The sequence below is a fragment of the Rana temporaria genome, chromosome 6 (genome assembly GCF_905171775.1).
Source record: "Rana temporaria chromosome 6, aRanTem1.1, whole genome shotgun sequence".
In the NCBI taxonomy this organism is placed as follows: Eukaryota; Metazoa; Chordata; class Amphibia; order Anura; family Ranidae; genus Rana; species Rana temporaria.
Window position 1 is genome coordinate 3,832,694 of NC_053494.1, and position 144,179 is coordinate 3,976,872.

At 43.6% G+C, this 144,179-nt stretch overlaps 5 protein-coding genes across 5 annotated transcripts; all 5 read left to right on the top strand.

The window, feature by feature from the left end:
* Positions 1-25,538: 25,538 nt before the first annotated feature.
* Positions 25,539-83,209, top strand: LOC120942829 (uromodulin-like). The gene is made up of 15 exons (XM_040355755.1): positions 25,539-25,713; positions 27,004-27,263; positions 32,695-32,820; positions 33,210-33,387; positions 36,157-36,360; positions 45,924-46,760; positions 56,286-56,399; positions 61,222-61,424; positions 68,052-68,206; positions 70,188-70,436; positions 72,289-72,451; positions 75,618-75,696; positions 78,553-78,573; positions 80,541-80,561; positions 83,145-83,209. The coding sequence occupies exons 1-15, from the start codon at positions 25,539-25,541 to the stop codon at positions 83,207-83,209; spliced, it is 2,850 nt and encodes a 949-aa protein (XP_040211689.1).
* A 6,311-nt stretch (positions 83,210-89,520) lies between these two features.
* On the top strand, positions 89,521-90,495 carry LOC120942830 (olfactory receptor 146-like). Its single transcript, XM_040355756.1, has one exon. The coding sequence runs from the start codon at positions 89,521-89,523 to the stop codon at positions 90,475-90,477; it is 957 nt and encodes a 318-aa protein (XP_040211690.1). The 3' UTR covers positions 90,478-90,495.
* Positions 90,496-109,875: 19,380 nt separating this feature from the next.
* LOC120942559 (olfactory receptor 1468-like) lies at positions 109,876-111,198 on the top strand. Its single transcript, XM_040355536.1, has one exon. The coding sequence runs from the start codon at positions 110,211-110,213 to the stop codon at positions 111,168-111,170; it is 960 nt and encodes a 319-aa protein (XP_040211470.1). The 5' UTR covers positions 109,876-110,210; the 3' UTR covers positions 111,171-111,198.
* An 8,633-nt stretch (positions 111,199-119,831) lies between these two features.
* LOC120942560 (olfactory receptor 1496-like) lies at positions 119,832-120,951 on the top strand. Its single transcript, XM_040355537.1, has one exon. The coding sequence runs from the start codon at positions 119,875-119,877 to the stop codon at positions 120,832-120,834; it is 960 nt and encodes a 319-aa protein (XP_040211471.1). The 5' UTR covers positions 119,832-119,874; the 3' UTR covers positions 120,835-120,951.
* A 17,551-nt stretch (positions 120,952-138,502) lies between these two features.
* Positions 138,503-139,466, top strand: LOC120942832 (olfactory receptor 1496-like). Its single transcript, XM_040355757.1, has one exon. It carries the CDS (start codon positions 138,503-138,505, stop codon positions 139,460-139,462), a length of 960 nt encoding a protein of 319 aa, XP_040211691.1. The 3' UTR covers positions 139,463-139,466.
* The last annotated feature ends 4,713 nt before the right edge of the window (positions 139,467-144,179 follow it).

A 144,179-nucleotide genomic window follows, 5' to 3' on the forward strand; every position in this document is an offset into this window, starting at 1 on the left:
TTCTGTTTTAAAGAAGCTACATTTCGAACCTATACACCAGATTTCTCTAAGTCTGTTGACACAGAAACTGTTTTTTTTTCTTGTGCCCATATCCTCGGCTAGAAGGGTATTGGAATTGGTGGCTCTTTCGTGTAAAGAACCGTATATGATTATTCATGAAGACAGGGTGGTGCTACGGCCTCACCCAAATTTCTTACCTAAGGTGGTTTCAAGTTTTCATCTGAACCAAGATATAGTCCTACCGTCCTTTTTTCAAAATCCGCAGTCTGCGGAGGAAGAGAGTCTACACTCTCTAGATGTTGTAAGAGCGCTAAGGGTTTATCTGCAAGCTACACCTCATATATGGAAGACTGATTGTCTGTCCCGAAGAAGGGCCAGGCAGCATCAAGATCCACTATTGCAAGTTGGATTCGACAAGTCATTATTCAGACCTATGGTTTAGAAAAGAAGATCCTTCCTTTTCAGGTGAAAGCGCACTCGACTAGAGCAGTTGGTGCTTCATGGGCAGTGCATTACCAGGCCTCCATGGCTCAGATCTGTAAGGCTGCTACTTGGTCTTCGGTCCATACATTTACCAAATTCTATCGGGTAGATGTAAGAGGTTAAGAGGATGCCACCTTCGGGCGTAGTGTGCTGCAGGCAGCAGTATAAATCCTCTGGCTCGATAGCGGTCTCATTATGATCCCTCCCCTCTAACTTTAGCATTGCTATAGGACATCCCATTAAGTAATTAAGGCTCTGTGTCCTGTGATGTATGATCAAGAAAATAGGATTTTTTAATACAGATTACAGATTCCTTTTCTTGGAAATACATCATGGGACACAGAGCTCCCGCCCCTCTTCGGAGTTTAACAGGGAACACTTATTGCTTTGCTACAAAACTGAGGCACTCTCCATTTGGGAGGGGTTATATAGGGGAGGAACTCAATTCTAATTGGGTTAACCAGTGCCCAATCACCTGTGGTGACTACATAACCCATTAAGTAATTAAGGCTCTGTGTCCCGTGATGTATTTCCAAGAAAAGGATTTTACAGGTAAGCTGTATTAAAAAAAAACAATTTTTTATTTTATTTTACTGAAACATGTGGCAAAATATAAAATATTTCATGGACTTAACATGCAAATAGCTTGGGGTGTCTACTTTCCAAAATGGGGTCATTTGGGGGGGTTTGAACTGTCCTGACATTTTATGCACAACATTAGAAGCTTATGCCACACATCACCCACTCTTCTAACCACTTGAAGACAAAGCCCTTTTTGACACTTTCTTTTTCATTAAAAAATTTATTTATTTTTTTTTGCTAGAAAATTACTTTGAGCCCCCAAACATTATATATTTTTTTTAAAGCAAAGGCCCTACAGTGGTGGGTGGGCTCCACAGCTGGTCAAATCTGGGGGCCTCAAAATGGTTCCAGCTTGCTTCAAGTCTTTACCTTCCTTCAGGGGCCCTGGTGAAGAGGCAGGGTGGGGCTTAGACTCCCTGGGGAACCCCAAGTCCGTGATCCACAAGGGCTCACTATCACAGACATCTGACAAATGACCAACACACATTTTGGTGCCTCAAATGTTAGACCCATTCCTGGGTATGTATGACCCCCTGAATCCTGGAATGACACCTAGTTTTCCTTATCAGCTCTAGTTTTTGAGATAATGCCTTCACTCAACATGAAAGAAACACGTTCAAATTTAAAGAAAAGTTTAATACACTAAATCCGGCAGTATATCGATCAAATCTTAGCCAGTTCACCTGGGAGAACAGTTGAGATTTGATCAATAGCTGGCAGAAGTGAGTATTGTATTCTAGACATGTGCACACTGAAATATTTTGTTTCAGAATTTTGTTTTCGTCCGAAAAATTTATTTATTTAGTTACTCCCGAAATTCGTTTTTATTTATTTTGTTTAGTTAAAAAATGCATTCCTCCAAAAATCCGAATTAATTAATGTTGAATCTGTCATTGAAGGCTTATGGTGTCTGTCGAATGTTCTAAGAAGATCCGACAGCGCAGCGAAACTGTACGACGCCGCGATCATACATTTCCAGTCGAATGTTCCGCCTACAAGCTATAGAAGAATTCTAATGTTGTATGACACTAGTAATAATTATATTTATAAATCTTTATTTATAGTCAACCAACATTCAAATTCTTCTATAGCCTATGGGGGGAGCATTTGACCCGGAAATGTACCAATGTGGCGCCGTACAGTTTAGCTGCTCCGTCAAATCTTCTTAAAACTTTCGACAGACACCATAAGCCTTCAATGACAGATTCAATGTTTGTATGTTTTTCGCAGATCGCTATTGTCAGCGTCATGTCGAATCTCCTATCTATATAGGACTGTTGTTGCAACGAAAACGAAAATAAAGCATTTTTATTTTAGATCTTTTGGGTTTCGGATTCTGCACGTTCGTTTTCGTTTGTTGAAACGATAACGAAAATATCCCAAATTCAGACGAAAATGCTTATGGATGAAAACCAATGCACATGTCTATTGTATTCTGCTGGCTGGGAAGTCTCTTCACCGTCAGAACACATTATACAAATTTGACCATATCTAAGAAACTAGAGCTGATGTAGTCTACCCAATGCAATTTTCTGAATCAGCACCCCAAATAACAGGTCTAAAAATCAAGGCACCACTATTTTTTTTTTTGGGCTGTGTAATTTGTGAATAGCCAGGCTACTCATCATTAAAGAGGAAGTAACCCCCCCCCCCCCCCAAAAAAAAAACGTGAAAAAATAACCTACAAGAGAAAGGCATAATACTAGCTCATTATGTGGCACTTACCTGAGATCGCAGTCCCCAAAATCCTCCTCGTCCCCCTCCGCTGCCACCGCCATGTCTAGTCACATCTTCTTCCTGTTATCGCCACTCCGGTGCTGTGATTGGCTGGAGTAGGAGATATTTCTTGCACCTACAGGTAAGCCTTAATCTAGGCTTACCTGTAGGTGCAAGGTGTGTGGTTGGGTTTACAACCACTTTAATTCTGCAATAACTACTGTATCTGGCGTTATATTATTAATGTATTAACCACTTCCCGCCCGGTCAATAGACAATTGACCTCCAGGAAGTGGTTCAGTTATCCTGACTGGACGTCTATTGATGTCCAGCAGGATAACATGCAGGCGCACGCCCGTGGGGGCGCGCAGCGCGGCAATCGGTGGTGCGAGGTGTCAGTATGACACCCTGCATCTTCGATCTGCCAGAGGCTCTTTACCATGTGATCAACCGTGTCCAATCACGGCTGGTCACGATGTAAACAGGAAGAGCCATTGATCGGCTCTTCCTCACTCGCGTCTGACAGACGCGAGTAGAGGAGAGCCGATCGGCGGCTCTCCTGAGAGGGGGGTATACGCTGATTGTTTATCAGAGTAGCCCCCACGCGGATGCCCACACTGGACCACCAAGGAAGCCACCAGGACCACCAGGGAAGGGGGGAACATGTGGAAGGTCAGGTATGTACCACATGGCCATCCACATGTTAAAAAAATATTTGCAATAGATGCCAATCAGTGCCCACAAATGGGCACTGACTGGCAACATGGGCACAACATAGGAAACATTTAAAAAAGTGATGCCCAGCAATGCCACCAATCAGTGCCACCCCTCAGTGTCCATCAGTGCCACCTCTCAGTGTCCATCAGTGCCACCTCTCAGTGGCCATCCATGCCCATCAGTGCCCACCTATCAGTGCCTATCTGTGCCACCTATCAGTGCCACCCATAAGTACCCATCAGTGCCACCCATAAGAACTTGTCAGTGCCGCCTTTGAGTGCCCATCAGTGCCTCCTATGAGTGCCCATCAGTGCCGCCTATGAGTGCCCATCAGTGCCACATACCAGCCCGCCTATCAGTGCCAATCAGTGCTGCCTATCAGTGCCCATCAATGCCGCCTATCAGTGACCATCATCAGTGCCACCTTTATCAGTGCCAGCTCATAGGTGCCACCTTATCAGTGCCTATCAGTGCAGCCATATCAGTGCCCGCAATTGAAGAATAAAATTTACTTATTTACAAAAAAATTAACAGAAAAAAATAAAAACTTTTTTTTTTTTATTGGTCTTTTTTTAGTTGTTGCGCAAAAATAAAAAATCACAGAGGTGATGAAATATCACCAAAAGAAAGCTCTATTAGTGGGAACAAAATGATAAAAAAAATTGTGTACAGTGTAGCATGACCGTGCAATTGTCATTCAAATTGTGACAGCGCTGAAAGCTGAAAATTGGCTTGGGCAGGGAAGTGCGTAAGTGCCCCCTGGTATGGAAGTGGTTAAAGAGCTTAACTGTAAAGCAGCGTACACACGATCGGTCCATCCGATGAGAACGGTCTGATGGACCGTTGTCATCGGTTAACTGATGAAGCTGACTGATGGTCCGTCGTGCCTACACACCATCAGTTAAAAAAACGATTGTGTCAGAACGCGGTGATGTAAAACACAACGACGTGCTGAAAAAAAACGAAGTTCAATGCTTCCAAGCATGCGTCGACTTGATCTGAGCATGCGCGGGTTTTTAACCGATGCTTTTGCATACTAATGATCGGTTTTGACCTATCGGTTAGGCATCCATCGGTTCGATTTTAAAGCAAGTTCTAATTTTTTTGACCGAAGGTTAAATAACCTATGGGGCCCACACACGATCGGTTTGGACCGATGAAAAAGGTCCTTCAGACCATTGTCCTCTGGCGATCCTATCGTGTGTACTAGGCCTAAGAATAAAGTTTGACGTTATGCTCATACTGCATACTGAGCATATAATATATGGAGATTCCTGTTTATTAACGGCACCAACATGTTTTATTACAATAAAGAAAAGGTCACTTACTGAAAATATGTGCGTTATTTACCTTGAAGCCTCAAGGAGTGTTCAGTTATTCAATAAAAATGTTGTTGTTATAAAAATAGGCAACTATAAGGAAGTTAATTTTTAAATATAAGGAATGTATATCAAGAAGAATTTTATGTGTTTGCCTTCTGTGGAGAAACATTGTATAAGCACGGTAGCAAAGCTGACATCGCATTTGTGAAAAAACCATTGTTGGGAGAAGTTTGTGTTGATAAAAGATCGATGCGAAAAGGGGATTCTACAATGAGAAGTTGGGTTTTTCTTCTCCTCCTGGTCCTGCTGGGTGCTCCTCATGGGACGGCTGGTGGTGAGTAGTGTTGCTCACGAATATTCGTATTGCGAATATTCGGCTCGAATATGGCATATTCGAGTATTCGCGATATATTTCGAATTTCGCGGTGAATATTTGCGATTCCGAATATTCGCATTTTTTTAATTTTATTTTTAAAACAGATCACATCCTATCGACGTCTAAAAGCATTGCTGGTATGATTAGAGACCCTGGGCCGAGTAGCTAAGCTGAGGCGATCCTTTTATGTTGCAGAATATAAAAAAAAAAATTGCGAATTTTCGCTAATGCGAATGCGAAAATGATTGCGAATTTTCGATAACTGTGGTAGGAGAACTCTGATTGTCTCTGATGCAAAAGGGGGGGGCTTTGTGTATGTTTCTGTTATGAATATTTGTATGTTTGATATTATTATTTTTTGTAAGAAGGAAAAAATTGCGCATACCTTAAAAAAAGGGGAGAATACAGCAGCAACTCAAAAATGTTATACAACATAAATTAATACAAGACAGAAAATGGAGTCGCTCTACAAGAATAAAAAATATGTCTAGTGACAAGACATGTGGGCAAATTATAAAATAAGCAAGCGCAAATAACTTGTGAAATACACAGTGAAACAAATATATAAAGAAATATAGTCCCAATAATAGAAAAATAATCTTTCATAAAAATGTCTTTGATATGTGAAGTGAAAAAAAGTCCAAAGCATGCAGCATGAACGTGTTCAATCTTCAAGGTGTTTGATTGACAAACGGCTGTGACAGATGGAGAGAGTAAAGAATCACCACCAATGCAAAACACTTTTTATTTTATATTGTAAAATATCACGAATATTCTGAGCCAATCAGAGTGCTCCTTCCGCATTTGCCGAATATTCGCAATTATTTTGTATTGTAAAATATCAAGAATATTCTGAGCCAATCAGAGTGCTCCTTCCGCATTTGCCGAATATTCGCAATTATTTTGTATTGTAAAATATCAAGAATATTCTGAGCCAATCAGAGTGCTCCTTCCGCATTTGCCGAATATTCGCAATTATTTTGTATTGTAAAATATCACGAATATTCTGAGCCAATCAGAGTGCTCCTACAGCATTTGTCGAAATTGCGCAGTAAATATCGCATTCGCATTTTGCGAAATTTCGAAAAAATATCACGAATATTCTGAGCCAATCAGAGTGCTCCTACCGCAGTTGTCGAAAATTCGCAATTATTTTCGCATTCGCAATAGCGAAAATTCGCAATCATTTAATTTCGATAAAATATCACGAATATTCGAATTTAGCGAATATATCTCGAATATTCGACTATATATTCGAGATATATCGCGAAATCGAATATGGCGTATTCTGCTCAACACTAGTGGTGAGTAGATCCAGGTCATCTGATGTGGGTAGACCTGGGTGGGAGAGTTAGGACTGGTCTATGGTATAGTGACGGATGGTGGAATACAGACACTATATTGAGGACCTAGATCCATTCCTCATTAATTAAAACATCTACAGACCCAATAAAGAAGGTGTAGATCCTGCACTTAGAACATGTGAAAGGTGCACCACCATTCCCCATTATATATCAGGTTCCCAGAAAACTTAATACAATAACATATTATGTATGAAAACACATAAACTAACCCTACAGATTTATTTAAATGTATTAGTAGTAAAAAAAATAAAGTCTGAGCATTCATTTGTCAATCAAATACAAGATAGCTCATAGTTGTGCAGTGTACACATGATCGGACATTCCGACAAGAAAATTGTGAATTTTTCTCCAACGGAATGTTGGCTCAAACTTGTGTTGCATACACACGGTCACACAAATGTTGTCGGAAATTCGGAACGTCAAGAACACGGTCACGTACAACACTACGACGAGGCGAGAAAAGTTCAATGATTTAGAGCATGCGTCTAATTGATTCCAAGCATGCGTAGGATTTTTTGGCTACACACGATCAGGAATTTCTGACAAGAACGCTTGTTGTCGGAAAAATTGAGAACCGGCTCTCAAACGTTTGTTGTCAGAAAATCCGACAGCAAATGTCCGACGGAGCCTACACACACGGTCGGATTTTCCAACAACAAGCTCACATCGAACATTTGTTGTTGGAAATTCCAACCGTGTGTACGCGGCATAAGTGTCTTCTTCAGCTCTGTGTATACTAAAGGAAAATGGGGAACTCAAGACCATAATGGAGATAGTATCACCACAACCTAGAATAAACCACAATGGCTCAAAAGCGTTAAGGTACAGAGACGGACAAATTAAAGGTGAACAAAGCACCGGGATCAGAAGGTTTACACCCATATGTCCTTAACCACTTCAATACCAGGCACTTACACCCCCTTCCTGCCCAAGACAATTTTCAGCTTTCAGCGCTGTCATTGTTTAAATTACAATTGTGTGGTCGTGCTACACTGTACCCAAACAGATTTTTTAACATGTTTTTCCCACAAATAGAGCTTTCTTTTGGTGGTATTTGATCACCTCTGCATTTTTTATTTGTTGCTAAACAAATAAAAAAAATATTATTTTGTTTCTGTTATAACATTTTCTCCTTCACTGATGAGCACTGATAAGGTGGCACTAGCAGGCACTGATAATGCTGCACCAATGAGGTGGCACTGATGGGCACTGATGATAGGCACTGGTAGGCAGCACTGATGGGTGGTACTGATATGCAGCACTGATGGGCATTGCTAGGCGGCACTGATGAGCACTCATGGGTGGCACTGGTGGGCACTGATAGGCGACACTAATGGGCACTGAATGGCTGCAGTGATGGGTACTTTTGAATGGCACTGATAGGTGGCACTGATGGGCACTGATATGTGGCACTGATGGGAACTTATGGGCACTGATAGATGGCACTGATAGGCATCACTGATGACACTGGCAGGCATTGGGGATGGGCACTGATTGGAAGCTGCATGGGCACTGATTGGCAGCTCCCTGGTGGTCTAGGGTGGCATACCTGGTGGTCCAGTGTGGTGACCTTCCCTGGTGGGGGTGCTGCATTGATAAACACTCAGCACAGACCCCACCTGTCAGGAGAGCAGCCAATCGGCTCTCCTCTACTCGTGTCTGTCAGACGCGAGTGAGGAAAGGACGATCAACAGCTCTTCCTGTTTACAGCGTGATCAGCCGTGATTGGAGACGGCTGATCACGTGGCAACGAGCCTGATTTAGCATCAGATGTGGTGTTCAATGTTCAGTACGGTATCATTGAAACACTGCCAGACAGGGACGGCTTTTTATGATAAAAGGTGAAGATTTTCTTAAAAAATTATCCTTTTTTCATTGTGATATGTCAGAAATGTATCCATACAAGTTTGTAAGAGCTGAATTTACACAACCCTTAGGCTGCATTCACACCTGAGCGTAGAGCGTTCGGTCGTTTTTTCGGGCGTTTTTTTTCGCGTGTATTCATGCTTATTTGCGCGTTTGCATACAGCGTCGTGCGACGTTTTTGTACTTCGGCGTTTCTTATTTTAGCCAATAGGAAAAATTATCATCTTTTCATCACTTGTTGCTATGTTGGTAGATTTTTTTTAATCTTCTGCATGGGCGACAAGTTGTATTTATTAAAGCGACGAAACGCCCATAGCAAACGCCCGTTGTCACGCGATACGCTCAATACGCGCGTTTCCCATTACTTTCTATGGGAAAAAAAAAAACGCTCAAACGCCTCTGTCGCGCGATTCGCGCGACAAAAAAAGGTCCGGGACTTGTTTGAGCTTCGCGCGACAGGCGTTTGGGCGTTCAGGCGTGAACAGTCACCATAGGGAATAATGTTAATTCTCCCCTCTGGCGTTTGTGAGCAGTGCGCTTCAGGCGTAAAAACGCCTAGGTGTGAATGGGGCCTTATACAGAGCCTACATCTCAACACATTCATAACTCATCCATATTCTTTTTGTAGGTCCAAAACATTGTGTAACTTGTTTAAAAAATAAAACATACCAGAGAAGGAAACAAGTTATCTATCCATATATACTATATACAGTATATACTCCTATAATGTATATCTTAAGCCTCATACACGCGATCAGACTTCCAGCTGACTTTTCCGTGGATTTTTGTCCGAAGAGCGTTGGCCGTGAACTTGTTCTGCATACACACGGCACAACATTTTTAGCCAACATTCACCAAATCATGTGTTGTTTCAGCACTTTACCGCCACCCTGTGGGCAACTTCTGCTATTGTTGTCTGATGTTTAGCATTGGTTCTGAGCATGCGTGTTTGTACTTTGGACTTTAGTCCGATGGACTTGTGTACACACGATCGGATTGGCCAACGTAGGACATTTGTTGCCGAACAGTTTGAGATCATGCACAGCGAACATTTGTCCGATGAAAAAGCGAAAACAATTGTCCGATGGAGCGGATTGTCCACTCAAACAAGTCCGTTGGACTGTTGTTGTCAAAAAGTCTGATCGTGTGTATGAGCCTTTAGAAGGACTTACTATGATGGGAGGAGGAGTGGACTTTAACCACTTCAATACTAGCCCATAGACATATGACGTCCACAGAGGGGATCTCCCATCCTGGGTGGACGTCATGTGACGTCCTGGGCTTTGCACGGGGATATCTGAATGATGCCTGCAGCTAGAGGCATCATTCAGATATCATTCTTTAGTGCCGGCGATCCTGCGCACCATAAGAAAGATCATAGCAGTGGTTCCGCCACTAGATCGTTCTTATAGGCGGCGGGTCGGGACATCCCCCCTCCCGCCACCATCCGGTGCTTCTCCGGGCTCTCCCGTGCCATCGGGGGCCCGGAGAAAGAATCATCCGGTGTAGGCAGGAAGCATAGAGATGACTGGTGACCATCTGGTCACCAGTCATCTCTATGACCGTCGGAGGCCCAGGCGCGATGTGATGACGTCACGCCCGGGTCCCCATAAGTAAACAAAGCCACGATTGCGGCTAGTAAGCAACAGTATTTATGAGATCGGTGACATTTTTTTCACCGATCTCGTGCTTTCCAGCCTGGAGGAGAGATGTGGGGGGAGGGGAGGGTCTTATGGACCCCTCATCTCTCCATAAAGAGGACCTGTCACACACATTTCCTATTACAAGGGATGTTTACATTCCTTGTAATAGGAATAAAAGTAATAAAAAAAAAAAAAAGTGTAACAAAATAAATAAATAAGTAAAAAAATAAATAAAATAATAATAAAAAAAATTAAAACGCCCCCCAGCCGACATATGTAAATGTCGTTTAAACCACATATGTGAGGTATCGCCGCGTGCGTTAGAGTGCCAGCAACAATTCTAGCACTAGATCTCCTCTGTAAATCTAAACTGGCAACCTGTAAAAAATGTCAAAGCGTTGCCTATGGAGATTTTTAAGTACCGAAGTTTGGTGCCATTCCATGAGTGTGCGCAATTTTAAAGCGTGACATGTTAGGTATCTATTTACTCGGTGTAACATCATCTTTCATATTTTACAAAAAAATTGGGCTAACTTTACTGTTTTGTAATTTTTTTAATTCATACAACTATTTTTTTTCCCCCCAAAAAAAGGCATTTGAAAAATTATTGCACAAATACCGTGAGAGATAAAAAGTTGCAATGACCGGCATTTTATTCCCCAGGGTGTCTGCTAAAAAAACATATATAATGTTTGGGGGGTTCTGCGTAATTTTCTAGCAAAAGAATGATGATTTGTACATGTAGGAGAGAAGTGCCAGGATAGGCCCGGTATTGAGGTGTGTATAAAAGCCCGGTATGGAAGTGGTTAAAGCGGAGGTTCACCCGCACATAACTATTTTTCCCCTTAGATTCCTGCTCGTTTTGTCTAGGGGGAATCGGCTATTTGTTTTAAAATATGATCCGTACTTACCCGTTTACGAGATGCATCCTCTCCGTCGCTTCCGGGTATGGGCTGCGGGACTGGGCGTTCCTTCTTGATTGACAGTCTTCCGAGAGGCTTCCGACGGTCGCATCCATCGCGTCACGATTTTCCGAAAGAAGCCGAACGTCGGTGCGCAGGCGCAGTATAGAGCCGCACCGACGTTCGGCTTCTTTCGGCTACGAGTGACGCGATGGATGCGACCGTCGGAAGCCTCTCGGAAGACTGTCAATCAAGAAGGAACGCCCGCTCCCGAAGCCCATACCCGGAAGCGACAGAAGAAGATGCAGCTCGAAAACGGGTAAGTACGGATCATATTTTAATACAAATAGCCGATTCCCCTAGACCGAACGAGCCTCCATCTAAGGGGAGAAAAAAAAAAATTTAATACATGGGTGAACTCCCGCTTTAAGCAAACAGAAGAGGTAAAGTTGTTGCTCCTCTTTGTAGAGAAGAATGCTTTGTGTGGATCTGATATTTTATTGTTTCCTTTTCTTCAGGTACTGATGGCCACCACTGTACACAGAGAGGTAAGTCACCAAGCGATTAATTGCTGATAATAGAACTATATCAATCAATTACCGGTATATATATTTTTTTACACATTTTAATTTATTTGGCAGAAATTAGCAAAATTCTTCCTCGATTTACTAAAGGAGTAGAGGAGACGAAAATGCAAATGAATGTTCATTTAGTTTAGTGAATCAGGTGATGATGTCTTCACTTTAATCATCCAATCATGTGCAAGTACAATTATCTAAGACACATCTTAATGCAGTTCTGGAATCATGAATACTGTACATCATTAATGTAGTTATTTTTGAAGAAAGCGGTGAAGGTACCTGAATTTAATTTGGCAAGAGTCTCTGTGAGTCCCCTGTACAGCAGAGCCCAGGTTGGGAGATGGAGAAGCAGCACATGGAGCCAATCCAGTGCAGTGCATTGATGCGATATAGTTTGTGTTTGTAGCGCTATACAAGTTACTCATTCATTAACCACTTCATTACTGGGCACTTAAACCCCCTTCGTTCCCAGACCAATTTTCAGCTTTCAGCGCTGACGCATTTTGAATGACAATTGCGCGGTCATACAACACGGTACCCAAATTGTATTTTCATCATTTTTTTCCCACACATAGAGCTTTCTTTTGGTGGTATTTGATCATCTCTGCGATTTTTATTTTTTGCGCTATAAACATAAAAATACAGAAAATTTTGAAAAAAAACACAATATTTTTTACTTTTTGTTATAAAAAATACAATTTTTTGTAAAAAAAAAATTAATTTCCCTCGGTTTAGGCCGGTACGTATTCTTCTACATATTTTTGTTAAAACAAATCGGAATAAGCGTATATTGATTGGTTTGCGCACAAGTTATAGCGCCTAAAAAATAGGGGATAGATTTAATTTTTTTTTTTTTTTTACTAGTAATGGCGGCGATCTGCGATTTGTTTTTTTTTGTCAGGCCTGCAATATTGCGACGGACGTATCGGACACTTTTGACACAATTTTGGGACCATTCACACTTTTGCGATTGGTGCTATAAAAATGCACTAATTACTGTATAAATGTGACTGGCAGTGAAGGGGTTAACACTAGGGGGTGAGGAAGGGGTTAAATGTGTATCCTGGGTGTGTTCTTACTGTGTGGGGGGAGGGGACTGACTGGGGGAGGGCACGTTGTTTCCCAGATGTGCTCCCCCAGCGGCGCGCACGGTGAATGACAACAACAGGACGTCCAAAGACGTCCACTCGGCACTTGAGAGACGCTCTGTGGACGTCTTTCGTCCATAGCGCGGATCCCAAGTGGTTAATGCCGATAGGAGGAGAGAGAAGAGTCACAGAGAGATTTGTATGATGTTTCTCCTTCACTGTCTAGCCACGATGGGCTCAATTCACAAAGCCTTATTTACCACTCCAAGAACTGCAGTAAAATAGAGTTTTTCAAACTTTTTTCTTTTTTCAATTCACAATTTTTCAATTTTCAAAACTTTAACCACTTAAGGACCCCTTCACGCCGATATACGTCTGCAGAATGGCACGGCTGGGCACATCCACGTACATGTATGTCCTCTTTAAGTGCCCAGCCACGGGTCGCGGGCCGAAGCTCCGTGACCGTGGCCGTGGGACCCGGGGACCCGATCGCCGCCGGAGCTGAAGAACGGGGAGAGGTGAGTGTAAACACAGCTTCCCCGTTCTTCACTCTTGCGCTGTCATTGATCGTCTGTTCCCTGATATAGGGAAAGACGATCAGTGATGTCACACGTCCAGCCCCACCCCCCTACAGTTAGAAACACATATGAGGTCACACTTAACCCCTTCAGCGCCCCCCAGTGGTTAACTCCCAAACTGCGATTGTCATTTTCACAGTAATCAGTGCATTTTTATAGCATTTTTTTCTGTGAAAATGACAATGGTCCCAAAAATGTGTCAAAATTGTCCAATGTGTCCGCCATAATGTCGCAGTCACGAAAAAAATCGCCGCCATTAGTAGTAATTATTATTTTTTTTTATAAAAATGCAATAAAACTATCCCCTATTTTGTAAACACTATAAATTTTGCGAAAACCAATCAATAAGCGCTTATTGCAATTTATTTTACCAAAAATATGTAGAAGAATACGTATCGGCCTAAACTGAGGGAAAAAATTTTTTTTATATATTTTTGGGGGATATTTATTATAGCAAAAAGTAAAAAAATATTCATTTTTTTTCAAAATTGTCGCTCTATTTCTGTTTATAGCGCAAAAAATAAAAACCGCAGAGGCGATCAAATACCACCAAAATAAATCTCTATTTGTGGGGAAAAAAGGACGCCAATTTTGTTTGGGAGCCACGTCACACGACCGCGCAATTGTCAGTTAAAGCGACGCAGTGCCGAATCGCAAAAAACTGGCCATGTCCTTTACCTGCATTTTGGTCCGGATCTTAAGTAGTTAATAAACTACACCATGGGCTATTTTATGAAGAGATTCAGCATTTTAGTAGTGAAAGCTAGCTATATTTTATTGTCCAATCAAGGAGAAAAAAATCTGGCATCACAATGTCTCAAAGATAAAACCTATGCGATTTTATTAGATCCATCCATAAAAAGGAATTAATAGCTGCAATAATTTACACATTTCAGCCTCTTACATAGGCCTTAGTCATAATGTATTAACTGTATTTTCTTGTATTTCATTAACAGCCAGTAAACAACATGGTTGCTAAGAAGCAGACGGCCACCGCGTCCTTAACAACCATGACTCGTCTGCTGTCAGCAGGCTTCCCCGCTAACAGAAGAATATAAACAAAAGTATTGTCAGCATTTAAAAACTAAAAAATTGGGGTCACACCCAAACCTTACAAGGCCCTTTGTGTCTGGTATGGATTTTAAGGGGAAAGGCAAGAACCTTTTTTTTTTAAACAGCGTGGGCCCCCAAAATCCATACCAGACCCTTAATTGAGCATTCAGGCCAGGAAAGGGGGTGAGCAAGCATCCCCCTTCCCCAACCATACTAGGCCACATGCCCTCAACATGGAGAAGTTCTTTGGGGGAGGAGGGACTCTCCCCACCAAAGCACCTTGTCCCCATGTTGATGTGGACAAAGGCCTCTTCCCCACAACCCTGGCATGGTGGTTGTGGGATCTTCAGGCAGAGTCTTATTGGCATCTGGAAGCCCTCTTTAACAAGGGGGACACCAGATCCTGCCCTCCCCATGTGAATGAGTATGGGGTACATAGCGTGCCCCAGTTGATGATGTCATAAGGGGAAGGGTCACCTGGTGATGTCATGGCCCTGCATTTTAGGTTATTTAATGGCGGAGCTGTAATTCGATGGGAGCCAAGCATCATTGTGAGTCAGGGCTTTCTTTTATATATTTATTGGGTTATTACTATACAAAGGAAGAAAAAAAAACAAGCATGCAATGAAAAAATATAGAGCTAAGAAGCTCTAAAACACTTAAACAGTGCAGTGTACAAGACAATCAGGGGAAGGGATGGGAGGGCTTTTTTTCATTTGGTTTGGTAGATGGCATTTATCATGATAGATGTTGGAGCTACTTCAGGGGACAAACCCCTACTCACTCACATAGAGGGGGGTGTGGATCTGGGGGGCAGATTCTGATAAGCCCCCTGCCCACAGACCACCATAACCACAGCGCCATGGCTGTGGGAAAGATGGCATTGTTCCTATCAACATGAAAAAAGGTGCTTTTGGGGTAGTCCCCCTCCCCCAAAGCACCCCCCATGTTGAGGACATGTGGCCTGGCTTGGTTCAGGAGAGGGAGCACTCACTCTTCCCCCCTTCCCTGAGCTGCCAGGCTACATGCTCGGATAAAGGTCTTGTATGGGTTTTGGGCGGGGGCCCATGCTGTTTCTTTTTACTTTTTTAAATTTCCCATGGGGTTTCCTTTAAAATCTATACCGGATCCTAAGGGCCTGATATGAATTGTGGGGGACCCCATGCTCTCTTTTTAACTTTTTTTTAATGCCGGTGTCCTGCAGAAAAAGGTCCCCCGGCGGATAATGTCCCCCCTGTACTGCGCAGGTGCAGCGCTTGCGCAGTAGGAACCACAACGGGGGCCGACGGAAATAGCCAAAGCTAATTAACTCCCAGTCAGCTGAACACGGCGCCTGCGCAATGACGAGGATATTGTGACAGACGCTGGCGCACGCTCCCGATGCTCGTGCTACTCTGCAAGGGGGCGGGTGCATTACTGTTATATCATCTAAGGGGCGGATAGCTACAGGAGAAGCCAAGTTTTCTATTGATGTGCAGAGCTGATAACTTGGCCGTACCACCCATCAACATTGCAAATCTGATCCCTCATTTGTTTAAACATGCCCCGCAAAGACGTGTAGTATATTGGTAAAATCACAGCCTAGTTATCAGCTCTGCACATCAATAGAAAACTCGGCCTCTTCTGTAGCTATCCGCCCCTTAGACGATATGTCATAGGAAGCTGCTGACTGTGGGGGCACTCGATAGGAAGGAGAGGCCAGGAGCAGAAAAGAGGCACTCGAGAAGAGGAGGATCCAGGCTGCTCTATGCAAATCCAACTGAACAGAGGAGGTAAGTACCGTATTTGCCGGCGTATAAGATGACCCCCTAATTTTCCAGCCAAAATGTTGGTTTTGGTATATACTCGCCGTATAATGCCCCGTACACACCATCACTTTATGTGATGAAAAAAAACGACACTTTCTGTGAAGTAAAAAACGTCGTTTTTGAAACTTCAATTTTCAAAGACGAAGTTGCCTACACACCATCGTTTTCTCACAATGATCTTGCAAAGTGAGGTTACGTTCCACCACGTTTTACCATTGAAGCTTGCTTCTGGGCATGCGTGGATGAAAAAACGTCTTAGAAAACGACGTTTTTTGCTACACACGGTCAATTTCTGTGAAGTAAAAAGTGCACTTTTGAAAAACGACACATAAAATTGAAGCATGCTTCAATTTTTTTTGGTCGTTTTTTACAAGACATAAAACGACGTTTTCCCCCACACACAGTCAATTAAAGTGACGTTTTTAAAAACGTCATTTTTTTTCATCACATAAAGTGATGGTGTGTACGCGGCATTAGACTACCCCCTTCCTACTAGTCATGCCTCGCCTCACGGTGCCACCATTACATGCCAGACTGTGTCACTACATGCCAGACTGTGCCCCATTACATGCCAGACTGTGCCCCATTACATGCCAGGCTGTGCCCCATTACATGCCAGACTGTGCCCCATTACATGCCGGACTGTGCCCCATTACATGCCAGACTGTGCCCCATTACATGCCAGACTGTGCCCCATTACATGCCAGACTGTGCCCCAGTACATGCCAGACTGTGCCCCAGTACATGCCAGACTGTGCCCCATTACATGCCAGACTCGCTGTACCCTTACCTTATCCCAAGACATGCAGAATCACGGCCATACGATTTTTCAAAAGCCGCGCCTTCTACGTCTTCTGTTCCGTGATAGGCGGAAACACTCAGCTTCCCAGGAGGCACTGTGTTCAGTGTTCGCCTATCACGGAGGCCCTCTCGTCCGAGGACGAGAGGGCCTCTGTGATAGGCGGACACTAAACACAGGACGAGAGGGCCTCCGTGATAGGCGGACACTGAACACAGGACAAGAGGGCCCCCGTGATAGGCGGACACTGAACACAGGACGAGAGGGCCCCCGTGATAGGCGGACACTGAACACAGGACAAGAGGGCCCCCGTGATAGGCGGACACTGAACACAGGACGAGAGGGCCCCCGTGATAGGCGGACACTGAACACAGGACAAGAGGGCCCCCGTGATAGGCGGACACTAAACACAGGACAAGAGGGCCCCCATGATAGGCGGACACTGAACACAGGACGAGAGGGCCCCCGTGATAGGCGGACACTGAACACAGGACGAGAGGGCCCCCGTGATAGGCGGACACTGAACACAGGACAAGAGGGCCCCCGTGATAGGCGGACACTAAACACAGGACAAGAGGGCCCCCGTGATAGGCGGACACTGAACACAGGACGAGAGGGCCCCCGTGATAGGCGGACACTGAACACAGGACGAGAGGGCCCCCGTGATAGGCGGACACTAAACACAGGACGAGAGGGCCCCCGTGATAGGCGGACACTAAACACAGTGCCTCCTGGGAAGCTGAGTGTTTCCGCCTATCACGGAACTGAAGACGTAGGAGGCGCGGCTTTTGAAAAATCGTACGGCCGCGATTCTGGGATAAGGTAAGGTTAGAATACCGGCGTATAAGACGACCCCCGACTTTTAAGAAGATTTTAAGGGGTTAGAAAGTCGTCTTATACGCCAGAAAATAAGGTATAATATGTTTGTTATTTAAAAAAAAAGAAACAAGTCTTTACAATCACTTTTAGACTGGGTTCACACTACAAGACACAGCGGATCACAGCAGGGGGTCCGGTGCATCTACATTCACCGTTTCAGGTCCGACTGCAGCCCAAATTTTGGCCTGAATTCGGGCCTGAAATGGACCAAAAGACGCACAGGACTCCTGTGCAATTCACACCGGAGCTGCTGTGGAGATATGTGAACCGGATCCATAGAGTCACAATCTCCCGCTATGCGAATTGGATGCAGGGAAACCCAGATCCAATTTGCATAGGTGTGAACCCAGCCTAAAGCACTGAGAATTGTTTTATTTATTTATTTAACTACTTCCTGCCTGGCCTATAGCAAAATGACAGCGGTTCAGTTATCCTGACCGGATGTCATATGACGTGATCAGGATACCAAGCGGGCGCGCGGTGCAACTTTGATCTAGGTAGAGCCTCTGATGGAGGCTATTTACCACGTGATCGGCTGTGTCCAATCACAGCTCATCATGGTGTAAACAGGAAGAGCCATGTATCGGCTTTTCAGCTATTGCGTTTGACAGACCTGAGTAGAGGAGAGCTGATCGGCTGTTCTCCTGACGGGGGAGCTGCGCTGATTGACTATCAGCGCATCCCCCCCCCCAGGATGCCCACCCAGGATCACCAGGGATGCCACCAGGGATTCCCACCACTGATGGCCACCAGCTATGCCACCCATGGCCACCAGGGATGCTAATCTGTGCCTACAAATTATGCAAATCAGTGCCCATAAAAGATGCCAATCAGTGCCCATCAGTAATGCCTGCCAGTGCCTCCTTATCAGTGATGCACATCAGTTTCATCTATCAGTGGCCATCCGTGCCCATCAGTGCCACCTATGGGTGCCCATCAGTGCCACCCATCAGTGTTCATCCATGCAGATCAGTGCTGCCTACCAGTGCATATCAGTTCCACCCATCAGTGTCCATCAGTGCCACCTATTAGTGCCCATCAGCGCCACCTATGAGTGCCCATCAGTGCCACCCATCAGTGTCCATCCATGCAGATCAGTGCTGCCTATCAGTGCCCATCAGTTCCCCCATCAGTGTCCATCGGTGCCGCCTATCAGTGCCCATTAGTGCCACCCATAAGTACCCATCAGTGCAGCCTTTCAGTGCCCATCAGTGTCACCTATGCGTGCCTATCAGTGCCACCTATCAATGTCCATCAGTGCCCATCAGTGCAGCCTCATAAGTGCCCATTAGTGAAGGAGAAAACATACTTATTTACAAAATCTTATAACAGAAACAAAGAAAACAACATTTTAAATTTTCTGTCTTTTATTATTTGTGTAACAATAAAATAAAAACCCCAGAGGTGATCAAATACCACCAAAAGAAATCTCTATTTGTGGGGAAAAAATTATACAAATTTACTTTGTGTACAGCGTTGCATGACCGCGCAATTGTCATTTAAAGGCGACAGCGCTGAAAGTTGAAAATTGCCCTGGGCAGGAAAGGGCGTAGATGTGGTTAAAAATGATATATTTTTTTTCAAATGTTTGTGTGTTTATTTACTATGGTCAATATTTAAAATTAATCGGGGTACTGTATACTTTTTACCTATTCACCGAGGGGCTGGATATTTGTGGACACCTTTTTCTTTAACCACTTAAAGCGGGAGTTCATCCAAAAAGCAAATTTTTAAGATTAGATTGAGGCTTGTTTTTTTTAAATTTAAGCAGTACTTACCGTTGTAGAGAGCGATCTTCTCCGCCGCTTCCGGGTATGGGCTGCGGGACTGGGCGTTCCTACTTGATTGACAGGCTTCCGACAGGCTTCCGACGGTCGCATCCATCGCGTCGCAATTTTCCGAAAGTAGCCGAACGTCGGTGCGCAGGCGCCGTATAGAGCCGCACCGACGTTCGGCTTCTTTCGGCTACTCGTGACGCGATGGATGCGACCGTCGGAAGCCTGTCAATCAAATAGGAACGCCCAGTCCCGAAGACCATATCCGAAGACCATATCCGGAAGCGGCGGAGAAGATGCATCTCTAAAACGGTAAGTACGGCTTCGATTTTAAAAAAAATACCCGATTCCCCTTCACAAAATGAGCCTCAATCTAAGGTTAAAAAAAAAAAATGTCGGGTGAACTCCCGCTTTAAGGACCAGGATTTTTTCTGGCACTATGTAATAATCAGTTTTTTTTATCAGTTTTTTTTTTTTATTGAAAATTTTTTAATTACTATTTTTTTTATTTTATTTACACTGTTGCTTTATTTAATTTTTGTCACTTGTATTGCTTTTATTGATGTCACAAGAAATGTAAACATTCCTTGTGACAGCCATAGGCAGGTGACAGGTACTCTTTATGGAGGGATTTGGGGACCCAAAATCCCTCCTCTGCACCTAAAAGCATTCAGAAATACCAAAATCTGTGTTTTTGAATCCTTTAGATTTTTTTTTGAATGGTGGCGATGACATCCGGGTAAACCAGAAGTGATGTCAGGTTATCGCTTCTGGGTTACCATGGCAGAGACCCGATCAAAACCAATCCCGGCTTTGTTTGGGTGTCCGACTAGCAGACGGATGCAGTGGTTGGTGGCTTGGACCTGAGCAATCTAACTAACTAGCTGCTCCAGTTGCTATTATAAGAGAACCAACCGCCAGCTCTAATAAAACAGTACCGGGGTGATATGCCCACAGCTGCATATCATCCTGGCACCACCACTTGAAGACCAATGACATACCAGGTACATGACTGGGGCTTCCAGATTCCAATAAGTCCCCCCCTCCACACACCATGACCACTGTGCCAGACAAAAACTGTTTTGCATTGGTACACAATCAGTGTCCAATCCCCCCCCCCCCCATGCCCTTTTTGCCAAACCTTTGCTTATTAGACTTGAAAAAAGGGAAATTTTAAATGTCAGATTGAACCCCCGAGTACAATCAGCCAATAGGAAAATCATTTTATACAGAAATTGTCAGATCTGATCAACTTCACTAATGCAGAACTGTCTAAACAGTAAAAGAGAACCTGTCACTGTCACCCAGATCTGACGTAAAGCTCCAACAAAATACATTTTCCAAACTCATCACCAAAATAGAGATTTTGTTACTATATTACCAGTGATCATTAATGTGTTTAATAAAATATCAACAGAACATTGTTTTATCTGATTGATTTGTATTACAGAGGGGACCTCCTTTACTGTACTGATGGATACATATATTCTGTCTTTGGATAATTCAAAGTACTTGGAGAAAGTTCTGAATTATGTATCAGCCAGATTCCCCTGCGTCACCCGACAATATACTTCATTAATCCTGGACTATGCCGGTAAATACAAACATCACTACTTTACTTGTTTCAATGTAACATTTTATTTTCTAAGCAATGTTTCATTTTTTGTAGAAATGATTTCTAGCCGGATTCAGGTACAGTTACGATGGCGCATCAGTAGATACGCCGTCGTAACTCCGAATCCGCGCTGTCGTAACATTAAGCGTATGCTCAAACTGAGATACGCTTAAATGTTGCTAAGATACGACCGGCGTAAGTCTCCTACGCCGTCGTATCTTAGCTGCCTATTTACGCCGGCCGCTAGGGGCGTGTGTACGCTGATTTACGCCTAGAATATGTAAATCAGCGGGATACGCCTATTCACGAACGTTCGCTTGCCCGTCACAGTAAACATACGCCGTTTACGTAAGGCGTTTTCAGGCGTAAAGATAAACCACCAAAAAGATGGCGCAGCCAATGTTAAGTATGGACGTCGGAACCGCGTCAAATTTTTCACGTTTTACGTCGTTTTCGTAAGTCGTCCGTGAATGGGGCTGGAAGTAATTTACGTTCACGTCGATAGCATGGATTATTTGCTGCGTAACTTTGAGAATGCGCACTGGGATACTTTCACGGACAGCGCATGCGCCGTTCGTTAGAAACGTCAAATACCTGGGGTCACGAGTATTTAGCATAGAACACGCCACCAACCAGCCTATTTTGAATTAGGCGGGCTTACGCCGGCCCAGTTACACTACGCCGCCGTAAGTTAGAGCGCAACTTCTTTGTGAATACAGGACCTGCCGCTCTAACTGACGGCGGCGTAGTGTATCTGAGATACGCTACGCCTGCCTAAAGATAGGCACAGCTCTCTGAATCTAGCCCTTCATTGGTATTGTCAGGCTGACCATTGAGGTGAATTTCACAAAAAGTCCATCTGATCTCAACCTGACGTGTAATTCTTCACTCTCTGGCACTGTTCTGATGCTCATCTCTTCCCCTCCAATGGTCAGGCTTTCACTTTCTGTTCCTGAACCAACACTCACTTTTTTTTTATTCTCCGCCCTGAAATTCCCTTACTTCCTGCACTCTACACCCTATATACAATGATCAGTGGGATGTCCTTAGTTGCCTGATATCTCACTCAGCCTCTGATGTGATGGCTAGGAGGGGTTTAAGAAATGACATCACTTCCCAAACTTATATGGCGGCATGGTGGATATCTAGAGAGGGACATAGATGTTCCACTCACCCAGGGTCATTTGAAGGAATTTGGGGGCCCCAAGCACCATAGTCCCCCATGTTATTTTTTCTCCCCCCCTCCCTTCCTCCCTCCCTGTGTCCTTCTTACTCCCCCTCCCCTCCCTGTGTCCTTCTTACTCCCCTCCCCCTCCCTATGTTCTTTTTACTCCCCTCCCTGTGTCCTTCTTACTCCTCTCCCACCCTTTCTGTGTCCTTCTTACTCCCGTCCCCCCTCCCGGTGTCCTTCGTACTCCCCTTCCTCCTCCCTGTGTCCTTCTTTCTCGCCTCCCTGTGTCCTTCTTACTCACCACCCCCTCCCTGTGTCCTTCTTATTCGCCTCCCCCTCCCTGTGTCCTTCTTACTCCCCTCCCACCCTTTCTGTGTCCTTCTTACTCCCCTCCCACCCTTCCTGTGTCCTTCTTACTCCCCTTCCCCCTCCCTATGTTCTTTTTACTCCCCTTCCTGTGTCCTTCTTACTCGCCTCCCCCCTCCCTGTGTCCTTCTTACTCCCCTCCCACCCTTCCTGTGTCCTTCTTACTCGCCTCCCCCCTCCCTGTGTCCTTCTTACTCCCCTCCCACCCTTCCTGTGTCCTTCTTACTTGCCTCCCCCCTCCCTGTGTCCTTCTTACTCCCCTCCCACCCTCCCTGTGTCCTTCTTACTCCCCTTCCCCCTCCCTATGTTCTTTTTACTCCCCTCCCTGTGTCCTTATTACTCTCCTCCCACCCTTTCTGTGTCCTTCTTACTCCCCTCCCTTTGTCCTTCTTACTCCCCACCCACCCTCCCTGTGTCCTTCTTACTCCCCTCCCACCCTCCCTGTGTTCTTCTTACTCCCCTCCCCCTCCCTGTGTCCTTTCTTACTCCCCTCCCCCCTCCCTGTGTCCTTTTTCCTCCCTCCTGTGTCCGTCTTACTCCCCCCTCCATGTGTCATTCTTACTCCACTCCCCCTCCCTGTGTCCTTCTTACTCCCCCTCCCTGTGTCCTTCTTACTCCCATCCCCCCTCCCTATATTCTTTTTACTCCTCCCCTCCCTCCCCATGTTTTTTTACTCCCCATGTTATTTTTTCTCCCCCCTCCCTTCCTCCCTCCCTGTGTCCTTCTTACTCCCCCTCCCTGTGTCCTTCTTGCTCCCCTCCCCCTCCCTATGTTCTTTTTACTCCCACCCTATGTTTTATTTTACTGCCCCCTCCCTGTGTTTTTTTTACTCCCCCATGTTCTTTTTACTCCCCTCTTTCCCTATGTTCTTCCCCCCCCACCCACCATACCACACGGCAGGAGATTCCATTTCCTGTTCCCGACCGAACTGAAAGGAAGTGAGCACTTCCTGTCAGTCTGGCGGGGAACAGTAAACTGAATCTCCTTTACCGTGCGATACCTGGCCTGACTGAAAGGAGGAAGGAAGAGGAGCTCGGCCACGCTATAGGAAAGGGGAAGACGTGACGAGAGAGGCAGGCTATCTATAGAACGCTCAGGCGGCTGCAGCATTTATAGGAAGTGCGGAAAGGGCCCTGCTTGGGGCCCCAGACCAGCGTAACTCAGGAAGTTGTACCGGCGTAGTTGTGAGCATGCGCACATGGGAGCGATCATACGTCCACTTCACTGTGCATGCTCCGTTCATGAAACGCCGGGAGTAAAACACTGCTCCACGCTCGGACCATCATTTGCATAAGGTCACACCCACTTACACTTACGCCGGCTTAGGCTGACAAAATTAAGTTACGCCGGCGCAACGTTAGGAGCAAGTGCTTTGAGAATACTGTACTTGCCTCTCTGAGATGCGCTACGGCGGTATAAAGATGCGCCGATATACGTGAATCTGGCCCATAAGCTTTAGCCGCTGGCCAACCCACTGCAGTACATTTACTGTGTTAGGTTGTCTCATAGTGGTACAATTACATACCTGTACATCACGGCATGCGCTCACAGAGCCGAAAAACGGTGCTGTTATTTGCTGCAGCACAATCTAAGCAGTGACCAATGATTTATGGCTGGGACTTGCTGATTGGCTAAGCAAATGACAGAAGAGAACTCTGTGTTGGTAAACAACACAGAGCTCTGATCATACAGCAGCAATAAGCCATTATTGTTCTCCCTGCGCACTGTTTAGTAAAACAACACACATTAAACACACCAAATATTGTTGGGCACATATTTATCCCTTTGATCACTCTAGATGTTAACCCCTTCCCTGCCAGTGTCATTAGTACAGTGATGGTGAATATTACTAGCACTGACCATTGTATTAGTGTCATTGGTGACGTCAATGGCAGTTAGTCTTTCCTCCACCTGTGTCAGTTAGTGTCAGATTGCCCGCCAGAACTCTGTCACTGTAAAGCACATCCATTAGTAAAACCGTACACATATAAACACTGGTTAGGCACACATTTAACCCTTTGATCACCCTAGATGTTTAATCCCTTCCCAGGCATTGTCATTAGTGCAGTGACAGTGCATATTTTTAGCACTGATCACTGTATTAGACACCTTTCACACTGAGGCAGTTTTCAGGTGTTTTAGCACTAGAAATAATGCCCATAAAGCGCTTGAAAACTGCCTCCTACTCACTGCAGTTTGTGCTTTCACCCTGGGGTGGTGTGTTTGTGGTATGTTAGAAAAATTCTGCAAGCAGCATCTTTGGTGTGGGTATGGAGCGCTATTAATAGCACTCCCAAAATGCCCCTGCCCATTGAAATGAATAGGTAGAGCCTCCAAAGCACCTTAAAACCTTTGCTCAGCGACTCTTCTCCCCACTACACTGGAGGGAAACCGATACACAGGGTGACTGAACGGTATGTCCAGAAAGAAAAACCGCTGCCCATACAATTCACGCCCACTCACAGACTTTTTCACACAGTCGCTCATGCAGCGCAGACAAGCGGCGCCTTCTCCTCCATCCCTGTCGACAGACAGTGAGACACAGGAAACTGCTCCTAACACAGAAGATATGGGCAGCACCGAGCCCGCTCCAGCCCCTTACCAAGGCTCACCCACTGACAGGTAAGCGGGTAGCACAGTCACCAGTCCTCTCACCTAATAAAGCCCCACTGTACAAAAAACAGAACTGGGGTGCCCCTGACAGATCTCCTCATGGCGATGAGGATCTGGAATATCTAACTGCACATCCAGCCAGTGACCGACCTGCCTCAGAGCAAGCCCTCAAGTTTATGCTTCTTTTGCTATAGAAAGACTTACACAATGAGCTTCATCCTTATCCTCTGTACACACAAGAATGGAACATGTAGAGGAAGGCACATACATGCTTGAAAGGCAGATTACAGAACATGCTTCGGATCACCATGAGGCTTCTAAGGCCTTCTACCAACACTCTGAGGAAATTCATCTTTTGCAAGATAAAGTGGCAGATCTCAAGGATCGCTTCAGAGGAAATAATATCAAGTTTAGGGGTATCCCCGAAACTGTTAAACCTCCAGATCTAATCCACTATATACAACAATTGTTTCTTAAGCTCAATCATTAACTCTCATAAGCTGATATAGCCATTGATCATGCCCACAGGATCATCAAGCCTAACCACCTGCCAGAATCAGTCCCACATGATGTCTTGGCACGTATCAATTTTTTTCAAGTAAAATAAAAAATGATGGCTCCTGCACGCTCTACCGCTACATTGTCTCCTCCTCCTCCATCCCCTGTCAACTCATCCTCCTCCATCCCATGTTGTCTCCTCCTCCATCCCATATCGTCTCCTCCTCCATCATCCCATATCGTCTCTTCCTCCTCCATCCCATGTCGTCTCCTCCTCCTCCATCCCATATCGTCTCCTCCTCCATCCCATGTTGTCTCCCCCTCCTCCATCCCATGTCATCTCCTCCTCCACCATATGTCATCTCCTCCATCCCATGTCGTCTCCTCCTCCTCCATCCCATGTTGTCTCCTCCTCCTCCATCCCATGTCATCTCCTCCTCCTCCATCCCATGTTGCCTCCTCCTTCTCCATCCCATGTCGTCTCCTCCTCCTCCATCCCATGTCAGTAGGGCAGTGAACTGTGTCAGTAATTTTTTTATTATTGTTTTTTAGACCCCCGGCAGCAGAAAGAAAGTGATAAATCAGCAGAAAGTAATAGTAACAAAAGCTGATACCTTTGGGGCCCAAGTTGCTTGGAACATCCGGGCCCCTTACATGAGTGTGGGCTGTACCCCCCTGATGGCAGCCCTGTTGATGGATGGTTTTGTTCTCTTACTACAGTAAAAACCTTGGTTTGAGAGTAACTTGGTTTGAGAGCGTTTTGCAAGAAAAGGACATTTTTTTTAATACATTTTGCCTTGATATAAAAGCGATGCCTTGATATAAGAGTAGCGTCATGTCACAACTGAGTATAAAAAAGAAGAGAGGAGCCTCTAAGTCGGGGATAAGCAATTAGCGGACCTCCAGCTGTTGCCAAACTACAAGTCCCATCATGCCTCTGTCTCTGGGTGTCATGCTTGATGCTGTCAGAGTCTCGCTATGCCTCATGGGACTTGTAGTTTGGCAACATCTGGAGGTCCGCTAATTGCTTATCCCTGCTCTAAGTGTAGCAATATGGTTACATTTAATGAAGGTACAACATTTAGCAACTTATTTCTACAATTATGCTCGCAATCCAAGGTTTTACTGTATTTCTTATGCTACTATTAATGTTTATAGCTTTATTTTGAGTATTCAATTTATATTTTTCAATAAAAAATTTTTTTCAGAAACCAATGAAACTATCACCAATGACAGGAGTCATTTCTTACAAAGCCTAACAGGAACCTATGGGGATGACACTTTTTATAATTACTTTATCCAGCTTTCAAAATGCAAGCAGTCCACCCTCTATGGGGTGAAGAGAGCTCTGGAGATTTCCCCCGCTGAGTCCATCATTTGGGTTTATACATTTGGCTCCATAGAAAATTACGATGACACTCAAATCCTGTCTGATGTTTATACATTACTGGAGGAAAAGAAGTCCCAAGTAAGAGTCTTCCATGTAAAGTCATACATCGTCTATGTACAGTCATGACCAAAAATGTTGGCACCCCTGCATTTCTGTAAGATAATGCCCCACTTCACCCAGAAAATTGTTGCAATTATACAGTAAATATTTAGACATTCTCATGTTTATTTCTTGTGTTTGTATCGGTATGACACAAAAAAGTGCAGAAACAGAAAGGCAAATCTGACACATATCACACATAACTCCAAAAATGGACAGGACAAAATTATTGGCACCCTCAATTTTTTTTTTTTTTTTTTTTTATTACACAAATTCTTTATTGGGTGGATAACAGTGCACCATACATAGTACATAATACAATACGTAGGTAATTAGATAAGAAAATAATTTTGGCATAGATAGAATACATCCATACATTCATTACAAGCAGTATCTTTGGTAGTCAAGCATAAATAGCAGAACAGTCACCTTAAGATGTTTTTTTTTTTTTTTTTTCTAATTAAAACAAAGAACATGTATACGCATGTAGTTGCATATTTTTTCTATGTCTCAATTTAATATTTGGTAGCACACCCCTTGGAAAAAATAATTGAAACGAATGGCTTCCTTTCATGAGTTTCCTACAGTACACCTCTCTACTGGAATTTTGGAGCACTCTTCTTTCGCCAACTGCTCCAGATCTCTCAGATTGGAAGGGTTCCTTTTCCTAACTGCTGTTTTGAGATATCTCCACAGGTGCTCCACAGGAATTTAGATCTGGACTCATAGCTCCAGCGCTTTGTCTTAAAACATTTCTGGGTAATATATACCAAATTCCCCCCTCCTCCCCGCCCCACCCCCCCCACCTCTCCGTCCTCAAGTCATCCTGTCTTCCTTTCTCATGCCGAGTCTATAATACTATTCTAATTTTAATTTGTTATATTATGCTCCCATCACTTCTGCGTATCTTATTGAGTGCTTATACTCTATCCATTCCTTCCATCTCTCCTTGAACTCCTCTGTTCCCTCATCATCACTAAACCTTAAGCTTTCTAGGTTTTGAATTTTGTTGCACCAGTTCTTGCCAGTGTGTAGTTATTAGGCTCTTAGCAGCATTTAAGAGCTGTGGGAGTAGGGTTCTCAAGTATTGCTCAGTTGGCATTCTAATCCCGTGGAGTAAGAACCCCCACGGGTCATCTGGGACTTCGATGTTTGTTATCTCTTTAATTATTCAATTAATTTTAATTTTAATTTTAAACTAATCTCCCCTCAGTATTTTTTTTAAAATTTTGGGAGATGTCCACTATATGTGGACCATAGTCCCAATTTCTTTGCAACCCCTCCAACGTAACTGTGATGTTTCATTTTGACATTTATGTGCCTTGTTGGGAGTTAGATACCAGCGTGCAAGGCATTTATAATTTAATTCCATCATATTGTTATTTATTTATGTTTTACTTTAGTTTGTCTATGTGTGGCTGAGATGAGAGTAGAAACTCGCCCACTGAAATGTTGTTTTATATAAAAAAAATATAAAGAAATGACCGTATATACTCGAGTATAAGCCAAGTTTTTCAGCAAATTTTTGTTGTGCTGAAAATGCCCCCCTCGGCTTATACTCAAGTCATCTTTTGCGCCTGATCTCCCGGACTTCGGGGACCCAATACTGGCCAAACACACATATAGCCCCACTCTTCCTCTACAGGTCTGCAAAGTTTGCTGTCCGGGGGACCTACGGCCGGGGAGCACCGATTTTTCAAAGTCGGGCACCCCTTCCATAGACTCCCATGTTAAACGGTAATTTCTCCGGGAACTTTGGGGACCCAGTCCTGGCCGGCTGTAGGTCCCTTGGACCCGAACTTGGCACACATGTAGCCCCAGTTCTTTTCTACAAGTGTGCAAAGTTTTCTGTCTGGGGGATTTATGGTCGGGGAGCACCGATTTTTCGGCACCCCTTCTATATACTCCCATGTTAAACGTAAGTCTAGTCATAGACACAGTGAGGCATGGACACAGTGAGGCATGGGCACAGTGAGGCAAAGTGAGGCACAGTGAGGCAAAGTAAGGCACAGTGAAGCATGCAGATGGACACCCTAGGCTTATCCTCGAGTCAATACTTTTCCCATTTTTTTGTGGTAAAGTTAGGTGTAGACTTATCCTTGAGTATATACGGTATAAATGAAAACATTTTATTTCTGGGTGCTTTTTGACATGTGCTTTGGGTCATTGTCCTGCTGTAAGACCCATGACCTCTGACGGAGACCCAACTTTGTGATACTAGACCAGGCCCAGACTGGAACAAAAAGACTGAGCAGCCCTGCACCTCTGGACCCCTTTACATTACACAGCACCCTTCTCCGCTGGACCCCTTTACATTACACAGCACCCTGCACCTCTGGACCCCTTTACATTACTCAACCCCCCACATTTTTTTACACAGACACCTCCCTAACAGTCCTGTACCCCCTGCATGTTACACTGGGGGGAGACATGACATGTGGCCCGCAGGCCACCGGTATGCCCGGTATGCCCTATGGCCAGTCCGGGCCTGCACTAGACTCTACATTGCACCCCAGAATTCTTTGGTAATCTTCAGATTTCAGAATGCCATGCCCACAATCAAGACATCCAGTGCTTGAAGCAGCAAAGCAAACCCAAAAACATCAGTGAACCTCCACCATGTGTGACTGTAGGGACTGTATTCTTTTTCTGGAAACAGTAGAATGATGGGCTTTACCAAAAATCTGGAATTTTGTTTCATCTGTCCACAGCACATTCTCCCAAAAGGATTTTGTCTTTCTCAAGTAAATTTTGGCAAACTCCTATCTGGCTTTTTTATGTTTCTGTGTCAGCAGTGGGATCCTCCTGGGGCTGCTACCATTGCGTCCCTTTTCATTCAGATAGCGATGTATAGTGCGAGCGGACACAATTGTACCCTGTGCCTGAAGGTGAGCTTGAATTTGTTTGGAAGTTGATTAAGGTTCTTTAACCACCATTCAAACAATCCTTCTTTGCAGTCTTTGATAATTTTTTCTCTTTCGTCCAGATTACAGTACCTGCCCACGAGATTGTGTTTCCAATGCGATCCCATTGCGCTGCTGCTCGGCGGCGCAGGCTGTACATCTCGCGCTTGCTGCAATAGGAAAAACAAATTTTCCTATTGCAACGAGCGCGAAAAAGAGAGTGGAGTGTTCTCCCTCTATGGAGGGGACTTGTCGCCTCAATGTCAGCAATGCCTTCTCGCTCATTGAGCGACAGAGCTCGGCACTGGCTCCCGTGACGGGGCTCGCAGGTGTCAATCTCACCGAGATTGACACAATTTTGCGGTCAGGTGCTGTAGCTACAGTGCCATGGGCTGGAAACTTCTTCACAATGTCGCACACAGGAACATTAAGATCTCTGTAACCTTGAGATTGTCCATGCTTTTCCACAATTTTTGTTCTCACATTCTCAGATAATTCTTTGCTGCTCTTTCTCTTCTCCATGCTCCGTGTGGCACACAGAGACACACAACTGAAAGATTAACAACATTTTCCACCTTCTTAACTGGTTGTTGGTGTGATTTCTATATAGTCAGCACCTGTGAATTGATACAGGAGAGTTTAATTACAAATTACAGGAGCATCACAAATAGGGATGAGTTCGACTCGAACATTGCATGTTCGCCTGTTCGGCGAATATCGACCAATTTGGGGTGTTCGCGGGAAATTCGAAAAGCCGCGGAACACCATGTTAAAGTCTATAGGAGAAATCTAAAGTGCCAATTTTAAAGGCTAATATTTAAAGTTATACTCCTAAAAGTTTTAAAAACTGAAGTTTTTTTGGGAGCAGTGATTTTAATAATGCTTAAAGTGAAACAATAAAAGTTGTAATATTCTTTTTAATTTCATACCTAGGGGGTGTATAGTATGCCTGTGAATTAGTGCATGTTTCCCGTGCTTAGAACTTTCCCTGCACAAAGTGTAATTTCTGAAGGAAAAAAAGTCATTTAAAATCAGAGAAATGTCAAAAAAAGCGTGGGGGTCCCCCCAAATTTAATTACCAGGCCCTTCAGGTCTGGTATGGATGTTAAGGGGACCCCGCCGTCAGATAAAAAAAATGAAGTGGGGTTCCCCCCAAACATTCATTCCAGACTCTTTAGTTCTGGTGTGGATTTTGAGGGGGAACTCCACCCCAAATTAAAAAAAAAAACAGTGTGGATTTCCCCAAAAATTCACACCAGACCCTTGTCCTAGCACACAACCTGGCCGGCCGCAGGAAAAGAGGGAGGGAAAAAAGAGTGCCCTCCCCCTCCTGAACTGTACCAGGCCACATGACCTCAACATTGGGAGGATGCCTAGGGAGTCTGTGACCCCTCAAAGCACCATGTCCCCATGTTAATGGGGACAAGGGACTCATCCCCACCACCCTTGCCCGGTGGTTGTGGGGGTCTGCGGGCAGAGGGCTTATCGGAATCTGGAAGACCCCTTTAACCCCTTTTAGGGGACCTCCAGATCCCGCCCCCCCATGTGAATTGGTAATGGGGTACATTGTACCTCTACCATTTCACTAAGAAAGTGGACCCCCACGCTTTTTTTTTTTAATGAATGACTTTTCTGTGAATTGCCGGGAGCCGACAATTCATTATAGGCGCGAGTGATTTTAAATGACTTTTTATCCTTCAGAAATGACACTTTGTGCAGGGACAGTTCTAAGCACGGGAAACAAGCGCTACTTTACAGGCTTACTATAGACACTAGGTACGAAATTTAAAGGAATATTTATAATATTTTTGATACATGTCCCCTGGGGCAGGACCCGGGTCCCCAAACACTTTTTAGGACAATAACCTGCATATTAGCCTTTAAAATTATCACTTTAGCAAATTAGCATTTCAAACGTTCGAGTAACATAGACTTTAACGGGGTTCTAAAGTTCACACAAACTTTTGGTCTGTGTGGAATGTGTCAGATTTGGCTTTTTGTTTCTCCACTTAATTCCAACACAAAGAAAACAAAAAAAAACATGAGAATGTCTAAACATTTGTAATTGCAACAATTTTTCTGAGTAAAGTGGTGCATTATCTGACAGAAATGCAGGGCATTTGGCCATGGCTGTATCCCTAAACCATGTGAAACTATATCAGTTTAGTTAGGACTACAGAAACGCAGAGAGCCGTGGAGTGGCCTGTAGCTTATCCATGCATTTGCAAATGTGTGCAACCAATCCTCTGTTTTTAACATACAGTTAGACAGTTGAAGGTGGCTTGCTGTTTGGGTGGTAAGTTTGAGCTTTGTTATTACGCATTTATTACTTTACTACTGTTTGCATCAAATCGCATCTCATTCAAAGTCCCAACTCCTTTTCTTGTTCCAATTTCGGGGATGGAGGCATGTGCTGGTGCGGCAGTCCATATGCCTCATTCAAAGTCCCCAACCATTTCTATGTCATATCCCTAAACCATAGGTAAACATTTTATTTTTCTCTACAGGTTTATTTTCTGTGGTACCCATGGAAGAATTGTATGCAGAGAGATTCCCAGCATGATATATTTTATAACATTTCATCTCTTAGTTATGGAGAAGTGATTTCTATTGATTTTACTGATAAATATAAGGTAAGAATCATAAAAGGATCATAGTTTAAGTGAAGGCAGAAATATTTTGATGGTGGACACTTTATACATGGGGCTCAGTTTTAAATGAGTTGTAAAGGAAAACGTTTTTTCACCTTAATGCATTCTATACATACATTAAGGTGAAAAAACGTCAGAGTATACGGCCCCCAGTCCCCCCGTTATACTTACCTGCTCACTCGAAAGTCCCGCGCTCGGTCCCAAGATCCTCTTCGCTGCTCAGCCTGGCCGCTGATTGGCTAGATCGGATGGATTGAAAGCAGCGCAGCCATTGGCATAGCAAAGGGTTTTTGCCCATAAATGTATTATTTTATAAATGTTATGTGTTTTTTGTTTTAAACAATGTTTTATTTCTCTTCTATTTTTGGCAGTTATATCGCTCATTGGAATTATTGTTGTCTAAACCTCTAAATTCATCTGTGCGCATCCTGAACATCAACACAAATGTCAATGACAATTATACTGACACGTTTAATGTTCCAACTTCTTTATCACATTTACTGATCATAGCAGATGAGAAATTCACTTTTAATTTTACTGATCCGAATGGTAAGTTCATGACTGTAGATTTACAGTATCAGTAACACTATCAGTTTTCCTGCAGGTTTTTCTCTTCAGGTTTACCAAAACCATCTATTAGGAGGTCAAACCTTAAAGCCCTGTACATACGATCTGATGGAATCTAATCCGATGGATTTTTTCGTCGGATATCCGATGAAGCTGACTTTCATCAGTCTTGCCTACACACCATCGGTCAAAAATCTGATCGTGTCCAAACGCGGTGACATAAAACACTACGACGTGCTGAGAAAAACGAAGTTCAATGCTTCCGAGCATGCGTCGACTTGATTCTGAGCATGCATGGATTTTTCTCCAATGGAGTTCCACACAGACAATCATTTTTTTCATTTTTTTATTCATAGGAAAATTTGAAATTATGTTCTATTTTTTTTCACCGATGGAAAACAAACCGATGGGGCCCACACACGATCAGTTTGTCCAATGAAAACAGTCCATCGGTCCGTTTTCATCAGACAAACCGATCGTGTGTACAGGGCATAAGGCCTTGTACACACAACCGGGTTTCTTGGCAAAAAACAGCAAGAAAACTGCTTCTTGCCGAGATTCCGTGCGTGTGTATGAGACATTCAGGTTTCTCGTCTGGAAATTAGGCAAGAATCTCGACGAGAAAAAAAGAAAACCTGCTCTCTTTTTTCTCGTCGAGATTCTCGTTTGCCTGTTTCCAGACGAGAAACCCAAGAGTGTGTATACTTACCTGTCGCCGTGGAAACCCACGCATGCTCGAAATGACTTTGACGCATGCGCGGTAGCTTCCACGGCATAGGTAGGGTGAAGCAAGATGGTGGCGACGTCATCGAATGTGACGAGCGCATACGCAATGACGTCACCACGGTTCTTCTGAAATGAAATTTACTACACTCCGGCGGCAAGAGTTTCTTGCCAAGAATCTCGTCAGGGAAAACAATGGGTTTTTCCTGACGAGATTCTTGGACATGTGTACGAGGCCTTAGAGTTTAAATTTGTATGCAATCAGGAAGGCCCTCACACTACATGGTTTTGGTAAACCCGAAGAGGAAAACCTGCAGGAAAACTGATAGTGTGTATGGGGCTTAAGAGTTTCTGAATATATATACTGCATCATTTCCGACGAATGTAAGAGGATAAAACCGATGTCCATCATTTCTACGATAAAATTAAAATGAATCCTTACTGCCAAAATTCACAGAAAGTGAGAGTCAGCGAGTATCACATTATTTAAAAAGTCAAACCCAAACTTAATACAAGGGAATTCTTCTCTTCACAGAAAATTGAGATGTGAACACATTTAATGCATTAGTGGCCTTGGATCCTGTTCATTCTACGGGCATTTGTTGATGGACTTTGATGTTGTGTTGATTGTGTCAGATCAATTTGAAATACTTCTGAGATCATTCAGAATCCAATGACAAGTACATTTGAACTGGAGCTGACCCACTTCTCACCAACATGTGACCTGCTTCAAGCAGATATTGCATTGTCTTATGCCGCGTACACGTGACCATTTTTCATAACGTGAAAAATGCCATTTTGTTTAATTGGTCATTAAAACGATCGTGTGTTGGGCTCCAGAGCTTTTTTCTCGACGTGAAAAATGGGTATTAAAAATTTAGAACATGCTCAAATTTTTCTTGTTGTTTTTCACGTTGTCGTTTTTTTACGTCATGAAAAATGGTCGTGTGTAGGCTTTAACGACGAGAAAAAAACCTATGCATTAAGGTGAAAAAACATCCGACAGTACCGCCCCCCGAGCCCCCGTTTTACTTACCTGACCCTTCGAAAGTCCCGCGCTCATCCCCGTCAACCTCTTCGGTTCCCATCCTGGCCGTCGATTGGCTACACTGGATGGATTGAAAGCAGAAGCATGCTCAGAAGCAAGTTATGAGACGGGAGCGCTCGTTCTGGTAAAACTAGCGTTTGTAATGGAGATAGCACATTCGTCACGCTGTAACGGACTGAAAAGCACAAGGACTGAAAAGCGCGAATGTCTCTCACCAAACTTTTACTAACATGAAATTAGCAAAAGTAGCCCAAAGGGTGGCGCCATCCGAATGGAACTTCCCCTTTATAGTGCCGTTGTACGTGTTGTACGTCACCGCGCTTTGATGGAGCATTTTTTTTTTTACGATCGTCTGTAGGCAAGGCAGGATTGACAAGAATCACGTCGAAAAAAATGTAGTGTGGTCACGTCGAAAAAATGGTCGTGTGTATCGGCATAAGACTTGTATAGACAGGCATCCCCCCATCCTGCCTCTTTGTGACACGGTCACAGGACACCGGCTCACATTGAGTCCACGGGTCCCGCGGGCACGGTCACGAAGACCGCGGTGGGTGCACGCCCGGGCGCCCACTAGGTGGCAGATTCAAAGCAACGTTCCTGTACGTTTCTTTGCCTGCCCGTGCCATTCTGCCAACGTATATAGTGAGGCAGTCGGCAAGCGGTTAATATGTCATATGTAAGGCATCTAGCCAGCTTGGTATTACTATGGAGGTAATATTTTGTGGATGACATGAAATCAATACATACATGTTGAGGAATTTGTAGAATTTGTTGGGATTGGATTTCCACTTTTAGAAGCTTTTATCTGAAATTCTTCAACCAAATAAACACAATGCACACCGTACACTTCTCTTATATGAATGATATTGGTTGAATATTAGACTTAAAAATAAGTAATAACAAAATACATTTATTTGCCTTGTTTTCAATGTATAACTGTATTTAAATTGTTTGTATTTATTTATTCTTTATTATTTTAGGAAACATATTACCATTTGAAAAAAATCCATATTATTACAACTACAAATACCACTATTCCTGCAAAAACTTCTTTTTCTATACCTATTACTGCGATGATCTTTCTATTCTAAGTGCCCATTTGGTAAAAAGTCCGGCTGCGGGATCCTGGATTCTGAGTGCTCAGGGGAATTTATCACTTTCTGTTCAGATATTGGGATTCACTGGTAAGTTCTATCATCGAGCTGTATATGAACAATTCTGACTCTGACAGGTCCTCTCCTATGACTTGCCTAATAGAGTCGTTCTCAATATTTGTATAATGTTACGTTCAGATCAGTATTAATAGATATGTTAAATTCAGGTAATAATGAATCCAGATTTTTGGTGTGCTTTTTGGCGTTTCAGATACGTTATGTGGGTCCTGGATACCGGGAAGATGGAACCTAATGTCCAGGAAGAGGGCCGGGTTTAAAATAGGGCGAGAATTTCGCTCTTGGAGAAATAAATTCTCAGTCCCGAGCATTTCCGAAATCATGTTAAAGCGTCTTGAATGTGGAGCATATCTGCCTGAGGATTGAACATAAAGATCAATATGTCCTCCGTGAACAGGGCTGTCAAGGAGTTCTTAGAAACCCACCTTAACCCCTGTGTAGTTTTGAGTGGAAAAGCAGATAGCGGAAAAGAGGTTCTAGTGCGAGATTGAATAGCAGGGGTGAATGGGGCACCCCTGTCGTGTTCCTTTGTGGATTCAGATCTTATTGGAGATTAGGCCTGCAGCAATGACGTTTGCTGAGGGGGTAAAATACATGGCGGTGATGAGGTGGAGAAACAGGCCCAAAAAGCCAAATTTTGAGAGGACCAACTTCAACCACTGAAAACTGACATTGTCGAAAGCTTTTTCAGCATCAAGGGTGACTATGGCAGGATCCGTGGTCGGGTTGGTTCTCACATACTCTAGCACTGTGAGGACTTTTCTGATGTTGGAGGTGGCAGAGTGCCCTTGGGTGAAACCCGCTTGTGAAGGATGGATAAGGGATTCGCATGATTGAGGCCAGTCTATTCGCCATTATTTTGGATAGAAGTTTTGTATCTAAATTTAGTAGGGAAATTGGATGGTAGGATCCAGGTTCCGTGGGGTCTTTCCCTTTTTTAGGTATTAATTTAAAGTGGGCTTGGAAGCTTGAGGAAAGATATGGGTTTCTGTTCAGTATGTTTTGTAAGACTAGGGCTAGGTTGGGGGAAATAGTTTCCACCGATAATTTATAACGTTTTTTTTTCTGCATTTTCTGTCTCCACCTGATTCATGGTTCCTGACAGGGTGCTAAGGAAGGGAGGGTAATTCTGTTGAGATATTCCGAACTCTCCTCCTGAAAGGGTTGGTGGGTGGCTGAGTCTGAACATATGTTGTAAGGGCCATCACCTTCCCTGCTTTGTTGCCAGTACCATAACTTTTGTCTCTCCGTTTCGTGAGGAGAATAGTTTATATTGAAGATGTGCTGGAGGGTTTAATTAGTTTTGTCTAAACGTTGCCTCCTCTTTTTCTTACACTTTTTCTTGAGAACCACTGCCCTAGAGTATCTTCAGTTTCTCAAGAATTGCTGCACTAAAGTGTCTTGGATTACACATAATCCCATTATCTTCCACAGCCACTCATGAGGCTACGAACACCACAAAAGCCCCATAGAACCTACCTGATATGGCTGTAATTTTTTCACTGCTGTAATGTTCAAAGTCCTCAAATTCCACTCAAATTTATTTATGTATCATTTTCTTTCATTATTATGATAGTTTTGTGGTTTCTTTATATGTAAATATTGCAGTTCTATTATCTTCCTGTTATGTGTAGAGATCACCGGTCTATAGATGACATTCAATATGGTCACCGCCCCTCGAACTAGTATGACGTGCATATTACTAAAGCAGAACAAAACTTCTGCTTTTACTTTATTTTGTTTTCTACAGAATGACATCAATCTTGGTGATCATTTTTCAGTTTTGGGCGCTTCCTGTTCACCCCGACTGTAAATTTTATTAAGGGAAAATTTTAAAGTAAATTAGTGATAAATATAAATACAAATCAGACAATGTGTCAATTAGCAAAGTCTATGCAACAGCTTTTGTATGCATTTGTGACCCCTGCATCATAGTGCAATAGATTAATTAATTTTGTAGGTCACTAGATCTAGTTTACCCCTGGAGATGAGACAGATTTTCACACAAAACAGACACACAGTTAAGAAGAGGTCAATGGCCCGAGTTTATTGTGTCACAGAACTATCTTTTTTTTTTTTTTTTTTTACATACAAAACTGAAAGGCACAAAGGCACAATAACACATCAGGTTCAATAATTTAAGAGTTATGCTTATGATATGAAATCACACATTGATGTATGAGGCATCAAATCCAACTTTAAATTATTATGGTCATGGCTTTTTTTCTCAAAGAATAGGTGTAGGAACTTTCCCTTTAAGAGTCACCCCTTGTCTCTGCCCTCTACCCACCTCTGAGCACCACCCCTTGTTAACAACCCCTACTCAGCTCCCAATACCACCCCTTTTAGAGAATACAGAACCATGTAACATTGCTGGTGCTAAGTAATCGGTATGGAATTTGTCAATGATAACAAGAAAAGCAGTAAAATAGATCCCCTGCAGCTCACAACAATAGACCCCCCCCCCATCATCAACAGATCCCCCAGCAACAATGGGCTGCTTACAACAGTATATCACCCTAGCATCAATAGACCCACCAGCAACCAGCAACAAAAGACTCCTCCTTCAACAGTAGATCCCTCCTAGCAACACCTGATCCTGCAGCAGCATTACACACACTCGCAGCAACAATATATCCCCCACCAGCAACAAGAGTCCTCCCCTAGCAGCCAGTATCAGTGGACCCTGCAGCACACCCCAGCAATCCTTGCCATTACATACATTCAGTGCTGGATGTTCTGGGACTGCGTTCCCCCACGTTACCGCTAAAAAAAAGCCCTGATTGTGGTTATATCAAAGTTTTGGAGTACTATATCAGAATGATACATTCCAAATAGAAGGTTTTACACCAAAGCAAGCAATGATCTTGATGAGTTTTGGAGGACTCAGCCCACCCCCTTAATTGGGGATTAGGAAAATGGGTTTTGGAGAACACAAACACACAATCTGGAATTGGGATTGGGATAATTGTGTACAAAAAGTCTTCATTCTCCTTCAGAACTTTCAGCAGCTGATGATTGCAGCAAGGACATCAGGACATTTGGTACACAATTATCCTTATGCCATTTCCAGCTTGAGTCCTCCAAAAAACATTTCCTTAAAGCTGTAGAAATTTCTCCAAAATGTGCCCCTTGAAGGTTGAAATCATAATGTAGTAATATGCACGTCATACTAGTTCATTATGAGAGACCTACCTACAAAAAGAGCCCTACAGCGCTGGGCTGTCACGGCTCTTTCGGGGTTCTAATTCTTCAAATGTCCGAATGGCCAGGCTTCAGTGACATCACACTCAGGAGTCACTTCACCTCAACATACAGAGATTGCCACAAGTGCAGTCGGAGCTGCAAATGCGTGGCTCAGATTCAGGGCTGGACTGGGACAGAAATTTGGCCCTGGACTTCATCCAGACTGGCCCACTTTGACAGGTCTCTCCCATGGTGGTCGGACAACTCCCGCACCCCCTCGGCCACCCAAGCTCCCTCTCCCCCTTCACTAGCCATTAGCCGTTCTACTTTATTAGAGTAGAACGGCTGGTACTGGTACTCTTATAGGCAGTACCAGTGGGGAAGCTAGACATTATTTTACCCGGGGCAAAGAATCAGTTCGGTGCCCCCCTTATGGGACAAGATTAGGCAGGAGTGAGAAACTCCCAGGCCATAGCTGTTGAGTCAGCTGTCTGTCCCCTCCCCCTATGCTCCTCTGTCTTCCCCCCTGCTCCTCTGGTACCCTCCCTGCTTCTTTGTTCCCCCCAGGTGAGCGCTGCGGGGAGGGAGAGACAGAGGAGCGGAGGGGGGCAGCAGTCTGCTGTCACTGAATCTGGCCCCCTGAGTCATCAGCCCACCGGGAAACTCCCTGTAGTCCCAGTGGCCAGTCCATCCCTGCTCAGATTTCATTACCGCTGACAGGGAAGGGAGACATTTATGACAGAAGAGCCTTCTATGGTCTCTTCTGTTATAACAACCCGGCCTGTCAGTGGATTATGGCATGCGGGAGTTTTAAGTCCTGATGATGGGGGTGAGCTGAGGTCCATGAAACACATTGGCTGATGAGTTCATAATTTTTGGGGGATTTTAATATTTTAGCATTGAACATATTTATAGGTAAAGTTGATGCAGGGAATATTCAATTGCCTCTTGGGGGATCAGGAAGGAATGTTTGGATCATGCTTTGCTCTTTTTTTGCCTTCCTCTGCATCAACAGTAGGTATAGGATTGTTTACAATTTCATATAATGGTAGTTTTTTCGTTTATATTCTTGCCTTCTGTTGGCTGAACTGTATTTTTTCTTTTTATTATTCTAATTATTATTCTAATTTTATTTTTTACATTTTTTTTCTCTCTCTGCAAGGAGAGAAAAGGATACAGTGTATCTTTCCTAACCATTCACAAAGACAGAAACACAAGGGGTTGGGCTTCACAGTGACTGATCACTGTTATAGCCAATCAGAGGCTAGCACAGTGATCAGGTGACCCGATCGTTAGTATGGGACCCGGGGCTCTCAGTGAGACCCGGATCTCTGTGCTGGGAGTGCGCTGTGTGGTGCGCTCCCAGCACAAAGACAGATGTGAAGATGTGCGGCCCCACCGAAAAAAGCCCAGTAAGGGCGCATATCTGCGTACTGTTGGTGTCAAGGGGTGAATATGGTTAGTGGAGGTTTAGATGAAGTCATGACCCTTTTCCACCAGATTTTTCACCAGAAGCTACTGAGGTTTCTGCATGACCATGCAGTGTGCATCAGATCTCCCTCAATGCTCCTGTCTGTGGTTTGCCTGGCTGTGGTACAGCATTGATAAATGTCCCCCATTGTTTCTGTGAGGATTGTTGTAGGTACAGGAGTTATATTTGTGAATGGGTCCCAAAACATTGAGGGACCAGACCCCTTTCTGTTACCACACTGATCTGTTGACCCCCATTCTGACCCTATGTCCACCTATTACTCTTCTTATATGGTGCTGTTATACCTAATATACAAATATATATATAATATATAATATCCAAAAAATTAAAGGAACACGTTTGAATCAGAACTCCTGGGATATTGATCTGGTCAGTTAAGTAGCAGAGGGGGAGGGGTGTATACAGAGGGGGAGGGGTGTATACAGAGGGTTTATTAATCAGTTTCAGCTGCTTTGCTGTTAATAACAGGTGCACTAGATGGGCATCAATGAGACGACCAAAACAGGAATGTTTTTTCAGGTGGAGGTGTCTGACATTTTTTTCCCTACTCATCTTTTCTGAGTGTTTTTCACTAGTTTTGCATTTGGCGAGGGTCAGTGTCACTACTGGTAGCACGAGGCGATACTTGGACCCTATAGGGTCAGTGTCACTACTGGTAGCATGAGGCGATACTTGGACCCTATAGGGTCAGTGTCACTACTGGTAGCACAAGGCAATACTTGGAGCCTATAGGGTCAGTGTCACTACTGGTAGCATGAAGCGATACTTGGACCCTATAGGGTCAGTGTCACTACTGGTAGCACAAGGCAATACTTGGACCCTATAGGGTCAGTGTCACTACTGGTAGCATGAGGCGATACTTGGACCCTATAGGGTCAGTGTCACTACTGGTAGCACAAGGCAATACTTGGAGCCTATAGGGTCAGTGTCACTACTGGTAGCATGAGGCGATACTTGGACCCTATAGGGTCAGTGTCACTACTGGTAGCAGGAGGCGATACTTGGACCCTATGGGGTCAGTGTCACTACTGGTAGCACAAGGCGATACTTGGACCCCATAGGGTCAGTGTCACTACTGGTAGCACGAGGCGATACTTGGACCCTATAAAGGTTGCACAGGCAGTCCAACTTCTCCAGGATGGCACATCAATACATGTCATTGGCAGAAGGTTTGCTGTGTCTCCCAGCACAGTCTCAAGAGCATGAAGGAGATTCCAGGAGACAGGCAGTTACTCTAGGAGAGCTGGACAGAGCCGTAGAAGGTCCTTAGCCCATCAACAGGACTGGTATCGGGATGAAATCCTTGGACTCATTGTCAGAACCTACGCTGGTGCAGTGGGTCCTGGGTTCCTCCTGGTGCACGACAATGCCCGGTCTCATGTGGCGAAAGCATGCAGCCAGTTCCTGGAGGATGAAGCGATTGACACCATTGAATGGCCCCCACGCTCACCTGACCTGAATCCAAAAGAACACTTCTGGGACATTATGTTTCGGGCCAGCTGGTGTCCCGCCAGGTTGCACCTCAGTCTGTTCAGGAGCTCAGTGATGCTCTGGTCCAGATCTGGGAAGAAATACCCCAGGACACCATCCGTCGTCTCATTAGGAGCATGCCCTGATGTTGTTAGGCATGCATACCAGCACTTGGGGGGGCCATACAAACTACTGAGGACTAGAGTTGAGCGGACACCTGGATGTTCGGGTTCGGGTCCGAACCCAAACTTTAAAAAAAAAGTTCTGGTTCGGGAACCCGAACCCGAACTCCGAACCCCATTGTAGTCAATGGGACACAGACTTTTAGAAAAAAAAAATCAATAACCAGACCCTTTAGGTCTGGTATGGATATTAAGGGGAACCCCGCCGTCAATTTAAAAAAAAATGACGTGCGGTCCCCCCTAAATATCCATAATCAGACCCGTTATCCGAGCACGTTGACCTGGCCGGCCGCAGAAAAGAGGGGGGGACAGAGTGCGGCCCCCCCTCTCCTGAACCGCACCAGGCCACATGCCCTCAACATTGGGAGGGTGCTTTGGGGTGCCCCCCAAAGCACCTTGTCCCCATGTTGATGGGGACAAGGGTCTCATCCCCACAACCCTTGCCCGGTGGTTGTGGGGGTATGCGGGCGGGAGGCTTATCAGAATCTGGAAGACCCCTTTAGCAAAGGGGACCCCCATATCCTGACCCCCCCCCGCTGTAAAATGATAATGGGGTACACTGTACCCCTACCATTTCACGAAGGAAGTGTAAAAAAAAAAAAAAACACACACACTGTAGAATAAAGTCCTTTATTAATAAAAAAAAAAGAAAAAAACTCCAGCGGTGATAATCCACTCGTTCCCGGCTTCCTGCTCCAACGTTGTCCTGATCCAGCGACGGGTGCGGGTGATCTCCAGCGATGAGAAGATCCATCCATCCAGAGAGCAGCATCGCCGACCTCCTCTCACTGCTGGACACAGCCCAGCAAATAGGGGAGGCAGGGCCACCTGTCACGTGACCCCGCACCCTCTAACGCACCCTCTGCTACGTCACTGGGTAATCCCAGTCTTCCCTCTTCCTGGGCTTCCCCAGTGACGTAGCAGAGGGTACGTCAGAGGGTGCGGGGTCACGTGACGGGTGGCCCTGCCTCCCCTATATAAGTAATGTCACAGCTTCAGCGCGTCATTCGCTGGGCTGTGTCCAGCGGTGAGAGGAGGTCGGCGATGCTGCTCTCTGGATGGATGGATCTTCTCATCGCTGGACAGGAGATCACCCGTCGCTGGATCTTCTCATCGCTGGAGATCACCTGCACCCATCGCTGGATCAGGACAACGTTGGAGCAGGAAGCCGGGAACGAGCGGATTATCACCGCTGGAGTTTTTTTCTTTTTTTTTATTAATAAAGGACTTTATTCTACGGTGTGTGTTTTTTTTTTTTACAAGAATTTACACTTCCTTCGTGAAATGGTAGGGGTACAGTGTACCCCATTACCATTTCACACAGGGGGATGGTCAGGATCTGGGGGTCCCCTTTGTTAAAGGGGTCTTCCAGATTCTGATAAGCCTCCCGCCTGCATACCCCCACAACCACCGGGCAAGGGTTGTGGGGTTGAGACCCTTGTCCCCATCAACATGGGGACATGGTGCTTTGAGGGCATGTGGCCTGGTGCGGTTCAGGAGAGGGGGGGCCGCACTCTGTCCCCCCCTCTTTTCTGCGGCCGGCCAAGTCAACGTGCTCAGATAACGGGTCTGGTTATGGATATTTAGGGGGAACCGCACGTCATTTTTTTTTAAATTGACGGCGGGGTTCCCCTTAACCACTAGCCGACCGCGCACCGTCATTATACTGCGGCAGGTCGGCTCTCCTGGGCGAGAGCCCGTAGCTATACGGCGGGTCCTTGAGCCGCCACTAGGGGGCGCGCGCGCGCGCCCCCGCTCGCCCACGGCTCCCGTGCGTGTGCCCGGCGGGCTCGATCGCCGCCGGGCACACACGATCGCTCGTTACAGAGCGGGGATCGGGAGCTGTGTGTGTAAACCGGTCCGGTCAAGGAGAGAAATGCTGATCTTCTGTTCATACAATGTATGAACAGAGGGTCAGTGTTTCCCCTAGTGAGGCCACCCCCCCCCACAGTAAGATAACACACCCCTTCACTGCCAGTGGCATTTTTATAGTAATCCAATGCATTTTTATAGCACGGATCGCTATAAAAATGCCAATGGTCCCAAAAATGTGTCAAAAGTGTCCGAAGTGTCCGCTGATCGCCGCCATTACTGGTAAAAAAATATATTAATAAAAATACCATAAAAATACCCCCTATTTTCTAAACGCTATAACTTTTGCGCAAACCAATCAATAAACGCTTATTGCGATTTTTTTTTACGAAAAATAGGTAGAAGAATACGTATCGGCCTAAACTGAGGAAAAAAAAAAATTTTTTATATATTTTTGGGGGATATTTATTACAGCAAAAAGTAAAAAATATTATTTTTTTTCAAAATTGTCGCTCTATTTTTGTTTATAGCGCAAAAAATAAAAACAGCAGAGGTGATCAAATACCACCAAAAGAAAGCTCTATTTGTGGGAAAAAAAGGACGCCAATTTTGTTTGGGAGCCACGTCGCACGACCGCGCACTTGTCTGTTAAAGCGACGCAGTCCCGAATCGCAAAAAGTGCTCTGGTCTTTGGGCAGCAATTTGGTCCGGGGGTTAAGTGGTTAATATCCATACCAGACCTAAAGGGTCTGGTTTTTGAATTTGCGGGGACCTCCGCGCATTTTTTTTCCCCGAACTCCGAACCCAACAAACTTTTTCCAATTATTCGGGTTCGGGAAAAATCCAAAGTCCGTACCGAACGGGTTCGCTCAACTCTACTGAGGACCATTCTGAGTTGTTGCAATGACATTTCAGCAAAATGGACGAGCTTGCTGCATCATTTTTTCACTTTGATTTTCGGGGTGTCTTTGAATTCAGCCCTCTGTAGGTGGATAATTTTCATTTCCATCAAATCATGTGCCATCCTTTCATTCCTAACACATTACCCAGTCCATACCAGTATAGATCCTAACACATTACCCAGTCCATACCAGTATAGATACTAACACATTACCCAGTCCATACCAGTATAGATCCTAACACATTACCCAGTCCATACCAGTATAGATACTAACACATTACCCAGTCCATACCAGTATAGATACTAACACATTACCCAGTCCATACCAGTATAGATACTAACACATTACCCAGTCCATACCAGTATAGATACTAACACATTACCCAGTCCATACCAGTATAGATATCCAGCATGAGATTTTTGCCCGTTGAGATCTGATATTATTTTCAAAGTGTTCCTCTAATTTTTTTGAGCAGTGTACTAAGGAAAATACTAAGGAAATACTAAAGAAAAATACACTTTCTCTTTTTAGGAACTTGTTCAGATTCTGGCTGCCACCCGAATGCCACGTGTTCGGAGTTTGGAGGATACGGGGAGTGCACATGTAAAGAGGGGTTTACTGGCGATGGAATATCTTGTAACGATATAGATGAATGTCAGAGCAATTACACCCTCAATTGTAATAATTATGGTGCTGGTTCCTGTGTGAACACTATCGGATCTTTCACCTGCAATTGTTCCAGAGGATATGAATATAATGCAGAATTTGGCTGTGTTGATATTGATGATTGTGCGGACAGATCTCTCAATGAATGTGATCCAGTAGCTATTTGTACAAATAATTATTATGGATCTTACACCTGTACTTGTCCCTACGGATATTACGGAGATGGAAGACACTGTGAGATCAATGAATGCCAACAAGGAACACCGTGTGGCTCTAATAAAGACTGCTTTAAGTACACCATTGGATCGTATTCCTGTTATGACCCTTGCTCCAAACCCACCGTACTTAATGACCCCTGGCGCAGTACTTCTAATACAAATCAACGTTATTATTGGTATGAAGGGAGTGAGTGGTATAATTGTGACAATTACCTGTCTGGCTGGTATCGGTTTAAAGGAGAATGTGACCAGAAAATCCCAGAGCACTGCGTACCACGATCCAGCTGTGGGACTAATATCCCCATTTGGATGAACGGCTCCCACCCTACAGTCGGTGACGGCATTGTGAACCGTACAGCTTGTTCCAGCTATTATGACGAATGCTGTACACGACCTTATAATATTTCTGTGAAAATGTGTCCAGGAGGATTCTATGTGTATAAGCTACAAGGTACACCAGACTACAACTATGCCTATTGTACAGGTAAGAACTGTAACAAAACATAATTAGGTATGTTGTCTACATTTATAAAACAATGTATGCAATATATACAGTATATATATATACAGTGGCGTAGTGTGGGTTGTCAGCGCCCGGGGCAAGGCAAATAATTTGCGCCCCATAACCTGCGGACTTTTAGCACTCCCTGAGTCACTTCCCTTCCTACAATAGTACCTGACTCCTATACTACACATTATACTACACTACACTATCCACTACACACTACGCTGTCCACTACACACTACACTACACTGTCCACTACACTGTCCACTACATACTACGCTGTCCACTACACACTACACTACACTGTCCACTACACACTACTCTGTCCACTACACACTACACTGTCCACTACCCACTACACTACGCTGTCCACTACACACTACACAGCACTGTCCACTACACACTACACTACGCTGTCCACTACACACTACACTGTCCACTACACACTACACTACGCTGTCCACCACACACTACACAGCATTGTCCACTACACACTACGCTGTCCACTACACACTACACTACACTGTCCACTACACACTACACTGTCCACTACACACTACGCTGTCCACTACACAATACACTACACTGTCCACTACCCACTACACTACGCTGTCCACTACACACTACACAGCACTGTCCACTGCACACTACACTGCACTGTCCACTACACACTACACTACACTGTCCACTACACTGTCCTCTACACTGTCCACTACACACTAGGGATGAGCCCGATGTTGGAGTCAAACGTAAGTTCAAACGTAAGTTCAACATCTGGTGTTCGCCGAATAGTGAATAATTTGGGGGTGTTCGCGGCAAATTCGAAAGCCGCGGAACACCCTTTAAAAGTCGGGCTAATTTTGGAGAGAATGGGAGAAATCGGGCTAATTTTAAAGGTCAATATGCAAGCTATTGTCATAAAAAGTTTTTAAGGACCCGGGTCCTGCCCCAGGGGACATGTATCAATGCAAAAAAAAGTTTTAAAAACTGCATTTTTTTCGGGAGCAGTGATTTTAATAATGCTTAAAGTGAAACAATAAAAGTGAAATATTCCTTTAAATTTCGTACCTGGGGGGTGTTGTATAGTATGCCTGTAAAGTAGCGCATATTTCCCATGTTTAAAACTGTCCCTGCACAGTGTCATTTCTAAAGGGAAAAAAAAGTCATTTAAAATTACACACGACTATAATGAATTTTCAGGTCCCGGCAATACAGATCAAAGTCATTAAAAAAACAACATGAGTTCGCCCCTAGTCCATTACCAGGCCCTTTGGGGTATGAATATTAAGGGGAACCCCAAACCAAAAAAAATGGCATGGGGTTCCCCCAAAAATCCATACCGGACCCTTATCCGAGCACGCAACCTGGCAGGCCGCAGAAAAAGAGGAAGGGGACGAGAGAGAGCACCCCCCTTCCTCAACCATTCCAGGCCACATGCCCTCAACATGGGGAGGATGCTTTGGGGGTTTGTGACCCCTCAAAGCACCATGTCCCCATGTTGATGGGGACAAGGGCCTCATCCCCACAACCCTTGCCCGGTGGTTGTGGAGGTCTGCGGGCGGGGGGCTTATTGGAATCTGGAAGCCCCCTTTAACAAAAGGGACCCCCAGATCCCTCCCCCTATGTGAATTGGTACCCCTACCATTTCACCCAAAAAAGTGACAAAAATGGTTAAAAAAAAAAAACACACACACAGCTTGGGACAAGGACTTTAATAAAAATAAAAACTTACAGCGATGTAATCCTTCCATGTAAGGGCTTACCTTGAGTGGAGTCCATTTTGCATGTTTGTATGCTCACCCTTACAAATACACACAGCCCACAGTAATAAGGTAAGACACTACCTGGGCTGTGAGTCTGTGCACGGGGGCTTGATAGGGATTTGCCAAGGTTAGCCGAAGTATAGCCGTGGTCCAGGATTCCAGAGAGAGTCAGGTAACTACTGACGGAAAGTTCAGTGTTGCAGACAGGAACCAAAGACAAGTCCGGGGCACAAGCAGTGGGTCAAGGGCTGGAGAAGGCAGGGAAAATCCAAAAGTACAGGCCGGGGTCAAAGGGCAGGAGACAGCAGCATTCCAGGGTACATAAGCCAAAAGGGTCAGAAGCCGGGGTCAGTCTTGTAGGCTGAAGACAACCACAGGAACACAGGAACACAGGAACACAGGAACACAGGAACACAGGAACCGTTGGCACAGACAGGACCATCAGAGAACAATTAACTGACACCTGCCTCATAGTGAGGCAGGGCTTTATACCCTGGTTGATTAGGAAACCTGCCTCAGCTGGACCAGGATAAACAAGTGCAGATTGTAGGGAGATCCAGAGACAGGCAATCAGCACATAGTTCAGAACCAGGCTCCGACGGACAGCAAGCAGAACATCAACTTGAGAAGTGGCTCAGAGGCAAAGACCTGGAGCAGCAATGGAGAGCTCCTGGGTTCAATCCCACCCAGAGCCACTTGGGGCGTGACCACGCCTCGCTGTCTGTTTGGCACGGTAGCGATCGTGACATTCCACGACCTGACAATACGATTCTGCCTCCATGGGAGATGCCCGCTGAATGACACGAGACTCACCGTGACAGTTCTTAAATAGCTAAGGGCGGGGCCACTCATGATGTACGCAGATGACCCCGTCCCCCTCTAAAGCAACAGGGGTTTCCGGCGGTTTCTAATGTACCCTGTAAGGAAACGTCCCACACTCCGCTTGAGTGCTTTCGTCATATACCACTTCGTATCAGTCCGAATATACAGGTAGATATCAGATATTCCAACCGCTAACAAGCCAAAACAAGACAATACTTGTTTGGTTGCTGAACATGAACTGTTTATTAGAACCAGAATGCAAGCCTTATATACATTAAAAGAGGAGGTCCCCCCCCCTCCTGCTCATATTACTCTGGCAATACACAGAAACATAACTTAACACAAGCTAATTAACTAATCCCATAAAGCAGCCGATGTGACTCCCTAACTACAATACACATTATCATAAATATCCACACAGAACTCCTTCATACAATTGCAGGGTTAATTAGCACAACCAACAATGGGTGAAAGACTCTTAGAAGTTATACTAGACTTATGTAGCGCTACCCCCGGAGGAGCCGCTGACCAGATTTGGGATCGGCGTATTTAAGTTAACTCTTCACTGTGTCTAGGGGTGATGGTGGTGTTGAGAGCAATAACAGAATGTCCAGGACCGTTGGATGACGTTTTCAAATGCTTTATTTTCCCGGTCAAACACGACCAACATGTAACTTGAGGTAGACAGGATAGGTTGGTGAAGGTAGAGCAACTTCACAGTATCAGGCTATGGATAATAAAGGCAGTCCTGCCCTTTAGCAATAGTATTTGTATGAGTCGCCACTCCAGCCAGAGTGGGCGAAGTGCCCCCGGACAGACCCCTCCCACAGGCCCGGCAGCCAGAGCGCCACTTAAAGCCTCTGGAAAAGGAAACAAGTCTCTGCCACAGACTTGGCTCTAAATTAGATCCGGATGTCCAGATGAGACCTCTGCCACAGGCCTAGTGCTTGGATGTTAGGACGGTAGAGCAAATCCTCCCAGTATGTCCTTGAAGTATGTGACCTGTCAGTGTCCGGCACCCAGATCCCCGATGGTTCGCTCAAGCCCCGTTGGACCACCTACCTCCGGGTTCCCCCAGACCGATCCCCCATCGAACAGCACCCAGCTTGGGATCTTCTCAATAGAAGTGAGGACCCAGTAAGTCACTGGGGCCCCTTTGCAGCATCAGTTGCTCCGGACTATGAGAGCCCAGAGTCAGGAACTCCGCGTAGCATGCAACCCCGGCCTGGTAGGCCATAGTGGTGGGGCCCGTGATGTGCGCATACCCTAAAGGTGGGTGCCACACCTGGAACCCGCAAAAAAAAACCAAACAACGGCCTCCGCCACAGAAATACCCCGGGAGGGAAAACTCCTCCAATTGGCTGCTGGGAAGAAGTGGCTCCGCCTGGACCCCTCTGGTGCCACCTGCCGCCCAGAGATGAGATTGCATCTCTAGGGCACAGACTGACCCACAGGAAAATCCAGATTTGGCGACAGCCAAATTTAACAAATCACAGAATGAGAGTAACATAACTCTCTCATTCTCCCATTAAATTTAAACATAGCACCTGTACAAAAGTACTAAGGCGCTACACTTATTTACATTATAACAGACAACAGACAGACAGGTGTCTGGAGTTGACATCAGCATATTCTAACAGTATGTGTCCCAACATTATGAATCAGTCACTCTTTCTAATATGGCATATAAAGGGTTCCCAGAGTCTGTGTGTCTTGGGATGACATGGACCTGAATCCAAAGTAACAGCACCTCAAGGGTCTCCAGGCATACACCTCACAAAGAACACCATTCCCCCAAATGCCAGGGACCATGATCGGTGGGCAAGAGGCTAGCATTCAGTCCTCTCTCCGAAAGCCTCTGTCCTGGGTGAGTCTGTCACATTTCTTCCCCATCAAAAGTCGACTAACAAAGTCCCAGACCTCCACCTGGTCTAGACATGCGTTAGTCGAGCAAAGTGAACTCACATAGTCAGTCCGCATGACCTCCAATCTTGGCTGCAAGGAGTAGTTGACACCAGTAGGTGTGGGGCAGAGGTCATTGACTCTCTGTCCAGCTAGCAGCGCTTCGGCTGGGTGATTTCTAACATTCCGGGTCTGCTTCTGGGCAGAGGGACCAATCACCCCAGCTTCCTGAAGTTGTAGAGACACTGTAGGTGCTAGGCAGAGGCCAGCGGCACTCTGCCATGTTGCCAGTGTATCAATTGGGAGTAACAGCTTTACTACAACTGCCCCGGCTCCCTGGATCTCCATAGTTATGGCCAGTGCTGGGCAGAGGTTGGTAGCACTCAGCCCTGTTGCCAGCACTTCTGCTGGGGACTCCATATCCTCCGCTCCGGCTAACCATTGGGGCAGGAGGCTGTCTTTCTCCACTCCCAAACTGGGTAGCTGCCATTGGGGAGGTGAGCCGGCTGCTTCCCTTTCCGTTCCCTCATCTGGCTGCTGGGACAACATGTCTGTGGTACTGTCTCCCAGGTGCATGGATCTTTGCTGGGGAGGAAAGACCACGTTCTCCACCCAGGCCGACTGTTGGGAAGGAACGATGAGCACCTCCTCTCCCTTCCCCTTCTGTATCTGCTGCTGGGAAGTGATACTACACTAAACATACACTACATTAGAGATATGCAATTAGTGGACCTCCAGCTGTTTCAGAACTACAATTCCCATGAGGCATAGCAAGATTCTGACAGTCACAAGCATGGAACCCAGAGGCAAAAGCATGATGGGACTTGTAGTTTTGCAAAAGCTGGAGGTCCGCTAATTGCATATCCCTGCACTACACACTACACTATACACACACTACACTATACTATACACACCACAACACTATACATACACTACACTATACATACACTACACTATACACACACTACACACTACACTATACACACACTACACTATACATACACTACACTATACATACACTACACACTACACTATACACACACTACACTAGACTATACACACCACTACACTATACATACACTCAGGGCCGCTGATAGGGCAGTACAGCCAGCCCTGATGTACCGGGCCCGGCTCAGCTAGGGGGCCCGGGAAGCTTTATAATTAAATTCTGACAGAATATATTAAAATGTTTTTCTAAACCACCCATGTTCCTGCTTGCTTTTTAGGGTGTACTTACATAATCCTGGGCCCCATTAGGGCAATAGAGGGGCCCAGGAAGTGAAATCACTGAAGGGACTTTATTTCCATTTTCGGGGGGCGCAGGTAGATAAAGCCTGCCGCATAATGTGCTGCACATGTTCTAGTTCCGGCTGCCCTCTGCTTGTACCATCCCTGGCGGAGTGATTTATGTGTACAGGGCTCCCTCAGTAAGTGCTGTCTGTGGGTGGGAGTTAGAGAGGCATGTGACTGTCTGGCTGAGAGGATGCAGGAAACTTAATCGAGCAGCGGTGCACAGCTACAGGCAAGGAAGGGTACACAGTCACACCAGCTACCATGGAAAGAAGGTACAGCCCCCTGACTCCCCACTGTGTTCATAATTATAGGATGATCACAGCACTTTAGATCCTCTATTGCTCTTCCGCAGTGTCACATGGCTATTGGGTCTGAGTGTGTACAGACTGTCACACAATAGAGCCATAACAAAGTCAGCACTCAATAGCCATGTGGCACTGTGGCAGAGCAATAGAGGATCTAAAGTTCTGTGATCATCATAATCAGGGCTTTTTTTCTGGGGGAACTTGGGGGAACTCAGTTCCACCACCTCTGGCGCAGACCCTTTGGTGCCTGCTCACCACAATCACTTGTAAACACAGAAGTCTGGTTTTTGTGTTTACAAGTGACAGCTCTGCACTCTGTGTGTAACCCCCTGAACTCTGCACTCTGTATGTAATGCAATTCTGGTATTTAATGCCCCTTTAAGACCCTTCTACTGTTTGTGAAAACTGAACAGGGTCGTGGTTGAGTTCCTGCACCTATTTTCTGAGAAAAAAAGCTCTGATCATAATGATAATCATAAGCATGAGATGCTACTTTACACTTGCTACTTGTTTGGATGGAAGGGGGGGGGAGTAAAAACATGTAGCTGAGCTGCATTTTTTTAACCACCCACCAACCACCCCTCCTTAAAGAAGCTTTCACCCAAACCTTACAATTAGATCTGCCTGCCATTTTTTCATGTGGATCTGTATGAAAGCTCTATATAGGATGGAATCCAGATATACATAGATTTAAAAAAAAAAATGCTGCTATCTTTCTGTATTGTGGGTTTGTGATGCTTTTCTATGTGGATATAAAAGCTATTTTTTTTTTCTGATGCTGGGAGTGTGGTCAATCTTCCTTCCACATTGCCTGTTGTGAGTGGACACAAGTCCAAATTTCCATTTGGCCACCCATAGAGACATCACAAGTCCTCCCCTGTGGGCTGTGCATTGTGTGCAGATGCAAACTGAACAGACCTGGAAATCAGAACACATCTGTCCCATTTAGCTCCAATTCTGCAGAGAATCCACTCACTGATCCCTTGCTGAGTGGAGCAGCACTGTGTGAAAAGAGCCCTCATGCTGGAAAGGTAGTGGTTGGCAAAGTACATAGGCTGCATCCGCAAAGCAACTACTGTAACCACCCACCATGTTTCCTGCTGAGGAGGTGATACACTGCCTGTTCACCACCAGCCAAATTCTGTCAGAAGAGCAATCCGCATGCAGATCACTCTTCAGAGAGCAATGCTAGTGTGAATTGGGTCATACAGATTTAAATAATTTTTTGGAGTGCATGCCTCAGCTGATTTAAAGGCATAATAGATGTGCTGGCTTAAGGAAAATTGAATCCTTAAAGTCAGCTGCAGCACTCTCATTTGTTAGAAGGAATGTGATTAGCCTGGACAAAGATAAATATCACTTTTTTGAGGCGGGGTTGGGGGGGGGGCCCCATCAGGTAGGCTCTACAGGGCCCCATGATTTCTAACAGCGGCCCTGCATACACTACACTATACATACACTACACACTTCACTATACACACACTACACTATACATACACTACACACTTCACTATACACACACTACACTATACATACACTACACTATACATACACTACACACTTCACTATACACACACTACACTATACATACACTACACACTTCACTATACACACACTACACTATACATACACTACACTATACATACACTACACACTTCACTATACACACACTACACTATACACACACTACACTATACATACACTACACACTTCACTATACACACACTACACTATACACACACTACACACTTCACTATACACACACTACACTATACATACACTACACTATACATACACTACACACTTCACTATACACACACTACACTATACATACACTACACTATACATACACTACACACTTCACTATACACACACTACACTATACATACACTACACACTTCACTATACACACACTACACTATACATACACTACACTATACATACACTACACACTACACTATACACACACTACACTATACATACACTACACTATACATACACTACACACTTCACTATACACACACTACACTATACATACACTACACTATACATACACTACACACTACACTATACACACACTACACTAGACTATACACACCACTACACTATACATACACTACACTATACATACACTACACACTACATACACTACACTATACACACACACAACTACACTATACATACACTACACACTACATACACTACACTATACACACACACAACTACACTATACATACACTACACACTACATACACTATACACTACACTATACACACACACCACTACACTATACATGCACCACACCCTAAAATATACACACCAATACACAATACACTACACTATACATACACTACACTATACACACCACTATACTATACATACACTACACTTTACATACACTACACACTACACTATACACACACACACCACTACACTATACATACACTACACACTACACTATACACACCAATACACACTACACTATACACTACACACTACACTATACATACATTACGCTATACACACACCACTACACTATACACCCCCCAGAGGCGATTCAGTTCGCATGTGTTGCGCTTTACAAGTTTCTCACTCACTCACTCACTCACACCACTACACTATGCATACACTACACACTACATTATACACACACACCACTACACTATACCTACACTACACACTACACTATACATACACTACACATTACACCAATACACACTACACTACACTATACATACACTACACTATACATACACTACACATTACACCAATACACACACTACACTACACTATACACACACTACACTATACATACACTACACTATACATACACTACAACACTACACTATACATACACTACGCCATACACACCAATACACACTACACTACACTATACATACACTCACTACACTATATACACTCCACTACACTACACATTACACTATACTTACTTACTAGCGGTTCCCTCTCCCCAAACTGTGTCTACTCGGGCCAGCAACACGACTCACGAGGGAGTCTCTCAGTCTCACCTGCTTTTCTTCCAACTGTTCGGCAGCCTGTCACACTGCCTGCCACAACAGGGCATGATCTGGGATCCAGTCAGGAGGACTGGTCAGAGAAGGAGAAGACCGCGATCCAGGACGGGACAGCACCGCCGTTACACATGACCCCGGTCACCCAATCACAGGCTGGGTATTAACATGGCGTCTGGAGTGCAGGGACGCAGGAAATCAAAATTAGGACTGAGCTGGGTGTGACACACACTGGGGCAGGAATTCGCCTCCCCCAAATCTTGTGCCCGGGGCTACGTCCCCCCTCACACCCCCACGCTACTGTGTGTATATATATATATATATATATGTATATATTTCTTATGTGCTTCAGATTATTAAACATTCTTTGTGTTCTTTCTCTTCTAGAATCTATATCTAGCTGCTATGGAGTGGACTGCGCTCCGGATGAAGAATGTATAATTGTGGGCGGAGTTCACGGCTGTTACTGTAAATCTGGGATACAACTAGGAAATCTAGCAGGTACTGTACGCTATAAGACATGAGGATTTCTATTTAAAGGAAACTATGAAAAGAGTTCTTATAACTTTTCTAAGAGATCAGCCTATGAAGGATTTACTAGGAAATCAGCCCAGTAAATACTTGGGATCATTTTCCCTCGTAGTAATCTTTTGCATTCCTCTGACGTGTCACTCACCCCATGTCACCACTACAGAAAGCTGTCACATCACTTCAATACCGGACACTTTCACCCCCTTCCTGCCCAGGCCAATTTTCAGCTTTCAGCGCTGTCACAATTACACAATCATACAACACTGTACCCATGTGAATTTTTGTTGATTTTCTTGAGACAGATAGAGCTTTCTTTTGGTGGTATTTAACCACTTAAGGACCTTGCCTGTTTTTCAGACTCATAGCTAGATTCAGAAACACTTACGACGGCGTATCACTAGATACGCCGTCGTAAATCCGAATCCGCGCCGTCGTATCTTTAAGCGTATTCTCAAACTGAGATACGCTTAAATCTTGCTAAGATACGACCGGCGTAGGAGACTCCTACGCCATCGTATCTTAGCTGCATATTTACGCTGGCCGCTAGGGGCGTGTACGTCGATTTACGCAGAGAATATGTAAATGAGCAAGATACGCCTATTCACGAACGTACGCCCGGCCGTCGCAGTAAGCTACGCCGTTTACAAGCGTAAAGATAAACCACCAAAAAGATGGCGCAGCCAATGTTAAGTATGGACGCCAGGACAGCCGTCAAATTTCACGTCGTTTACGTTGTTTGCGTAAGCCGATTCAGAATGGGGCTGGGGGTAGGTTACGTTCACGTCGAAAGCAAGGAGTATTTGCAACGTAATACTGAGCATGCGTGCGCATGCGCCGTACGATCGGCGCTTCATTTACATGTATAGTAATGAATCGTGAATTCATTACCATACAACACGCCCCCTACCTGCCTATTTTGAATTCGGCGGGGTTACGCCGGGCCATTTGCGCTACGCCAACGTAACTTAGGAGGCAAGTGTTTTGTGAATACAGTACTTGCCTCACTATCTTACGTCGGCGTAGTGCAAATGGGATGCGCTACGCCGACCTAAAGAAGCGCCGTGAATCTAGCTATCAGTGTTTACAAGTTAAAAACACGTTTTTTTGCAAGAAAATTACTTGGGACCCCCAAACATTATACATTTATTTTCGAACACACTAGAGAATAAAATGGCAGCCATTGCAATACTTTTTGTCACACCGTATTTGCGCAGCGGTCTTACAAGCGCACTTTTTTGAAAAAAAAATAAAAAATTTAATAAAAAAATAAGACAACGGTAAAGTTAGCCAAATTTTTTTTATATTGTGAAAGATAATGTTACGCTGAGTAAATTGATACCCAACATGTCACGCTTCAAAATTTCGCCCGCTTGTGGAATGGCGACAAATTTTCCCCTAAAAAATCACCATAGGTGACGTTTAAAAAATTCTACAGGTTGCATGTTTTGAGTTATAGAGGAGTTCTAGGGCTAGAATTATTGCACTCGCTCTAACGAGCGCAGCGATACCGCACATGTGTGGTTTGAACACCGTTTTCATATGTGGGAGCTACTCACGTATGCGTTTGCTTCTGCACACGAGATCGTCGGGGCGCGTCGCTTTAAAAAAATTGTTTTTATTTATTTTACTTGATTTTATTTGTTTCACAGTTTTTGTTTTTTTTTGTTGTTTTTTTTTTAAATTGGGTCACTTTTATTCCTATTACAAGGAAAGTAAACATCCCTTGTAATAGAAAAAATCAGGTCCTCTTAGATATAAAATCTGGGGGTCAAAAAGACACCACATCTCATATTTACACTAAAATGCAGTAAAAAAAATTGTCATTTGAAAAAATGCCAAAAAAAAAATGGCCCTTTAAGAGCTATGGGTGGAAGTGACGTTTTGACATTGTTTACACCCTGCTATGGTATGGAGATGGGTGGGGGCCATCTTGCCTTCACTCGTCTCCATACCAAGCAGGAGAGAGGATCCGATTGCCTCCGCCACTGCCGACGGCTCCGGTAAGTGGCGGAGGGCACGGGAGAGCGGTGGGGGGTCCTCTCCCGTCGACGATAACAGTGATCTTGCGGCAAAACAGATCACTGCCGGTACCATGTGATTGTTGTGACCAATCACAGCAGATCACATGAATTACAGACAAGGTAACGCGCTTAAAAAATATAACAGATCAGATTATCAATCCAATTTTCATAATCATAGTTGGTCAATATAAGAACGCTGACAAGTGGTGATTATTTGGACAAAAGAGGAAAGGTGTATCCAAAGAGGAGTCATCACCATCACCCGTTCACACTGCCTCTTACCCCTCAATGTTCACCCACACCAAGGAAGGTCAATCAAGCCTGTTTAAAGTAATCCTGGAATGATGTCACTGGATTGTGTCCCCAGCTCAGTGGTAGCTGGTGCTCAATATTTTTTGGGGGGTGCAAACAAACTAAAAAATTCAGAAAAAAAAACATCAATTGCAGCCTCACTGTGCCCATCAAATGCAGCTACTGTGCCATCAAACGCTGCCACTGTGCCCATTAAATGCTGCCAGTGTGCCCATCAAACGCCGCCACTTTGCCCATTAAATGCTGCCACTGTGCCCAAAATGCTGTCACTGTGCCCATCAAACACTGCCACTGTGACCCAAATGTTGCCACTGTGCCAATTAAATGCTGCCACTGTGCCCCAAGTGCTGCCACTGTGCCACAAATGTTGTCACTGTGCCCAATAAATGCTGCCACTGTGCCACAATTGCTGCCACTCTGCCCCAAGTGCTACCACTGTGCGCCAAATGTTGCCACTGTGCTCCAAGTGCTGCCACTATTCCCCAAGTGCTGCCACGTGCACCAAATATTGCCACTGTGCCATAAGTGCCGCCATTGTGCCCCAAGTTCTGCCACTGTACGCCAAATGTTGCCAATGTGCCACAAGTGCTGCCACTGTGCCCCAAATGTTACCACGGTGCCAAAAGTGCTGCCACTGTGCCCCAAATGTTACCACTGTGCCCCAAGTGCTGCTACTGTGCACCATCCGCCATCTGCGCAGCCCTTACCTTGTCTCAGGTGGGCAGAAGGTGACGGCTGTAGGCGACGAGCAGTGTCTTCCATTTCTTCCTGGATGTCTTCTTTTCTCCCGCTCCTCCTCTCATCCTCTCCTATGATTGGACACCTAATAGGCATCCAATCACAGCGTCTGTCCTTTCAGCCAATCAGGTGACAGGTAACACATACCCGGTGTACCTGATTGGCTGAGAGGCAGGTCAGTGTTAGCAAACAATGTTGGTTAACACACAGCTGAGTGAATAGCGAATGCATAGCACTGCCCCTGCTATTCACATTATTGGGCACCTATCAGAGCCAATAGCTCTAATCAGGTGCTTCCAAAAAACATCCCCACTGCTGTAATTCTGGCACCCGGTACTCGAAAAGGGGCCGGGCACCTGAATAGGGGGTGTCAGCTGCAACCATAGATAGATTCATGCAATCCGCCATAGAGATTTCGCCGGATGGTCACCGGAGTCTCTGTGATCGCCGGAGGTCAGGCATGATGTTGTGACATCACGCCCGGCCTCTGCATTTAAATAAACGGCGCTGCCTCAGCTGGGAAGCGGTGAATTCTTTTTTACACATTTTAAAGGACAATTTTATCTTTTTACATTTCAGCCTGTAATGCCTCGAACACACGATCGGAAATCCCGACAAGAAAAGTTTGATGTGAAATTGTGGTTGGAAATTCCGGCCGTGTGTAGGCCCCATCTGACTTTTTCTGTCGTAATTTCCGACAGCAAAAATTTGAGAGCTGGTTCTCAAATTTTCGAAAGGGAAAGAAAAAACACGTATGCTTGGAATCAATTTGGACGCATGCTCGGAATCATTGAACTTCATTTTTCTCGGCTCGTCGTAGTGTTGTACGTCACCGGCGTTCTTGACAGTTGGAATTTTGTGTGACTGTGTGTATGCAACACAAGTTTGAGCCAACATTCTGTCGGAAAAAAAAATCAGCATATTTTACTGCAACATTATGGCGAACACATTGGACACTTTTGACACCATTTTGGGACCAGTGTCATTTTTACAGCAATCAGTGCTATAAATATGCACTGATTGCTGTAAAAATGACACTGACAGTGAAGGGGTTAACCTGTAGGGGGCGCTGAAGGGGTTAAGTGTGTATTAGGGAGTGGTTCTAACTGTTAGGGGGCGTGGCTACAAGTGACACGCCACTGATCACTGAGAGGGAACAGACGATCAGTGACATGTTTTTACACTGACATCTCCCTGTTCCTCAGTTCTGTGACCCGATCACGGGACACCGGCGGACATCGAGTCCGCGGGTCCCGCGGGCACGGTCAAGGAGCTCACGACCACAGCAATTGAAAGGGGACGTGTATATATATGCGCATTTGTGCTGCTGTGCCATTCTGTCGACGTAAAATTTGTGTGGCGGTCGGCAATCGGTTAATGAATGGACTAATAATGAGCTATACCGCATGAATTTTATATATAAATTATTTTGGATTTCGCATTGACCACTATGGACTTTTAGATTGTTGATGTATTGTAATTATTTATTACATTCACTTTATCCTTATCTGACACATATCATTCGTGTCACGCTTAGCACCTTATAATTTATCCCTTTCTGGAGCTCAGAACCATTTATTGATTTTCTGTATTTACTCTCTTGGGTGTTGTTTGACCCACACGGTGTCTGCTGCACCCAACATTTACATTTTAAATTTCTAGTAGCGTGGGAATACTCACTACTACATATATCAATATTATTTGTATTTCTACTTGTGTAGATGACATTACACCACAAGTCACTTGTGGCCTGGAGAATATAGAAGTTCGGTTCAGAAAATGTCTTGTGGAGAAGTGGGGATATAACACCTCAGCCATCCATCTGAGAGATTATTCCTGCCGAGGAATCACCAAAAGAAGTGATAAAAGTTACATCACTTTCATCACACGGCCAGCAGATGATAGTTGTGGGGGATCCATTGGGGTACGTAGATGTGCATTACCATGCTATCTGATGTTGTATTCATAGAATGATATGCTATGAGGACATGGAATGACCCTTTTGCTATTCACACTAAGTACATCAATGGGCATGCTACTTTTATGTTATTTTTTTAATCACTTTATGATTACCGTATATACTAGACATGTGCATTCGTTTTCGTCCGAACACATTTTTGTCCGAATTTCAGGTATTTTTGTTATCGTTTTAACAAACAAAAACGAACGCACAGAATACGAAAACCGAAAGATAAGACATATATAAATGCTTAATTTAGTTTTTGTTGGTCGAATGTGCCTAACATAACTCTATTAGTCCAAGATTATTCCACATAGAGAGAAAAGATTCCACATAGAGACATGAAGATTCAACATTAAAGAAAGAAAAGATTCGACATTATAGAGAGAAAAGATTCAACATTATAGAGAGAAAAGATTCGACATTATAGAGAGAAAAGATCCGACATAGAGAGAAAAGATTCAACATTATAGAGAGAAAAGATTCAACATTATAGAGAGAAAAGATTCGACATTATAGAGAGAAAAGATTTAACATTATAGAGAGAAAAGATTCGACATTATAGAGAGAAAAGATCCGACATTATAGAGAGAAAAGATTCAACATTATAGAGAGAAAAGATTTAACATTATAGAGAGAAAAGATCCGACATTATAGAGAGAAAAGATTTAACATTATAGAGAGAAAAGATTCGACATTATAGAGAGAAAAGATTGGACATTATAGAGAGAAAAGATTCGACATTATAGAGAGAAAAGATTCAACATTATAGAGAGAAAAGATCCGACATTATAGAGAGAAAAGATTCGACATTATAGAGAGAAAAGATTCGACATTATAGAGAGAAAAGATCCGACATTATAGAGAGAAAAGATTCTACATTATAGAGAGAAAAGATTTAACATTATAGAGAGAAAAGATCCGACATTATAGAGAGAAAAGATTTGACATTATAGAGAGAAAAGATTCAACATTATAGAGAGAAAAGATTCAACATTATAGAGAGAAAAGATTCGACATTATAGAGAGAAAAGATTTGACATTATAGAGAGAAAAGATTTGACATTATAGAGAGAAAAGATTCGACATTATAGAGAGAAAAGATTTGACATTATAGAGAGAAAAGATTCGACATTATAGAGAGAAAAGATTCGACATTATAGAGAGAAAAGATTGGACATTATAGAGAGAAAAGATTTGACATTATAGAGAGAAAAGATCCGACATTATAGAGAGAAAAGATTCGACATTATAGAGAGAAAAGATTGGACATTATAGAGAGAAAAGATTGGACATTATAGAGAGAAAAGATTTGACATTATAGAGAGAAAAGATCCGACATAGAGAGAAAAGATCCGACATTATAGAGAGAAAAGATTCGATATTAAAGAGAGAAAACTTTGCTGCTGGAATTGGGTGGGGGAAGTAAAATAAAAATAATGATGATGATGAATGTTATTGGCTGATTGTAACCAAAGAGGAGGAGCAGTAAAATAGCCAGAACTAACTTGACAATTCAACATGAACGACGAAGATTCGACAAAGCATCGAAAAACGTTGAATCTGTCATTGAAGGCTTATGGTGTCTGTTTATAGTTCTAAGAAGGAAACTGTACGACGCCGCGATCATACATTTCTGGTCAAATGCTCCGCCCATAGGCTATAGAAAAATTCTAATGTAGTAATAATGATTAATAAATATAATTATTACTAGTGTCATACATCATTAAAATTCAGTACGATCGCGGCGGCGTACAGTTTCGTTGCTTTGTCGAAATCTTATTTGAACATTCGACAGACACCATAAGCCTTCAAGACAGATTCAACCTTAATTTGTTCGGATTTTCGGACGAATGCAATTTCCAACAAAAAACTAAATAAATAAAAATGAATTTCGGGAGTAACTAAATAGATGTATTTTTCAGACGAAAACGAAATTCCGAAACAAAATATTTCAGTGTGCGCATGTCTAGTATATACTCCAGTATAAGCCAAGTTTTTCAGACCTTTTTTTGACCCCTCGGCTTATACTCGAGTCAGTACCTGAATTCTTGCCAGGCGTCCATTTTTTTTAAAGTCACGGCTTCCTCTTGGTGTTCCGTTATGTGATAGACATTTGTCACTGTGTTGCGACTATCACGGAGGTCCTCTCATCCTCGGACAGTTTCCCAGCAGACACTGTGTTCAGTGTTCCGCCAATCGCAGACGTCCTCTTGTTCGAGGATGAAAGAATGTCCGTGATTGGCGGAACACTGAACACAGTGTCTGCTGGGAAACTGTGTCCGTGGATGAGCGGACATCCGTGATAGGCGGAACACAGTGTCAAATGCCTATCACGGAATGCCAGGAGGAAGCTGCGGCTTTTAAAAAATGAACGCTTGTCAAGAATGCAGGTACTCGAGCACAGTGAGACTAATGGGCACAGTGATGTGTGGCACAGTGAGACTGCAATGGGCACAGTGAGGTATGGCATAGTGAGACTCAGTGGGCGCAGTGAGGTATTGCACAGTGAGACTGCAATGGGCACAGTGAGATATGGCACAGTGAGACTCAGTGGGCACAGTGAGGTATGGCACAGTGAGACTGCGATGGTCACAGTGAGGTATGGCACAGTGAGACTGCAATGGGCACAGTGAGGTATGGCACAGTGAGACTGCAATGGGCACAGTGAGGTTGGGCACAGTGAGACTGCAATGGGCACAGTGAGGTTGGGCACAGTGAGACTTCAATGGGCACAGTGAGATATGGCACAGTGAGACTGCAATGGGCACAGTGAGGTATGGCACAGTGAGACTGCAATGGTCACAGTGAGGTATGGCACAGTGAGGTTGGGCACAGTGAGGTTGGGCACAGTGAGACTGCAATGAGCACAGTGAGATATGGCACAGTGAGACTCAGTGGGCACAGTGAGGTACGGCACAGTGAGACTGCGATGGTCACAGTGAGGTATGGCACAGTGAGACTCAGTGGGCACAGTGAGGTACGGCACAGTGAGACTGCAATGGGCACAGTGAGGTTGGGCACAGTGAGACTGCAATGGGCACAGTGAGGTATGGCACAGTAAGACTCAGTGGGCACAGTGAGGTACGGCACAGTGAGACTGCGATGGTCACAGTGAGGTATGGCACACTGAGACTGCAATGGGCACAGTGAGACTGCAATGAGCACAGTGAGGTATGGCACAGTGAGACTGCGATGGGCACAGTGAGGTTGCAATGGGCACAGTGAGGCATGCCAATTTGCATTGTTGACCCTCTTTTCCACTTACAGTAGCTGCTGCGTTCTCACACTTGGCTTATACAATACGTTTTCCCATTTTTTTGTGTAAAATTAGGTCCTTGTCTTATACTCGAGTATATACGGTATATATGTGATGTCATTATCTCATTATAACACATATGATATGCAATCATACATTAACTTGTCTGTATTTTAATAAGAGACAATAAGGACTGAATTTAATAAAAATAAAGGATGTACCTGATATGTTTCAAATATACAACAGACTTCCTGGTGTAATTAGATAGCAGAAAAACAATAAGGGGGTAATTATATAAAGCAAGTAAATCCCCGCAATATTCACCTTCCCATCATCCACCCTTCCCATCCTCTGTCCAATTCAAAGGCCACATTCTGATGAATAATAATGTAAAATAAAAATTCTCATTTGATAAATTTATATTTGTGATGAGAAGGTTTGATGCTGAGTATGTCCTAGCAGGCTTGCCAGTTTCTCAATAAGAATCTATAAAATGATTTGTAAATCACAAATGTTTAGAAGAAATCGGGGTCAGCAGATGTAACAATGTAACTGAGCTCTGGATTTCCCCTTGAAGAACAGAAAACTCAAATGAGCAGTAACAGGAGACTCAGTCCAGGAGGTGAATGATCTCTATGGTGGAAGATAAAACAGGGACAAGAATAGACTGATCAGTAAACCAATTATTGGTCACAGTGGTGGCTGGTGAAGTTTTAGGATGGGGGGGCAGACCCCATCCTGGGGGGGGGGCAGACCCCATCCCTCCCTTATGACCCATCCACCTTCTCATAAGCCCCATCCCATATAGAATCCACCCACTCCATCCCCTCTATTTCACTAACTTCCACCGATATCAAGAGTATACAGCCCTAGCATCACAAGACATAGTATACAGTCTCAGCATCACAGGACAGAGTATACAGCTCAGCATCACAGGACAGAGTATACAGCTCAGCATCACAGGACAGAGTATACAGTCTCAGCATCACAGGGCATAGTATACAGTCCCAGAATCATAGAACAGAGTATACAGCCCCAGCATCACAGGACAAAGTATACAGCTCAGCATCACAGGACATAGTATACAGCCCCAGCATCACATGACAGAGTATGCAGCTCAGCATCACATGACAGAGTATACAGCTCAGCATCACAGGACAGAGTATACAGCCCCAGCATCACATGACAGAGTATACAGCTCAGCATCACAGGACATAGTATATAGTCCCAGCATCACAGGACAGAGTATACAGCTCAGCATCACAGGACATAGTATATAGTCCCAGCATCACAGGACAGAGTATACAGCCCCAGCATCACATGACAGAGTATACAGCTCAGCATCACAGGACAGAGTATACAGTCCCAGCATCACAGGACAGAGTAAACAGCTCAGCATCACATGACAGAGTATACAGCCCTAGCATCACAGGACAAAGTATACAGCTCAGCATCACAGGACAGAGTATACAGCTCAGCATCACAGGACAAAGTATACAGCTCAGCATCACAGGACATAGTATACAGCCCCAGCATCACATGACAGAGTATACAGTCCCAGCATCACATGACAGAGTATGCAGCTCAGCATCACATGACAGAGTATACAGCTCAGCATCACATGACAGAGTATACAGTCCCAGCATCACAGGACAGAGTATACAGTCCCAGCATCACATGACAGAGTATGCAGCTCAGCATCACATGACAGAGTATACAGCTCAGCATCCCGGGACAGAGTATACAGTCCCAGCATCACAGGACAGAGTAAACAGCTCAGCATCACATGACAGAGTATACAGCTCAGCATCACATGACAGAGTATACAGCTCAGCATCACAGGACATAGTATATAGTCCCAGCATCACAGGACAGAGTATACAGCCCCAGCATCACAGGACAGAGTATACAGCCCCAGCATAACAGGACAAAAGTATACAGGCCCAGCATCACAGGACAGAATATACAGCTCAGCATCACAGGACAGAGTATACAGCTCAGCATCACAAGACAGAGTATACAGTCCTAGCATCACAGGACAGAGTATACAGTCCCAGCATCACAGGACAGAGTATACAGTCCCAGCATCACAGGACAGAGTATGCATCTTGAGCATCACAGGACAGGGTATACAGCTCAGCATCACAGGACAGAGTATACAGCCCCAGCATCACAGGACAGAGTATGCAGCCCCAGCATCACAGGACAGAGTATGCATCTCGAGCATCACAGGACAGAGTATGCATCTCGAGCATCACAGGACAGGGTACATACCTCCCAATTTTAGAACTTGAGGCTGGTGGAGAGGCAGGGGGTAGTTTTTAGGGTGGAGAGGCAGGAAGGGGGTGTTTAGGGTGGAGAGGCAGGAAGTGGGGTTATTGTTTAGGGTGGAGTGGCAGGAAGAGGGGTTATTGTTTAGGGTGGAGTGGCAGGGAGGGGGGTTATTGTTTAGGGTGGAGAAGCAGGGGGTGTTTAGGGTGGAGAGACAGTGGGGGGGTGTTTAGGGTGGAGAGGAAGAGAGGGGGTGTTTAGAGTGGAGAGGCAGGGAGGGGGGCTATTGTTTAAGGTGGAGAAGCAGGGAGGGGGGTTATTTTTTTAGGGTGGAGAGGCAGGGGTGGGTTATTTCTTAGGGTGGAGAGGTGGGGGGGTTATTTTTTAGGGTGGAGAAGCAGGGAGGGGGTTATTGTTTAGGGTTTAGAGGCATGGGGGTGTTTAGGGTGGAGAGGCAGTAAGGGGGTGTTTTGGGTGGAGATGCAGGAAAGGGGGGTGTTTAGGGTGGAGATGCAGGGGGTTGTTAAAGGTGGAGATGCAGGGGGGTGTTTAGGGTGAAGAGGCAGAGGGCGGTGTTTACGGTCTAGAGGCAGGGAGGGGGTGATTAGGGTGAAGATGCAGAGGGGTGTTTAGGGTGGAGATGCAGGGAGGGGGGTGTTTAGGATGGAGAGGCATTTTTTTTTTTGTCAAAAGCTTGGGGGGGCGGGTTGATGTGGCTCAATTTTTTTATATATAAAAAAATGCAATTTACAAGCCTCAAACAGAAAGGTGTAGATTTACAAAGTTTGCATCTAACCCGCTACCAATGTTGTCTTTTACTGCATTGATATTATGTCTTTGTACCTAATATCATGCGGTTTTAATCACATTAACATAAATGTAAATAGGTAAATATTACCAAATAATTCAATTGATCTGTATAGAAGATCTACCATGAAATATAGAAAAAGAACAAGGAAAAAAATGGAAATAAAATAAAGATTAAAAAAATTGTTTACATTAGTAATACAATTGTTGTTTGCAATTGCTTTTTAATGTTTGTTATAAATGTTATTTTACAGAATGATGGAAGTGTTATCAGATATACAAATACTGTATACCTAGCATCATATTCTGACGGAGTGATTGTAAGATATGAGATCCCCATTGACTTTCATTGCGATTATCCATCAGACATGGAGATCAACCTTCTAACCGCTATCGGCACCTACGTAGTGTGAGTCGCTTTTCTTTGTACCTTTCCTAGATACAGGTGTAGTGCTGGATGAGATGAGATTGCACTCAGATTTTGTAACCAACCAATAGGTGTCCAGTCCTGTAGAAATGTGTTTCCTATGTTTATATAGCACCAACATATTCCAGAGTGATGTATACATCAGGCCCCACTTCATACATGATTACAGTTAACCTACCAGTCACACAGGCAGATATATACTGAATCTAGGGGTGATGTGATGTTATTGAACACCAAAAATCAGCTAAAGGGAAGTGATCCTGTCATATTCATACATACAAACTCCATTTGGCCAGTGTCCCTGGTTTATCACCAAACTGCCTTAGGCTGGGAAGCCACAGATATAGAATGAGCAGCAAATTAGTACCGATACAAAGCTTAGGCCGCACACACTGACTTATATTCAATTCTCCATGTGGCTTGTATCCTTCAAAGTCAGTGGTGCCTCCTAGAGACCAGCCTGTTACTTTCCAGGCCGACCAGAACACAATGATAGTTGGGATTTGTAACTTTATTTTGCTTGTGTGATCTCCTCTAGTATCTCTCCGGAGTTTCAGCATGTTAATAAGCCAGATCATCAAACACAGAAAAGTGTGGGCCCATTAAATATATTTTTAAATGGTTTACCTTTAAGGCCCCATGAATATTTTAGTATTGCTTTGTTGTTACTTGCAAATGTTAAATTGCACCTTTTTGCAAAATAGTGAAAATGTAATGTATGCAAAACTATAAATAACCACATTTTTAAAAAGAAATCTGGAGGTTTTCCTTTTTCACTTTCAGCTTTCAGAGTTTGTAAAAGACCCACCAAACTTTAAATTTTCTGAAAGCATAGGACCAGTAGAATGAAAGGAAGGTGCTACTGATTTTTAAGGCCCTGCAATATTTGCACAAATGTTTACCAAAACAATATTTTTGTTAAAAATCAAGTCATTATTGGCAGATACAAACACTACAAATTTTACAAAATTCCTAGTAAATATAAAACCTAAATCTCTATTGAGTTAATACGTAACAAATATTTGTACATTTTACATGTGCGCCTTTTTCGGGAAATTGTGAAAATCAGACGTATGCAAACATTTCTCTATTGTTTACGAGCATGTGTGTTTTTTTCTCTGTCAGAATTCCATACGGACAAAAGATTTTCCATCTGAAAAAAAGTCAGTCGGAATTTCCGACGGAAAAGGTCCGATGGGATATAAACACGGTCGGAATATCTGATGAAAAAATTCCGTCTGACTTTTTCCATCGGAAATTCCGACCATGTGTACGTGGCATTTCACTGACAGCTGTCAGAATTTGAAAAAATCCCCCAAACCATACATTTTATGAAAGCACACGACCTGTAGAATAAAAAGAGTGCTAGTGATTATTTTGGACCCTGCTTATCAAATCACTATGTTCACTAAAAATACACTAAAATCTTTATTAGTGCACACAAACACTTTAAAACAGTTAATATACAAAATACCTGCTATATGCTATTAAAGCATCGTTCACGTGTGACATACTAAAGTGTACGCCCATGGAGGGCCATGTTTACCCACACAGGTTTACCCACATTTTGTGCATCCCCATGCAGGCAATCCCATTTATGTCAATTGGGATGCAACGACTGCATAGGCATAGCTGCTGTTCCCAATCTGACATGCGTGTGGGTGCACGACCCCAAATGCAGACAGTGTGAGCTCAGTTACATGAACCCGTACCTACATGGATCTCAAATTACAAGAAATGGCACTGTTCACGCAATTGCTACATCTGAATTGACGCCGGCTTCTCGTGGGTAGCTGCAGGGGATCAGGTTTTCTGAGGGGGTGGGATCGGATCCGGTATCGGGGAGGAAATCAGTGCTGGCGGGAAGGGGGACAAAGGACATACAAAAGAAGAGTGGGGGGAGCCATCTTAGAGGAAGGGGAGCAGTGGGCAAGTAATTAATAATGATTATATTCTGTTACAGCCCAGTGCCTATCGATGTGATTGGAACAGCAAATTTCACAATAACGATGGGTATATTCCAAGATTCCGGCTACACCACCCCATATACCGACTCCCAGGTGTGGCTGAACTCCTCCTCCATCCTATATGTTGGTGTCATTGCAACCGGAGCTACGGGTTCATCTCCATTTGTGCTCATCATGAAAAACTGCTACACCACCCCAACAGCTGACAGCTCCTCCGGCCCCAGATATAACATCCTAACCGACAAGTAAGTTCATTATCATGTGTTGTATATTATTCTTGTCAAATTATAATAAACTTTGTCATCTCATCATATTTCCTGTGTTGCCAAATAAACTCAGAGCACCCGATGAGATCTGAAACCAGGAAAATATGAATATTCCACTGCAGGAATGGACAAATTCAAAATATAGTTGAGTGATGAGGGTCCCAGGATTCCCATCATCATTTTATTGGGGAAATGGTTGGTTTCTACTCCTTGCTCTTGACATCATTAATACAATAGCCCTACACAAGGTTACAACATATAAACATACTGTAGTTGGTTTTCCTGTTGAGTATATCAAGTGAGTAAAGGATGACAATGGAGGAACAGTAGAGTGTAGGTATGGGTGCGAAATGTTATCAACCTTGATCTAGTCATGAAACTGGAATTTTCCCTTTTGTTTATTTATTTATTTTTTTTCCTTTTTTTCCCCCTTTTATTGGTTGAACTGGATTGGTCTTTTTTTCAACCTGACTAATTATGTAACTTCGCTATAGTACCAAAAGTATTGTGATGCCTGTCTTTGCATGCACATGAACTTTAATGACATCCCAGTCTTAGGCCCCGTACACATGGGCAAGAATCTCGTCAGTGAAAAAACTTTGTTTTTCCTGACCAGATTGTTGACAAGAACCTCTTGCCGCCCGAGTGTATACACATTCATTTCAAAAGAACCACGGTTCTTTTGAAAGGCAAGAACGTAGTGACATCATCGCGTACGATGATCATGCGCTCGTCACATTTGATTCCGTCGCCACCATCTTGCTTTATCCTACATATGCCATGGAAGCTACAGCGCATGCGTCAAAGTCATTTCGAGCATGCAAGGGTTTCCACCGTGACAGGCAAGTATACAGACGCTCGGGTTTCTCGTCGGGAAACAGGCCAACAAGAATCTTGACGAGAAAATAGAGAACAGTATCTCTATTTTTCTCGTTGAGATTTTGGCCAGATTTCCAGATGAGAAACCTGAAAGCATCGTACACAAGCTCGGTTTACTCGACAAGAAAGCTCTGCCAGCAATTTTCTTGCTGGTTCTTGCCAAGAAAACCGAGCGTGTGTACGAGGCTTCAGTCCGTAGGGTACAATATTGGGTTGGCCCACCCTTTGCAGCTTCGACTCTTCTGGGAAGGCCGTCCACAAGGTTTAGGAGGGTGTCTATGGGAATGTTTGACCATTCTTCCAGAAGAGCATGTGTGAGGTCAGGCACTGATGTTGGACTAGAAGTCCTGGCTCGCAGTCTTCCCTCTAATTCATCCCAAAGGTGTTCTATCGGGTTGAGGAAAGTCAGGTTTCTCCACCCCCAAACGCGCACATGCAGTTCCAAATAATTTGCACATTGCTGTTTGTGTTTAATTTTTCTTTCTTTATAAAATGAAGGATCATAATCACTGATATGATTTTAAAAATAAAAAATGAATATGCTCTAAAAATAGTTTAAAAAACTTAAATGCTTTTATTCTTTCTTTTTTTTGTATCTACTTTTGTTGTTTTTTTAAATTTTGTTAAACAAACAAAAAAATAAAAATAAAACTGAGAGAACTTAGCAAAGTTTGTACCTGTAACACTGGCTGCATGATTTTGTTAAAGTTTCTTTAAATATTTCAAGTTGCTATTTGGACTGTTTGTCTAAAGCTCAATGCATAAAACAATGGAAAAGGACATAAATGGGCCTCCTGTTTATAGACCAAACTCATTCTAGCTATCATGTGTCAAGTAGAAACATTGGAAAATTGCTACAGGAAAGAATGTATTAATACATGGAAATCATTCACATTTATAGCTTGATGTTGGTGAAAATTTTCTAATCCTTGTCTGATGATATCACTTTTAGATGCCCCAACAAGAACGACCCAACGATCTCTGTGCCAGAAAATGGAGTGTCCCTTAGAGGTCGCTTTTCCCTTCAAGTGTTCAAATTTCTGGGAGGATTGAGTCAGATTTATTTACACTGTCAGGTCGGCTTGTGTGACACCTCCAACTCTCACTGCGCTTCTGTGAGTATAGATTGGTAACATACAATTCTATCATTTAAAGTTGGGAATTGAGGAAAACATATTAATTCTAAGTTGAAACTAATATATGTGAACTGTTTCTCTTAAAAAGGGATTTTATTAATCTGTTTGGCTAATCTTGTGGTTTAGAATCCATACCCTTTGACAATTTTATGCCCATTAGCCTGGAAAATAAAGAGATTTCGATTTTCAAGATGTGCCTCCTATTGTCTTCAATGGGCTTTTTAACATCCACAATTTGCATTTAAAAATGAACCCAAGAATGTTCCCCCATCACTAGAGGCAGCAAATATAACGGTGATATTAATAGTCAGTACTGATCTTCCTTTTTAGAAAATCCAAAATGATCTGCAAAATTGGTTTCAAGTGTGAAACTATTATTTCATGCTTTATGGTGATAAAGATAAGTTTAATCTAAAGTCTTTGGCCCGGATTCACAAAGCACTTGCGCCGACGTATCTCGAGATACGCTGCGTAAGTGCACATATGCGCCGTCGTATCTATGCGCCGGACTCAGAAACTAAGATACGCCTGAAAATAGGCTTCATCCTACCAACGTAACTTACCTGCGCCGGCGTAGAGTGGGCGCATATTTACGCTGGACGTATTTGGCGCTCACATTGATTTTCTATTCACATATGCAAATGAGGGAGATAAGCAGATTCACGAACGTACGTCCGTCCGACGCAGTGCACGTAAAGTCATACGTCCGGCGTAAAGTTATGCCCCATAAAGGAGGTGTAACTCAGCAGCATCCATGCAAAGGGCTGCACCAGGGAACACACGCCGACGTAGGACGTGAATATGACTAGGCGTAGGTTACGTTCACGCCGTAGGCAGTGATCTGACGTAGCTTAGACAGTTGTTCCGACGTGATTGTGAGCATGCGCACTGAGATGCGCCCACGGGACGGCGCATGCGCAGTTGGCAATAAGTATCTATCAGGCGCTCGGCCCATCATTTGCATGGGGTCACGCCTCATTAGCATGGCTCACGCCCACTTCGACTTACGCCTGAGAAACCCAGCGCAGATTTGGGAGGAAGTGCTTTGTGAATTCAGTGCTTGCCTCTCTGCGCTGCGTCGGCGTAGCGTAAAGGAGATACGCTACGGCGGCATAAATATGCGCCAGTGTCTGTGAATCCGGGCCTTTGAGGTTATTATGAACACAATTAGGGTAAATAATAAAGAGTGTCTAAAGCCTCGTACACACGGTCTAACATCAAACAAACTTTCCCTTGGAGTTTTGTCGGAAGGGAGTTGTCCGGTCACACCCATAGCATACACACGCTCGGACTTTTTCGGCAGCAAACACGAACGTAGTGACGTTTCAACATACTGACGAGAGTTAAAAAGAGGAAGTTCAATTCTCCGGCATCACCCTTTGGGCTCCTTCTGCTAATTGAGAGTTAGTAGAGGTTTCGTCTGTGTGCATTCGCCATTTTCAGTTTCGTGCAGTTTTGTTCGTTTCTGAGCGTCCGTTCATCAAACAGACATGTTGTGCAATGGGGTTGTGCTAACTTGACCCACAAAAAAAAAAAAAAATGTTTGATTCATATAACCAAAATACATGAATCCAAAGTAAAGACATTTATTTTTACTCCGTCAGTATCACCAGCAAAGCAGCTTTTAGTATTATCACATTATAAAGAAGAAGAGAATGTGCGCTGCTTTTCTTGATTTCAGAACTTGCCGCGTCACGAATGTGCTCTTTCAAATACGAACGCTAGATTTACTAGACAGAACACTTCCGGCTGGTCTTGGCTTCTGAGCATGCGCGTTTGTACTTTGTACAAGAGTCCGATTGCTTGCTGTACACTAGGCACCATCAGAATTTTGTTGACGTAAAGTTTGTCCGTTTGCAGACCAAACTTTTTGTCTGATGAAACCCGAAAAAAGTTGGTCCGATGGAGCGTACACACGATCGGACAAATTTGAAAACTTGCAGATTTTGAAGTTTGTTGGCAAAAAGTCAGACCGTGTGTACGGGCCTTAAGACACTTCTAAAGGCCCATACACACGGTCTGATTTTTTGCCAACAAACTTCAAAATGAGCAAGTTTTCAAAATAGTCCGACCGTGATTGGAGTGAGGTGTCAACCAACAGGAGTCCAATTAGCTCTTGGAGATGTCATTAGTCTAGGGGTTCATATACTTTTTCCACCTGCACTGTGAATGTTTATATGGTGTGTTCAATAAAAACATGGTAACATTTAATTCTTTGTGTTATTAGTTTAAGCCGACTGTGATTGTCTATTGTTGTGACTTAGATGAAAATCAGATCACATTTTATGACCAATTTGTGCAGAAATCCATGTCATTCCAAAAGGGTTTGATGTGGATGAGGCCCTGATACAACCTCAGGGCTAACCCATTCTGCCGTTTGATTCAAATTAATAAGGTGAGAGCATGCAAACCAGAGAGAGATTTCACATCCTCACCTTTTCTCAGCTCAGTCCCAACAGGAAGTGACTAGAGCCTGCTGGCTCTTTTTATTAAAACCACAGAATCACAAATACATGCATTTGATTGGTTCACATCATACATCCCAGCCCCTTATTACCCTCCCCCCTGTGTGGCTTGTCCTTTGCATGAAGCCCTCATTGGTCAGTTCATATAGGGATGGTTTCCTATCCCATGTTCTTCTTGGAAATCCACGTGTCATAAAAGTTCTCTCAGTAAAGCAGACAAGGAGGGGGGTTTTGAAGTGAAGCCATTTAGGAATGCAGTAGGGGGAAGGGCCAGAGCACACATTTGAAAGATGAGAAGCAGGAGGAGAAAATGGAAGCTGAACTCTCCTTTATCCCTTTTGTATATCCTTCCAAGTTGAAACATACTTAAAAAAACATATCTGACAAATCTTATCAAGGAAATTAATTTTCTAATACACTCACATACATATGTATTATACCATTTATCGATCAAGAAATAAAAGAATACAAAACAATATATAAGAATATAAGGAAAGCAACATTTAAGTGATTCTAATAATAAAAAGAATAGAATAAAATATTTTATTTTCACGTCCATCACAGGTTCACATACTTTTTATTGCAACTGTATGTATATATAGGAATATGAAACTAATTAGACTGACAAACTTTATTATTGCTGCTGGATAAGAATTTGATGACCCATTTTCTGATTTTAGAGTTGTCGCGCTAAGAGATCGGCTTTGGTTGACAACACTAATGTGAAAAATATAATTATTGGACCTATATACCAGAAAGGTAAGACACATTCTTTATAAAGATTATTTTTAGAAATATCTGAGTATCCTCTACATAGAACTGTGTATATCTAGTTCTAGTTAAAAAAACAATGCTTACAAAAGAAGGTTCTAGTTGTACAGTACGGGACGCAGGATCTTTAGTCATTGCACTGGGTATTCTGTATCTACCTTCAGGTGATTGGATACTGATTAAAAAAAAGGAAACTACAGGGACATCCCCCTATATAAAACTTCCCACTCCCAGGTAGCCTCCGTTTTTCACTATTGTTGGTTTGGAGAAATTTCCTTTACAGTTACCACACCAAATAGAGAAGTTTGGGCCAGATTCATGTAGCCCGGGCGCAACGTAACTTAAATGATTTAAGTTACACCGCCGCAAATTTCCCAAGTTAGTGCCCGATCCACAAAGCACTTACCTGGAAATTTGCGGTGGTGTATCCTAAATCCGTCCGGCGCAAGGCGGGCCCAATCGAATGGGGCGAGTCCCATTTAAATTAGGCGCGCTCCCGCGCCGGACGTACTGCGCATGCTCCGTCGGGTAAATTACCCGACGTGCATTGCGCTAACTGACGTCGCACCGACGTCATTTGCTTAGACGTTAACGCAAACAAAGTTGATTTTTAAATTTCGACGCGGGAACGACGGCCATACTTAACATGGCTTAAGACAACTAGGGCTCAGCCCTAGTTTTACGCGGCGTAACTCGACGGAAACGATGTAGAGTTAGATCGACGGGCCATTCGGATGTTCGGGGATCGCTGTAAGTATTCATTTGCATATTCTACGCCGGCCGCAATGGCCTCGCCACCTAGCGGCCGGCCTAGAATTGCATCCTTAAGATCCGACAGTGTAATTCAATTACACCTGTCGGATCTTAGGGCTAGCTATGCGTAACTGATTCTATGAATCAGTCGCATAGTTAGAAACAGAGATACGACGGCGTATCAGTAGATACGCCGTCGTATCTCGTTTGTGAATCTGGCCCTTTGTTCCAATTTGGATCTAAAGACTCTCAATGTGTTCAGAAGTTCCACATTGAGACTGCCAGGCCAGTAATTGCCTCCTTTTTTCTGGGAGCCGTTGTGCATTACCAATTTGATTTTTACCTGTCCTTGGTTTTCACAAAGGTGCTTGCCCCAGTCTTAGCTTTGCTCTGTGTTCAGGGAATTCATGTGGTGGGTTATCTGTGTGATCTCTTATTAAAGAATCAGTCTTCCATATTCCTGTCAGCTAACATCCAGTGGACAATGGAGATTCTAAAAAGCTTTGGCTTGAACCTCAGCCTATGAAAGTCATTGCTGGAACCTCTTCACAGACTTTGGCCTGATGTTAGGCAAGGCCCAGTCCAGGATCTTCCTGTCCTGGGATAAACTTCTGTCTTACTTTGTGCCTGTATGATTTTCCTGGGTTTAAAGGTTGCTCTATTGAGATAGTTCCATACATTATGTCTAATTTCACCCCAGGCTGTTGCAAGCCACCATTTTTGTCAGTAGGAAACAAACAGGCCCAGTCCTAATCTACAAGCAGGTAGCCGGATACAAAGATTTCAATGAGTGGGGGGGGGGGGGTATTTTTAGCATATGATTAGAGCCAGAGGCTTAAAAAAAAATTGGCTTAAAAAAAGGGCGGGCTCAGGGTGCAGAATACTGTGCCCTGAGCCCACCCAGTTGTGTGACAATAACAAATTGATATTACAATCAGGAAGCGGGTCCTGAGACCCAATTGGCCAGGGAGTCTTAGACCAACCAGGTCTCAAGACCCCTTACCTGTTTGGCCACGAGGAGAAGCAATGGCCCCGAGTATTTGTTTTTCTGGGCCCCGATTCTTCACTTGTCATCTGCCTCCTAAGGTAAGGAGGCCTCTGCTGGTCCGTCAACCAACCACACATGGGGGGGGATATCTACCTTCCCACGTTCCCATCCTTCTACCACAAGGGGGAGGGGAGTTGTGGGTCAGCTTGCCAGCTTCCTGGCCGTCTCCCATGGGGGGTGGCCCTAGTTTACCACCTCTCCAAAATATTGAGCTCCAGCTCCCACTGCCTATGATTTATATTTACAGAAGACAATCAATGGACTAAAATAATGGCTAAAACTTTAAAGTAGATGTAGAAGTAATGACACGCTATTCTGTTTTTTTCTTTTATGTCTATTCTTTTTTTAGTGACAATTTGGATATAATGCCTAGGCATCATTCCAGTAGCTGGCACAATCTGATAAACTAGCTTGAAGTCACTGATAAAAAAAAGTACTATAAACCTTTAGAATTCTAAAAATCAAAAATTAAGTTAATAGTTAAGTTAATAACAAAAATAAAAAAGTTAAAGGAGTTGTAAAGGCGGAAGGTGCATTCTATGCATTAAGATAAAAAAACATCTTCTGTGTGTTGCAGCCTCTCCCCAGCACCCCCCTAATTGTACTTACCTGAGCCCTATCTCTCTCCAGCGATGTCCACAAATGTCTAAGTTGTCTGGGACACTCCTCCTAAATGGCTGAGACACGGCAGAGGCGACATTGACTCCCGCGACTCTCAATCAAAGTCAGTCAGCCAATCAGGCGAGAGAGAGGGGGCGGGGGCCAGGTCGGGGCTCCATGTCTAAATGGAAACACGGAGCCCTGACTCGGCTCGGGTGCCCCCATAGAGAGCTGCTGACTTTGGGGGCGCTTGATAGAAGGCAGGCGCCAGGAGCAGCAAAGAGGGACCCGAGAAGAGGAGGATCCCGGCTGCTTTGTGCAAAACCAACTGCACAGAGGAGGTAAGTGTAACATGTTTGTTTTTCTTTTTTACATGAGACTTTACAATCACTTTAATAATAAAAATTAAGTTAATAATAGTTGTATCTTTATTTTACTTTCAGCTGCTGTGTCATCTGTTGGAGGTGAGTTTATTTTTTTTTTATATAACCAGGTGAAATTTAATCATAGTGCATCACACAAGAAAGAAGTATACAGTAAAATTAAGTAGAAATTCTATTATTGGTTGCTGGTAAAACTATGTGGCTAAAAATACTGCAGCTGTTGACTTTTAAAATAAGGACACTTACCTGTCCAGGGAGCCCGCAATGTCGGCACCCAAAGCCGATCTGTCCCTCGGCTCTTGGGTGCTGCCTTGCGGCCTCACTTCGTGGTTCTCTACTGTGCATGTGCGACTCACACTGCGTGATACCACTGGTCCCTGCTGTCTTCTGGGACCTGTGTGTTTTCCAGAAGACAGCTGGGAGGGAGGAGGCTCCGGAAGTGGACCTGTCCAGGGCGCCCTCAATGTCAGCACCCAAAGCCGATCTGTCCCTTGGCTCTCTGGTGCTGTCACCGCCATCTTTGGTAAGGGAATCAGGAAGTGAAGCCTTGCACCCTTACTTCCTGGTTCCCTACTGCGCATGCACAACTCGCCCTGCGTAATACCACTGGTCCCTGCTTTCTTCTGGGACCTGTGTGTCTCCCAGAAGACAGCGGGGGGGGGTGGAGGAGGTGCCGGAAGTGGACCTGTCCAGGGCGCCCGCAATGTCGGCACCCAAAGCCGATCTGTTCCTTGGCTCTCTGGTGCTGTCACCGCCTTGCGGCCTCACTTCCTTGTTCCCTACTGCGCATGCAGTCTTCTTGGACCTGTGTGTCTCCCAGAAGACAGCGCGAGGGGACGGAGGAGGTACCGGAAGTGATGTAGATAGCTGTGGGTGGCTCAGCTTTCTATGCCCAGAAGTGGGAACAAAATACCCGTTTCTGCTCCCCCCCTCCGGTGTCACATTTGGCACCTTTCAGGGGGAGGGGGGAGCAGAAATGGGTATTTCAGGAGGATTCCGAAAAGCTGAAGTAAAATTTTTGGGTGGAACTCCGCTTTAAGGAGTTAATTTCATCCACGTGGAGAGCAGCCATTCTCATTTTTGGCACCCAATCAGAATAAGGGAGATTTTCAGAAACAGAAATTTCCCTAAATATATATATTTTTTGGTATAAATGTATTTGAATTTGTCTGTATAGAAATAGTTCCCAGCACAGCAGCTTTGAGAGACAATCAAGGCTCCACATATGTATATAGGGTCAGATTCAGAAAGAATCGTGTAAGTTTGTGCGGGCGTAGCGTATCTCATATACACTACACCGCCGTAACTTTGAGAGGCAGGTACCGTATTCAGAAACAACTTGCGTCCTAAGTTACGGTTGCGTAGCGTATATGGGCCGGCGTAAGCCCACGCAATTCAAAGTAGGTTGGCAGTGGGCGTGTTTTATTAAAATGAACCATGACCCCATGCAAATGAGGGACCGAACGAACGGCGCATGTGCCGTCCGTGGACGTATCCCAGTGCGCATGCGCAGAATCACGTCGCAAATACTCAATGCTTTCGACGTGAACGTAAACTACACCCAGCCCCATTCACGTATGAATTACGCAAACAACGTAAACCACGTAAAATTCTACGCTGTTCCGACGTCCATACTTAACATTGGCTGCGCCTCATATAGCAGGGGTAACTTTACGCCGGTCATACGCCTTACGTAAACAATGTATATTAATACGCCGGGCGCAAGTATGTTCGTGAATCGGCGTATCTTACTCATTTGCATATTTTTAACGGGAACGCCAAATTCGTCCAGCGTAACTATGCGACCACGATATGCCGGCGTAGGCAAGTTACGTCGGATGGCTGAAGCCATGATTTCAGGCGTATCTCTCTTTGTGAATCGGCGTAAAGATGCAACGGCGCACATTTAAAAATATGGCGGCGTATATGGAGATACGCCGCTGTAAATCGTTTCTGAATCCGCGCCTTAGTTTTTATATATATATATCATATAGAACAAACATGAAAATGAAAAATAAATCATATTTTTGTTTGTATTTTATTTCCAGCTGCTGTGTCTTCTGGTGGAGGTAAGAGAGGAAAATAAATATTATCATCAATTGTATTTTAGCCATAGAAGATAAAACTGGGCTGACTGGTGGAATAACTAAAAATAAAGACCATATACATTCAGTGCCTAATTGTACATTATATAGAAAGTGAATGAAAGTCCAAAGGATCATCGATTAAAACGATCAGTTGAGCCCAAATGGGTAAATGTCCATTGATTATTCATAGTGACAGGTTATTCCACCTCCACCCGATAGAAAACATGCTCACCAGATGGCAAGCTTGGAAAGTTAATACCCAGCCAGGGCCTTTATCCTGGGGAGAAATCTGATGCCAGTTTTAAGAGTCTCACTCCGTGTGGGAAAAACCAACCAGACGTCTCACAACTCTCACAAGGACCAAGGAGTAGACCTCCATCCCAGCATTCAATGGACAATGAGGCAGGATACCCAAAAAGAAAAACTCACTTTAGTGTAAAACCAACTGCACCTTTAATAGTAAAAAAAAAACGGTATTGCACTTACAGCAAAGAGCAGATAAAAAAAGCAAGGAACAAAAAGCCGGCCGGCTTGCATAGACCACCCGTCCTTTCGGGATCTTAGTAACATGGTGATATCAGCACGCCCCCACGACGCGTTTCATCACAAGATGACGTCGTCCTCGGGCACGGGTGTCATGCTGACTCAGCGCGTATATAACAAACACAGAACCACACCTTGATCTGGTGGAGTAACTCATTGGGAAAAAAAGGACAAAATAAGTAATCTGTGTCCCTATTCCAGGGAAGGTGTGTTCCTTTAACATTCTGTTAAAATAGGTGGAATTTCCTTTGTAGAAAGGAATCAGGGTTGTTCTTCCTATGGGACAACCTAAGGCCTCTTTCACACAAGGCCGACTCCGTCACTACGGAGTGCGCCAGCTCAGGGAGAGATCTCTCCGCTGATCCCTGCTGAGCCGGCGGATAACAAGTCCCTCTCTGCTCACTGAGCGGGGAGGGGCTGTCTCCTATGGAGAGATCTGGTGAAAATGGTAAGCATGTCCGGATGGGGACATATCGCCATACGTCTGATTTTGGTGGATCAGGTCGGATGTCAGCGGACATGTCTCTGCTGACATCCGACGCTCCATAGGCTTCCATGGAGCGGCCGCTCAGGTCCGCCGACAAAACTGACAGGTGGACCTGAATGGTCAGATTGTGAAGGGGCCTTAGAGTCTTAGAATAATTACAATATTAAACTCTGCACCTATGGAAAATACAACTTACCTATTTACTTTCTTGGTAGGAAGGTAGAGATGCTATACAGATATTCAAGAGTTGCAGCGCTGTATGCTCAAAATAAATATACCGTATACACTCGAGTATAAGTCGAGTTTTTCAGCACATTTTTTTTGCGCTGAAAATGCCCCCCTCGGCTTATACTCGAGTCACCTTTTTATTTTACGCCTGATCTCCTGGATTTGGGGACCCGGTACCAGCTGACCATAGGTTTCCTGGACTCCAAACTTGGCACACATGTAGCCCCACTCATTCTCTACAAGTGTGCAAAGTTTGTTGTCTAGGGGACCTACGGCCGAGTAGCACCGATTTTACAAATCCGGGCACCCCTTCCATAGACTCCCATGTTAAACGGTCATTTCTCCGGTGAATTTGGGGACCCAGTACCGGCCGGTCATAGGTCCCCTGGACCTGGAACTTGGCACACATGTAGCCCCATTTCTTCTCTACAAGTGGTGTGCAAAGTTTGTTGTCTGGAGGACCTACGGCTGGGGAGCACCGATTTTTCAAAGCTAGACACCCCTTCCATAGATTTCTATGTTAAACGTCAGTCTAGTCATGGACACAGTGAGGCATGGACACAGTGAGGCATGGACACAGTGAGGCATGGACACAGTAAGGCATGGACACAGTGAGGCATGGGCACAGTGAGGGATGGGCACAGTGAGGCATGCAGATGGAAACAGTGAGGCAAAGTGAGGCACAGTGAGTCATGGACACAGTGAGGCTTGCAGATGGACACAGTGAGGCAAAGTGAGGCACAGTGAGGCATGGGCACAGTGAGGCATGGGCACAGTGAGGCATGGGCACAGTGAGGCATGGGCACAATGAGGCATGGGCACAGTAAGGCATGCAGATGGACACAGTGAGGCAAAGTGAGGCACAGTGAGGCATGCAGATGGACACCCTAGGCTTATACTCGAGTCAATTAAAAATGTTATTTCGTATTACGTTGTTATGGTCATTCGGCATAAAGAGAAATGTGATAAGCTGAATGGATCAGAAAAAACGAATGGAACTCTTTATTTTGGATTCATTTTTTTCTGTTCATTTGTTACAAAGAGAAGTGGAATTAGCAGATATCCCCAACAAAAAAAAATTGGATTAATTTATTGTTATGTTATGATTCAAAGATTCTGATGGATCTACCTCCATCCAACCCAAACACAAGTCATCACCTTTTTCCACTTGTATAGCTTACTTTCTTTTTTACAATTTGTTTCCATTTCATAAGTAGAGCGTTTTTCTAAGAATGATTGGATGACTGTTGCATAATGTTTCGGGATATTTCTTTAAATGACTATTTGTTTTTGTTTTTCTCTTCCAGGCCCTGCTGTACCAACCGCAAAGCTTTTCATCTCTGCCATTGTTTTCCTGTTGCTATTGTACTAGTATAAACCACTTAAGACCCGGACCTTTAGGCAGCTAAAGGACCTGGCCAGTTTTTGCGATTCGGCACTGCGTCGCTTTAACTGACAATTGCGCGGTCGTGCGATGTGGCTCCCAAACAAAATTGACGTCCTTTTTTCCCACAAATAGAGCTTTCTTTTGGTGGTATTTGATCACCTCTGCGGTTTTTATTTTTTGCGCTATAAACAAAAATAGAGCGACAATTTTGAAAAAAATTCAATATTTATTACTTTTTGCTATAATAAATATCCCCCAAAAATATATAAAAAATGTCCTCAGTTTAGGCCGATACGTATTCTTCTACATATTTTTGGTAAAAAAAAATATTGCGTTTACAAAATACGGGATAGTTTTATTGCATTTTTATTAATTTTTTTTTACTACTAATGGCGGCGATCAGCGATTTTTTTCATGACTGCGACATTATGGCGGACACTTCGGACAATTTTGACACATTTTTGTCCTTTTCACAGCAAAAAAATGCATTCAAAATGCATGGTTTACTGTGAAAATGACAATTGCAGTTTGGGAGTTAATCACAAGGGGGCGCTGAAGGGGTTAAGTGTGACCTAATTTGTGTTTCTAACTGTAGGGGGGTGTGGCTGTAGGTGTGACATTATTGATTGTGTTTCCCTATAAAAGGGAACAAACGATCAATGACGGCGCCACAGTGAAGAACGGGGAAGCTGTGTTTACATACAGCTCTCCCCGTTCTTCAGCTCCAAGGACCGATCGCGGGACTCCAGCGGCAATCGGGTCCGCGGGTCCTGCGGTCACGGAGCTTCGGACCGGGTCGCGGGCGCACGCCTGCGACCCACGGCTGGGCACTTAAAGAGGACGTACCTGGACGTGCTTGTGCCCAGCCGTGCCATTCTGCCAACGTATATGTGCAGGAGACGGTCCTTAAGTGGTTAAGCCACGTACACACGACCGGTTTTCCCGGCAGGGAAACTGCCAGGAGAGCTTTTGGCCGGGAAAACCGGACGTGTGTATGCTTCCTCGCAGTTTTCACGTCAGGAAAACAGCCGGGAATCCCATCTGGAAAATAGAGAACCTGCTCTCTATTTTCCGGTCGGGATTCCCGGTGTTTTTTCCCACCAGATCTACTACTTTCCTATGGGAAAGACTGCGAGGCAGTGCCGATAGAGTATACGCATGGCCGGGATTCCCAGCCAAAGCTCCATGGCAGTTTTCCTGCCGGGTTCTCCGGCTTTCCCCTCGGTTTTCTCGGTGGACTTTTTACAACCGAGAAAAGCGAGCGTGTGTACAGGGCTTTAGGCTGAATTCACATCTGAGCAGAGTGACTTTCAGGCGTTTTTATTTGAGCATTCTCAGAAGTGTAGTACAAGCGTTTTACAGCTTTGGTTTTTGTTTAGCCAATAGGAAGCACTTAGGCCTCGTACACACGATAGGTTAACCAGAGGACAGCGGTCTGATGGACCGTTTTCATCGGTCCAAACCGATTGTGTGTAGGCACGTCCATCGGTTAAAAATCCACGCATGCTCAGAATCAAGTCGACGCATGCTTGGAAGCATTGAACTTTGTTTTTTTCAGCACGTTGTTGTGTTTTACGTCACCGCGCTCTGACACAATCGTTTTTTTAACTGATGGTGTGTAGGCACGACGGACCATCAGTCAGCTTCATAGGTTAACCTAGGACAACGGTCCTTCAGACCCTTGTCCTCTGGTTAACCTATCGTGTGTACGAGGCCTAAGTGGAAGAGATTAGGGATGGAGAGCTGCTTTTTGAGCAAAAAATTGGTGACAAAATGTTCATAAAACTTTCATGTTGCACATTTTTGGGCATTTCTTATGAAGTCTATGGGGCGCAATCTGCCACAAATAAGGTTGTGGACTTTTTTGAGTGACGGACACTCAGATGTGAACAGGGGCCATTGAAATGAATGGGATTTGCCTTACTGTGTGTTTTAGAGCTTCAAGCAGAACATCACTCATCGGTGTGAATTGGTGTCAGATTTGTAGATCAGTGTAACTATACATATCGGGGAAGGGTTCTATAAATAATCAATGCAAAGCGTGATCTTCTACTGCATGGCAAGGTGGTAAATATTGGGAGAATCACTACAAACAGATTTACCAGTATAGCATTTAAATCTCATGTGACTTAAAGCTGACTTAAATGACTTAAATCTCATGTGACAAATAACATCTATATAAGATCATATTCTTTATACTTCCAGTACAGTAGGCCCTTTTTTTTTTTGGCTGTACATACCTTATTATGGCTATTTTCAATCCGACTTCCGGGTACTCACTCCCGCGGGAGTAGGCGTTTCTATGCTGCGGCGCAATGTCATCTGGGACTTCGCCCAGATGATTGACGTCCTTGAGAAAAAGTTCCCCACGGCAGATAAGTCCCCCCCTCCCTATTGCGTAGGCGCGCCACGAGAGTCACAGAGTTTCCGAAAGAACCCGAACATGCAGAGCTGCGCGTCAGTTCTATACGGCGCCTGCGCAGTCAGCTCTATACGGCTCCTAGTCATTGCGCAAGCGCCGTGTAGAGCTGACTCGCAGCTCTGCATGTTCGGGTTCTTTCGGAAACTCTGTGACTCTCGTGACGCGCCTACGCAATAGGGAGGGGGGGCCTTATCCGCCGGGGGGAACTTTTTCTCAAGGACGTCAATCATCTGGGCGAAGTCCCAGATGACATTGCGCCGCAGCATAGAAACGCCTACTCCTGCGGGAGTGAGTACCCGGAAGCCGGATTGAAAATAGCCATAATAAGGTATGTACAGCCTAAAAAACAAAAACAAAAGGGCCTACTGTACATGTTGGAAGTATAAAGAATATGATCGTATATAGACTTTTTTGCGTGAACCTCCGCTTTAAAACATGAAAACATTGATAAGTGTATGAGAAGTTTGTTGACCAGAAGAAGGAAAAAAGACAAAGGCGGGTCAAAAATTTGGAAATGTCTAAAAAAAAAATCCAAAGTAGAACGTTTCTCCAAGGTATGATTTATATCTGGGATAAATAGGATATATATATATATATGGGTTAAGGGGAATCTTTTTGATGGAAATTCATGTGATTTTTCTATAGTGGATTACAAAGACTATCACTAAACACTATTATCTTAAAATAAAATAAAAATATTATATGGAAATGATTTTGAATAAATATCATAAAGATATAATAAATGGTATCTAAAATGATTTGTGATGGATTTTCTTTTTTTCACAATGATATACCATGGGATCTTCCCATGTAACTGATGTATTCAGTTTGCAATTAGAATATATTCAAATTAAAAAAAAAAAGTCCCATGTGTAGTTTTGATGCCTTCAGTGTGAATCTACAATTTTCATAGTCATGAAAATAAAGAAAACTCTTTGAATGAGAAGGTGTGTCCAAACTTTTGGTCTGTACTGTATATTGAGTTTGTTACCTTTTTATTGGAAAATAAAAACCTTTTGAAAGAAAATAATTTTAATTTTTGATAACAGATTTACATTTTTAAAAACATGTTTTACATTAAACAATTGTTCAATTTAAATAAATTCCATTTGTTTTTTTTGTTTTTTTATAAATAATATTTGAAAATTATATTTAAAATATCTACCCCTGAAAGTACCCTTGTTACAGCTAAAAAAACTCAAGGGATATAAAAATACAGTTCACAGTATACAATTTTGGTCTGTGGTGCAGGTAAGAGATGATGGTCAGTCTAAGGTTACTATCAACTTATTAATGCCACAGATTCTATTTATTTCTAGTATTTATTTTATTCCTAAGCGATATTTTCTGTATTTGTCCAATTAATATCTCTGTAATGATTATTGTAACTTGTTTACCAAAGGGACCATGAGCTGTAGAATACACACAAGGCTCCCTTTGTTGCCTAATTTGCTAATTTGTTCCCTAGAGACAAATTACATCAATTTATTTCACGCACCTTGAAGGTATATAATCGACTCGCTCCCACCTGTTGTGTACATTTTCAATTGAAACAATGAATATGATTTGCTGTCGGAGACGCGCATTTTCCATCTGCTGAGCAATATATTATTTGTAGTAATATATTGCGGCCACCTTTCTATTTATATACCTTCTGAATTTGGTTTCTTGAAAGAAATTCTAATCTAACGCATATTCACATTGTTGTTGGTAAGTGTTGAATATAGGACACATCTCATCCTTTCCTGTATAAACAAAAAAAAAGCAGGGCAGTCTGATCTTTTTCCTCAAATGACTATATTAACCATTTTCTATTCACATTTTTGATTCCTAATTTGTGATCATCATTGAAGTTATAGGTGTGTGTCTGTGCAAATGGATTTTTATTTTTAAACACATACACTATATTGTCAAAAGTATTGGGACGCCTGCCTTTACACGCACATGAACTTTAATGACAGCCCAGTCTTAGTCCGTAGGGTCCAATATTGAGTTGGCCCCGCCCTTTGCAGCTATAACAGCTTCACCTCTTCTGGGAAGGCCGTCCACAAGGTTTAGGAGGGTTTCTATGGGAATGTTTGACCGTTCTTCCAGAAGAGCATTTGTGAGGTCAGGCACTAATGTTGGACGAGAAGGTCTGGCTCAGAGTCTCCACTCTAATTCATCCCAAAGGTGTTCTATTGGGTTGAGGCCAGTCAAGTTCCTCCACCCCAAACTCGCTCACCCATGTCTTTATGGACCTTGCTTTGTGCACGGGTCCAAATCATTTGGTGGAGGGGGGGTTATGGTATGGAGATTGTTTTTCAGGGGTTGGGCTTAGCCTCTTAGTTCCAGTGATGGGAAAACTTCTTTCAATAATTTTTATTTTGATGTTATTTTTATGTAACCAATAATGTTTACAGAAAGGAACAATGGGGCTGGGTGAGGGGGTGGGTGGGGGGGAGGGATGAGGGGGTAGGTGAGGGGGTAGGAGGGGGGTTTGGGTGAGCACAAATGGGTATGGGGAAATATGTTAAAATATATTCCCACTGGGGAAGGAAAGGTATATTGTATTTTTTCTATCTATTTTGTATATGTAAACTCAAAACCAATAAAATATAAAGTAAAAAAAAAATTATTGACAATGGATTATGTACAAATAAACTAAACAAGAGGTAGGCGTGTACATATGTCACCCTATTAATAGCCAAGCTATCTATTATTGATACTAGCACATTATGAAATAGTTATCTTAGACCAAAGTCCTCCAGCGGCATGCTGTCACCGCTGACCGGGCTTCTATCTTCCTTTTCAGGTCCGTGGGCTACGCCTGTAAAAATGGGTGGAGCCGCAAATAAGTCACTCCCATGCATGGATGTAGGAGCCCTCGGCTCCGGCATGGAGCTCTGACGGTCCAACGTGGAATGCCGGACCTTCAGAGCACATGCACTGATGACGTCACTGGCTGCATCCAGTGTGAATATTTCCTAAACAGTGCAAGTTTAGGAGATATTCAATGTAGCTACAGATAAGCCATATCATAGGGTTACCTGTAGGGTACAAGAGCAAAAAAGGAGTTTACTACCGCTTTATTATCATTGATTTGAAGTGTAGAAATATCTTGTATTATCTTTAGCTTATGTTAAAGAAAAGTAAGGCCAGGTTCTCTTTAATTATCCTTACTTTAGCTCACTCCACACTTCTGTAAATGAGGCCCTTATACCGATCATTGCAGGGATTGATTTACTAAAACTGGAGATTGCTAAATCTTCTTTTAACTTTAGCTTGTTCAATTAAGCTTATGCCACGTACACAGGATCGTAAATTCCGACAAGAAAAGTCTGATGTGAGCTTTTGGTCGGAAATTTCGACCGTGTGTAGGCTCCATCTGACTTTTTCTGTTGGAATTTCCAACAAGAAGAATTTGAGAGACGGTTCTTAAATTTTCCGACAAGAAAAGTTCTTGGAGGAAATTCCGCATGCTCTGAATCAAGTCGACGCACAGAAGCTCGGAAGCATTGATCTTCATTTTTCTCAGCTCGTCGTAGTGTTGCACGCTACCGCGTTCTTGATGGTCGGAATTTGGTGTGACCGTGTGTATGCAACACAAGTTTGAGACAAAAAATCCACGGTTCTCTTGTCGGATTTTCCGGACCGTGTGTATGCGGCATAAGACAAATTTTTTTTTAAATTGATTGGTTTCTATGCAGAACTGCACCAGATTTTGCACTCTCCAGTGTTAGTGAATCAACCCCATTGCATTTTGTACCCGGCCAACCATGCAATTTGTGGAGCAAGGCATGTTTCTCTCTGAGTGCCAGGCTCTTTGGATGGCACAGCAAAAAAATATCCATGAAAACTCTAAAATCAATTATCTTGTGTTTCTTTTGAAGGCATGGAAGAATTAATTCCCCAATTTCTGGAAGTACAGAACAAGTCGTCAATTAATAATGTCTTCGTTGTTGGGTTGAGGATCCACCAAAGCTACAGACTTGTCTTTTTCAGCCTGTTCACGGTCACCTACGCTGTGACTTTGACTTGCAACCTCTTGATCATCTTGTTGGTGTTTTTCTCTAAACTTTCTCATTCTCCTATGTATGTGCTCCTCTCCAACCTCTCACTAGCAGAGATCTTGGTCACCACCACCACTGTGCCCCCCATGCTCCATATCTTAATTAGAAATGGCACTTATTTTTCTCTTATTGGCTGCTTCACACAGTTTTGCTTATTTGGAGTGTTTCTAGTTACAGAAAGTTTCCTCCTCTCGGCAATGTCCTATGATCGATATCTGGCCATCTGCAAACCTCTTCATTACACACTGATTATGGGTCCCAGGCTGTGTTTTTGTCTGATCCTGGTCTGCTGGGCCATGTCAACTTTACTTTTGTCAATTTGTTTTAGTTTTGTGGCAAGTTTGAATTTTTGCAGAGACGATATTATTGACCATTTATATTGTGACATTATTCCAATATTGAAGTTGTCTTGTTCTGACGTTTCCACGGTGGAAATTATTATGTATTTCTTTTCATCTGCATCCACTATGTTCCCTCTCCTTGTGATCATATCTACTTATGGGTTTATCATCCGAGCCATCGCTAGGATCTCATCATCCAAAGGAAAGGAGAAAGCCTTCTCCACCTGCAGCTCCCACCTGGGAGTCGTGTCTACATATTATATCACTACGATTTTGGTCTATGTGGTTCCATCCGGTCATTCTGTGATAATGAACAAAGTCCTATCACTGCTCTACACGGTGGTCACTCCACTAATGAACCCTTTTATTTACACCCTGAGAAACCAAGAGATCAATGCAGCTATAAGACAAACCTTGTCATCCATAACCAGATCCTGAACCATCAATTCATTTCAATGGAGGGGGCGTTTTTTTCAGCGCCCAAAAGCTGCTCCAAAGATGCTACTTGCAGGACTCAGTGTGAAAGGGTCCATTGAAAACTGGAAATTGGTCTGGGCAGGAAGTGGGTATAAGTGCCCAGTAAGCAAGTGATTAATGAATTAAACAAAAATAAATAAATAAATAAATAAATACCCAATTTTATTAGTAAAATGTGAAAGATGATGTTAAACTGAGTAAATAGATACCTAACATGTCACACTTTAAAATTGCACACGTTTGTGGAATGGTAACAAACTACAGTACTTTACAATTTCCATAGGCTACTTTATATTTTTTTTTAACAGGTTACCTATTTAGAGTTACAGAGGAGGTCTAGCGCTAGAATTATTGCTCTCGCTCTAATGTGGCGATACCTCACATGTGTGGTGCGAATACCATTTACATAAGTGTGCGTGACTTACGTATGTGTTCACTTCTGTTCAAGCATGGGGGATTGGGGGCACTTTACTTTTTTCATATATATTACTTTTTATTTTTATTAACCCCCTGAGCGGTATTCCCGAGTCTGGCTCGGGGGGGAATTTCAGGACCAAAAGCGGTAACCCCCGAGCCAGACTCGGGATCGCCTCGCAGAGTCCACAGGCACAAGTTTCTTACCTTGTCCCTGGATCCTGCGATGCCTCCCCGCTGTGTGATCGAGCTGTGTCCTCCTCGCTCGATTTACACAGTGCCCGTGTGCTGCCGAGCTCCGTTTCCTGCGACATTATGACGCACGGGGGCGGAGATCGGCGCCAAATTTTAAAAAGTAAATAAACACAGTACATACAGTATACTGTAATATTATAGATTACAGTACTGTATGAAATAATGACACACCCCCTTTGTCCCTAGTGGTCTGCCCAGTGTCCTGCATGCACTTTTATATAATAAAAACTGTTCTTTCTGCCTGGAAACTGGAAGTATTCATTTTTATTATTATTATTATATTATTTGTTATAATTATTTATATTTATTTATTATATTATAATTTATGATTTTGTGTTTCAAATTTTATTATACCCGGGATGTCTACTAGACTCTGGTTTGGACAGATTTAAGTGAGTTATTCCTAAGAATTACAGGCCTACAATATAAAACGCCAAATTTCCATGCTAAATAATGGTACCGCTTTCAGCACCTAAAATCGGAAATAATCATACCGCCAGGGAGGTTAAAAGCAAAAGATTGAAAAAAAAGGTTCGATCTTTTGCTTTTAAAAAAAAAATGTTTACTTCCAGCCTGGACCGGATGTGACATTGCTTCAGTCCTCCAAGGCCATAGATGTGATCAAAAATGATCTACTCTTTGCTTGCCTCTGGGACTAGCCGGCTGCATCATCGGGTAGTTCCTTGGGCTCGCTGGTTTGAACTAAACAGCCACGTACACGCGATCGGTTCATCTCATGAAAACGGTCTGATAAACCATTTTCATCAGACGAACCGATCGTGTGTGGGCCCCATCGGTTTTTTATCCATCGGTGAAAAAACTAGGAACTTGTTTTAAAATTACCTGATGGTTAAAAAAACGATAAAAAAAATTATCGTCTGTGGGCACGTCCATCAGTAAAAATCAACGCATGCTCAGAATCAAGTTGACGAATGCTTAGAAGCATTGAACTTCATTTTTCTTAGCACGTCGTTGTGTTTTACATCACCGCGTTCTGACACGATTGTTTTTTTAACCGATGGTGTGTAGGCACGACTGATGAAAGTCAGCTTCATCGGATATCTGATGAAAAAAATCCATCAGACCGTTTTCATCGGATGAACCGATCGTGTGTGGGCCCCATCGGTTTTTTATCCATCGGTGAAAAAACTTGGAACTTGTTTTAAAATTATCTGATGGTTACAAAAACGATAGAAAAAAACGATCGTCTGTGGGCACGTCAATCGGTTGAAAATCAACGCATGCTCGGAACTATTGAACTTAATTTTTCTCAGCACGTCGTTGTGTTTTACGTCACCGCGTTCTGACACAATCGTTTTTTTTAACCGATGGTGTGTAGGCACGACTGATGAAAGTCAGCTTCATCGGATATCTGATGAAAAAAATCCATCAGACCGTTTTCATCGGATGAACCAATCGTGTGTACAGTGCATAAGCCTGAGGAAAAACCGGCGTCCGGCCAGAGGGGGACACCCCTTCCCGACCTCTTCCGAAAGGGTTCCGGCGGCTCGTGAGGAATGCTTTCATGAGAAAGCCAGCCTCCAGATGAAGAAAAAGATACCAGAGTTATGGCTGATAGCTTCAACCATAACCCCCGGTACACCACTTCAGCCACAGTGTACATACAGTATATGTATTGCGGTCTTGAAGTGATTAACCACTTAAGCCCCGGACCAATATGCTGCTAAATGCCCAAAGGTGTTTTTACAATTCGGCACTGCGTCGCTTTAACAGACAATTGCGCGGTCGTGCGACGTGGCTCCCAAACAAAATTTGCATCCTTTTCTTCCCACAAATACAGCTTTCTTTTGATGGTATTTGATTGCCTCTGCGATTTTTATTTTTTACGCTATAAACAAAAATATTTTTTACTTTTTGTCATAAGAAAAATCGTCAAAAATTTAGGCCAAAATGTATTCAGCCACATGTCTTTAGTAAAAAAAAAATCGCAATATAAAAAAAAATAATAAGTGTGCCTATGTGTGTGGTGTCAGTGTAGTGTTGGTGCCACTTACTGTGATGTCTTCTCTCCTCTCGTCGGATTGAAAATACCGCCGAGAGGAGAGCTGACATCTCTTCCTCTGCCAGTGTTTACATTACACCGGCAGAGGAAGTCACACGGCGGGTGGTTGCCGGATTGGCTGGGAGCGATCACAAGGGGGCCGACAAAAACGAACAGCCGCCCCCTCATCATGGATCACTCCCGGAGGTAAGACGCCCGCCGCATGTAGCGGGGGGTTCCCGAACGGACCCCTGAACCGCAAGAAGGCAGGGACGTACATGTATGCCCATATGCCTGTACGTGACATTCTGTGGACGTACATATACATGTGGCGGGCGTTAGGCGGTTAAACAGAAGGAAAACACAACGTTGAGAAACCCTCAAATTCCATATCAGAAACTACAATTAGCTGCGGAAAGACCTGACAAATTATTGTCAGCCCACCGCCAAACAATGGTCCTCTAAGCATAACAAAATTCGAAAAAAGGAAATGTGGGACTTTAAATGAGGCTGCAGACATGGTGTGGGTAATGAAGGGAGGTACATATTTATTAATCATGAAATTGCATGACATGTCTCAAAACACAGAAAACCACATAAAGGAAACAATCATTTTATGTAAAAGTCATTTCATAATGTTTGACACACCCATGTGTTGTGTGCATGTGCAAAATAGGCAGCAAGGGTACAGCAGTGCATAACCTGGCGCCACATAGTGGTCTGTATTGATCGATGGGTACAATATATACATTAACATATGTACAGATGTCACATTAACAGCAATAGGGAGGAAAATAAAAATTGTTAAAACAAGTGGAACCATCAGGGATTGGTTGGAATATTCATCAACTTAAATGATGTGATAAGGGCGTATATCCGCATCTCTCATGCCCGACGCGTTTCGTGTCCATGACACTCATCATGGTCTGATGCTTGGGATATCTACAAAGTAAGTAGTATATGGTATAGTTATTTGATCTAATGGTGATCAAAATAAATAACAATGATAATAAAAATAAAAGATGGAACAAAAAGGTCCGCCTTAAGTACATACATGGAATTTAGGAGGTCGGTGTGGTGAGTATGGAGCTGAGGCCAAAAAATGGTCCGCCACGGGAGCTGAGGTGATGTCTGGCCGTACACCGACAGGGTGCACAGAGGAAACCCCCCCCCCCCACACACAGACATGGAAGATGGTATGATGGCATAAAGAATGACACAAAGTGGTAAACCGATGGTGACAGCCAAAGGGAGTCTATAAAATAATACAATGCCAAGATGTCAAACTCAATTTTAACCAAATGGAGGACAGGTAACAAGGGAGGACTAATTTCTACAAAAACAAATCCCAATGTTTATTCAAACTTTGAACCAAGTCAATTCAGGTTGAACCAGTAAGTCATTAATCAGATGAAACTGGGAGGGGTTCAGGACATAGACCGATTCATGAATTGTGTATGGAGATCATAATTATATATCAAATTCCTTTTTCTTGATATGTTGAAAGGACACATTCACATCCGGGTATCAACTACACAATCAATCAGATTCTAATAACATCAACTATGGGCCTACATGCAAAAATCATTTTTTTTCTCGAAAATTACTCAGAACCCCCAAACACTAGGGGGCAGATCCACAGACAGAGTACGCCGGTATATCTACTGATACGCCGGCGTACTTTCAAATTTCCCGCGTCGTATCTTTAGTTTGAATCCTCAAACCAAGATACGACGGCATCTGGGTTTGATCCGACAGGCGTACGGCTTCGTACGCCTTTGGATCGTAGATGCAATACTTCGGCGTCCGCTGGGTGGAGTTTGCGTCGTTTTCCACGTCGGGTATGCAAATTAGCTATTTCCGACGATCCACGAACGTACACGCAGCAGTCGCATTATCTTACGTCGTCTCTAGTCGGCTTTTTCCGGCGTATAGTTAAAGCTGGTGGTTTTTTTTCGGCGTATAGTTAGATTTGCCATGTTAAGTATGGCCGTCGTTCCCGCGTTGAAATTTAAATATTTTTTTTTTTTTTGCGTAAGTCGTCCGTGAATCGTGATGGACGTAAGTCACATCATTTCGCGCAATGCACGGCGGGAAATTTAGAAACGGAGCATGCGCAATTCATTCGGCGCGGGGACGTGCTTGATTTAAATGTAACACGCCCCCTAATCGCCAATTTGAAATACGCGCCATTACGCCGCCAGAGATAGACTATGCCGCCGTAACTTTCGGCGCGCAATCTTTCAGGATTCGAACCTAAGCCGGGAAAGTTACGGCGGCGTAGCCTATCTCTGATACGCTGCGCGGGTGCAGATCTCTGTGGATCTGCCCCTATATATATATATATATATATATATATATATATATATATATATATATATGTTTTTTTAGCAGACACCCCAGGGAATAAAATGGTGGTCATTGCAACGTTTTATCTCGCACAGTATTTTCGCAATCATTTTTAAAACACTTTTTTTTCCGGAAAAAAATGGTTTCATGAATTAAAAAATACCAAAACAGTAAAGTTAGCCCAATTTTTTAATCATCAACATCAGGGGCTTCATAGCTGCTGGCAATCCAGGACTGATTAATTTTGTTAAATGTCAGCCTGTCCACGGAGTCTGTGGACAGACAGGCTCTATTATCAGTAACAAAACCTCTGGCAGCACTGAATACCGTTCGGAAAACATGCTGAATGCAGGGCCCAGAAGCTCAATTGCATACTGGGAAGGTTATGGCCAGTGGTCTATTCTCATGACCCAGTAGGTCAGTGGACAATCAACTGGAAAGCTCTCCATCTCAGTTTTTGCCCCTTGATAATCGTCCACCATATGATGCAGACGCTGCCGATGGGATGCTGAAGCTGACAGCCCTGGGTGCCAAGTCCTTTATTAATATTGTGCAATATTCAATATATGTTTCAATAAATGTTTAATAACACTTTACTATTTCTTATTGTCTATGTGGTAGTGCCCTTAAAGTCCCACCCTAGGGGTTTTTCTCTTTTTTGAACCACATTATTAATCCCACATGCGCTGATATCTCATACATCTTGTGAGTTACCAATTGTCTTTTATGGAATAAAATGTCTTAATACTGCACTTAGATGGCACTGCTCTCTTTCTGTCTTCTCCCTGTGAGGGGACATCTCTGTAATTTACAGAAAGTGCTACAGCAGCACTCACATTTACAAAGGTGTTTAAAATTGCCAGCAAATAATATTTAATTTCTGTCTTCTTTAAAAAAAAACAAAAAAAACAGCACACAGCCCCTTCCAGGGGTCTTCTATGAAATTATGTAAACCTTTGGAGGGGTCTCTGTTCTTTATTTTATTTATGAATGTCACTTTTGCTGTAGCACATCCTACAGCAATAGTCTGGTATGGATTTGTAGGAGGTACTTCACAGAAAAAAAGTGTGAGGTCAGTGGTAAAGACACAGAAGGTGCAAGCACCAACTATGTTAATAAATTAAATATAACATGTTAATATTTTATTAATATCGTTGGAATTTGTTTTTCTTTTTTAAAAAATGACTTGTCCCAAGCTGTCTCTTGTCTTTTTTAACATTTTTGACACCCCGTTACCAATTCACATAGGGGGATCTGGGGTTCCCTTTTAAAGGGGGCATCCAGATTCTGATATACCCCCCGCAACCACCGGGAAAGGGTTGTGGGGATGATTCCCTTGTCCCCATCAACATGGGGACAAGGTGCTTTGGGGGTTACTCCGAAGCACCCCCTCCATGTTGAGGGCATGTGGTCTGGTACGGTTCAGGAGGGGGGGGGGCGCTCTCTCGCCCCCTACCCCATTTTTTTTTATTTGGCGCAGGGTTCCCCTTAATATCCATACCAGACCTGAAGGGCCTGATATAGAATTTGGGGGGACCCCCACACAGTTTTATTTTTAAATTTAGGTTTGGGGTTCCCCTTAATATTCATACCCAAAGGGCCTGGTAATGGACTGGGGGGGAACCCATGATGTTTTTTTCAATGACTTTTATCTGTATTGCCGGGACCCGACAATCAGAGCCGGCCTTTTGGGGTGTGCGAGCTGTGCGGCCGCACAGGGTGCCATGGGCAACAGGGGCACTGTGCGGCCATCACAGCTCGCAGAATGTGAGCCGTGTAGGTGGAAAAGTGTGACTCCTTCACACAGTAAGGGTAACGATCCTACTGCTGAGCCGCAGAAGATAAATGGCTCGCTGTTGCCTGCACTTCTTAGAAGCAGATAGAGGTGGCAGCAGAGGGGCGGTGAAGTAGCGCTCAGTCACGTGAGTGGATTCCTGGAAAGTTCCTGGAAAGCGGCCTTTGTATTTACTAGATATGGGGAGGGAGAGCCCGGCCAGGAGATTAGGGAGGGGGAGCCGCACACAAGGAGGGATGGCTGGTGGGGTGGGGGGTGAATTTACAGGTCTTATACATACAATCGTTCCATGGAGCTCCGCTATCTGCCAGGACTTGTCCGCTGTGTCGGGCTATGGAGCCGGGACCACGACTGATCCCCGCAAGGTGTTTGTGTGTTTGTGTGACACCTCCATATCGGTGGGGGCGCCCGTGGGCGCTACAGGAGTAGCTCGCACAGGGCGCCTAAACACCTAAGGCCGGCCATGCCGACAATTCATTATAGCCGCGAGTGATTTTAAATTACTTTTTTTCCTTCAGAAAGTACATTTTGTGCAGGGAACTGTTCTAAACACAGGAAAAATTTGCCACTTTACAGGCATACTATAGACACCCCCCAGGGTGTTTCCTCTAAAGACTTTGAGCTCCAGGCTGATCATCAGCGAGGTCTGTGTAATGTCCCTTTTGTTGAGAGCAGGAGGCAGGGGCTAGAGAGGTGGCACCATCTTTTCAGCCTTCTCTTGCTGGCTGGAGAAAGAAGACAGTCAGTTTCTGCGGGCGCTTCTCATCCTTTCTCTTCTAAGACATGGCCTTATGCCACGTACACATGACCATTTTTCAGGTTGTAAAAAAATGAAGTTTTTTTTTTAATGTCATTAAAAACGATGGTGTGTGGGCTCCAGAGTATTTTTCACAATGGAAAAAATAGCCATTAAAAATTTCGAACATGCTCTAATTTTTCACTACGTTTTTAACGTTGTGTTTAACGTCGTATAAAATGGTCGTGTGTGGGCTTTAACGCGCATGCTCAGAAGCAAGTTATGAGACGGGAGCGCTCACTCTGGTAAAACTAGCGTTCGTAATGGAGTAAGCACATTCATCACGCTGTAACAGACTGAAAAGTGCAAATCGTCTTTTACTAACACAACATCAGATAAAGCAGCCCCAAGGGTGGCGCCATCCGAATGGAACTTCCTCTTTTTAGTGCCGTCGTACGTGTTGTATGTCACCGCGCTTTGCTAGAGCATTTTTTTTCATGATCGTGTGTGGGCAAGGCCGTTTTAATGATCGGGTTGAAAAAAACGTTGTTTTTTCTAGACCATTAAAAACCAAATTTTTTACAACCCGAAAAACGGTTGTGTGTACACGGCATCACAGACCACTTTAAGCTACAGGCAGGGCTGCCATCAGGGGGGTACAGGCAGTACACCTGTAAGGGGCCTGGAGGTCCCCAGGGGCCCGGATGGCAACACCGCCTTTTTTTTCTTTTTTTATAATTTTTTTTATAATTTTTTATTTTTATAATTCTTTTTTGTAAGGGGTCCGGAGATCCCCAGAGGCACGGAGGTCCCCAGGGCCCCGGATGGCAACCCTCCTTTTTTTTCATTTATTTTTTATAAAAAAAATCAATATATATATATATATATAGATATATATATATAGCACTATACAAGTCATTCATTCATTCATATATATATATATTTATTAAAGGGCCCAGAGGTCCCCAGGGGCCCAAAGGGTCCCCAGGGCCCCATGTGGCAACGCCCCTTTTTTTATGAAAAAAAATTATTTATACAATTTATTTTTCTTTATATATATATATATATATATATATATATATATATATATATATATTAATAAAGGGCCCAGAGGTCCCCGGGGCCATGGATGGCAACCCCCCCTTTTTTTTTATTAAAAAAAAAATATTTTCTTTTATATATTTTTTTAATTATTTTTTTATTAAAGGGCCCAGAGGTTTCTGTTTTTCTTTTTTCTTTTTATTAAAATGCCAAGAGATCCCCAGGGGCCCGGAGGCAACCCTCTGTTTGTAGTAATTTATTTCATTAAAAAATAATGTTTTTTTTATATATATATATATATATATATATATATATATTTTTTTTTTTATTAAAGGGCCCAGAGGTCCCCAGGGCCCCAGATGGAAACCCCCCTTTTTATATATATACTTTATTTTTATTTAAGGGCCCCGGATGGCTACCCCATTTTTTTTTTCATATATTTTTCTTTATTTTTATTTTTTGTAAAGGGCCCCCCCCCTCGCTTCTCAATTTCAGGCGGCACCAACACCTATGCAATATTGGGATTTGGATTTACATTCTACTTTCTTAGACTCCCTATAGTTAGGAGCATTATGTTATTCTTATACTGTTACCCATTGTGTAAATCAGGGATCGCCAAACTGTTGTGGAACTATCGTCCCATGAGGCATTGTAAACCACTGACATTCACAGACATGACTACAGTAGGCATGATGGGAATTGTAGTTCTTGAACAACTGGAGGGCCATAGTTTGGAGACCCCTGGTGTAAACCATTGGGAACTAACCAAAAATAAATCACCTCCCATTGGAATCTCACTCCGTACAGACTTGCAAAATTCTCCTCTACTCATTCCTCTCTCTGTTGGAGGGATTGTAGTCAAGTGGGCAATATTTTCCATATTCTTTGGACTTGTAAAAGTCTGACTAGTTTCTGGCGTCAAACATTTCAAATGCTATCTAAAATTACTGGAATAATGACTACTCCTGGCCCAGCCCTGCATAATGGTAACTCATGTGCTCTTGGCAACTAAATCATTTTCTTGCCAGATTATGGAAGAAGGACCTTGCACCCAATATCTCAGAACTCATTGCCACAGTTAAGCTCCATTATGCATATGAAATAGACATGTGCATTTGTTTTCATCCAAATACATTTACGTCCGAATTTTTGGGATTTTTGCGTTCGTTTTTACAAGTGATAACGAATGTGCAGAATCTGGTATCCGAAAGATCCGACATAAAAAAGGCTTTATTTTCGTTTTGTTGCAACAACAGTTCAAAATAGATAGATAGAAGATTCGACTTGGCGGTGACAATAGTGATCTGTGTCTATCGAATCTGCGGTCGAATGTGTCTAACCTAACTCTATTAGTCCGAGATTATTCAACATAGAGAGAAAAGATTCCACATTATAGAGAGAAAAGATTCGACATTATAGAGAGAAAAGATTCGACATTATAGAGAGAAAAAATTCGACATTATAGAGAGAAAAGATTCGACATTATAGAGAGAAAAGATTCGACATTATAGAGAGAAAAAATTTGACATTATAGAGAGAAAAGATTCGACATTATAGAGAGAAAAGATTTGACATTATAGAGAGAAAAGTTTCGACATTATAGAGAGAAAATATTCGACATAGAGAGAAAAGATTCGACATTATAGAGAGAAAAGATTCGACATAGAGAGAAAAGTTTCGACATTATAGAGAGAAAAGATTCGACATAGAGAGAAAAGATTCAACATTATAGAGAGAAAAGATTCGACATTATAGAGATAAAAGATTCGACATTATAGAGATAAAAGATTCGACATTATAGAGAGAAAAGATTAGACGTTATAGAGAGAAAAGATTCGACATTATAGAGAGAAAAGATTCGATATTATAGAGAGAAAAGATTCGACATTATAGAGAGAAAAGATTCGACATTATAGAGAGAAAAGATTTGACGTTATAGAGAGAAAAGCTTCGATATTATAGAGAGAAAAGATTCGACATTATAGAGACATGAAGATTTGATGAAGCAGCTAAAAACAGACGATCACAGCGAACGGACATTTATGGTGAAATGCTCCGCCCATAGGCTATAGAAGAAATCTAATGTTGGTTGACTAGTAATAATAAATAATAAATATAATTATTACTAGTGTCATACAACATTAGAATTCTACTATAGTTTGTGGGCGGAGCATTTGACCGGAAATGTACGATCGCGGCGTTGTACAGTTTAGCTGCTCCATCGAATCTTCTTAGAACGTTCCACAGACACCATAAGCCTCCAATGAAAGATTCGACCTTCATTCATTCGGATTTTCGGACAAATGCATTTTTTAACGAAACTAAATAAACAAAAACGAATTTCGGAAGTAACTAAATAATTTTGTTTTTCAGACGAAAACAAAATTCTGAAACAAAATATTTCAGTGTGCACATGTCTAATATGAAACATTGCTTACTATTTGACTGCCCTCCTAGATTTGAGCAGGCATTGAAATTTTGGATTGATTGGATATCTTTTTGATGTAAACTGATATATAATATATGGATGTTACCACGGGATTCTTCTAGCTTATCTCTCATTTTGTTATTTTCTTTTTTTTTGGCTTTCTCTTATCGGGCTACTGTTGATCCAGCGCCCTCTGGGGCTGTGCTCTAAGGGCCAGATCCACAAAGATCTGCACCGGCGCATCGTATCCGAGATACACTACGCCGCCGTACCTTACCTGGTTTTAAATCGAATCCATATAGAATTTGTGCCGTAAGTTACGGTGGCGTAGTGTATCTCAAGCGGCGTAACGGCGCAGAATTCAAATCGGCGATTAGGGGGCATGTTTCATTTAAATGAAGCGCGTCCCCGCGCCGAATGAACTGCGCATGTGCCGTCACTAACTTTCCCGCTGTGCATTGCGCTAAATGACGTTGCAAGGACGTAATTTTTTTTAACATAGACGTAAATTACGTCCATCCCGCGATTCACGGACGACTTACGCAAACAAGAAAAAAAATTCAAAATAAACGCGGGAACGACGGCCATACTTAACATGGCAGGTCTAACTATACGCCACAAAATACCAGCTTTAACCATACGCCGGAAAAAGCAGACTAGAGACGACGTAAAGGAATGCGCCGGCTGCTCGTACGTTCGTGGATCGTCGGAAATAGCTAATTTGCATACTCGACGCAGAAAACGATGTGAACGCCACCCAGCAGACGCCGAAGAATTGCATCTTAGATCCGAAGGCGTACGAAGACATGAGCCTGACGGATCTAACCCAGATGCCGTCGTATCTTGTTTTGAGGATTCAAAACAGAGATACGACGCGGGTAATTTAAAAGTACGCCGGCGTACCAGTAGATACGCCAGCGTACTCGCTCTGTGGATCTGCCCCTAAGTGCATATTGTTGCGCGTCTTTCTTTCTTTCTTTTTCAAACTCAATAAAAATGTAATTGATGCAAAAAAAAAAGAATAAATTCCTAAAAAGTAACTAAATATTTTTTTAATATTAATAAAAAAAATAATAACAATAATAATAATAATAATAATAATAATAATAATAATAATAATAATAATAATACATATTATTATTATTATTAGTAGTAGTAGTATCATCATCATTATTTATTATTATTTTTATTTTTATTTTATTTAATAATAATAATACATGTATTATTTAGATACATTAATATAAGGTTTATTAGTATTATTATTAGTATTATTCTGCAGTATAATAGTGGCTGGTTGCATATATTCAGTACATGGCATTATAGCAATGCAATTAATTACATTTTCTCTTTCTTTTACTGTAGCTACAATTTCTTTGTTTGGTTAATTAACGTCTCTCTTATTATTATTAGAACATACTCATTTGAGGGATTGTGGTGAATTATGATCTGTTTCCTGGGAATTCCTGGTCTGTGGAGACGCATTACACCACGGCGTTATTTCACAGATCCTGAAGGTATATCTACTGTACACAGACAGACCTGGGATGTGCATTTGCACTTCTTCATTGTTCCCTACAGTAACTGAAGCACGTTTTATGCCACTTGAAGAATAGATTGGGTTTTTTACAAGATATTGTCCCCTTTATATTTTTATTTTCTACTTCTTAATTTCACAAAAGGTGTCATGCTGTTATTTTTTAATGTTTGATACGTGATGATACACTGTACATGCATCTCTGAATAATTCCTTTAAAATAGGACAAAAATAAACCGGGTTGTCTAAGGTTTGTATATAAACAGCCAATGTGGCCCTGCTGTGGTCAGATTCAAATGTTCTTCTCCAGCTGCTAAATCCAGATTTGTTCACACCTAAAAAAAATACAATACAAAAAATACAAAAAATATTATTTTTCCTTTTTTTTTTGCTACAATACACTTATCAAAGGTGAGGCAACTTTTTTTTTTTTTTTTGATAAAAAATTGCATCAATTACATTGTTTTCACAACACAACTTGATAATAAGTACAACATTCCTTCTACATTTAAAAATAATAGATCCTGCCTCTAAATTCAAAACTGAGAGATTAAATATTTGAAATTTTAAAGAGGAGACTTATGCTGATTTTGTTCTTAGTTAACAATTTAGCAGGAAACACAAATACCCATTAACTTTATTATAACAGGTAGCAGGATTACGTATACTGCGCTGATCACTGGTTCTTTATTTACCTTCTTATTATGGGTTTATTTTTTATGTTTATATGTTAATGTTTTTATGTTTATATGTTTCACGCATCATGCATTTGTCCCGTCACATTTGTTTTTTGCTTGTCTTTTTTATTTATTTTTTATTTGTTTTTCATTTGTTTTTTTGTATCTTTTTTTTTTTTTTTTACTACCACATGGTGCATCACGTTTTTTTTTTCTTTATATTTTTTTATAGGTGCAAAGAATTGCTGATCCACATATGCACCAATCAATACAATAACATGACTTTAGCAACCAGCTGCCGCAAGGTTGTGCTTTTTAAAGTTTTTCAGCCAAGTAGGAACCAATTTTGTACTAAATCAAAAGTCAAAATGGTGTTGACCAGGACAATTGTTTTAGCCTAGGTTCACACTGCTGCGAATTCAAAATCGCGGTAAAATGTGCGATTTTACCGCGATTTCGCGGCCGCGATTTTGCCGTGATTTCGGCCGAAATTTAATGTAAATCGCGGCCCAAAATTGCAAAAAGTAGTACAGGAACTACTTTTTGAAATCGCAGATGCAGCGTCGCACTGATTAGGACAGTGCCATTGCCGACAATTGCCGCCGATTTGAGATGCGATTTGACATGTCAAATCGCATCTCAAATCGTTCCAAATCGTACCCAGTGTGAACCAGGGCTGTAACTGATTTTCTTGTGTTTTAAAATTGTTAGAGCCAACAGACTAATATGGGGTGTTTTTTAAAAAAAAAAGACCATAATGGCATGTATGCTCTGTTATGTATGATTTAACCATTCCAACGTATAAGATTGTAGCTACTACTAGTAGTTGCTCACATTCAACTTGATTGTTCTATAATCTTAAAGATTTTTTTGTAGGTTCTCCAAGCCACTTTATGTAGTAAGTTATGGGATATTATTATCATTGGAAGTAGGTTTGCAAATATATTTAGGGTTTATACTATTTTTTATTTGTTTTTATTTTGCTTCTCTTGCAAAACGCTCTCAAACCAAGTTACTCTCAAACTAAGGTTTTACTGTATGTACAGTCAGGTTCATAAATATTGGGACATCGACACAATTCAATATTTTTGGGCTCTATACATCACCACAATGGATTTTAAATGAAACGAACAAGATGTGTTTTAACTGCAGACTTTCAGCTTTAATTTGAGGGAATTTACATCTAAATCAGGGGAACGGTGTAGCGATTAAAACAGTTTGTATATGTGCCTCCCACTTTTTAAGGGACCAAAAGTAATGGGACAGATTAACAATCATAAATCAAACTTTCAATTATTATTTTTTTGTTTCACAAAGAATGTTATTGAAAGAAAGCCCACGTGAAAATACAATGAAATACAGTCAGAGTAACAATTTTCACAATTTTACAATTTTAAAAGAAAAAGAAGAAAATCTGGGCGACAAAATAGAATGCAACAAGTTATAGGCAGTCTCAAATACAGGTAAAGACAAATGTTGAAGTTACTCAGTGAGCATTGTAAACAGCCAAGTAAGGACTCATATTTGAACATTAGCCATGGGCACCACTGGTAGGTACAGGTCTCTATCCCATGACAACCCCTGTTAACAAATGAAGCCATGACGCAAGGAGGGCAGGTCACGACAGAAACTTGACCATTGCTGGTTGGGCACGCCTACTACTAGTGCTAAGGGATAAGATAGAGAGTGAAAGATACATAGGTAGATTCACGTAGAAAGGCTTATCTTTAAGACGGCCTAGCCTAGCCTGTTTAGGCTACACCGCCGTAAATTAGTTAGGCTAGTAGTGATTTTCAAACCAATTACCTGCTAATCTACGGCGGCGTAGCCTCAAACGAGCGGGCGTAAGGGCGCCTAATTCAAATGACTTGGAGGGGGGCGTGTTGTATGGAAGTGAGGCTTGACCTCACGTTTTTTGACGTTTTTTGACACTGCGCATGCGCCGGGCGACTACATTTCCCAGTACGCATTGCGGCTAAGTATGCCGTACGGGCCTATTGATTTCGACGTGGACGTAAACGATGTAAATCTCGATTGGCGGACGACTTACGCAAACGACGTTAACATTTCGAATTTTGCGGCGGGAACGGCGGCCATACTTAACATTGGCTAGGCCACTAGAGCATAGCTCTAACTTTAGGCGGCCTATCCCTTACGGAAACAACGTAATTCGACGGCGTAGGCCTGGCGTACGTTCGTGAATCGGCGTATCCCCTCATTTACATAATCTATGCTGGCCGCAATGGAAGCGCCACCTAGCGGTCAGCCAAAACATTGCAATCTAAGATAGGACGGCGCAAGCCGTCCTATCTTAGATATGTTTAAGTGTATCTCTGTTTGAGAATACACTTAAACATAGGTCGGCTTAGATTCAGAGTTAGATCGGCTTATCTGTAGATAAGCCGGCCTAACTCTTTGTGAATCTACCTATAAGTACCTAGGTCAGTGCCAGAAATAAAAAGGAAACGTGAAGTGAGAAGAGGGGGGGAAAGGAGAGACTTAAAGGGGGGGGCGGAAGGGGATGGGGAGAGGAAGGAATAGGGGAGAAGGGACCGCTCTCCGACCCTGACCCCCCCCCCCCCCCAGGACATGCATAAGGAGTATTCTAGTGAGCCACATCCATGAACTTTCACTTTTTAATACTTGGTTGCAAATCCTTTGCAGTCAATTACAGCCTGAAGTCTGAAACGCAATGACATCACCAGATGCTGGTTTCATCCCTGGTAATGCTCTGCCAGGCCTCTACTGCAACTGTCTTCAGTCCCTGCTTGTTCTTGGGGCATTTTCCCTTCAGTAAGTCAATCCATTGTGGTGGTGTATAGAGCCAAAAAGATTAGATTGTGTCAATGTCCCAATATTTATGGACCTGACCGTACTAACTTGATGATTAGGATGATATTGAGGTGGATATATCAAGGCCATAGTCATGCCTCCCCCTTTAGGGGTGATTATACAAGTTTTTTTATATCAGCGGCGATGTCTGATATCCATTTTTTCCTCTTACCGATATAATCCACTCTGACTGAATCAACTCATCCCTCATCAATAGAATTACCAGAGACCTTAGCTATATTAGAGGCAAGACTTTCTCCCCCTCAATCCAAGTGTCACAAATAACTGGTTTACTCCCCAACTCGTTCGGCGGGAAGGATTGTTTTGAGTTCCCCTGCATCTGGTCTTGAGGTTCATCAACACCTACCCATTATTGTCCTGAGGAAGCCATTAAAATTGCAAAATTTGTTGACAAGAACGCATGGAGAAGTCTATGAATTCCACCCATTGATACTTCCATACAGTACAGGCAGTCCCCGAGTTACGAGCGCATTAGGGACTGTAGGTTTGTTCATAAGTGGAATTTGTTCGTAAGTTGGAACACTGCTTGTAAGTGTAGCTTCCACCTGTGCAGGGATGTGGGATGTTCCGGGCACTTCTGGGGTTCTTCTGGCCATGCAGTACATGTAGTACTGCAGTCTGGAATGTGACAACATAGCTGCTCGGAGGTATCCAGGACCAGCGTGGAGCACAAGCAGCCAGCATTGAGGCCGTTCATAAGTAGGACTCGTTCAAAAGTCGGGGACTGCCTGTATTTTGTATCCACTATGGATTCTATAAACACATTTTAGATGTTCAGGGATGTTTGAGTCAGAAGCGCGTAACGCTCCTGTTCCATGGCAGCTCCTGGTCTCATTCCAGCATCCTGGTCTTGGCTAAGCTGCACTCTCCCTGTCTGACTGTCCACCTGCAGGGCCATTGGTGTAGACAAAACCTCTTTGTGAAATGTAAACCTGTTTTAATCCTGACAGACCCCTAGTGTTATGCTTTTGATTGTGTTTGCAACAAGTCCTTCAAGCTCCCTGTTTCCTTACTCAGCCAGTTGTGAGTCGATGACTAGGTGATGGTAGTGGTAGGATGGAAGAGTTCTCTTCCAATGCTTTCTGCCCCACTACACCTGGAAGAGGATGGTGAGCCCTATTTGAGGGCCTGGGCTGCTGTCTTTGGGTATGGTCTTTGGGTCGTTTACACATACAGTGGAACCTCAGGTTACGAGCATAATCCGTTCCAGGAGAATGCTCGTAATCTAAAGCACTTGCATATCAAAGCAAGTTTCCCCATTGAGGTGGGGGGCGCCAGAGAGCTTCGGAAACACCCGGAAAGAGCCGAGGACACCTCGGTTTAACTCGGGAAAACCTTGTAAAGGCTCAGGAACAGAGATTTTCCAAGTTTTTCTGGACAGCTCAGAGCGGCGCCGATCGGTTCCTATTTGCGCCATTCAGCTCTGCGCCATTAAAAAATGCATTTGTTTGAAAATCCAAATAAATTAAGGTTGAATCTGTCATTGAAGGCTTATGGTGTCTGTCGAAAGTTTGACGAAGCAGCTAAACTGTACAACGCCGCAATCGTACATTTCCGGTTGAATGCTCCGCCCACAAGCTATAGTAGAATTCTAATGTTGTATGACACTAGTAATAATTATATTTATTATAATTATTATTACTAGTCAACCAACACTAGAATTCTTCTATAGCCTATGGGCAGAGCATTTGACCATAAATGTCAGTTTGTGGTGATCGTATGTTTTTAGCTGCTTCATCGAATCTTCATGTCTCTATAATGTAGAATCTTTTCTCTCTATAATGTCAAATCTTTTCTCTCTATAATGTAGAATCTTTTCTCTCTATAATGTCGAATCTTTCCTCTCTATGTCAAATCTTTTCTCTCTATAATGTTGAATCTTTTCTCTCTATAATGTCAAATCTTTTCTCTCTATAATGTCAAATCTTTTCTCTCTATAATGTCAAATCTTTTCTCTCTATAATGTTGAATCTTTTCTCTCTATAATGTTGAATCTTTTCTCTCTATAATGTCGAATCTTTTCTCTCTATAATGTCGAAACATTTCTCTCTATAATGTGGAATCTTTTCTCTCTATGTCAAATCTTTTCTCTCTATGTCAAATCTTTTCTCTCTATAATGTTGAATCTTTTCTCTCTATAATGTTGAATCTTTTCTCTCTATGTCGAATCTTTTCTCTCTATAATGTTGAATCTTTTCTCTCTATAATGTTGAATCTTTTCTCTCTATGTCGAATCTTTTCTCTCTATGTCGAATCTTTTCTCTCTATAATGTTGAATCTTTTCTCTCTATAATGTCGAATCTTTTCTCTCTATGTCAAATCTTTTCTCTCTATAATGTCCAATCTTTCCTCTCTATCTATGTCAAATCTGTTCTCTCTATGATGTTGAATCTTTTCTCTCTATAATGTTGAATCTTTTCTCTCTATAATGTCGAATCTTTTTTTTCTATAATGTCGAATCTTTTCTCTCTATAATGTCAAATCTTTTCTCTCTATAATGTCAAATCTTTTCTCTCTATAATGTTGAATCTTTTCTCTCTATGTCAAATCTTTTCTCTCTATAATGTTGAATCTTTTCTCTCTATAATGTTGAATCTTTTCTCTTTATAATGTTGAATCTTTTCTCTCTATAATGTCAACTCTTTTCTCTCTATAATGTCGAATCTTTTCTCTCTATGTCAAATCTTTTCTCTCTATGTCAAATCTTTTCTCTCTATAATGTGGAATCTTTTCTCTCTATAATGTTGAATCTTTTCTCTCTATGTGGAATCTTTTCTCTCTATAATGTTGAATCTTTTCTCTCTATAATGTCGAATCTTTTCTCTCTATGTCAAATCTTTTCTCTCTATAATGTCGAATCTTTCCTCTCTATCATGTCGAATCTTTTCTCTCTATCATGTTGAATCTTTTCTCTCTATAATGTTGAATCTTTTCTCTCTATGTCGAATCTTTTCTCTCTATAATGTTGAATCTTTTCTCTCTATGTCGAATCTTTTCTCTCTATAATGTTGAATCTTTTCTCTCTATAATGTTGAATCTTTTCTCTCTATAATGTAGAATCTTTTCTCTCTATGTAGAATAATCTCGGACTAATAGAGTTATGTTAGGCACATTCAATCGCAGGTTCGATAGACACAGATCACTATTGTCACCGTCATGTCGAATCTCCTCTCTATATCCAACTGTTGTCGCAACAAAATGAAAATAAAGCATTTTTTATGTCGGATCTTTTGGATTTCAGATTCTGCACTTCGTTATTGTTTGTTACAGTAAAACAAACGCAAAAATCTCTGAAATTCGGCCGAAAATGCATTCGGACAAAAACGAATGCACATGTCGAGTAAATATGAGCTCTCTTCTTTATGGGGGTTGCGGGGTGGGGGACATTTATTATTATTTTAATGTCAAGGTGAATCCAAGGTCATTTACATTTGTCTGACTTTACCCCACCTCACCTCCTTAGCTGGTCAACAACTTAATTTGTTATTTTTGGAACAGGCAGAATATTTTTTCTTTCTTTCGAGGGATCGGACCCCATTGAGTGGTACAGCAAGAAACTCTTCATGAAACTGTAAGTTCACTTTACATTTATTTCTTATTTATTGACTGGATGGACCAATTTACCTATCAACACTTGCCAGAGGTTCAGAATAAATCATCGATTAACAACGTCTTTATTGTTGGGTTGAGTATCTCCCAAAACTACAGACTTGTCCTCTTCGCCCTGTTCACGGTCACCTATGTTGTGACTCTGACTTGCAACCTCATGATTATCTTCTTGGTGTTCATCACAAAACTTTCACAGTCTCCTATGTATGTGTTCCTCTCCAATCTCTCACTGTCGGAAGTTCTGTTCACCAGCAATATTGTTCCTCCCATGCTATATATCCTATTTAGAAATGGGGCATTTTTCTCCCTCGCTGGCTGTTTCATGCAATTTTTCCTATTTGGTATATTTGCTGTGACAGAGAGTTTCCTCCTCTCGGCAATGTCCTACGATAGATTTTTGGCCATCTGCAAACCTCTTCATTACACAATGATCATGACCCCCGGGTTGTGTGTTTGTCTGATCCTTACCTGCTGGGCTTTGGCTTTCCTGATTATGGCAATCGCTTTAAGTTTATTGAACACTTTGTATTTCTGTAAAGACAACATTATTGATCATTTTTATTGTGACTTCCTTCCAATAGTAAAGCTGTCTTGTTCCAATTCTGCCACCGTTGAGATGGTTGTGTCTTTCCTTTCATCTTCAGCCTCTGTGCTTCCTTTCCTCATAATCATCGTTACTTATGTTTTCATCATCAGAGCCATCACTAGGATCTCATCAGTCAAAGGCAAAGAGAAAGCCTTCTCCACCTGCAGTTCCCACCTAGGAGTTGTCTCCGTCTATTACACCACCTTGATTATGGTCTATGTGGTTTCACCTGGACACTTTGTAATGGTGAACAAAGTTCTATCACTGCTCTATACGGTGATCACCCCACTAGCGAATCCTTTTATCTACACCCTGAGGAACAAGGATATCAAGGCAGCTATAAGACAAACCTTGACAACCAAACAAAGACCTTGAAATTAAACTTTTTTTTTAATGTTTGCACACCGTGGGGGAGATTCAGATAGGAGATATGACGGCGTATCTCCTGATACGCCGTCGTATCTCTGAGATCCGACGGTCGGATCTATGTGGCTGATTCATAGAATCAGGTTTCGCATAGATCTCCCTAAGATCTGACAGGTTTAAGTGACTTACACCGTCGGATCTTAGGCTGCAATTCCCCGCCGGCCGCTAGGTGGCGCTTCTGTTTTTTACGCGACGAATATGCAAATGCCGTTTTCCGCCGATTCCGAAACGAACGCCCGCCCGTCGCTTTTTTTTTACGTCACTTGCGTTCGGCTTTTTCCGGCGTATAGTTACCCCTGCTATGTGAGGCGTATCCTATGTTAAGTATGGCCGTCGTTTCCCGCGCTGAGTTTTGAATTTTTACGTTGTTTGCGTAAGTCGATTCAAAAAAGCGCTGGGCGCAATTTACGCTCACTCCAAAACCAATGACGTCCTAGCGACGTCATTGGGAGCAATGCACGCCGGGAAAATTCGCCGACGGCGCATGCGCTGTTTAATCGGCGCGGGGATGTGCCTGATTTAAATGCTACACTCCTCCTAGCCGCGGAATTTGAATTCTGCCGGGGGATTTACGATCCGCCGGCGCAAGTTTCGAGGTAAGTGCTTTCTGAATACTGCACTAGCCTCTCAAACTTGCGTCGGCGGATCGTAAATCAGATAGATTACGTGGATCTAAAGATCCGCTAATCTATCTGAATCTACCCCACTGAACTTATTCCCTCTGGAGAAGAGACGCTTGAGAGGGGATGTGATTTCAAATTACAAATACCGTACTGGTGACTAGGGATGAGCCGAACACCCCCCCAGTTCGGTTTGCACCAGAACATGCGAACAGGCAAAAAATTTGTTCAAACACGCGAACACCGTTAAAGTCTATGGGACACGAACGTGAAAAATCTAAAGTGCTAATTTTAAAGATTAATATACAAGTTATTGTCCTAAAAAGTGTTTGAGAACCCGGGTCCTGCCCCATGGGGCCATGTATCAATGCAAAAAAAGTTTCAAAAACTGCATTTTTTTTTTTCGGGAGCAGTAATTTTAATGATGCTTAAAGGGAAACAATAAATATTTCTTTAGAAAAAACCCATGCATGCTCAGAATCAAGTCAACACATTCTCAGAAGCGTTGAACTTAATTTTTCTCGGCTCGTCATAGTTTTTTACGTCACCACGTCTTGGACGGTCGGAATTTGGTCTGACAGTGTGTATGCAAGACAGCTTGAACAGAATTCCAACGGAAAATTCCATCAGATTTTATTCCATCGGAAATTCCGATCGTGTTTACAGGGTATTAGAATCAATGTTCACTAACAGCCGAATCTAAAAGGAAATTCCAATACCTATAATTTAATAGTTAGTTATTATTAGTTAGTTATTATTTAAAATTTTCAGGATTTTCTGTCTCATTTTTGGATTTTCTAATTTATGAATTTGCGAAATTACAAATTTAGGAATTTACAAGTTTTCCAATTTACAAATGTTTGAATTTAGGAATTTATGAATTTAGGAATTCACAAATTGTAATCATAACGAATGACATGAAAGACGGATTTTTTTTTATAAAATTAAACAAAAACAAAAACGAACACATTTTTTGGCAGTGCATATGTCTACCCGTGATTTTCTGTAATATGTTTAAGCACCTATGAATATGTTCACTTATTATCAGTGGAGGGTCATATAATTATTCAATCTATTTTAAGCAGTGCAGATACACACCTTTTTTTTCGAATTGTATATTAGTGATATTTATGCAACAGAATTATTTAATTAGGTCATTATTAGGTTAACTAATAATTACTATTGTTGATGACGCACATACTAGGACACACCAGAAACTGTCTATAAATCCCCTAACTCTGTCCTTGTCGACTTTAATAATCAATTTCTTGTGAAAAAAAAAACATATTCAGCTTAAATGCTTTTTATGCAGAGGGTCATATTTAATTTCACAGCACAGCCTGACCGGCAGGGGGATAGGACATGATTAGAAATATTTGTTATACAGCATTGTATTAATTATGATTGCTTAATTTTTAATGACTTGCTGGTATATGAAATAATACAAATTCTGGGCCAGATTCACGTTACACAGTCGCAAGTTTTATGGGCAAGTGCTTGATTCACAAAGCACTTGCCTGTAAACTTGCGGCGGCGTAGCGTAAATCTGTCCGGCGCAAGTCCCCCTAATTCAAATGGGGCGTGTATCATTTAAATTAAGCGCGTTCCTGCGCCGAACGTACTGCGCATGCGCGGTCCCTAAAATTTCCCGACGTGCATTCCGCTAAATGACGTCGCAAGGACGTCATTGGTTTCAACGTTAACGTAAATGGCGTCCAGCGCCATTCACGGACGACTTACGCAAACAACGTTAAATTTAAAATTTCGACGCATACTTAACATTGGCTAGACCACCTAGGGGTCATGTTTATCTTTACGCCACGTAGCTCTACGGAAACGGCGTACATTTACAGCGACGGGCAAAGCGTACGTTCATGAATCGGCGTAACGAGTCATTTGCATATTCTACGCCGACCGCAATGGAATCGCCACCTAGCGGCCGGCCTAGAATTGCAGCCTAAGATCCGACGGTGTAAGTCACTTACACCTGTCCGATCTTAGGGAGATCTATGCGTAACCTGATTCTATGAATCAGGCGCATAGATACGACCTTCGTATCTCAGGCCTCGTACACACGACAGAGTTTCTCGGCAGAATTCACCGAGAAACTCGGTCAAAACCCGGATTCTGTCGAGAAACTCTGTCGTCTGTACAGTTTTGGCTCGATGGAGCCGCCGAGGAACTCGACGAGAAAATAGAGAACATGTTCTCTATTTTCTCGTTGTCCGCGTTGTTCTATGGGAGAAGGCGGCCCGCCGAGCTCCTCGGCGGCTTCATCCCAAAACTCGACGAGGAACTCGACGTGCCAAGCACGTCAAGTTCCTCTGTCGTGTGTACGGGGCCTCAGAGATACTACGGCGTATCAGGAGATACACCGTCGTATCTCTTTTATGAATCTGGCCCAATGATTGATATATTTTTAGGAAAATAATGTGGAAATTTGAAGTGTCACTTGGAAAGTGGGCCAATGCTTAAAAAAAATATTAAAGTGTGATATAATTCTGTATAATAAAAATCTTATAATGGAAGCGTCACATTTGTTCATACAGTCCATTTTTTTTCTACATCCAAACCATTTCGGAGGCTCAACCCTCTCCCTTAATCGGAGCTGAAAACAAGACAATAAAGAAAGAGAAAATAATATAAAAATGTATTGAATAATTAAAAATAATGGGCCGGATTCAGAAAGGACTTACGACAACGTATCTCCAGATACGCTGTCGTAAGTCCAAATGTGTGCCATCGTATCTATACGCGTATTCTGGAAATCAGATACGCCTGAATTTTGCCAAGATACGACCGACGTAAGTCTCCAACGCCGTCGTATATTGGGTGCATATTTACGCTGGCCGCAAGGGGCGCTTCCGTAGATTTACGCGTCGAATATGTAAATGAGCTAGATACGCCGATTCAGGAATGTACTTGCCCCCGTCGCAGTAAGCTACGCCGTTTACGTAAGGCGTACGTCCGGCGTAAGTTTATCCCTCATAAAGCAGGGGTAAGTCATGTTAAGGTATGGACGTTGGGAAACATCGGAACAGCCGTCAAATTTTACGTCATTTACGTAAGTCGTACGTGAATAGGGCTGGGCGTAGGTTACGTTCACGTCGTATGAATAGACCCGGCGTATCTTAGGGAGTAAATTTGACGTGATACTGAGCATGCGCGCGCAAGCGCCGTTCGTTCGGCCTTGCATTTACATGGGGTCACGCTTCATTAGAATACAACACGCCCACTGCCTTGCTACTTTGAATTACGCGGGCTTACGCCGGCCCATTTACGTTACGCCGGCGTAAATATGGGACCAAGTGCTTTGTGAATACTCAGCTTGCCTCTCAATGTTACGTCGCCTTAGCGCATATGAGATTCGCTACGCCTATGTAAAGATGCGCCGATCTCTCTGAATCCGGCTCATAATATATATATATTTACGTTTTTAACAATGTGTTTTACATCTAAATAATGTTTAAATTGAAATTAATTAAACACATTTTAAATATTGTTTTATACATTATATTTAATAATATATTTTTTTATATTTGCTCTAAAAAAACTCAATTAAGGAATATAAAAATACAGTTTATAGTATACAGTTTTGGTTTGTGGTGCAGGTAAAAGATGATGATCAGTCTAAGGTTACTATTAACTTATTAATACCATAGATTCTATTTTTTTCTAGATTTTTTTTCTCCTAAGCTATATTTTCTTTATTTGACCAATTAATATCTCTCTAATGATTATTGTAACTTGTTTACCAAAGGGACCATCAGCTGTAGAATACACACAAGGCATTTCTGTCCCATAGAGACAAATTACATCTAATTATTTCACACACTTTGAAGGTATATCTACTCGCTCCCACCTGTTGCATGCAATTTAGATTAAAACAATGATCATAATTTGCTGTTGGAGATGCACATTTTTTTCCGTCTGCTGAAGAATACATTATTTGTAGTAATACGTTGCTGCCACCTTTCAATTTGTATAACTCCTGAATTTGGTTTCTTAAAAAGAATCCTAATCTGAAGGATTTACAAATTGTTGTTGGTAAGTGTTAGATAAGAACCTTGCACACATCTCAGCCATTCCTGTATAAAGAAAAAATATATATTTTTCCTCAAATAACCATATTGACCATTTTCTATTCACATTTTTAATACCTAATTTGTGATCGTTATTCTATGTGTGCGTCTGTGTGAATGGATTTTTTATTTTTATACATATGTATTACACTTTCTTTTGTTTTTTTTTAATCTTCAGTCACGATTGTGGGAGGCACCAGGACTTGTGAAGTGGGAAAATGTAATTAAATAAAAATAAATTTTAACTTGCATAACAAAACTAAAAACAGTATTGCCTTTGTAATCTTGACCACTGCCATTGGGTGTGAGATAGAGCAGATACAATGCTTCTATTGGTCACATTTCAGAAGATTATATGGTGGATGTCCCTGCATTAATCTGAGGGTTTATTATAGTCAAGCCACGTACACACAGCCAGGAATCCCGTCAGGAACAAAAACGGGATTCCTGGCAAGCTTTTCTTGCAAAGCCGTGCATACAGACGGCCATTCAAAAAACCACCGTTCTTTTGAATGGCAAGAACGCGGTGACGTCATCGACTAAGACGAGCCGGCGCTCATCACATTCGATACTGTCGCTGCCATCTTGTTACACCCCACACTATGCCTTGTATAATGCTACCGAAGGCTTATCGAGCATGCACAGGTTTACCTTCGAATTGGTAAGCATACAGAAGGCCGGTTTTCTCAGCAGGAAACACTCTGCCAGGAAACCCGACGAGAAAACAGAGAGCCGGGTTCTTTTTTTTCCCGTCGGGATTCCCAGCTGTTTTCCTGATGGGAAAACTGCTAGGGAGCATACACACGGCCGGGATTCCCGGCCAAATGCTTTTCCTGTCGTGTGTAGGAGGCTTAAGATATTTTTTTTTTTTTTAGCTTAAAAAGCCTTTAGATAATTTTGCAGCTAGTCCAATTGCATCATATTAATTATTATTAATTCATTTTCAATGACTTGTTTGTAATATTTCCCCATGACTTTACCATTAAAATCAACAACACAACCATTGGTCCCCCCACACATGCAAGGCTCCTGGGTGTAATCCTCGACCTCTCCTTTAGCCCTCACATCCAATCATGTGGCTAAATCCTGCCGCCTTAACCTCCGCAACATCTCTAGAATTCAACCTTTCCTGACTAATGACACCACAAAGCAACTTATTCACTCCTTGATTATTTCCCGCCAGTTTTTAATTAAACATTTTAAAATTATTTTAAATGTTTAAATTATAGTTACAATTAGTTTTTTAAATAATATTTAACCTCTTGCAGCTCAAGCTAATTCTGGCACACTCCTCTCCAAAAAATCATAATTTCTTTAATGGAAAATTACTCAGAACCCCCAAACATTCTACACACTATCTCACAAAATGAGTACACTCCTCCCATTTTTGTAAATCTTTTCTTGTATCTTTTCATGTGACAACACTGAAGAAATTAAACTTTGTATCTACAATGTTGTGTAGTGAGTGTACAGCTTGTATAACAGTGTAAATTTGCTGTCCCCTCAAAATAACTCAACACACAGCCATTAATGTCTAAACTGCTGGCAACAAAAGTGAGTACACCCCTAACTGAAAATTTCCAAATTAGGCCCAAAGTGTAAATATTTTGGGTGGTCACCATTATTTTCCAGCACTGCCTTAACCCTCTTGGGCATGGAGGTCACCAGAGCTTCACAGGTTGCCACTGGAGTCCTCTTCCACTACTCCATGATGACATCACAGAGCTGGTGGATGTTAGAGACCTTGCGCTCCTCCACCTTCCATTTGAGGATGCCCTACAGATGCTCAATAGGGTTTAGGTCTGGAGACATGCTTGGCCAGTCCATCACCTTTACCCTCAGCTTCTTTAGCATGACAGTGGTGGTCTTGGAGGTGTGTTTGGGGTGGTAATCATGTTGAAATACTGTCCTGCGGTCCAGTCTCTGAAGGGAGGGGATAATGCTCTGCTTCAGTATGTCACAGTACATGTTGGCATTCATGGTTCCCTCAATGATCTGTAGCTCCCCTGTGCCGGCAGCACTCATGCAGCCCCAGACCATGACACTCTCACCAGTGGCCAGCTGTCAACGCTAATAGGGATTCCACCCATTCTTCCTTTTCGGGTCCATAGGCTCTGGCTGTATGTGGGGTTGGAGCTGCAATGACATCATTCTCCTGCATTTGCGTGGAAGCCCTCAGCTCTGGCACGGAGCTCTGAAGGTGTGAAACGGTATGCCGGATCTTCAGAGCGCATGTGATGATAACATCACCGGCTGCATCCAGTGTGAATATTTTTTAAACACCGCAAGTTTAGCATTTGTTCAATTTACCTACAGATAAGCCTTTTTATAGGGTTACCTGTATGTACAAGAGCAAACAATGAGTTTACTACCGCTTTAATGTCATTGATTTGACGTGAATTTGAGATTTGGGAAATACCTCAAATTATCTTTACCAAAATATTCAGGGCAATAACTTTGCATCAGGATATAGAAATTTTACAGAAAGACCTGAACAAAATAATGAAGTGGGCAACTACAAGGCAAATGGGGTTTAATATGCAGAAATGTAAGATAATGCACTTGGGGGCTAAAAATATGAATGCAAACTACTCACCAGGGGAAGAACCTATGTGGGAGCCAGGATAGAGAAATATCTGGGGGTCCTAGTAGATGACAGACTGAGCAATAGCATGCAATGTCAAGCTGCAGCTACCAAAGCCGGGAGAATATTAGCATGCATAAAAAAGGGGATATACTCCAGAGATAAAACTATAATCCTATCACTTTATAAAACTCTAGTTCGGCCACGTTTGGAATATTCTGTCCAGTTCTCATCACCAGTCCTCAGAAGGGATGTGCTGGAGTTGGAGAGAGTCCAAAGAAGGGCAACTAAATTAATAAGGGGACTGGAGGACATCGATTACGAGGAACGACTACAAGCACTAAATGTATTCTCACTGAAGAAGAGATGCCTGAGAAGGGACATGATAGTGATTTACAAATACCTCAATGGTGATCCCTGAGTAGGAAAAAAGCAGACTGGAGAGGAATGTAAACTGGGAGGGGCTGGAGGAGACCCTTTCTCCTGATTTCTGCATAGGTGTCACTGCTACAAGACACCACAAAGTCAAAGACACAGTGAGTAACACTACCTTAGATTATAGTTGCAATTAAAAGTCCCCACTACAGTTCACAGATCAGCAGATGACCTTGATCAAGAGCACCCAAGTTGGCCGATCAGAACTCCCCCCAGCACTGTCACTGATCCCATTCCCCCTACGCCCCCCCCCCCCCAAGGTGTAAGAGAAGGAATAAAAATAGAGAATACATGGAAGGGAGTGGAGAAGAGGGGGAGGAACAAAGAAAAATTAAGAAAAGGAATAAAAGAAAGAACACGAAAGAGGGCTAGAGAGATGGATGGGGGGGGGGGGGGGGAAGAAATTAGGAAGGAGAGAGATAAAAGGGAAATAAAGGAGAATAAAGAGAAAGAGTGGTACATTCCAAAATGGGTTGTAATACTGTACGAGTGAAAGGGAGCGCTAAATTTCTGTGGGTTAGGGGCACAAATTACTTGTCTTGCCTTGGGTGCTGACAACCCACTCTACAAAATGTTAGGCGTCCCCACACTGTTACTGTTAGGGGTCCCCACAACTTGGGAAATGTTATCAAGGGGTCACTAGAAAGGTTGAGAACCACTGATCTAGTGGGATTGATTTACTAAAACTGGAGAGTTCAAAATCTGGTGCAGTTGTGCATGATAGCCAATCAGCTTTTAACTTTAACTTGTTCAAGTAAGCTTTGCCTAAAAAAAAGATGGAAACTGATTGGTTTCTTTGCAGAGCTGCACCAGATTTTGCACTCTCCGGGGTTATTAAATCAACTCCATTGCATTTTGCACCTGGCCAACCATTCAATTTGTGGAACTCAGGAAAAATCGCAAATCAATTATCTTGTGTTTATTTTGTAGGCATGGAAGAATTTATTGCCCAACAATTTCTGGAAGTACAGAACAAGTCAGCAATAAATAATGTCTTCATTGTTGGGTTGAGGATCCACCAAAGCTTCAGACTTGTCTTTTTCAGCCTGTTCACGGTCACCTATGCTGTGACATTGACTTGCAACCTCTTGATCATCTTGTTGGTGTTTTTCTCTAAACTTTCTGGTTCTCCTATGTATGTGCTCCTCTCCAACCTCTCACTGTCGGAGATCTTGCTCACCACCAACATTGTGCCCCCCATGCTCCATATCTTACTTAGAAACGGCACTTATTTTTCTCTTATTGGCTGTCTCACACAGTTTTTCTTATTTGGTGTGTTTCTCGTTACGGAATGTTTCCTCCTCTCAGCAATGTCTTATGATAGATATCTGGCCATCTGCAAACCTCTTCATTACGCAATGATTATGGGTCCCGGGTTGTGTATTTGCCTGACCCTTGCCTGCTGGGCCATGTCAACTCTACTCATGTCCATTGCTTTAAGTTTTGTGGCAACTTTGGATTTTTGTAAAAACAATATTATTGACCATTTCTATTGTGACGTTATTCCAATATTGCAGCTGTCTTGTTCTGACACTTCCACCGTTGAAATGGTTGTGTCTTACCTTTCATCTGCAGCCACTATGTTCCCTCTCCTTGTGATCATATCTACTTATGGGTTTATCATCCGAGCCATCGCTAGAATCTCATCATCCAAGGGAAAGAAGAAAGCCTTCTCCACCTGCAGCTCCCACCTGGGAGTTGTCTCTACATATTATACCACCATGATTTTGGTCTATGTGGTTCCATCCGGTCATTCTGTGATAATGAACAAAGTCCTATCACTGCTCTACACGGTGGTCACCCCACTAATGAACCCTTTTATTTACACCCTGAGAAACCAAGAGATCAATGCAGCTATAAGACAAACCTTGTCATCCATAACCAGATCCTGAACAATTGTTAGTCCATTTAAAGGTAAATTGGACAGAGTATCCAAACCTCATTTAACCCCTTCATGTCGACTGTACGCAAATATGTGTCCCTGCTGGACTGGGCTTTTCCCCATGTCTCCCTTGGTGTGATTCCAGCACAGACACCAGGGTCTCACCGAGAGCCCAGACCCACTCTAATGATCGGGACATGGAACATTCGATTCCAGGTCTCCTGATTGCTGGGATAGCCTCCGATTGGCTATCACAGTGATCAGTTACTGTGAAGCCCATCCCTGTGTTTCCTGGCTCTGCAAATGGACGAGAGAGATACATTGTATCACTATCTGTCCTTGCAGAGATAGAAAAAAAATTAATCATAATAATAATAATTGGAAAATAAATAAATAACTAGATCAAGGTTTGATCTAGGTCAGTGCCAGGGTTAGTTTTTGGGTCAAGCTCAGGGTTAAAAGTCAAAGGTCAAGGTCAGTATTTTTTGTACAGGATTTTTTTTTTATTAGTATCAGAGTCAGTTAGTGTCAGTGGGCCGGATTCAGAAAAGAGATACGCCAGTGTATCTCCTGATACGCCGTCGTATCTATGTGCCTGATTCATAGAATCAGGTTACACATAGATATCCCTAAGATCCGACAGGTGTAAGTGACTTACACCGTCGGATCTTAGGCTACAATCTCACGCTGGCCGCTAGGTGGCGCTTCCGTTTGTATACGCGAGGAATATGCAAATGAGGAGTTACGCCGATTCAGAAACGAACGACCACCCGGCGCTTTTTTTTTACGTCGTTTGCGTTTTCCGCCGTATAGTTACCCCTGCTATATGAGGGGTATGTGCGGCGTATCCTATGTTAAGTATGGCCGTCGTTCCCGCACCGAGTTTTGAATTTTTTATGTCGTTTGCATAAGTCGTGCGCGAATACGGATGGACGTAATTTACGTTCATGTCGAAACAAATGACGTCCTAGGGATGTCATTTAGAGCAATGCACGCTGGGAAATTTTACGGACGGCGCATGCGCAGTTCGTTCGGCGTGGGGACGCGCCTGATTTAAATTTTACACGCCCCCTACCTGAGGAATTTGAATTCCGCCGGGGGATTTACGATACGCCGCCACAAGTTTACAGGCAAGTGCTTTCTGAATAAAACACTTGCCTCAAAAACTTGTGGTGGCGTAACGTAAATGAGATAGGTTACGCGGATCTAAAGATCCGCTCACCTATCTGAATCTGGCCTAGTATGTTTTAAGTAGGATTAAAAAAAAAGGAAAATGTGCACTATTGTTTCTGGGCTGTACAACAAACAAACAAAACTACCCGTAGGCACGAAGGGGTTAAATATGGTGATGCCCTCTTATATTTAAATTATAAAACAAACAGGCTTATTCAAATCAATAAAGCAAAACCATAGTGCATCAACCAATATCAACAAAGTAAAACCTCAACAAAGGATTGAGTTATGTTTTTAGGGAGCAGAATATCTGGGACTGTATTTCATTCTGTTGCCAGTAGACATGCGAACACTGAAATATTTTGTTTCGGAATTTTGTTTTTGTCTGAAAAATACATTTATTTAGTTACTCCCGAAATTAGTTTTTATTTATTTTGTTTCGTAAAAAAATGCATTAGTCCGAAAATCTGAATAAAGGTTGAATCTGTCATTGAAGGCTTATGGTGTCTGTTGAATGTTCTAAGAAGATTCGACGGAGCAGCTAAACTGTACGATGCCGCGATTGTACATTTCCGGATCGAATGCTCCGCCCACAAGCTATAGTAGAATTCTAATGTTGTATGACACCAGTAATAATTATATTTATTATTTATTATTACTAATCAACCAACATTAGAATTCTTCTATAAACTAAGGACGGAGCATTTGACTATAAATGTCCGCTCGTCGCGACTGCTTCGTTCGAATCTTCATGTCGAATCTTTTCTCTCTATGTCGAATCTTTTCTCTCTATGTCAAATCTTTTCTCTCTATGTAGAACAATCTTGGACTAATAGAGTAAAGGTTAGGCACATTCAACCGCAGGTTCGATAGACACAGATCGCTATTGTCACCGTCATGTCCAATCTTCTGTCTATCTATATCCAACTGTTGTCGCAACAAAACAAAAATAAAGCATTTTTTATGTCGGATCTTTTGGATTTTGGATTCTGTGTGTTTGTTATCGTTTGTTAAAACGAATCCCCAAAATTCGGACGAAAACAAATGTACATGTCTAGTTGCCAGACCTTGAAAGCAAATGTACCTGTGTCCAGGTCCTGATAGTGGGGAACCAGACTGTTTTCATTCCCTAATAGTAAGGCATCTGGTTTGACCTCATGATAGATCCCTTATACCCCTACTTACATTGAGGGTGCACCTCTTATGGGTTATTAATACTCCTTAAAGGGGTTGTAAAGGTAAAAAATGTTTTCCCTAAATAGCTTCCTTTACCGTAGTGCAGTCCTCCTTCATTTACCTCATCCTTCCATTTTGCATTTAAATGTCCTTATTTCTTCTGAGAAATCCTCACTTCCTGTTCTTCTGTCTGTAACTCCACACAGTAATGCAAGGCTTTCTCCCTGGTGTGGAGAAAGCCTCTTGAGGGGGGAGGGGGCAATCAGGCAAGTCAGGACACTGTCTACTTTGCAGATAGAGAAAGGAGCTGTGTGTTAGTGGGGGTCCTGACACTCCTGCTCGCCCCCTCCCATCATGCCCTGGGAATGTGATGTCACAAAGGTTGAGGTCGCAGGGTGGCATCAGCCGGTGACCACGCCCAATGCCTATATAAGTCAATGCACGCCACTCAGACGGCATAACAGCCGGAGAGCTTGTCGTGTCAACATCGCTGGAAGAGAAGAAGGAAGAAGGCACCGGAGAGAAGCCCTGGGCTCCCCGGAGGAGACAGGCAGAAGAGGGAACAGAGAAGAAAGCCCTGGGCTCCGCGGAGGAGACAGGCAGAAGAGGGAACAGAGAAGAAAGCAGAAAGAAAGCCCTGGGCTCCGCGGAGGAGACAGGCAGAAGAGGCAACGACAAGACAGCAGAGAAAAGACCAAGGGAGTTGGCGCACCCCCGGCAGAAAACGAGGAAGACCGGGGCCCCGGTGGAAGGCACCAGAGAAGACCAAGGGAAGGCGCCCTCCCCTGGCAGAAATTGGCGAAGCCCGGATGCCCCCCCTAATGTAAAAGAGCCTAAAGGGGTTGGGGGCCCCGGCGGAAGGCACCGAAGAAGACCAGGGGTATGGCGCCCCCCGGCAGAAAACGGCGAAGGCCAGGGCCCCGGCGGTAGAGAGAAGACCGGGCCTACACCCCCCCTTCTAAAAGAGCTTAAAGAAGAAAGGGGGGGGCCCCGGAGCTGACTCATAAATTATTTTAAAAACCTGTGTTGTGTTTTTTTTTACTTTACATTTTTCCCACAGGTGAATGGGTAGGGGAAAGATGTACCCCATACTCATTCACATAGGGTGGGGGCCGGCATCTGGGGGCCCCCTTATTAAAGGGGGCTCCCAGATTCTGATAAGCCCCCCGCCCGCATACCCCGACAACCAGCGGCAAGGGTTGTCAGGAAGAGGCTCTTGTCCCTATCGACATGGGGACAAGAGTGCTTTGGGGTGGGGGGGCAGCGCCCCCCTCCCCCAAAGCACACACTCCCCCATGTTGAGGGCATGCGGTCTGGTACGGCTCAGGAGGGGGGCCGCTCGCTCATCCCCACCCCCATTCCTGTCCGGCCAGACTGCGTGCTTGGGATAAGGGCTTGGTCTGGGGGGAACCCAAGCTGGTTTTCGGCGTGGGTTTAACCCCTTACGTTCCAGACCAAGCCTAAGAGCCTGGTATGCACCTGAAGGGGAACTCGCGTCGTTTTTTTGTTTGAAATTTGGCGCGGAGTTCCCCTTCATGGTCAGCGCAGGCTGAAAACAGTTCGGCCTTTCACGTGCGCCGACTCAATCAGTGCAAAGGCTGCTACACCGCTTGGTATTTACCAAGATTTTCCCGGCGTAGTGAGACGGCATGCGTGAAAGGACGTATTTGCCCCACACGCATGCGCAGTATGCAAATAAACCTCCTGGAGGTTTATTCCTACTTGCGGCATACGGCGCTCGATTTCACAAAAACCAAACCCCTTCTATCTACATTTCTAAATGCCGTACGCCAGGTCTATAGGGGTGCACCATGCGCCCTCTCCTGGACGTACTAGGCATTATAGTAAATAGAGAAATACACTGCACTGGCAGCGTATTTCTTTAGTAAATGACAAAACGGCTTTTACTCCTGGCTTTGCTCCATGAGTCATGGAGCAAAGGCTTGGTAAATCAGCCCCACAGTGACACTTTTGGGGACCAGGGACACTAATACAGTGATCAGTTCTAAAAATATACACTGTCACTGTACTAATGACACTGACAGGGATGGGGTTAACATCAGGGGCGATCAACGGGTTCCAGTCATGTTCCTCCACCCCAAAACTCGCTCATCCATGTCTTTATGGACCTTGCTTTGTGCACTGGTGCTCAGTCATGTTGGAACAGGAAGGGGCCGTCCCCAAACTGTTCTCACAAAGTGACACAAATTTCCCCAGACTCGCTCATCCATGTCTTTATGGACCTTGCTTTGTGCACTGTAGGGATGAGCTCCGCGTTCGATTCGAACGTATGTTCGACTCGAACATCGGTCGTTCGATCGTTCGTCGAAACTCGAACAAAACGGGTCGTTCGCGCCAAATTCGAGTGACGCAAAACGTCCCATAATTCACTGGGGCGTTGAGCGCTGATGATTGGCCAAGCATGCTGTATGTCCCGCATGCTTGGCCAATCACAGCGCTCAAAAAACGAAGAGCCATAATTGGCCAAAGCCAGGGTGGCTTTGGCCAATTATGGCTCAGGGGGATTAGTACACGCCCCCCACTATAAAAGGCAGCCTGCACGGCTGCCTAGTGTAGTGTGTTGGCGGTTCTAGAGAAGATCAGTCAGTCAGACAGAGAGAGATAGAGAGATAGAGACACAGTGTCTTAACCAGATAGATAGATAGATAGATAGATAGATAGATAGATAGATAGATAGATAGATAGATAGATAGATAGATAGATAGATAGATAGATAGATAGATAGATAGATAGATAGAGTAGGAAGTGTAGTCAGTATAGTTAAAAGTACAGTTTGTAGAGAATATATTCACATCCTTAGGCGTTGTCAATATATTTATAAACTGTACAGCTCAGCTAGTTTATCTATCAGGCAGGAGATTGTTCTACATGCAGCGCTCTAACGTGTTGTATTGCCTGCATTAGGGATTTACTTTAAATATAATTATTCTGTGTTATTTAACGTGTGCTAGTTAATTGCACACACAGACGCATTACCTGTTACTGCACGTGTGCAATTTATTTGCACAGAAGCGCAGTCGCTGTTAATGCAACTGGGCTATTGAATTGCACAGAAACGCAGTCGCTATTACTGCGTGCGTGCTGTTTAATAGCAACTAAAGGCAGTTGGTGTCACTGCGTGTGTGCTGTTAAATCGCATTTGAACGCAGTCGCTATTACTGCGTGCGTGCTGTTTAATAGCAACTAAAGGCAGTTGGTGTCACTGCGTGCGTGCTGTTAAATCGCATTTGACCGCAGTCGCTATTACTGCGTGCGTGCTGTTTAATAGCAACTAAAGGCAGTTGGTGTCACTGCGTGCGTGCTGTTAAATCGCATTTGACCGCAGTCGCTATTACTGCGTGCGTGCTGTTTAATAGCAACTAAAGGCAGTTGGTGTCACTGCGTGCGTGCTGTTAAATCGCATTTGACCGCAGTCGCTATTACTGCGTGCGTGCTGTTTAATAGCAACTAAAGGCAGTTGGTGTCACTGCGTGCGTGCTGTTAAATCGCATTTGACCGCAGTCGCTATTACTGCGTGCGTGCTGTTTAATAGCAACTAAAGGCAGTTGGTGTCACTGCGTGCGTGCTGTTAAATCGCATTTGACCGCAGTCGCTATTACTGCGTGCGTGCTGTTTAATAGCAACTAAAGGCAGTTGGTGTCACTGCGTGCGTGCTGTTAAATCGCATTTGACCGCAGTCGCTATTACTGCGTGCGTGCTGTTTAATAGCAACTAAAGGCAGTTGGTGTCACTGCGTGCGTGCTGTTAAATCGCATTTGACCGCAGTCGCTATTACTGCGTGCGTGCTGTTTAATAGCAACTAAAGGCAGTTGGTGTCACTGCGTGCGTGCTGTTAAATCGCATTTGACCGCAGTCGCTATTACTGCGTGCGTGCTGTTTAATAGCAACTAAAGGCAGTTGGTGTCACTGCGTGCGTGCTGTTAAATCGCATTTGACCGCAGTCGCTATTACTGCGTGCGTGCTGTTTAATAGCAACTAAAGGCAGTTGGTGTCACTGCGTGCGTGCTGTTAAATCGCATTTGACCGCAGTCGCTATTACTGCGTGCGTGCTGTTTAATAGCAACTAAAGGCAGTTGGTGTCACTGCGTGCGTGGTGTTAAATCGCATTTGACCGCAGTCGCTATTACTGCGTGCGTGCTGTTTAATAGCAACTAAAGGCAGTTGGTGTCACTGCGTGCGTGCTGTTAAATCGCATTTGACCGCAGTCGCTATTACTGCGTGCGTGCTGTTTAATAGCAACTAAAGGCAGTTGGTGTCACTGCGTGCGTGGTGTTAAATCGCATTTGACCGCAGTCGCTATTACTGCGTGCGTGCTGTTTAATAGCAACTAAAGGCAGTTGGTGTCACTGCGTGCGTGCTGTTAAATCGCATTTGACCGCAGTCGCTATTACTGCGTGCGTGCTGTTTAATAGCAACTAAAGGCAGTTGGTGTCACTGCGTGCGTGGTGTTAAATCGCATTTGACCGCAGTCGCTATTACTGCGTGTGTGCTGTTTAATAGCAACTAAAGGCAGTTGGTGTCACTGCGTGCGTGCTGTTAAATCGCATTTGACCGCAGTCGCTATTACTGCGTGCGTGCTGTTTAATAGCAACTAAAGGCAGTTGGTGTCACTGCGTGCGTGCTGTTAAATCGCATTTGACCGCAGTCGCTATTACTGCGTGCGTGCTGTTTAATAGCAACTAAAGGCAGTTGGTGTCACTGCGTGCGTGCTGTTAAATCGCATTTGACCGCAGTCGCTATTACTGCGTGCGTGCTGTTTAATAGCAACTAAAGGCAGTTGGTGTCACTGCGTGCGTGGTGTTAAATCGCATTTGACCGCAGTCGCTATTACTGCGTGCGTGCTGTTTAATAGCAACTAAAGGCAGTTGGTGTCACTGCGTGCGTGGTGTTAAATCGCATTTGACCGCAGTCGCTATTACTGCGTGCGTGCTGTTTAATAGCAACTAAAGGCAGTTGGTGTCACTGCGTGCGTGCTGTTAAATCGCATTTGACCGCAGTCGCTATTACTGCGTGCGTGCTGTTTAATAGCAACTAAAGGCAGTTGGTGTCACTGCGTGCGTGCTGTTAAATCGCATTTGACCGCAGTCGCTATTACTGCGTGCGTGCTGTTTAATAGCAACTAAAGGCAGTTGGTGTCACTGCGTGCTGTTAAATCGCATTTGACCGCAGTCGCTATTACTGCGTGCGTGCTGTTTAATAGCAACTAAAGGCAGTTGGTGTCACTGCGTGCGTGCTGTTAAATCGCATTTGACCGCAGTCGCTATTACTGCGTGCGTGCTGTTTAATAGCAACTAAAGGCAGTTGGTGTCACTGCGGCTATTTTGTTACTTTACACTTGAGCCAAGTCGCTCTTACTGTGTGGTTGCTGTTTAATACCATCTGAAAGCAGTTGGTGTGACAGCGACTATTTTGTTACTTTACACTTGAACCAAGTCGCTCTTACTGTGTGATTGCTGTTTAATACCATCTGAACGCAGTCGGTGTGACAGCGACTATTTTGTTACTTTACACTTGAGCCAAGTCGCTCTTACTGTGTGGTTGCTGTTTAATACCATCTGAACGCAGTTGGTGTGACAGCGACTATTTTGTTACTTTACACTTGAACCAAGTCGCTCTTACTGTGTGATTGCTGTTTAATACCATCTGAACGCAGTCGGTGTGACAGCGACTATTTTGTTACATAACACCTGAACGCATAACTATGGCTGGAAGGACAAAGAGAGGCAGAGAGTCACGAGGGCAAGCAGGCTCTGCATCTAGAGGTAACGCTGGTGATGGATGTGGTGCATCCTCTTCAGCACGTGGCCGTGGCCGCTCGTCCTTCTTTTCGGGAGCTGGCCGTGTTGAGCCTCAACATGCTGAGAAATTAGTTAACTGGATGACCAAGCCGTCCTCATCCTCCTCATCCTCTCTCACACAGACTGATTATAGTTTGTCTGGCAAAGCAGCTGCCAAGGCGTCCTCTACCCTCTGCACAATGGGATCACACAATCCTTCCCTAGTCCCACCGTGTCCTCCTGAGGAGTCCCCCGAACTGTTTCAACACAGTGTTGGGTACATGCTAGCTGAAGATGCACAGCGTTTTGAAGACTCCGATGACGGAACACTGATAGAGGAAGGCATTGATGTGAGCCCAGGGAGAGGGGGTGGCCGAGAGGGACAACAATCTGGGAGTGATGTTCCCCCAGCTGGAGCATACTGCCAGGTTGTCGCCAGTGATGATGAGGAGGGAGGGGATGATGAGGTCATTGACTCTACCTGGGTGCCTGGTAGGAGAGAGGAGGAGGAGGAAGAGGACGAGGCACAGGCACATCTTCAAAGAGGCAGGAAGCCCTCCAGGGGTCAGCTTAAGGGCAGTACACCAACTGCATTACGTGGCGCTGCTGTGTCTCAACGGTACAGCAAAAGTTCTTTGGTGTGGGCCTTTTTTGAAACCTGTCCATCAGATGCTACCTTTGCTGTTTGCAACATATGTCTCAAGCGTATCTCGCGTGGCCAAAACATCACCCGCTTGGGCACCACATGCTTGTCCAGACATATGTCGACCTGCCATGCAGCTCGTTGGCAGGCATACCAGAAAGACCCACACCAAAGACCAAAGCGGTCCTCCCCTTGCCCTTCTGTGACCTCAAACCCCACTAGACCCCTAGTCCTCTCTGCAGCCTGCACCGAAGGTGTAGAAATAGGTGTGTCACAACGTAGTAGTGGTAGTACATCCGGCCAATCTACTGATATTACCAGACAAATTTCCCTGCCCCAGCTGCTGCAGCGCCGAAAGAAGTACGCTCCCAGCCATCCACATGCCCAGCGGTTGAATGCTAGCTTAGCAAAATTGCTAGCACTTCAACTGCTACCTTTTCAGTTGGTAGATTCTGCCCCCTTCCGTGAGTTTGTGGAATGTGCAGTACCTCAGTGGCAAGTACCCAAACGCCACTTTTTTTCACGGAAGGCGATTCCGGCTCTCTACCGGCATGTGGAAGGCAATGTCCATACCTCGCTGGACAGGGCGGTCAGTGGTAAGGTGCATCTTACCGCTGACTCATGGTCCAGCAGGCATGGACAGGGACGTTACCTGTCTTTTACGGCCCATTGGGTGACTCTGCTGGCAGCTGGGAAGGGCGCAGGTCAAGGCACAGTAGTTTTGGAGGTTGTTCCACCACCACGCCTCCAAAACACTACAACTGCTTGTGACACACCTCTCTCCTCCACCCCCTCCTCTTCTTCTTCCTCTGTGGCCTCTTCCTGTGGTGATGTTGGCTCAGAACCAGCCGTGCTCCGTAGGCGTACGACGGGCTACGCAGGAATGCAGGCCAAGAGATGCCATGCGGTCCTAGAGCTGGTGTGCTTGGGAGACAGGAGCCACACTGGGGAAGAGGTTCTTTCAGCTCTGCAGGGGCAGGCTCAGAGGTGGTTGACGCCACGCCAGCTGAAGCGATAATGGCACCAACCTCCTCTCTGCCCTGCGACGTGGAAAACTCACCCATGTGCCCTGTTTTGCGCATGTTCTCAATTTGGTGGTGCAGCGGTTCTTGGGCAGGTACCCTGGCTTACAGGATGTCCTGAGGCAGGCCAGGAAAGTCTGTGTGCATTTCCGGAGGTCATATAATGCCACTGCTCGGCTGACAGACCTCCAGAGGGAATACAACCTGCCCAAGAACCGCCTAATCTGTGACATGCCCACCAGATGGAACTCTACGTTGGCCATGCTGCAGCGGCTGCACACGCAGCAGAGGGCCATCAATGAGTACCTGTGCCAATATGGCAGCAGAACTGGCTCAGGGGAGCTTGGGTTTTTTTCACCACGCCAGTGGGCCTTGATCAGGGATGCATGCACTGTCCTGTCACCATTTGAGGAGGCCACGAGGATGGTGAGCAGTGACAGTGCATGCATCAGTGAGACTGTCCCGCTTATTCACATGTTGGAGCACACCCTACGTGGAATAATGGACAGGGCCCTTGAGGCAGAACAGAGGGAGGAAGAGGAGGACTTCCTTACCTCTCAAGGCCCCCTTTATCCAGACACTGTTCCTGCTTGCCCACCTGGAACACAGGAAGAGGAGGAGGAGGATGAGGAAGAGGAGGAGGAGGAGGATTGTATCAGCAGCATGGAGGTGGAGCCTAGCACTCAGCATCAACAGCAGCAGTCTTCAAGGGATCATTTACAGTCCCAAGGAACACGTGGACTTTTACGTGGCTGGGATGAGGTGGCTGAGGATCCTGTCGTCCTCAGTGACCCAGAGGACTGTGCCCCGAATGCCTCTGCAAACCTACGCTGCATGGCCTCCCTGATTCTGCAAAGCCTGCGTAAGGATCCTCGTGTACGTGCTATCAAGGAGAGGGATCATTACTGGCTGGCAACTCTCCTTGATCCACGTTACAAGAGTAAGGTAACGGATCTTATGTTGCCATCGCAGAGGGAGCAGAAGATGAAACTACTGCGGGAGGCCTTGCAGAAGGGTCTGTGCAATGCGTTCCCAGAACCGGGGGGATTACCAAAACCTGGCCCTGGACAACGTCTTGCTGAGGCTTCGGTGAGTCAGAGAAGGAGCGGTGGAGAAGGTGGCCGTCTGACCGATGCGTTCAGACAATTTTTTAATCCGCAGCCCCAAGGTCTGACCGGTTCCAGCAACCATCGCCAGCGTCTGGTTTACATGGTCCGGGAATACCTAGCGGCAAGATCCGACTTGGACACCTTCCCCACGGAAAATCCTCTGGCTTACTGGGTCTTGAGGATGGATCACTGGCCAGAGCTTGCACAGTACGCAATTGAGCTACTGGCTTGCCCTGCATCCAGTGTTCTTTCAGAACGTACATTCAGTGCTGCTGGAGGCTTTGTGACCGATCACAGGGTACGCCTCTCCACCGACTCTGTTGATCGACTGACCTTCATCAAAATGAATCAGGCTTGGATCAACACCGGCTACCAAGCACCTGATGCTGATGTTACTGAATAAGAATTTTGTGTTGAAATATCAGATCCCTTTGAGACTGCTGATGCTGAGTGACTGTCCTGTTGTGCTGCTGATGGAATATCCTTCTCCTCCTCACTTTTCATGCTGTTAGCTAGTAAGAAATTTTGTTTTTCTGTGCTCCGCCACCAGTGCCTAAGGCCTAATTTTTCTGCCCCTGTTTAACAGGGGCGCCTAATAACAATTTTTGATGCAATACTTTGCACGTGGCCTAAGGCCTAATTTTTGTGCCCCTGTGTAACAGGGGCGTCTAATAACAATTTTTGATGCAATACTTTGCACGTGGCCTAAGGCCTAATTTTTGTGCCCCTGTGTAACAGGGGCGTCTAATAACAATTTTTGATGCAATACTTTGCACGTGGCCTAAGGCCTAATTTTTGTGCCCCTGTGTAACAGGGGCGTCTAATAACAATTTTTGATGCAATACTTTGCACGTGGCCTAAGGCCTAATTTTTGTGCCCCTGTGTAACAGGGGCGTCTAATAACAATTTTTGATGCAATACTTTGCACGTGGCCTAAGGCCTAATTTTTGTGCCCCTGTGTAACAGGGGCGTCTAATAACAATTTTTGATGCAATACTTTGCACGTGGCCTAAGGCCTAATTTTTGTGCCCCTGTGTAACAGGGGCGTCTAATAACAATTTTTGATGCAATACTTTGCACGTGGCTCCTTGTTGCGCTCCAATTACAGATATTGGGAGGGGTTGCAGTGTTATGTTGCGCCTACGGACACATTTTTATGCCCCTGTGTAACAAGGGCGCCTAATAACAATTTTTGATGCAATACTTTGCACGTGGCTCCTTGTTGCGCTCCAATTACAGATATTGGGAGGGGTTGCAGTGTTATGTTGCGCCTACGGACACATTTTTATGCCCCTGTGTAACAAGGGCGCCTAATAACAATTTTTGATGCAATACTTTGCACGTGGCTCTTTGTTGCGCTACAATTACAGTATGTTTGAGGGGTGCCCTTTTTTCTACAATTTTGCTTTCCCAAAAAGATAATGCCACCCCCCCACCACCCCTAAAATAATCGAGATATTGTTCCCACACAGCACGTGCGCAACCAGTATTAAATTACTTTGTTCTTATAATAATTTAATGTTGTGCAGGGACATTTCTAAACATGTGCCACTACTAGAGACACACAGCAGGTGTGATATTTGAAGGAATTTTTCATTTTTTTTTTTTCACTTTAAACATCATTAAAATCGCTGCTCCGCAAAAACGTCCGTTTTTAAAATATTTTTTTCGATTGATACATGTTCCCTGGGGCAAGACCCGGGTTCTGAAAGACGTTTACCAACATTAAATTGAATATTGGTCTTTAAAATGATCGTTTTTGAATTCGAACGTTCGAGTCCCATAGACTTCAATGGGGTTCTAAATGTTCGCGCGAACCCGCGGTCTGTTCGAACGTTCTGATGCGAACCGAACCCGGGTATGTTCGGCTCATCCCTAGTGCACTGGTGTGCAGATATGTTGGGACAGGAAGGGTCCCCAAACTGTTCCCACAAGTTGGGAGCATAAAATTGTCCAAAATATCTTGGTATGCTGAGGCCTTAAGAGTTCCCTTCACTGGAACTAAGGGGCCAAGCCAAACCCCTGAAAAACAACCCCACACCATAATCCCTCCTTCACCAAACTTTACACTTTCTCCCGGCAACCACCAAAACCCAGATACATCCATCAGATTGCCAGACAGAGAAGCGTGATTCATCACTCCAGAGATCACGTCCCCTCTGCTCTAGAGTCCAGTGGCGACGTTCTTTGCACCACTGCAACCAATGATTTGCATTGCACTTGGTGATGTAAGACTTGGATGTAGCTGCTCAGCCATGGAAACCCCATTCCATGAAGCTCTCTACACACTGTGGTTGTGCTGATCTGAAGGCCACATGAAGTTTGGAGGTCTGTAGCTATTGACAGTTGGCGACTTCTGCGCACTGTGAGCTTCAGCATGCGCTGACCCCGCTCTGTCATTTTACCTGCCCTAAAACTCTGTGGCTGAGTTGCTGTTGTTCCCAGTTGCTTCCACTTTGTTATAATACCACAAACAGGTGACCGTGGAATATTTAGTAGCAAGGAAATTTCATGGATGGACAGGTGGCCACCTATCTCGGTACCACGCTTGAACTCACTGAGCTCCTGAGAGCGCCCTGTTCTGTCACAAATGGTTGGTCTGCATGCCGAGGTGCTGATTTTATAGGATTAAGCACCTTCTTATAGAGTGAAACGCGTCAGGCAGCTTTTCCTGTTTTCTGTAACATGAAGTGACTGTATTGGATTTCATCTGCCACGTACCATATCAATAAAGATGCCTTTAAAGGTGTGCGGCCATCCAGGATTTTTTCTTCCTTCCTTGCTGATTTTATACACCTGTGGACATGGAAGTGATTGGAACTCCTGAATCCAATGATTTGGAGGGGTGTCCCAATACTTTTGGCAATATACTGTATATTGCATCATAGTAATACAATAGATACTATGTTCTCTCTTTTCCTTTCAGTTAGATATTTTCTCTTTATTAGATTAATTGTTATCTCCCCAAATACCTATTAGAAGATGTTTATCTGAGGGATCCGGAGTGAAATCCACACGGGGCCTTTCTGTTCTGCGGAGAACATTTACATCAGATCCCAGAGTCATTCCTCACACCTTGAAAGTATATCTACCGGCTCAGACTTCACATGTGCATTTCATTTCCTGAATGGGAATTATCCGACCGCTACAAGAAGAAACACATTTTCTCCATATTGAAGAACACAATATTCTCATCAGTGTGAAATTGTATCTTTTATTTATTTTATTTCCCAGCTTCTTAATTATACTGTCGCTGGTTAGTGTTTTATACATCTGATCAGTTAAATGTATGTATATATATACAGTACAGACCAAAAGTTTGGACACCCCTTCTCATTTAAAGAGTTTTCTTTATTTTCATGACTATGAAAATTGTAGATTCACACTGAAGGCATGAAAACTATGAAGTAACACATGTGGAATTATACATAACAAAAAAGTGTGAAACAACTGAAAATATATTTCATATTCTAGGTTCTTCAATGTAGCCACCTTTTGCTTTGATTACTGCTTGGCACACTCTTGGCATTCTCTTGATGAGCTTCAAGAGGTAATCACCTGGCGCAGCGCCCCATCACTCTCCTTCTTGGTCACATAGCCCTTCCCCCGCCTGGAGGTGTGTTTGGGGTCATTGTCCTATTGAAAAATAAATGATGGTCCAACTAAACGCAAACCGGATGGAATAGCATGCCGCTGCAAGATGCTGTGGTAGCCATGCTGGTTCAGTATGCCTTCAATTTTGAATAAATCCCCAACAGTGTCACCAGCAAAGCACCCCCACACCATCACACCTCCTCCTCCATGCTTCACGGTGGGAACCAGGCATGTAGAGTCCATCCGTTCACCTTTTCTGCGTCGCACAAAGACACGGGGATTGGAACCAAAGATCTCAAGTTTGGACTCATCAGACCAAAGCACAGATTTCCACTGGTCTAATGTCCATCCCTTGTGTTCTTTATCCCAAACAAGTCTCTTCTGCTTGTTGCCTTTCTTTAGCAGTGGTTTCCTAGCAGATATTCTACCATGAAGGCCGGATTCACACCGTCTCCTCTTACCAGTTCTAGAGATGTGTCTGCTGCAAAAGGTGGAAGAACCTAGAATATGAAATATATTTTCAGTTGTGTCACACTTTTTTGTTATGTATAATTCCACATGTGTTCCTTCATAGTTTTCATGCCTTCAGTGTGACTCTACAATTTTCATAGTCATGAAAATAAAGAAAACTCTTGGAATGAGAAGGTGTGTCCAAACTTTTGGTCTGTACTGTATATATATATATATATATATATATATATATATATATATATATATATATATATATATTGCTCTTCCAGACATGCACTCAGCGGATAACGGTAATGTTATCCTACAATTCATTATTTTATTTTTGTATTTTTATTTATTTATATTTAAAAAAAACAAAAAAAAAAAAAAATTTTAATTCTTACTTCAAAACCATTATAGTTCTGGGGGCCCCAACAACTTACAATGTTGTAGTTCAGACCTAAAGTGTGTGTCAAGAAAAATAAAATAAAAAAATCTTTAACCCTTCAAATGGTCTGCAATACAAAAAAATTATATCTTGCTCTTCCTGACATACACTTAGCTGACAACGGTGATGTTATCCTACATATATTTTTATTTTTATTCTTATATATATATATATATAAATATATATATATATATATATATATATATATATATATATATATATATATATATATTTTTTTTTTTTAATTCTTACTTCAAAACCATTATAGTTCTTACAATGTTGCAGTTCAGACCTAAGGTGTGTGTCAAGAAAAAAAATAAATAGAAAATCTTTAACCCTTCAAATGGTCTGCAATACAAAAAAAATATATATCTCTTGCTCTTCCAGACATACACTCAGCGGACTACAGTATTTAAGTGAACTGGAATCAATAGGGCAAGCAATAGTCTCAGCCCTGTCCATATTTTTTATTTTTTTTATTATAGATCACCTCCCCTTATTTCCACAAAATGACAGAAGGTGTTGTTTTAGTCCAAAGATGAGATCTGGGGGTGACTGAATGCCATCAGAATAGAGGGAACCCAGTTAGCGTGCATGCGCGTTAGACATCACCGTACGGGGAAATGTTAATTTCTCCTCAACCGTGTAGGTTTAGGAGATATTTCCAGCACCTATAGGTAAGCCTTAAGCCTCATACGAACGAACGGGATTCCCATAGGTAAAAATTCTGCCGGGAAACCCGAGGGGAAAACCGAGAACCCGCTCTGTAACTTTTTTCCCCTACACACAACTGGGTTTCCCGACAGGAAAACTGCCATGAGAGCTTTGGTCGGGAATCCCGGCCGTGTGTATGCTCCACCCCAGTGTTTCCCATAGGAAAACTGCTGGGTTAAAAACCTCCAGGAATTCCGGCGGGAAAAAAGAGAGCTGGTTCTCTTTTTTTTCCCGGTAGTTTTTCTGTCGGGAAAACTGCGATGGAGCATACACACGGGCAGTTTTCCCGGCCAAAAGCTCTCATGACGGTTTCCCCAACAGGAAAACAGGTCGAGTGTACGAGGCTTTAATCTAGGCTTACCTGTAGGTGAAAGTGGTCTGTAAAGCCCCGTACACTCGATCGGAATTTCCGATGGAAAAAGTCAGACAAACTTTTTCCATCGGTAATTCCGACCGTGTGTGTGCCCCATCAGACTTTTTTTTCGAGGAATTCCGTCGGAGTTTAGATAGAGAACCTGTTCTCTTTTACTCCGATGTGAGTTTGGCCGGGCAAAAGCCCGATCGTTTGTTTTACAACCACTTAAATTTTTATTTTTTCCCATGACCATTAGATTATATGATGTACCGTATTTATCGGCGTATACCGCGCACTTTTTTCCCCTTAAAATCAGGGGAAAATCGTGGGTGCGCAATATACGCCGATACTGCTGTTCCCGGGCGCCGCTGAAATAGACCGAGCAGAGCCGATCGTACTGCGCACTCGACTAGGCTCAGCCACACTCGGCTCCGCCCGCAGCCACACGAGAGGAGCCGAGACAAGCCGAGAGGAGCCGAGCGCCGCAGTCTAGAGCCGAGCCAAGTGTACTGTGCACTCGGCTAGGCTCGGCCACGCTCGGCTCCGCCCGCAGCCACACGAGAGGAGCCGAGACAAGCCGAGAGGAGCCGAGCGCCGCAGCCTAGAGCCGAGCCAAGTGTACTGCGCACTCGGCTAGGCTCGGCCACGCTCGGCTCCGCCCACAGCCACACGAGAGGAGCCGAGAGAAGCCGAGAGGAGCCGAACACACAGGAAATCTGGCTCCTCTCGGCTCGGCAAAGGCACCAAATCCAAAAACGGACACCCACAAGGCTGGACGGACCCTGCGAGGAAGCCGCAGACGGACACCTCCAAAGCCGCAGACGGACACCCACAAGGCTGGACGGACCCCGCGCAAGGCCGCCGAAGGATGCCAGACAAGGCCACCGATGGACGCAGGGCAAAAATTATTATTTTTTTCCTTAAACTACCTTATACGCCGGCGCGGTGTATACCCCGATAAATACGGTATTGCATGAATTGTTCCTACTAATAAATGACATTTATATACCGTATACAATATCTGATATCAATGACATCCCTCCTTTAAAGTCACACTTTTTTCTTGCCTGTTTTTATATAGGTACATTGAGGATGGAGGTTTGTCCCTGCGGTTGTGCCAGGTCACATTCTCTATGTTGCTCAGATCAGTAATAAATAAGTTAACCGAAAAATTTGTTTTTTCATTTATTGAAGACATGGAAGAATTTAGACTCCAACGCTGGCCGGACAATCAGAACGCGTCATTGGTTATTAAGTTCTTTGTTGTCGGGTTCAGGATCCACCAAAGCTACAGACTTGCCCTCTTCCACTTGTTCACGGTCACCTACGCTATGACTGTAACTTGCAACCTCTTGATCATCTTGTTGGTGTTTTTCTCTAAACTTTCTCGTTCTCCTATGTATGTGCTCCTCTCCAACCTGTCACTGTCGGAGATCTTGGTCACCACCACCACTGTGCCCCCCATGCTCCACATCTTACTTAGAAACGGCACTTATTTTTCTCTTATTGGCTGTCTCTCACAGTTTTTCTTATTTGGTGTGTTTCTAGGCACAGAAAGTTTTCTCCTCTCCACAATGTCCTATGATAGATATCTGGCCATCTGCAAACCTCTTCATTACACACTGATTATGGGTTCTGGATTGTGTGGTTGTCTGATCCTTGTCTGCTGGGCCATGTCAGCCCTAATTATGTCCATTGCTTTAAGTTTTGTGGCAACTTTGAGTTTTTGTAGAGACAACATTATTGATCATTTCTATTGTGACGTTATTCCAATATTGAAGGTGTCTTGTTCTGACACTTCCACCATTGAAATGGTTGTGTCTTCTCTTTCACCTGCACCCACTGTGTTCCCTCTCCTTGTGATCATATCTACTTACGGGTTTATCATCCAAGCCATCACTAGGATCTCATCATCCAAGGGAAAGGAGAAAGCCTTCTCCACCTGTAGCTCCCACCTGGGAGTCGTGTCTACATATTATACCACCATAATGTTGGTCTATATGGTTCCATCTGGTCATTCTGTGATAAGGAACAAAAGTCTATCCCTGCTTTATATGGTGATCACCCCACTAATGAACCCCTTTATTTACACCCTGAGAAACCAAGAGATTAATGCAGCTCTAAGACAAATCTTGACAGCCATATCCAGACCCTAAAGCCCCATACACACGACCAGGAAAACTGCAGGGAGAGATTTTGGCCGGGAAAACAGGACGTGTGTAACAGGAAAACTGCCAAGAATCCCGACGGGAAAATAGAGAACCTGCTCCTATGGGGAAACACTGCGAGGGAGCATACACACGGCCGTGATTCCCAGCCAGAGCTCTCCCTGCAGTTTTCCTGATGGGAAACCCGGCCGCGTGTACACGGGGAAACTTACCGAGCAGGTTCTCGGTTTTCCCGTCGGGATTCCCGGCAGACTTTATACCGCCGGGAATCCTGGTCGTGTGTATAGGGCTTAAAAGTTGTTAGTCAATTTAAAGGGGAATTAGATCAACCCTTATCGAAAGGATAAGTTCACTTTTTGTAACATGTTATATGTTACACACATGAAAAATCAATGAAATAATGAAAATGCGTTGTTTGGAATAAAAAATAAATAAAAAAACAAAGTTTGTAAAAAAACATAATTTATAAATGACGATCCTACGGGGTAAAATGACCGCACCAGCCAAGCAGACTCTGGCTGGAAAAAGCGCCCAGAGGCGATTCAGTTCGCATGAGTTGCGCTATACAAGTCATTCATTCATTCACCAGTGATTTACTGATGCTTAAAATGAAACAAACAAAATTCCTTTAAATATAGTGCCTGGGGGGTCTCCTTAGTCTGCCTGTAAAGTGGCACATCTGTACTGTGTATAGAACCTGCTGCAGCAAAACTGACATTTAGTAAACAACGGCTAGGGGAGCCAGTCTGTATGATGAGGCCACAGTGTAGTGCAATCTGAACAAGATTAGAGATTTTTGGGATAAAGTCTGGTGTCTCTTCTGCAGACTTTGGATAGAAGTAACAGGTGCAGAAAAACGTAGCTTTGGTTGTTGGTAGTGACAGGTGTAACACGTAACATGTTACAGATGCCCCAGCCTCCACTACCCTCGAACCCCCGGTCTGACAGCTAGCGGGGGATCTTCTCCCTCCCATTAGCTGTCACAATCTGCAAAAAGCGCAACGGTGTGGGCGTCCTCCCACCCAGCTGCATCCAGTGTTCTGTGAATCAGAAAACTACAAGGTGTGAAAGCCTTTTGCTGCTATCGGCTTGTAGTTCTCAATGAACTACCAAGGCGCTTTAGAGCACTGTGAAAGTTCATTAAGTCTTCCCGTCAGAGTGTAAGGGCTAGTATACATTCGCTTCAAAACAAGACTTCTGACACGCTTTGTTAAAGCTCTCTGAATACTAGTCATAACTCTTGTCACTAAATAAAATGGTTAGCTTACAGTCCTGTTTACACCTTGCTTTTGCTTGGTTGCTTCGATGAGGCTTAAGTGAGGCTTTTGTGGGGCTTAGATGAGGCTTTGGTGGGGCTTTGATGAGGCTTCTATAAGCCTTTGGTGGGGCTTTTTTTATTGGGTCTTCGGTGAGGCTTTGTGGTCCTTTGATGAGTCTTCATGGGGCTTCTGTGAGGCTTTGGTGAAGCTTCATGGGTCTTTGAGTGAGCTTTGCCATAGACTTCTATGGAGGCTTTGAAGACACTTTGAAGAACCAATGAAGCTACATGGGGTATAATTTTTGAATGGTTGCTTCGATGAGACTTTGATGAGGATTTGGTGGGGCTTGAGTGAGGCTTCGTGGGGCTTTGATGAGGCTTTGGTGGGGCTTGAGTGAGGCTTCGTGGGGCTTTGATGAGGCTTTGGTGGGGCTTCGATGAGCCTTTGGTGGGCCCCATTGTTTGTGTTTGCATGCAAACTCGTTAACTTGGGCTGTACTCTTTAATGTCCTGTGATACCTGTGCCTTAGTGCTGCATGGGATTATTACCTTCTTATCATCCCTTAGTTTCCAGTAGTTGCTTGCTTGGGTATGTCAGAGTACTGCGACCTGGGGATTGCCTCCAGCCTTCTGGAGCTCTGGAGAAGACCAGGGGCCAGATTCTCAAACGAGATACGACGGCGTATCTCCAGATATGCCGTTGTATCTCTAAGTTGCGCGGTCGTATCTATGCGCCTGATTCTTAGAATCAGTTACGCATAGATTTCCCGTAGATCCGACTGGCGTATCGTAACTGCATATTTACACTGGCCGCTAGGTGGCGCTTCCGTCGAATTCCACGTCGAGTATGCAAATTAGCTAGATACGCGAATTCCCGAACGTACGCCCGGCCGACGCAGTACATTTACGCCGTTTACGTTAGGCTTTTAGTATAGTTACCCCTGCTATATGGTGGCGTACCAATGTTAAGTATGGCCGTCGTTCCCGCGTCAAAATTTGAAAAAGTTACGTCGTTTGCGTAAGTCGTCCGTGAATGGGGCTGGACGTCATTTACGTTCACGTCAAAACCAATGACGTCCTTTGCGACATACTTTGGAGCAATGCACACTGGGAAATTCCACGGACGGCGCATGCGCCATTCGGGAAAAACGTCACAGTACATTTACATAAAACACGCCCCCCTGATCCAAATTTGAATTAGGCGGGCTTATGCCGGCCGATTTACGCTACGCCGCCGCAACTTACGGAGCAAGTGCTTTGAGATTACAGCACTTGCCCGTCTAAGTTGCGGAGGCGTAACGTAAATTGGATACGTTACGCCGCCGCAAAGATACGCGGTTCTATGTGAATCTAGCCCCAGGTGTTTTCTTTTGACTCTGCGCCTTGGCCCTGTGAAGGGCCCATACCTTTTTTGCATGTGTGGGCAGGCTGGGTTTTCCCTCCCAGTAACTCAATGTTTTTGGAGGATTTGTGCTGGGGGGGATGGGACAGCCTAGATTTGTGCTGGGAGGGGGTATTTTAGCAGGGGGCAGATTTGTACCTGGGAGGAGGGAGGAGTTATGCTTAGCTAGTAAGCATGCAGATTAGTGCTCAATGTGTTTGTTTGGGGGAGGGGGGTGGGAAATGTGCAATTTTTCATTATCACCCTGGGCTGTAGATTACCTTGCCCCAGCACTGGGTGCAACAACCATGAATAAAACTTTTAGAAGAAAATCAAGACATTTTGGCAAAATTTGCTGAGCAGTGAACTGGGCTGGGGGACATTTGTCGGCTAGGTTAGTACTAATATGAAATGTTGGGCTGGTAGCTCTGAATGGAGAACCATCACCATTTAGACATTTCTCAAAGCAGGATCTTCTGTCGGTGAAACTGTGAGCATTTAAAGCTCCGGTTCAAACTTCAGTAGTGGTATTCCTGGTACTTTGTGATTGGCTCCGACACCAGGCCCTGATTGGTACCCAAGCTGTTTTTTAACCTTCTCTTGTATGGATTCAAACCTGTGTTTAGATCTTAAAGGTTGGGTATCCAGTCTTGTTCTCGGCCCAGAGGCGTGGAAAAACAGGCGGACATCAGCAATGGAACCCTTTGGATTCTCCAAATATCAAGGATGTACCTTTTTTAGATTATAAGTATTATTGATTCTGAAGAAACGGACATCCCAGCAGTCTTCCATCTCTCTAATGTACTCCTGCATCTGAGTCCTGGAAATATTTTTTACTTCACCTCTCCAGAAGTCACGTGCCTAGGCTGGGTACTTATCACTCAGCCTGTACTGCCTTGGTCTCCCTTTATGCTGTAACCCTGTATTCCCCTTAAGGCCTCGTACACACGGCCAGACATGTCCCATGAAAATGGTCCGCGGACCGTTTTCATGGGACATGTCTGCTGGCTGAATTTGGTCTGATGTGTGTACACACCATCAGACCAAATTCCCCGCGGACAGAATACGCGGTGACATGGCGGCGACGATGACGCGGCGACGTGCGCGAACCCGGAAGTTCAATGCTTCCGCGCATGCGTCCAATCACTTCGACGCCATTCGCGGGTTCTCGGGCCAGCGGACATGTCCGATGAGTCATACTGACCATCGGACATGTCCGACGGACAGGCTTCCAGCGGACAAGTTTCTTAGCATGCTAAGAAACTTTTGTCCGCTGGAAACCTGTCCGCTCGGCCGGAAAATTGTCCGATCGGCTCTACACACGGTCGGACATGTCCGCGGACCAGTTTCAGCAGACAAGTTCGGTCGTGTGTACGAGGCCTAACATGTTCCAGGTCTTGTCCCACGTCCCTATCCTTGCCCAATCCCCTTGCCCACATTTTTATTTATGGGCGTAAAATGAAGGATGGATGGCCGCACTCCAAACCAAACAGGTTGTCTTTATTTAAACGAACAGCAAAACATACCAGATCACAGCAACAGAAACAGGAACCGACGTTTCGCACTGAGTTAGTGCTTATTCATGAATAAGCACTAACTCAGTGCGAAACGTCGGTTCCTGTTTCTGTTGCTGTGATCTGGTATGTTTTGCTGTTCGTTTAAATAAAGACAACCTGTTTGGTTTGGAGTGCGGCCATCCATCCTTCATTTTACGCCCATGCTTGCCTAGTGCACTGCCAGCACCCTTGGAATCCTACACCTGTGTATGACCCTATAGCAGACCCACCTTGAGCGGTGATTTTCCTTCTTCACATTTTTATTTAGCTTGTATATTCTTTGACTTGAATTTCTAATTTCTGTATTGTATTCGGCTGTTGTTGTGTTGCACTCGGCTCCAATATTTGCTGCATTTCCGTCTTAGCTCACTCTCTCACAATAAACATTTTAATATCACCCAACGTCTGATGTCTCTGATTCTTTCTAATGGTTACAGCCTGCCCAGATCAGTCATGCCACGTACACACGATCGGTCAAACCGATGAGAGCGGTCCGATGGACTGTTTTCA

Bases quoted from the DNA above. Each gene is read 5' to 3' on its own strand.
- LOC120942829 (XM_040355755.1), top strand. From the start codon at position 25,539: ATGGAACATGTAGAGGAAGGCACATACATGCTTGAAAGGCAGATTACA. The intron at 68,207-70,187 runs GTGAGTCGCTTT...ATTCTGTTACAG, and splicing joins GCTATCGGCACCTACGTAGT to CCCAGTGCCTATCGATGTGA. The intron at 78,574-80,540 runs GTGAGTTTATTT...TTTTATTTCCAG, and splicing joins TGCTGTGTCATCTGTTGGAG to CTGCTGTGTCTTCTGGTGGA.
- LOC120942830 (XM_040355756.1), top strand. From the start codon at position 89,521: ATGGAAGAATTAATTCCCCAATTTCTGGAAGTACAGAACAAGTCGTCA.
- LOC120942559 (XM_040355536.1), top strand. From the start codon at position 110,211: ATGGACCAATTTACCTATCAACACTTGCCAGAGGTTCAGAATAAATCA.
- LOC120942560 (XM_040355537.1), top strand. From the start codon at position 119,875: ATGGAAGAATTTATTGCCCAACAATTTCTGGAAGTACAGAACAAGTCA.
- LOC120942832 (XM_040355757.1), top strand. From the start codon at position 138,503: ATGGAAGAATTTAGACTCCAACGCTGGCCGGACAATCAGAACGCGTCA.